The 139,294-nt window shown below is 37.2% G+C and overlaps 1 protein-coding gene and 3 long non-coding RNA genes across 4 annotated transcripts; 1 reads left to right on the top strand and 3 right to left on the bottom strand.

Annotated features, from left to right (window-relative positions):
- Positions 1 to 17,634: 17,634 nt before the first annotated feature.
- On the top strand, positions 17,635 to 106,725 carry SLC15A5 (solute carrier family 15 member 5). Its single transcript, XM_032253753.1, has 9 exons — positions 17,635 to 17,995; positions 23,059 to 23,281; positions 36,217 to 36,386; positions 43,575 to 43,795; positions 47,834 to 48,020; positions 71,026 to 71,214; positions 78,857 to 78,988; positions 100,730 to 100,838; positions 105,411 to 106,725. Exons 1-9 carry the CDS (start codon positions 17,635 to 17,637, stop codon positions 105,556 to 105,558), a joined length of 1,740 nt encoding a protein of 579 aa, XP_032109644.1. The 3' UTR covers positions 105,559 to 106,725.
- LOC116533862 lies at positions 54,564 to 65,867 on the bottom strand. The gene is made up of 3 exons (XR_004261477.1): positions 63,218 to 65,867; positions 61,776 to 61,780; positions 54,564 to 54,594 (listed from the first exon to the last, which is right to left on the bottom strand). It is a non-coding gene; the product is annotated as an uncharacterized LOC116533862 (long non-coding RNA).
- Positions 70,496 to 76,781, bottom strand: LOC116533863. Its single transcript, XR_004261478.1, has 2 exons — positions 76,128 to 76,781; positions 70,496 to 76,073 (listed from the first exon to the last, which is right to left on the bottom strand). It is a non-coding gene; the product is annotated as an uncharacterized LOC116533863 (long non-coding RNA).
- Positions 93,013 to 107,414, bottom strand: LOC116533861. The gene is made up of 3 exons (XR_004261476.1): positions 107,403 to 107,414; positions 97,756 to 97,759; positions 93,013 to 93,988 (listed from the first exon to the last, which is right to left on the bottom strand). It is a non-coding gene; the product is annotated as an uncharacterized LOC116533861 (long non-coding RNA).
- Between the last annotated feature and the right edge of the window lie 31,880 nt (positions 107,415 to 139,294).

Genomic DNA, 139,294 nt, shown 5'->3' with positions numbered 1-139,294 from the left:
TGTGTGTGTGTGTGTGTGTGTGTGTGTGTGTGTGTGTGTGTGTGTGTAGAAAGATACGTAGATTTGATAGATAGGTTAAAACTTGGGCAGAGTAAAGGATATTGGACTGAAGGGTTTCCTGGATGTGGAACTTTCAGTGTTAAAACCATGAAAGTCTCAGGCAAACTAGGACAAGTTGGCTGCCCTGCAGTGTGGAGTAGGGAAGCAGTAAACAATTTTGAAGAGGAAGCTCAGTGTCAGCTTAATTGAGAATATGTTATCTGAGCAAGTCATGATGGAGGTGAGGAAGCTGGACAGGTGGATATCTGGGAGAAAAGCATTGTAGACAGAAGGAAGAGGTAGAGAAAGCACCTAGGGTGATGGAAAGCTTGGTATGAATATATTAGGTTGGTGCAAAAGTAATTGTGCAAAACCACAATTACTTTTGCACCAATTTAATACATAGAAAGTACATATTAAGATAGATTATGTCTATAAGGCAGTAAAATAAAAGAGTGAGGTGTAAGTCAGAACAGTGTTCAAATCCAGACTCTTCTACTTCCCAAGACTCATATTGGACCTCTCCAAACTCCTTAGGGGCACAATTATGCATTGTGAGAAATAAAAAAATATAACAAGCTTGGATATTCAGTGAATGGAAAGGGATTTAATAAAATTACATTTGTACCAAATCAACAAACCAGAAGAACTTTGGAACCAAAATTCATCATACTTTTTCTTCAGTATCCTTTGAATTATTTAGACTTTGTCAATATAAATAAACCCAACATGAAACCAACCAATATAATTTTTTCATACGTATTTCTGGCACTTAGTTTCTGCCTTGTCTTAATGATAAAATATGGGCATGAAGAATCCTGAAACACTCAATAAGTATTTGGTATGACCTTAACAATCCCAGTCTTAATCTGTACCAAGACTAAGTCAGCATTTCACAAGAAAAATAGAATCTTGCATTTTCTCAGTATTTTAATTCTTATTGACAGCTTCTCTGGATAATTCACACCAAAGAAAATCCTTAGCTGAGAAGGACTTTATTTGAATTAGTTAGAGCTATTTCAGTAAAGCATGCAATTGTATTAAATTTTAGATTGATTTTGCACGTTGCGGACAGAGGATACCTGTTCAACTAGATTGAATACTTCAAATAAAACCAGATTTACAAAGCCCAAATCTTTCCTCTTTGGTTATTTTTTACTCAAGGATACATTTTGGTCTAACATGTACCAATTCACAGCAGAAGTCCCTTTCTTTTTACTTTTTACCACATCCTAAGCAATTCCTCCAAGGACTTCCTCAGCGTTATCTGCAGATGGGAAAAGCAATTCACAATGCAATAAAATTTATAGCTCATAAAATTATGAATAAGCCAAACGTTAAGAAAGAAAAGTTAAACTAGGTTTAAAATGATTTTTATAATATCAACCACATGAATTGACACAGAAAATGAATTGCAAATGTAAGGGAATGCAACAACTAAATGCTCTGTGCTCTCTGGGTGTTAAATGGAGACTGTCAGGACAGCACAGAGATTCAGGAAACAGTCAATGATTTCTCTCAGTAGAGGTGGCCAAAGTAAGGTCCAAAGTATATTTTTTAAAGTGGATTAACTGGGCATGACTGTATGTACACAAGCCCCCAAAAAGGAGGTATCTGGAAATGAGCTGATGAAATGATGTGTCAACTCAAATCATCACTGTGATTTTGTATAAGAAAAATTAAAATACGGCCGGGCGCGGTGGCTCAAGCCTGTAATCCCAGCACTTTGGGAGGCCGAGGCGGGTGGATCATGAGGTCAAGAGATCGAGACCATCCTGGTCAGCACGGTGAAACCCCGTCTCTACTAAAAATACAAAAAATTAGCTGGGCGTGGTGGCGCGTGCCTGTAATCCCAGCTACTCAGGAGGCTGAAGCAGGAGAATTGCCTGAACCCAGGAGGCGGAGGTTGCGGTGAGCCGAGATCGCACCATTGCACTCCAGCCTGGGTAACAAGAGCGAAACTCCGTCCCCAAAATACCAAAATACATAAAAAAAAAAAAATTAAAATACAGCAAATGAAGAATTGAACAATCAAAACTTTTTTTCTCTCAGTAGTAGAAGATCATTTTTAAAAGAAATATTAGAATACATAGCAATGTTAGAACAGACCCAATTTTCCATTTCCCTTAGCTGCTTATGAATACCTTTGGCCACAGTGACATCAAAATCTAGAAAGGTGAGTAATGAAAACATAAATATTTAACCCAGAATGTGTGGGTCTGTCACAAGGTTCATCAGTGGTGGCATTTTGTTTCTTACTATACACATTTTTCCTGGATGACCTTACCTATTCAATTGGCTGTAATGATTATCTATACATTAATGATTCCCAAATGAACATCATTATCACTCATATGGTTGTGCCCCAGGCTGTATTTTTAACATTATCTGAATCTTTTTCAGTCACTTTAACCAGTATGCCTAAATTCAATCTAAATATCCAATCCCAATCTGTCTTTTCCTCTGTATTCTCCATCCCAGTTAAACATCATTCAACCCAATGAGTGTGGGATGGCAGAGGAGGCAGAGATGGGGGAACATGGCGTCACTCTTTATATATCCCTCCAGACCCAATATTCCTAGCCCAGTCCACATAGTCAGCATATTTAGACACTGATACTCATGACATGTTTGTTGAGTTTCCTTTTTCTCTCTATCCCCAGTATTACTTTCTCTCAGGTCTATTCCCAGCCTGTCCTCTACTTTGCTGTCTATAACTGGGAGGCTTACCTCTGCAAACTCTGTTTATGAAACTCCCTTACCACTTACTTCTACTTTACTTTGATCAGTGGGGTACACACGGAAAATTGGAGGCTTGGAGAAAGGGGTAAGTCAGGTTATTTCAAGCCAAACTTTGAGCCAAATACACCATGTTTATCAGGCTCATGTTGTTTTTCTGGAATTCACTTTTTACCTTTTCCACGTAACAAATTCCCACATTCTTCATGCCCAGCTCAAAAACCACCTGATTGTCTCCTCATCTCAGGGGAATTAATCAATTTCTACCTCTTCCTGAGCACTTTAAAAATACCTTGAGTGTAGTATTGAATGTACCAATCAAATTTATCCCTCACCAAAGACACCAATATGTTGGTTATTTAAATCAAATAAGTACATTTTAATTTTTATCAACTTGACATTTGACTGTTCAGTTCTTCCTAAATCTACCTGGCAATTCCAATCCTGCCATGCTCATTTTCTTCCTACACTCCCACATAAGCAATGCTTTTTCTCTCTTACATATTGAAATCCTCCAAGAAGCCTTGCTTTCCCCTCTTCTTACTCTTACTCACTCCTTGAGTGACCTCAACCACTCTTACGGCTCCCTGTACCATCAGTAAACAAATGACTATTATTTAATCTGTATCTCTGGCCCAGATTGGTCTCCCCAACTTCTGATATGAACAGTCTGGGCATCTCTTTCTCTGTGTCCCATAGGCTTCTCAAAGCAATATATCAACACTTGGTTTATTCTCTCCCTCACTGCCACCCAGTCTCCTACCACTCACCCTCTTCACGCAACTGCATCTCAGGGAATAAATAGCACCATAAAATTTCTCCAGCCAGAAATCTGGGAATCAAGATTGATTTCCCCTCCCCTAGCACAGATACTAAATCAGTCAGAAATTTTTGTAAATTTTTCCTCTTTAATGACTTGCTAATCTGTACAATTTCCTATTCCTCTCATTAGAATGCTCATTAAGAGGCTCCTATCACTTATCACTGAGATTAGTTCCATACTACCCGGTTACTATGACCTCCTGTCCATTCTTCCCACTGCTGCTAGAAAAATGCTCCCTTTGCTCTCTACAATGTAGTTCTGACCCCATTAATCCTCAGTTGGAAACTTTTAATGGCTTCCCACTGAGCTGAGAATAAAATCTAAACTCTTCATCATGACTGGCAAGGCTCTCCACAATTTTGCCACATCTAAATCATTTCTCACCACTCCTTCCCTTCACATTATGCTCTAGAACTAGCAAAAAGTACCTACAGTTCTCAAATTCTATTTGCTTTCCTATTTCATTTCCTGGCTCTTTCTCCCCTCTTCCCAAAATGCAGTTTACCTTCTTGTCCTAGACAACCCTGCATTCTTCACTGAGATTTCATGCAGATATCACTTCCTTCAGAAAGTTTTTATTGTACAATCTCATTAAGGTGCACCTCACCCCGTATCCCACAGTGCCCTGTGCATACCTCTCTGAGAACAATCTTCAATGTTTTCGAATTGTATTTATATGCATTTATTTCTATCTCAACCCTGAGACTATGAATTCCTTGAAGGCCAAATCTGTGTCTTTTTCTTTCAGTCCTCCTTACTTAGTACATTTTTTTAGCACACAGCAGCTTTTAAATAAATATTTCTTGAACGAATAAAGAAATCTCATCATACGTATCTGTATACATATGGCATGTCTAAAATATGTAACATACATCCTTAAATAAGTTGAAAGTTAATGATCAGGCCTTATTCACTTTAGAAACCACATCATCAAGCAGAATGCCTGACATGTAGCAGGTGCTCAATAAATGTAGAGTTTTGTTGGCTACAGATGGTTTAGATCAAGATAATTTGGTGCCTGAGTTTATTGGATAATCATGCTAGCCCTCTGCTCTCTTGTCCTATGCCAAACTGTTAAGACAGTCTGTGCCTTCTGAGGACCTATATGGGGCTGAGCACGATGAAAAGCTTACGAGTGGTACAAAGCTTGGTCTTCATTCTCTTAGAATTTTACAATCTAAATACATGCATTCATGAATATGTAAATTTTCTATCAGAGTCCATCATATGGATGGAACAAACAGGACCTTACTAGACCTATAAAATGGTTCACCACTCTTCCTGCCCCCCATGGATCCAAAGCCAACGTTGTTCCCATTCGTATATGCTGTTCCACAATACAAAAACTTTTCTAAAATCCATGTCAAGAGCTGGGAAATGAGTCAGAAAAAGACATCTCACTCAATGAGATAACGTACTCTAATTTCCTCATTAGTGAAAACGACATCATCATAAAGAATATCTGCCAACAATCTGATATAAAAATGTACATGCATCATGAAAAATAATTGCTGTTCAATTACTACTGAATTATAAAGCCGTCGTTGTACAGGTGCAATAATGCAAGAGCCTTGAAAAGCATGAAAAATTGCTTAACTCAGGTAATTATATGTGTGTGAATAAAGTCCCCAGAATAAAATGTGCAGAGTTTGAAGAAACAATGAAATCAAAACCAAAGAGCTATTTATAACTATATATTTTTAAAGTTCTGTTTTCTTTTTCTTCTGTATAAATTTTGAAAGGCCAGGGATAATTTTTGAACTATGAGTTGCAGGAAGAGAGAGAGATGAAATAGCTCTTCCTTTGCTTCCCTCTGTCTCCATCTCTCAAATTGGATCCTCAAGGAGGGCACTACAAAGATAGAAATCTAGCCATAACCATGGTAATTCCATCTTTTAAAATGGTTAAATCTTACTTGTGCCCTGTTCATAGTTTACATATATGAAAAGTAAAATTTATAGGAAGATGATTCTATTACTACTCTGAAAAAGATATATTTCTTGTAAATTTCCAAGGTCTTTAGAAATTAGACTCAGAGAACGAGGAAGTGTTTTAAATGTCATCTAATCCAAAGCCCTTAGTCACTGTATAAGAAATTGAGGTTCTAAGAAGTTAACTGTGCAAATTTGTGTAGATAGTGGAAGAACTCAGTCTAAAAGCATTTCTACAGCATATTGATTTGATTGATTTGATTACGTATGTGCTCTATTGGTCCAAGTCAATTTCTAATTTTTTTATTTTTTTGAGACAGAGTCTCGCTCTGTCGCCAGGCGCCAAGCTGGAGTGCAGTGGCACGATCTCGGCTCACTGCAACCTTCACCTCCCAGGTTCAAGCAATTCTCCTGCCTCAGCCTCCCAAGTAGCTGGGACTACAGGCATGCGCCACCACGCCCAGCTAATTTTTGTATTTTTTTGGTAGAGATGGGGTTTCACCATGTTGGCCAGGATGGTCTCGATCTCTTGACCTCGTGAAATTTTTAAGATACTCAAACTTCAAAGCTCTAGGACAGATTTTACCCAAGTACAATGTTGAAAAAAATGGGAGTAGCCCCAAAGGGGCATGAATTTTATTGTAGGACAAGCTATTAATTGGTTAAGTTAGCTTAGACCAGTCAATTCGGGTCTCAGATCTTCAGCTGTAAAACAATGTAACTAACATAAAAGGCTTGGCCAAAATGCCCTCTTTTAAATCTAATGTTGTAAAATTTTGAAATTAGGGGAGAATTGGCCTAAAATGATGAACTTTAAAAATCAGATATCACCATCCTTACTCTTTATCCACCTCACCAATCCTGCCCCCTTCCATGATTTAAATTTAAAATCAAATTTAATTTAGTAGCATCTCAGCCTTTTGGCTAAGAACAAGTATAGAAATTAAAATTAAATTTCGTTTAGTATTTTGCAATTAATTTCAAAACAACTAAAACCTGTCCATTTTCCTATTTTAATAAAAACTTTAACTTTTTCTCAAATTTATTGTTATTCTACAGTTTATGTTTAGCCTTGTATAGCCTTTCCTAGGCACTTTGCAAAGGAATAGCACAGTGTCCCAGTACATTTTCATGAAATCCAAATGTTATTCAGTAGAAGGTGATTAAATAGTAATGTTCTAAGCTGCTTTTGGCTTCGGAATGTTTAACATTGTTACATAAAGTGTCATTGTGTTCTTTCTGCACAATGGGGTATATGCTTCACCTTCACTCAAAGGAAAAAGTGACTTCCTATTAAAAAAGAGAGAGAGAGAGAGAAAAGCAATTTGACTCCCTTCTTTCATCAACTATTGGATATGCCCCAGGTGCCTCAAACTCAAAATGTCAAATGGCAAAGTCATGATCCATTGTCCTGGTCTGTTCCCTCGTGCAGAATAGCTTCACCATCCACCAGGACGCCTATGCTAGAAACCTGCACAGCATTTTTGATGCCTTTGCTTCTGTCATTAATACTCTACCTCTAATTTTCTATCAAATTCTAGTACTTCCGGCAAACCTTGGTACTTCTTTTTCTGCATTTTGCCTAGATTATGACACCAGTAGAATGGTGGTAGTAGTCAAAGAAATAGCTAAGAATGATCAAATTTCACCAGTACTTCTTAATTGACACCCAGACTTCAGACCTTAAACACGCAAAATGGCTTTGCATCAAAGACTTTAGCTCTTTCTACCTTGCTTTATTGTAGAAATTCACTCTATGCAGACAGGTCTGGGAATGACTTCAAGAATGAGTCAAAATTACATCTTATAAAGCTATGTATGATCTGGCTTTTCTTACTCTTCAGTCTCATTTCTCCCCCAACTCCTGCAGCTCCCTGACCCAGGACTTAACAAATCTGCTCCTGCCTTGAATCATAAAAAGGTTTTTTTTAAGGTCCTTAAACAGTAACATGCTCATTATCACAGAGAGCATAGCCTCTGTTAAGAGCAATCCTCACCTTATACATCTTTGTCCAGCTGAATTCTTTTCCTCCTTTAGATCCAAGCACAGATATTATTCCCATGGAAAGGTTTACGTGGACTTGCTTAGGTTGAGATGCAAGTCTTGCTATATGCCTCCATGATATTTCCTTCTTCCTCCATCATAGCATATAGCTCACTGGACTGTTGCTCTTGCTAATTGTTGGTATCCCTCATTAGACTGTAAGATCCATACAGCCAAGATAGGTATTTTGTCGTCATAGCATTTTGGTGCCTGGCTTCTATTAGGTGCCCAGTAAATATTTTTTAGTAGTCAGATGCAGTCTACTTGCTGCATTCTTTTACTTCATTCAAAACATGCTGACAATGTCTAGACCTACATTATTCATTCATTCAGAAAATCAACTAGGCATTCACTCATTCAAAATATTTTAATATATAGGTAGCAAGTGGATTTTACCCAGTTATTAGAATCAAGATCCTGTGAGTCAATTGGGAGGCAAACTTAGTAAGCAGTACTTCTTGCAGAACTCTGTCTGAATGAAAGTAATTTGTATCCGAGTGAAAGTAATTGATGTCTGGTTATTTCAGTACATGCCCAGGAATGTACTGAAATAACTAGAATATTCCAGGCACTGTGCTAGGCTTATAAAGATAAATATGAAACTGCCTCCTGTTATCGAAAAAAACTCATGGTAAGCAAGAGGCATTCAAACTAATTAATATAATATAGTATGTATGAGAAGAGAGAAATACAAACAGTGTTTTAAGAGCCCAGAGAGACTATCTTTGAGAACCAGAGAAACATTTACTGAAGACGTAACATTTATGCTGAAGTTTAAAGACTGAAGAGAAGTTCCCAAAGTGAATGGAAAATAAAAGTGTGCCCAAAACAAGAAATAGCATGTGAAAAAGCATGAAGAAGTAAAAGAACATGGCATAGTCCTGGCACCGTGAGCATGTTATCCAGCTCCATAGCAAAACAGTAATAGAAGACTCTTATCACAAGGCAGGAGCTTGATCATAAAGGGCCTTTTGTGCCCCAAAGAATTTCTAACTTGATCTCATAGTTTAAAGAGACTGCTTACAGATTTTAAGCAGGGGGGTATATTGAACAAGTTTAGATTAAATAACAACAACAAAAAAATCTCTGGAGGTTTACGGAGGATTAAATAGAAAATTGTTTCCCAACATATTGGAAATTGGAATGATTTTAAGTGATATGTGTTTTGGGCATTAGATAATGTAGAATCCTGCAGTAAAAAATGGTTGCTTATGTACTAGCTTTCAATCTTTTTGTTATGCAAAGGAAAAAGCACAGGTTGAGTGGAGGTGGTGGCATCAGGCCACTTAAATTTTCTGCTCTACTATTTGTAATTGATCTTGAATAAGTTATTCCCATTGTGCCTCAGTTTCCATAATGGTAAGATGGGCCTCATAAAAATGGTATCTTCCTCATAAGATAGTTTCAAAGAGTAAATGAATTCATACTTAGAACAGTCTGGCCAAACAAAAGCAGTTAGTAAATATTAATAATTATTTTAAGTAGTAGTATTATCTTTATCGTTACCTTCCATTTATGGCAAGCAATTTCATTTATGGTAGTTACTTAAAGTTTCCTTGTTAAGTAGGTAAAAGGTCTCTACAAGTAGAACTATAAAACGCTGATAAAAGTTATCACAGATAACACAAACAAATGAAAATCCATTCTATGCTCATGATTTGAAAGAATCAATATTGTTAAAATAGCCATACTGCCCAAAGCAACCTACAGATTCAATGCTATTCCTACCAAACTATCAGCATAATTTTTCACATAACTAAAAAACAAACAACAAGAACAACAAAACAAAAACCACTGTTCTAAAATTCACAGGGAACCAAAAAAGAGAATGAATATCCAAAGCAAACCTAAGCAAAAAGAACAAAGCTGGAGGCACCACATTACCTGACTTCAAACTATACTATAAGCCTGCAGTAACAAAAACAGCATGGCATTGGTTTTTATATCACAGTATTGGTATAAAAACAGATACATAGACCAATGGAACAGAATAGAGACCCCAGAAATGAAGCTGCACCCCTAAATCACCTTTGCTGATGGTCAATGAAGTCAATAAAAATAAGCAATGGGAAAACAACACCCTAGTCAACAAATGATGCTGGGATAACTGGCTGCTCATATAAAGAAGAATGAAACTAGACCCCTACCGTGCACTAGGTTTAAAAATTAACTCAAGATGGATTAAAGATTTACATTTAAGACCTCAAACTATAAGAAACTTGAAGAAAACCTAGGAAACACTATTCTAGGCATCAGCCTTGGGAAAGAACTTATGACTAAGTCCTCAAAAGCAACTGCAACTACAACAAAAATTGACAATTGGGACCAAATTAAACTAAAGAGCTTCTGCACAGCAAAATAAACTGTCAACACAGTAAACAGACAACCTACAGAATAGGAGGAAATATTATCAAACTACACATTGGAAAGAAGTCTAATATCTAGAATCTATAAGGAACTTAAGCAACTGAACGAGCAGAAAACAAAAAATCCCATTAAAGAAAAGGCAAAAAGACATGAACAAATACTTCTCAAAAGAAGACACACCTTCGGGAGGCTGAGGTAGGAGAATTGCTTGAACCCAGGAGGTAGAGGTTGCGGTGAGCCAAGATGGCGCCATTGCACTCCAGTCTGGGTACCAAGAGCAAAACTCTGTCTCAAAAAAAAAAGAAGAAGAAGAAGAAGAAGAAGAAGAAGAAGAAGACACACAAGTGGCTTCCCCCAAAAAACCATAAAAAATGCTCATTATCACTAATCATCAGATAAATGCAAATCAACCACAATGAGATATCTCACATGAGTCAAAATGGTGGCTATTATTAAAAGTCCATAAAACAACAGATTCTGGTGAGGTTGTGGAGAAAAGGGAATACTTATACACTGCTGGGGAAATGTAAATTTGTTCAGCCATTGTGGAAAGCAGTTTGTAGATTCTTCAAAGAACTTAGAACTACTTTCAATCCAGCAATCCCATTACTGAGTATATATCCAAAAGAAACCAAATCTTTCTACCAAAAAGACACATGCCCTCACGTGTTCATCACAACACTATCCACAGCAGCAAAGGAATAAACCTAGGTGCCTATCAACAGTAGAGTGAATAAAGAAAATGTGGTACATATCTACCTTGGAATACTATAAAGCCATAATAAAGAATACTATAAAGCTTGGGAGGCCAAGGCAGATGGATCACTTGAGGTCAGGAGTTCAAGACCAGCCTGGTCAACATGTTGAAACCCCATCTCTACTAAAAATACAAAAATTAGCCAGGCATGGTGGTGCATGCCTAGCATCCCAGCTACTAGGGAGGCTAAGGCAAGAGAACTGCTTGAGCCCAGGACGCAGAGGTTTCAGTGAGCCAAGGTCACACCAATGCACTCCAGCCTGGGTAACAGAATGAGACTCTGTCTCAAAAAAAAAAATAATAATAATAAAAAAAAATAAAAATGAGAGTATGTCCTTTGCAATAACATGGATGCAGCTAGAGGCCATTATCCCAAGCAAATTAACACAGAAATAGAAAACCAAATACTGTATGTTCTTGTTTATAGGTGAGAGTTAAACATTGGGTACTCATGGATATAAAGATGGCAATGATAGAAACTGGGTGCTACTGGGGGGTGGGAGGGAGAAAGTAAGGATTGAAAAATTATCTGGTACTATGCTCACCACCAGGGTGATGGGCTAATTTGTACCCCAAACTTCAGCATCATGCAATATGGCCAGGTAGCAAACCTGCACATGTACCCACTACATCTAAAATAAAAGTTGAAAAAGAAGTTTTCGTGTTCAATAAACTTAGTTGATTTTCAAAAATAAGATATGTTATATAAGACTGTTACGAAAATAATAGGAAATAAGGCAAAAAAAAAACCCCCAAAAAACAACAATATAACAAATGGCAAAAATCAGGACAGTCAGAGGCACAAGAAGTAGGCAGATAGGGCAAACTGATGAACATGATGTACAAGTGACTAAGGTCCATAAGAGACGGAAGCAATGCGTGAGGCAGCAGTGCAAGGGAGACATACCAAAGGACTCAAACTACAGCAGAGTAGAGAAGGCGGAGAGAAAGAATGGCTTTGTAAGATATTAAGAATGTTGAATTGGCAGCACTGCCCCTCCCAATCACCACAAAGTGTAAAATAGCCTAGCACATGTTAGGGACTCAATAAAAATTTTCCTGAAAATGGTAAATACAATAGGCAAAGAAGAAGTGAAGAAAGAGGCGAGGACATCTCAGTCTTTTACCTTGAATATGTTGGTAAGTGGTGATGCCATGAACCATTAAGAAAGGGAGAAAGAGGGGTAGGATACGGCAAGAAGATGGTGAGTTAATCTTGGAACATGGGGAGTTTGAATTTTCAGTGAGAAAGCTAGATGGAAGTGTATACGCATCTACCAAAAACTCAAGAAGCGGTCTCGTTTCAACACATCAATGTGGAAGCTACCCGTGTTGTATTTAAATCCTTCTTTCCTTTATGATTAAATAAGGGGAAAAAAATGAACAATATGGATAATATGGACAGTGTCTGTATTCGTGTTCTTCAGAGAAACAACCAATAGAATATGCTTGTGTGTATATTTCAATGGGTTTTAGGGAATTGGCTCATGCGATTATGGAGGCTTGGCAAGTCCAAAATCTGACGGGAGTTTGACAGCATGGAGATTCGGGAAAGAGTGGCAGTTGAGTCCAAAGGCAGTCTGCTAGGAAACCAGGTAAAGCTGATGTTGCAAAGGAAGTTCGCAGTCTGCTGGAGAATTCCCTCTTTCTGAAGGCGGGGGTGTGGTCTGCTTCAGGCTTTTGTTCTATTCAGGCCTTCAGTCAATTAGGTGAGGCAATCTACTTTACTAAGTCCACTCAAAAACACACACACACAGAAATATCCAGAATAATATTTGACCAAATATCTGGGGCCTATTGCCCAGCCAAGTTGATACATAAAATTGACCATTATGGTGTCCATGTGGTAACTCATTCCCCCACTTTACTTACTTTATACTGATTTACCTGGCATGTAGAATTCAACGAAATAGCAAGGTTTGTAATGGTCATTACATAGTGTGGAGGTAAAAATAGGAGAAAAACACCCTCCATTCTTAGTTATTCCCAGAAAAGGGAAAAAACACACTATGTTGGAGAAGAATTGAGTATCTTACATGTTCTTGGGACTATATGAGTTATTTTCTGCTAGGGGCTTGCATTAGTCCATTTTCACACCACTGTAAAAAACTACCTGAAACTGGGTAATTTATGAAGAAAAGAGGTTTAATTGACCAACACAGTTCTGCAGGCTTAACAGGAAGCATGACTGGGAGGCCTCAGGAAACTTGCAATCATGGCAGAAGATGAAGGGGAAGCAAGCACTTCTTCCCATCACAAACCAGGGGGGGGAAGAGAGAGAGAGAGAGAGAGGTAAAATCCCACACACTTTTAATCCATCAGATCTCATGAGAACTCACTATCATAAGAAAGGCAAGGGGAAATGACCCCCGTGATCCTATCACCTCCCACCAGGTCCCTCCCCCAACACTGGGGATTACAATTCAACATGAGATTTGGATGGGAACAAAGAGACAGACCACATCAGGGCTGAAGTAATTCTCTTTCACACCGGACAGAAGGATCAAGGTAGAGATATACAATTCCCAGAGCCTCTTTATAACGGAAGAGTACAGGTTTACACAGAGAGTACCTTTTTCACAAAGCAAAAAGTAAACCCCAATATGTTATCTTTTCATTTCTGCTTCACATCTCGAACAATGAAGCAAAAATTTCACTCCAAGTCTTTGATGTGCCATTTTTAACAATTAAATTATAGTAAGGCCAATCTTCATGTTCTTCACAATGCTTTCAAACCAGCTACCACACCTCAGAGTCAATGGAATTAAATGGAATCAATAGGCCTAAAAGAATAAATATCTTGAAATGACCTTTGTGTATACCATTTACAGAGAATTATTCCGACAGAAAAGCTCTTCCCTTAAAAATACTTACTGTTTAGAGGAGCTATGAAAAGTTATTCTGAAAATAAGTACACAAATGGAAAAGCATTGCAGCAGCCCACTCTACAAACATTTTGAAAGGCACTACCATTTTCTCAAAATCTGTAATCATCTTGGAGGTAGCTTATAGAGATCCTTTGTAATCCTGAATATTTAAAAATAGCCTCCTTAGAAGCAGGGCTTGCATTCCTAGTGTGTTCCCTAAACAATCCTTATAAGATCTTATGTATAAAGGTTCTGGGTACTCAGAAAAAAACAGGGATGTCATCAGTTCATCAAGTGAGCATCTGACTAATTTTCTCTATTAAATAAGATGCATTTGCCAACACGTACAAGTATGGTCAACATTATTACTCTCTATGTTTCCTCTGTGACTTTGTCTTTCCAATGAAGAATTCCAGTGATAAATATAGTCTTTGCCTTCCAAAAGCAATATAGGCTTTTCAATTTTAAAAAATTTCTGAAGTTTATATTGTAATTTTGCCTTACATATTAAGAAACAAACACTTTCTCACACTTTTAGCCAGTGATATTGCTTCTGAAAAACCTGCCTAAGAATATAATCTGGGAATGGGGAAAGCTTTATGCACAAATATTCATTTCAGCATTATTTATAAAGGTGTTTTTTCTTTCAACTGTGGGCTCATGGTCAAATGTTTGAGAAAGGCTGGCTTATGACAGATCTGAAACAAATATGACTAACCAGCGATGGAAGAATAGTTAGATAATCTATGTATCAATTAATGCAACCATAAAAAACTATGTTTACAATGAGTTTATAATGGCATGTTAAAATGCTTTATGTACCTAACAATGGGGGAGAAAATGGGGTAGAAATGTATTGTGCAATAATTGTATACAATTATACAATTTAAATATTTTAAGTCTACTAATAAAAAAAAAGAACCATGGGGAGAAAACATCTAATGAAATTCTCCAAAAACTTTCATGCTTTTTCTTCTATTTTTAGATATTTTCCAAATTGTATCCAATTTACATATATTGCATACATTGCCTTAATAAAGGAAAATATACCACTTCATTGCAGAGAGCAGAGGCAGGGATAGAGAACAAGCCTGGGTTGGAATAGGGGAGGGGTGGCATAAAACTAAAGTATGTGTAAGTCCCCACTCAAGGGCCTAAGTTTGTTGATAAAGATGAGGACATTCAGTATTCCCTGCCAAGTATTCTTCTCAAGTGGAATTACTACTTGTCCTTTGCGCTCACTATGAATTTTGCGCTGGGAACTAGTAGGGATGTGACAAATAAAAAGGGGGTGGTTTCCCATTGCTTCAACTCTGTTCCGCATAATCCAGCCCTCCTAACGTCTGCCTCTTGTGCAAACTGGAATTTGGAAGTGGTTCCATGACATTTCTTTATGGCTCATTGCTTAGAGGAGCTAGAAAATGCAGGAATATTGAAGCAAGTAATAACAAAGGCATTTCCATGTACAATTCTTGACATTTCATAAGCCCTTTTTTATGCCAAGCCTCAGAAATGATCTTCTGAGACAGGCTTTACTGTTTGTATTTTGCAGTTAATGTAATAGGCTCATAGACAGAAAGAAATTTGCCTTAAGTGATAAAGCGGCAGACATATAACTTAGTTCTCCTAACTCCCACTTAATATGAATCCTATTTGCTAACTATTATGTCCCTATTAAAGTCAGATTTCTTCCCCCTTACAGATAACTAAAATAAACTTCATTTCTGACTAGGTGGCTCTCTTGGAGGGTTACCAAATATCCTCTCCAAAGAAGGCAAATGCTGTTGCTCTTGCTGACTCAACTATCCCCAAACCACAGGTTACCACAACCTGGAGCCTGATCTTGAGCAAGTATGCAGAGAGGAGGCAAACAATTCAAATGGGATTATCATCAGGCCTGCGTGGGCAGGAAAGCTTTGCCAGGGGCTAAAGAAATCAGCCGGTGGCTACAGAACAGCTTGCCCTTGCATCTAGGGCAAACAAAAAAGGAAAGTATCATTGAGGTTCTTTGTAAGCCACAGAAGCCAAATGGGGCTAAGTAAATCAAACAAAAATCAATGGGCATGCTTTGAGCCTTCTACAGAAGGGAAAAGCAATCGTGCCTCCAGAGAGAAAAGAGCCAGGGAAGCGCTGAGTTCTCCATCAGGGCCTCATGAGTGGTTCCTTTTGGGTACTGCTGATATGATTTGGCTGTGTCCCCACCCAAGTCTCATCTTGAATTCTAGTGCCCATAATTCCCAAGTACCATGGGGGAGCCTGGTGGGAGGTAATTTAATCACAGGGGCAGTTTCCCCCATACTGTTCTCATGGTAGTGAATAAGTCTCATAAGATCTGATGGTTTCATAAGGGATTTCCCTTTTCACTTGGCTGTCATTTTCTCTCTTTGCCTGCTGCCGTGTAAGACATTCCTCTCACTTTCCATCATGACTGTGAGGCCACCCTAGCCATATGGAACTGTGAGTCCATTAAACATCTTTACTATATAATTATCCAGTCTTGGGTATGTCTTCATTAGCAGAGTGAGAACAGACTAACACACTGCCATCTGAATAACTCAGCCGCCACCATGCCCATTCTTGAGTCATTCCACTCAAGATTAAAATTCTGGAGGAGAAAAGTAAAAGCACTGTCTTAGACCATGTGTTGACCCTGGTTGCCAGACGAAAAGGGATACCCTGATCAATAGCACCACCATGATCTGAGCTGATAGGAGTCATTCTCCAAAGGTAGGGTGAACACGTCTTAGAGTGTTGCCCTGGACAGTCCTGGTTTATATCTGTTTTTTTTAGGAGTAACTATAAATAGCATCACTTTTCACCCACAGAACTGTCCAAGTTTGGATAGTAAATTGCATGATCAATTTACACAAAGGAAAGATGGGGCACTGTTACCAAGGTAGCAATGCTGAGCAGATACAAATAGCTATCATTGCAATGAGGCTATTAGAAGGAGTCAACAAAGAGTGTTTTGCTCCCAGTCTCTCAAGACCAAAAGATGAGAATCAGAGTCAAAAGCCCCTATCAGTCTCTAGGTTTTGAGTCCAGTGTGAAAATAACATTCCTATATTCAAGCGTTGAATTATTATGACTTTGACCCAATAGTTCCAGTCCCTTGTCTTTCTATGTCCTTGCAGCTAAACCACTAAATGTTAAGGTGTTCTCTTTCACTGCTGTTTTTTCAGCTTAATTGGCCCTCCTGCTTTCCAAAATAGAATGCTAACATCCTTTCACCCAGCTGGAGGGTCAGGGTGATACCAGATCCAATATTCCCCAGAGCCTGTGTAGGCTAGTTGCTGTATGCCTGACTACTGATTAATAATAAAGGAGTCGAATAGCACCTTTGGATTCTGATTTCCTCTGAGAGGCTGTTCTACAAGCATGGGGTCAACTTAAAGGAAGCAGGGTTTTGTTTAATATTTTCTCCTTTCATTAGTGCACTTAAATTACTTTCTTGTAAACTCTGCTTGTTACCTAAATGTACTAGCACTTTTGTTACCTAATTAACTTTCTTATCAGAATTCCGACCAAAAATAACAAGAAATGTAATAATGATAAGGTATCGTCCCCCTTCAAAACAGATTTCCTTTTGCACTTTATCTCTTGGTACTGTTCTGGCTTGTTTAATTAAAGTATCAGAAAGTATTAGACTCAAATTATTTCTTGATCTAGTGCTCAAATTCTCCTGAAAAACTGCTTCCTCTGCCTCAGTATTTAAACCTTTATCAGTCTGAGGCAGATGAGTTTCCACCTGTTTGCAACTGGATTCATGTAATTCAATAAAATTTTGGAAGAAGATCCTAATTTTGCCACTAAGTAATTAAGCAAACAAATCAGATTTGGCTACACTGAGCTATCGTGAACGTTTAAATACTTGTCTCCTCTCCTGTGCTCTTGGATCATCAAAATGAACAACATTAATGTGCAAACACACAAACCTTATGAAATCTTAGCATGGGGATGTGAAATTCAAAGCAACGTTCTTACTTATTTTTTTCAGTAGAGGGATGGGGCTCAAAATATCACCAAGTTCAAACCACTAACCTAAGTCGTGTTCAAGAAGGGTAGTCATGTCTGTTACAGACTTTACCATAACGGATGAGAAAGTACGCTTACATCACAGCACTGAGGAGGAGAAAACCGTAAGACATATTGGTGATTTCTGTTCTTCACACTCTGTGAAAAAAATTCAGGTTGGAATCTGCTTGCTTCTGGTGGAGCTGTGTGAGAGGTTCACATTCTTCGAAGTGGTCTGCAACATGATCCCCTTTTGCACCGTCAAGCTTGGCTATCACAACTGCCAGGCAGCCGTCTTAAACTTGTGTTTTATTGGAACGTCAATGCTTACCCCTGTGTTTGCCGGATGGCTCACTGATGTCTATTTAGGAAGACACAAACTGGTGTATATTTGCTTGTTTCTACATTTTCTAGGTGAGTGTCCTCTGTGGACTGGATTGCTTGGTGACTTAATTGAGTAGATTTTTGTTAGAATTTTTAGTTTATGTTACTTCCACTCCGCTCTTAGCATAAAATGTGATAAACAAGTAAAAATGTGGTTTCAATGTATTTCATTCTCTGTACTATTTGAAGAATGCTCGTGTGCGTGCGTGCGTGTGTGTGTGTGTGTGTTAGAGGATACTTTGATGCCTATATCATTGCACTTGTATTTTGCAATAATTACTACTTTACCTATCTTACTCCTTAGAATACCCTCCTTTCCCCCTTTTTTACCTCAAGCCCAAATTCATGACGAATTCCCTCAGAAACGTGAAATTCATTTGCTTCACAACTAAGGTGAGATGTGTTTAAAAAAAAAAAAAGGTTTTTGAAGTTCATGTAAAATAATAGAGAAATGTTTTTATCCAAAACTGGTGTTTTAACTAGTCATATAGTAATTAAGATTGCATATGATGGCATGACTTCTATATTATTAACTATGATTATATGCTTTAAAAATGAGTAATCCCAGCACTTTGGGAGGCTGAGGTGGGCAGATCACAAGGTCAAGAGATCGAGACCATCCTGGCCAACATGGTGAAACCCTGTCTCTACTAAAAATACAAAAATTAGCTGGGTGTGGTGGCATGAGCCTGTAGTCCCAGCTACTCGGGAGGCTGAGGCAGGAGAATTGCTTGAACTGGGAGGCAGAGGTTGCAGTGAGCCGAGATTGTGCCACTGCACTCCAGCTTGGCGCCTGGCAACAGAGTGAGACTCTGTCTCAAAAAGAGTAAATTAGACGCTACAGTGTGCTTTTTTACATATATATTAATGTATATATGCAAAGGTTTGGGACCAATTGCGAGAAATGCTGGGACAAGATCAACATAGTTTAATAAGGAAGAGAGAGCAAGTTGAAGAACAGACTAGAATTGTAGGATGAAAAGTTCAATTATTCTTCTTAAAAAACAAGAAGTCTCTAAAGATACCATGAAAACAACATTTGAGAAGTGCTATTCTGCAATACAGGATGGACAACCGCAGTGAGGGATTAAACTGACAGAGAGATCAGAAAATCCCAGGGTGATGGTTTAAGCAATAAAGTGCCGATTCAGGAAAGAACAAGTGAAAAGCTATAAAAACTTGGCAACTAAATAAAGGTACAATTGTGATGGGGGACAAAAATTAGCCCCTAGTTTCTGATCTGGGCAACTTGGGAATATAGCATGCTTTTCACCAATGATGAGAGGTACGGCTGAAATGAGCGTTGGTAGGGGAATGGATGAGAATGAGATGGATAGATATCAGCTACTCGACATATCACACAATCTCAGCAGGTGGTAAATTACCATTCAGAGAATCCATTGGAGTGTAAGTCTAACCTGTAAACTTCACAGATGAAGTTCCGTGAAATAAAAACTAAGTCACTGTTTGGCAAATAATCAGTCAACATTCCACAAACACTTCTTACCGACTACTCTGTACAAGGCATTACTCCAGGTCTGGAAATGCAGTAGAGAAGAAAGTGGACTATTTTTGCTGAAGCTGACTTTCTGGTGCAGGGAGAGAGAAAATAAACAAGGAAGTAGATATAAGGTGATGTGGCAATGAGTTAGGATGAAAAATAAAGCTGGGTAGGGACAGGATGGAATGGACAATGACGGGGCTGCTACTTGGTGCTGAGAAAAAGCTTTCTGATAAGAAGACATTTAAGCAAACCCCAGATTCACCTACTCTGCTTACTTTGGTAACAGCACACACCAGTAACATTTGGTGACTTCTTGTTTAACATGGTAGTTTCTGTCAATCTAAATTCTAAGGTCAGTCATCAGACAGGACTGAAATCCCAACTTTAGAATGCGGCAAACAAAAGACTTAGGTCAACTCTACATCCATTCATTTTTTTCACTAAAAGTTATTTCCTTGTTGCCCTCCACTTACAGCTGCCATCAAATTCCAGCCAGTCACTAAATATCAGAGGTTATATTTTTTAAAAAGTCTCTTCTGTCTGAACAGCTACAACCCTAGCTCAAAAAATGCAGCTTTCCCATTTTTGACCATGCCAGCGGCCTACTTACTCGGCTGCCAGTAGTCAGTCTCCAGTTCATACTCCCTTCTACCAACAACACCGACTTCCTGAACAAATAAATCTTTATATTGGCTCTAATATCTAAAAAATAAAATCCAGATTTATTAATTTAGCATGCAAGAACCTCACCAACCTATTCCAAGTTCACCTCTCTAGACTTCTTACTCAACATGCAACCCCAACCTTACTGAATTTCTCCTGGCCTCCTTCCCTAGGTTTCTAATCTTACACATGCTTTTCTCTCTCCCTGAAATTGTCACCTTCCCTTAACTTTCCATCCCTTATCCATGACTGGAAAACTCCTGCTGTTCTTTCAAGAACCAAATAGTGTTTATTGCTAGCTTCTCTGTGTTCAACCACAACCATATAAAACCTATATGATTGCATCCATCACTTTATAATATAATTGTCCACCTGCATGGCTGACTTCTCTAATGGACTCATTAGTTCCTGAAGAGAAGAGCCTGTGGACCTCCACCACTTAGCAGTGGGTATGACACATCACGGTGCTTCTATAGCACCACTAAATGCACACGTACTGATGATGCAATACACAATTGCGCACATCACAGAGGAGACTTTTCATCATGTATGTCACAGATTTGTCTTTTTATTGCATCATTTTACAACAGATAGGAATAAAGTTTTGATTTAACACAATCAATCAGCCTATGATGACATTTTCTTAAAAGATGGAATAAAGTGCTTTTCTAAGTTACACAAATATACCATTCAAACTAAAAGTGCCTTGTCCCCAAGTAAATGGTTGCTGAATGAAATAGTTTCCCTGCCCATCCTCTTTGGACATCACTTTAACTAGCCAGCCCTCATGTTACACCTACAGAAAAGAAGACGGAGTAGTAGAAAGAGAGCAGTTAGTTCCACATCTGGCTAACCTCGAAAGGAAACTTTTCAAACTCAATTTTAAAGGGCCCACCTCATGGTAAATGAATCTGCTGCCAAATAGCAATTAAGTGCACATATTCTTTACATTGTGAAAGCCTCTGTAGGTGAGATGAAAGCATTAGACCAAATTTTTATCTAAAGGAATTAATAATCTAATTGAGAAAATAAACCACACGAAATAAAGGTACAAAAATTCATACCAAATAATCTTAATGCCAAATTAATAAAATGAAGAGCAAAATGAACATGGAGGAGCCATTTTTCACTAATCAGATCATCAAAACAAAACAAAAAAATGAATGATGGTAACTAGTATGAATGAAGGTCTTCTCATATAGTGATGGTAGGAGATTAACTTGTTGCTTTTTTTTTTTGAGACGGAGACTCACTCTGTTGCCCAGGCTGCAGTGCAGTGGTGTGATTTTGGCTCACTCTAACTCACTCTAACCTCCGCCTCCCGGGTTCAAGTGATTCTCCTGCCTCAGCCTCCCAAGTAGCTGGGATTACAGGCGCCTGCCACCATGCCCAGCTAATTTTTGTTGTATTTTTAGTGGAGACATGGTTTCACCATGTTGACTAGGATGGTCTCGATCTCTTGACCTCATGATCCACCCACCTCAGCCTCCCAAAGTGCTGGGATTACAGGCGTGAGCCACCACACCCGGCCATTTGTTGCATTGTTAAAGGACATTTGCCAGTGGTATTAAGAAGCCATAAAAATAGGAATGCCTTTGACTGACAACTTAGGCTAATAAAGAGGAGCACAAAAATTATGTGTCAGGATATTTTATGGTATTCATTTAAAATAACTGGAAAGGTCTTTTAAAACACATTATGATTAGAATATCACAACATCACTAGAAATCATGTTGGAAAAGTATAAAGGTACTTTAAAAATTGTTTATATTCTTTGGTTATATTAAAAAATTAACAGTGTAACCTCAATTTAAGTAAAATATATTTATAAAAGTATATCTCTGAGTCATGACAATATGGGCCTTTTGTATTATTCTGAGTACTCTCCTCTATTTTTCAAATTTTCTGAAGTAAGAACATATTACTTTTGTAATCTGATGGGGGGAAATGCAATTTCAAGAAAAAAAAAATATTTGACTGCTTAATGGTAGGAGGCCCAAGAATAGGGATAATTACAGCTGGGTTACTTTGAAACATTGGGCAAATCACTTAACCTCACTGATCCTGTTTCTTAAAAGAAAAAAAAAAAGAAAGAATAAGAAAATCTATCCAAAATTTGTCCACTCACATCACAAAGTTTGTCCAAGATGAAACAATGTAGTACTTGAACATGCTTTACAAAATACAATGAGCTTAGCAAAAGCATGAAATTATATGGTAAATTTTATTCAACAAGGAGAGTCATCAAATGCCACCCTGCAAAGTGGAAGAGAGAGGATACTCAACCTTCTTTTCTTACTTTATGTCCTTTGTCCTTCCAGCTCATACTCCTCTGTCCCCAGCCTTCTCACCTCTGTGTGTGGCAAAGAAGGCTTCATCCGGTTTTGTGAGAAATAAGAGAAATAAGAAAGGCATTACAGGGAGAAAGAGAAGTAGAAAAGAAAAGAAAAAAAAGACTGTGTTCTCTTCTAACTATAATAATGTTCTTCTTAAAAGTTTTTATGTAACAGGCTTCTGAGATTTCTGAGATCATGGTGTTTTCTGTCACTAAATTGATTAAGAACAAATAACCTTTGTTAACAGTGGTTTTCTCTGGGGGTGGGAATACTAACAGCTTCATTTTTTATACAATGCATTTCTAATTTTGGCAAAATAAACATGATTTGCTTATGCACTCTAAGAGAAAACACAGTTCAAGCTTGAGGAGAAAAAGCCCTAAAACTCTGGATTAGTTGAGACACATACTGAAGGAAATGTTTACAATTAGAAAACATCAGGCTATCCCCACAACTGAAATGATAACCATAAATGTTTGGATAAGACAATCACCACATGATGCTACTGTCAGAGGAAAAGCCCTGTTTATAATGCGATTTGGTGATCCAATTGTTCTATGCTACATTTATTCTTTTTTCTCTACCTACAGGCACTGCTTTATTATCTGTGGTGGCTTTTCCCTTGGAAGATTTCTATCTGGGCACTTACCACGTGGTTAATAACATCCCCAAAACGCAGCAGCACAGGCTGTTTTATGTAGCACTGCTGACCATCTGCCTTGGCATGGGAGGCATAAGAGCCATTGTCTGTCCACTGGGTGCTTTTGGCCTTCAGGAGTATGGATCACAAAAAAGAATGTCTTTTTTTAATTGGTAAGTAGCACTGATTAGGAGAGAAAAGAGGTTTATGGCCATTCTCACTGTTACTTTCCGATTACATTTGGGTAGTAGTTGCTCAGTCTTTGTGATGAATTGCGCTAAGTGACGGTGTGATGAATCTGTAATGATGATTCAGTCAGTAATTGCAGGAGATTCTAAGTCTCATGGAGACCAGTACAGCTTACCAGCACCTTCCCAACACATGCTGATACATTTATCCTCCAAGTAAAAAGATTTGAAGTGCTTTGTCCTGCGGAATAGAACATAGCTTTGGAGCCAAACATACCTGGGTGAAAGTCTGGACTCTGCATAACACAAGCTGGTTGATCTTGACCTAGTCATTTATTCTCTACTACAGTTTATTCATTTCTAAAGGGCGATAATACCTTTTCTCCAGTTTTATTAGAGGTAACACCATGTGTATTGCTGGCAAATAACTTAGTGCATAGTAAGTGATCAAAACACAGTAGCTGTTAGTATGTCTATATTGTAATAGACGAATTTGGCAGAGATTATAAATTTCTAGGCCAATGAAGAGAGAAGATGCAGAGATGAAACACGGATTTTACAATTTGTTAAAACATCACCCAGCGTCTCTGTTTCTCACCCAGTTCACTCCCAATACCTAAAAGAATGTATATTCCATGAAATCAAACAGCCTTCCTGTGACTCTTTGTCTGTCCCAATGAGTTCTTATGGAGCTCATCTGTTTTTGTGTTTTTTAAGGAAGCAATTTATATTACTAAATACAAATTCAAGAAAAAAATTAATATTTGGATTTTAAGGGAGGGCAGTTGAGCATTTACTATAAAACTTCTTTGTTGTTGTTATCTGTCAGTGGATGTCAAACAGATGTGAGCTACACTGTCTATTTTTAGAGTAAATAGTGTCTACATGTATAGGTATAGGTATATGCAAGCAGTTCCCCTTTTCTCTCTCTTTCTTTCTTTTTCTTGCTCCCCTTTTTTCTTTCTCTGATTATATTAATATTACAAAGCACTCAGCCCTATTTTGGATTAAGTCCTAATGTCAGAGAACAATGCAGTTTTACTAAAGGTAGAAGGAACTCTTTACTTCCTTGCAGCAAATTCCGCCTCCTTGACCTGCCCAAAGGAGAAAGAAAAATCCTTCTTTTTTATTCTATTCGGAGGTTTTAATCCTTAATTAGCAACATCATTTTGATTAAATAAGACTCTGGAGGATTAAGACTGGAGAGCAATCAGTTGTTCTGAAAGATAGCTCTGGAGAATTTATTGTACTGTGGTCTTAGTCATTCAGAGTTGTGTTTAATCAAAGTGACATTTCTCAGTGTTGATTACAAAGGAGACATTATATGAATGAAATATTTCCTTTGGGGAACAGAGGGGACTCCCACTGGGTTTGTGCTTTAGAGCTTCAGGAAGGGGGATGGGGAACAGGGTGAAAATGAATTTCTGCAGCTGTAAGGAACTGGGCCAAATTTAGGGTGAACATATTTGGATTTTTAAAAATTATTTTCTGATTTCACTATGTATCTCAGTGTTTTAAAATTTAAAGTTAAAGCATCTAGAAATGTGTATAAAGAATCAGGCTGTTATTCTTTAATGTGATAAAAGAACTGGATGGTAAGCTCCTTGAAGGCTGAATCTGGTTGTTTTACAATTTTTTATTTTTACAGTTTAAATATGAAAATACAGGCCAACTTTTAATAACATTTACTTACCTTATGGCAGTTTATAGAAATGACTGCTGATTCCATTCCTGTACATAGTACAGGGGTCGGTGGCAAGACGGACAGAGACCTTACTGGTCAACCAGACAGCTGGCAGAATCCTGACTCTGTCACTTAGGAGTTTTGTGGTCTTTGGCAAGTTCCTTAATTTCTTCATCCACAAAGTGGAAATATCTTGGAGAGCTATTGTATCACTTATACATAAAGTATCCTAGCATATTATAGGTATTGAAATTATGATAGTTATTGTTATTATTATTGCTAAATCATGTATAAGCCATCAGCTGAAACCATTGTCTAAATGCTGGGAAAGAGGGAACCCATTTAAGAGGAGGTCATCTTTAAAAGGAGCAGTTAATTAATTTGTAATCTGTGTCTTCCAGTCAAAAATGCCTCTAGAAATTACAAGCCTGGTACATATAATGAATTTCAGTTGTGCCGTTAAAAAACAACATACGACTTGAATCTGTGACCACTTGCAGGCTGCATTCAGTCCTGTTTGCAGCACAGATGCCAGATGTTCATAGTTATGGGACCTTTAATGAGACATGTCATTAAAGCTTCTATACCACCTAAAGCTTCCCAATGATCATGTTAAGTAGCATTGACTGGAAGTCTCAGGCACCGAAAGCACCACTTCCGAGTAAGGCTGCCAAACGTAGGTGAGAAAACCACTCCCAGCCAACATTACCATCTGGTACTGGATCTTCCTCAACTAACGCACCTCACTAAAAAAATAAAGCTAAACTCCCTGAAATCAAGAGACATCATAATCTGCCAACATCCTTGTGTCATTATCCAGATCAGAACCTGGCTCATTCCACATATTCCGAAAGCTAAGATGGACAATTAAGAAGCGCCATACTGGAGATCACCTAGGTAAATACACCTGTGCAGATTCTTTTCTGGAAGCAAAAAGGAGGAAAATGAAGTCTGTTCCTGGCCACGATTTTAAGTTCTACCACAATTAACCTCAAATCTCGTTTCTGCATTTCTCTACTTACTTCACCTGATAATTTGCATCCTATCTGCATATCACAGTCTGTTGCTAAGGGGTTACTAGGGTGCATTATACATGATTAAAAGCCCAAACAGAATATTGGTAAAGTTCTTGAAAAAGTCTAGAGATTGACTTATTTCACCCCAGAAATGTTGAATATCTGGTACTCAAATTGACTCTACATGATATGTCTCAAACTGAAACATTCTGATTTTAATGCTCAAATTAAATATCTTTTATCTTAGGGAAGCACTAGAGGTAAAAATGTATTATCCCACAGCACTTTTCCAGAATCTATTTTAATATTCACAAGAACACTGAGAAAAATGATTGTCAATCCTAGGTGCACATTAAAGCCACCTGAAGATTCTTTTTTAAAAAGTGTAAATGCCTGGGTCCTGCCGCCAAAGATTATCATTACATTGGTTAGAGGTAGGATCCACGGACCAGGATTTTTTTTTTAAGCTGTACAAGTAGTTAGGGTTGAGAGCCAGTGTTCTAATGCAGTGTTGCTGATTTTAATTATCACTTGAGAGCCTTGTTGAAAATGTTTCCCAGGTCCCATCTCGAACCTCCTGGATCACAGTTTCCTGGCAGGACAGGTGGGAAATGTGTATTTCAAACAAGTACTGTCTTAGTCTATTCAGGCTGCAATAACAAATCAGCAGAAATTGGCTGGCTTATAAACAATAGAAATTTATTTTTCACAGCTCTAGAGGCCAAAATTCTGAGATCAGGGTTCTGGTGAGGGTTCTCTTTCTGGATATAAGACTGCTGGCTTCTCACTATGTCTTTATATAGTGGAAGCGGCAAAGGAGCTCTTAGAGGTCTCCTTTATAAGGGAACTAATCCCATTCAGAAGGACTCCAACCTTATGATCAAAAGCCCCACCTCTCAAATACACTATTTCCTAATACCTTTGTTACAGGATGTGTAACGCCTAATACTAAGATTTCAACATATGAAATTTGAGGGGACACAAATATTCCCTACTATATCAAGTACTTCAGGTGATTCAGAAGATCAAAGTTGGAAACAATTTCAGAGCCACAAGGAAAGTCTAGTGCTGCCTTTGAAAAGAAATGAAACTAACCATTGATTGAACCCACTGCTGTGTTTCAGACTGCTTTGGAACTTTTTGACAATTTTATAGCAATTATAATCACATTTAGAAATCTACCTGATTGAGAAATTCAACATAATTCTGAAAAGAGAGAGAAAATATATAATTCTACATATATTCTTCAATCGTAAAATCAGTTTATAAGGTACATTTCAGCCAACAAAACCAAAGCAGTTCATGAAATAATCTTACTAATACTCAAATGTCCTGAGTTGCATGCTGAGGAGGAGTAGCTTGTAAATGGCTTTGAAAAAAATCACCAGACCTTCCCAAATTCTATTTGCACTGGCCAATTTAACAAATGCTACCCTCTCACCCTAATAACAAAAGCACCTCCTTCTTTACCTTTGCCAAAAGTGTAACCTTCAGGAAGTACACTCAGAACTTCTTTCCAAACATATATAACTGTGGAAACCAAAGATCATTGAAGGAAAAAAAAAAGAGAGAGTCCTTACATTTCTTATTTTTTGTGTTGCCTCCTGCATTTTCTTAAACCCTGCACATTCTCTTTTAAGCTTGAAAGGTACACGAGTCAGGACAACTGTTAAAATTAGGGTGTTTGCCAGGCATGGTAGCTCACACCTGAATCCCTAGGCTCTGGGAGGCCTAGGCAGGAAGATCACTAAAGTCCAGGGGCTCAAGACAAGCCTGGGTAACCCCATCTCTAAAAAAAAAAAATTCTTTTAATTAGCCAGGTGTGGTGGGGTGAGCCTGTAGTCCCATGTACTTGAGAGGCTGAGACGTAAGAATTGCTTGAGCTCAGGAGGCCAAGATTGCAGTGAGCTATGAACACCCTGCACCAGTCCAGCCTGGGTGACAGGGTGAGATCCTATCTAAAAAAAAAAAAGGATGTTAGGGGTGGTTGTTGGCAAAAGAATGAGGGACTGGGAAAGGGAATGAAACAGGTCAAAGAGTAAGAGACATAGGGAAAGCTTGGAAAGAGCGTAAAGCAGTTCCCAAATTTTTAAAATTAAAAACTTCTTCAATTCTAATGTCTATTTACCAAAATCAGTATTGTATTAAATTGTCTTTTCTTTAACAGCTGTGTTGGAAAAAAAAATTACAGATAAAAAGGAACCTTAAAGTTTCTATTTGCCCCTTCTTTCTCCAAATACTTGGCTGCCAGAATATTCTTTGAAGTACTTCAGCAGCCAATGGTTATGCTAAAAGAAGCAATGATTGACAACAGCTATCCACCATGAAATCAGTGCCTGAGTATTTTATTTCACTGACTCCTCTAAACAGTTCAATATTATCCCATTGAAGAGTCACAGATCCCCTGGAAAATTATCTCAATATCGATCGAAGTAGAATAAAATACTTTCTCTGGAATATTTAAATGGTCCACTAATGCTGTGAAGACCTGAAACTTGCAGGAAATTTGACTCCCTTCTTTGATAATGTCTCAGGTTAGGAAAGACCATTTTAAATAGTTTCTCTTCAAATCACTAAAAATAAACATGAAACACGTCAAAAGTGGCCAGTCTAAGAAATGATAAAATATTTGAGTAATTTAAATTTATTACTAAATTAATTAAGTGAATATTTAAAATAATCTCAGAAGGATTGCTGAGTTTTGCAGCAACAATTTTTTTCTCATTCATATTCAATATCATACAATCATGAAGACAAAAAAATTACCACTTATATATACTCCCAATTATTTGCAGTTCCCAGTCTGTATTTAAAAGTAGACTAAAGAAACATATTTTTACTGCTGCTTTCAATTTTTCTTAATAACTGGTATTTGTTTTGCTTTAATGCTTTGCTCTCTGACTTTTTGTGTGAGAGGTGCTTTATAAATTCAATTTGCTAGTGAGCAATGAGATGAAAGAAAGCAGTCTTAATGGTAAGTTTGAAGACTGTGGGTTTTATTTCTTCTATGTTTTTAGAGATGATACATATACAATTTCACCCTTAATTATTGTGGCTTGTCCTGTCCATGGATCAACAAAGACATATATAAAACATGCCTATAATAGGTAATTCTTTCAGAAAATTACACAATCGAATAGGTTGGGGGGCATTTGTTAAAATACATTAAGTACTTCATGTAAAATCTCTTCCTAGACATTCAGCATTATAATTTTTTGGTTTCTAACTACTTTTCACAAGATTTAAGCCTTGAATAATCATAATTTTCCTTGACCCTCTTTAGAGCAATGCCATTTACATCACTATGTGGTAGACTGAAGAGTCACACAGTGTTCTCTTGGAGTTTCTCAACAATGCTTGACATTTTACAAAGGGTTTCCTAAAGATTGAAGGAAGTGTAACAGTGGTTTTGGCTCCAGATTCTCCGTGTGGCTGCAGCCACAGTCAAGTGTATGGCTTGCAGCAGCATGAAAGGATAACCTGCGGCTGAGCCTAGAAACACTCCATCCAGTTGTCCTAGAAAATTATTACTTTTTGTACCTCACCTACATTGTGATAAATAAATTTCTGTTAGTGGATTACAGTAAATCAGTTTGCTCAATGTGATCATGTTTGATGATCTATTACTCTTCTAGGTCAATTACTGACAGGTTTTCGTTTTTTTTTTCATTGTGTTTGATTAATTGATTTTTATGAGATGCCATATTATTAGTCTATTTCTTATTTAATCTCCATGTATTTTGAATCTAGTACTCTGCTAGGTCTCACGGAGATAAGGAAATAAAGAATAAAATGTTACCATCAGGGAGCTTCACAGTTTATAAACGAAAAGCAAAGCTGACAAAAATGAAACAATTAAAGAATGAGCATTTGCTTTAGAAGTTCAGAGAAGAGGCTGGGTGTGGTGGCTCTTGTTTCCAGTCCCAGCCACAACGGGAGGCCAAGGCAGGAGGATTACTTGAGCTCAGGAGTTCAAGACCAGTCCGAGCAAAATGGCAAAACACTGTCTCTACAAAAAATACATACACACACACAAAAAAAAATTGGCCAGGCATGGTGGTGCACACCTGTGGTCCCAACTACTTGAGAAGCTGAGACAAGAGGATCACTTGAGTCCAAGAGGTCAAGGCTGCAGTGAGTTGCGATCATGCCACTGCACTTCAGCCTGGGCAACAGAGTGAAATCATATCTCAAAAAAAAAAAAAAAAAAAGTTTACAGAAGAAAACAAGTAGAATATTCAAGAAAGTATTTAATGAAGGAAAAGAGACTGAATATGGGACTTTGAAAGTGAGACAGAGCAAACAAGAAATAGGACAAGTGAAGGAGACAAACATGATAGCTGTGTTTCAGGGAGACCGAGGAGGCTAGCTGGATTTGACACATCTTTCCAAACACATTATCACATATCTATCCACTTCTCCCTCTTTCCTTTGCTACCACTGTGGCCCAGTTTGCTCTTAGCTCTCATCCAGACTGTTAAAATAGCTGTGATTTTCTCCATACCTTGCCCCATGTGCAATTCATGGAGCTGACACAATAATCTTTCCACTGAAAACAAGATCATATGAGCCCTCTGCTCAGTTCCCTTCAGATGAGTTCCCAGTGCACTGAAAATAAAATCCAAACTTCTTGCCATGAACGGCAAGGCCCTAAATGACCTGGACCATGCTTCCTGCTTCATCTTTCCTTTGACTATTCTATCCCTTGCTCACCGTATTAGTCTGATTTCATGTTGCTGATAAAGACATACCCAAGACTGGGAAATTTACAAAAGAAAGAAGTTTAATTGGACTTACAGTTCCACGTGGCTGGAGAAGTCTCACCATCATGGTGGAAGGCAAGGAGGAGCAAGTCACGGCTTATATAGATGGAAGCAGGCAAAGAGAGAGCTGTGCAGAGAAACTCACATTTTTTAAACCATCAGCTCTTGTTAGACTCATTTGCTAGCATGAGAAGAGAACAGGAAGGACCCACCCCTGTGATTAAATTGTCTCCGATTAGATCCCTTTCACAACATGTGGGAATTTTGGGAGCTACAAGTTGAGATTTGGATGGGGACACAGAGCCAAACCATATCACTCACTGTGCTCCAATTTCACGGCTCTTTTTGTTCCTGAAATTAGGATTGGGGAAAAATGAACATTTGATGATGATGACATTTGCTTAGCACCATGTAGTTATGGTCCATGTTCTTCCTTCAGTGTTCTTCATTAAAATTTTTACCAAAAAGCCTTGTTTAGAATATGTGATTTCCATTTTAAAAATTACCCTGAATTCTAGAGAGTAGAAGATCACAGATCATGTGATTTTCAGATTTTGTGACTCTAACTCAGGTCATCAGACTACCAGTCTGAAGAGGTAGAACAACAATTACAGTTAATGATTGATACATAAAATGTGACGAGAGGAATGAAAGGTAATTTCAAATGTTAAAGGCTGGATTAACAGAAAATGATAGTGTCATGAAATTGATAACTGCAAATACCCAAAAAGTGGTACTAACAGAAGATTTAGCCTAATTAGCCCTGTACCAGGATGATGGCTGCTGCTCATGGCTCTATGAGCAATACAGCTGTGTGAGTTTAGATGAGTAATTTCAGTTCTCCAAGTTCATATTTCTTCTCTGAAGGAGAGAGTGAAAAGTTTTGTGACCTCAGTTTAGGCAATGATTTCTGATAAACCATCCTAAAAGAATGATCCATGAAAATAAAATTGTAATAGGACTTCATCACAATTAATCTTCTTTTCAAAAGACACTTTTAATAGAATGAAAAGACAAGCCACAGACTGGGAGAAAATACTCACAAATCACATAATTGAGAAAAGACTTATAGCCAGAATATATAAGGACAGAAACTTCACTAAAGAAGATGTGCCAGTGGTCAATAAGCACGTGAAAAGATGCCCAACATCATTAGTCATCAGGAAAATGCAAAATAAAACCACAATGAGACATTGATACACATGTACTATACCATTATTTAGCAAGGATATGAAGAGACTAGAACTCTCATACACATGTGGTAATAATATTAAATGTTACGACTACTTAAAAACTCTTTGAAATTTTTTAAAAATGTTAAATATACATCTACCATATCACCAAGTCATTCCACTCCTAGGTTTTACCCAAGAGAAATGAATGTGTATGTCTGTTCAAAGGCTTGTACATGAATGCTCTTAATAGCATTATTTGTAATAGCTATAAGCTGAAAAATGTCTATTAACAGATAAATGCATAAACAGTGGTACATTTACATAATGGAATAGTACTTGGCAATAAAGAGGAATGTGTACAGTTAAATACATTAACAAGGATGAATCTCAGAATAATTATGCTAAGTGAAAGAAGTCAGAAGCCAGATTAAAAGATACAGATAATTTAATTTTTAAAAAATATATATGAATTGCAAGCTAATTAATAGTGACAGAGAAAAGATCAGTGGTTGCCTAAAGATGAGGAAGGGCAAATGAGAAGGGGCAGGGGGAAGGATGACAAAGGGACGTGACAGAACTTGAGAAGCAATGGATATGTTCATTATCTCAAATGTGGTAATGATTTCATGTGTGCATATATATTCAAAACTTATCAAATTGCACACTTCAAATACATGCAGCCTATTGCATCTCAATTATATCTCAATAAAGCTCTTTAAAAAAACAATAGAAAAGAAAGTAACAGTAACCAAGACAGTATGGTATTGGCATAAGAATAGATGAGTGGAACAAAACAGCATCAGAAAATAAGACCTACATTTGTATGGTCAATTGATTTTCAACAAAGTTGTCGAAAAAATTATTGAGGAAGAGATCATCTTCTCGATAAATTGTACTGTAATAACTGAATATCCATATAGGAAATAATTACCTCAAGGCACCCTACTGAAAATTGATTCAAATTGAATTATTGACTTTATATAAGATCAAAACCCATAAAAGTGATTTTTTTTTTTCAAAAATCACAGGGAAAAATACTTGTGATTTAGGCTTGGAAAGTATTCTTTACATGGGACACAAAAAGCACAAACCAATAGAGATAAAAATTGATAGACTGAAATTTAATAAAATTTTAAACTTCTGCTTCATTGAAAAAATGAAAAGGAAAGCCCCATATTATAAGAAAATATTTGTAGAACATGTATCTGACAGATGACATGCATCCAGAATATATGAAGAGCTTTGACAAATCAATAAAAGGAAAAGAAACTATCCAATTAAATATATATATAGATAGAGGATTTCCAGTATTAGCCAATATGAGAAGAGATCTATTTCTCCCAGGTTTCCCCTCTTACATCAAAAAAACCCAAGCCTAATACAACAAACAAACATAGGGAGATTCCAAAAGGTAGAAAGAAGACAGTCTCTTCCTAGGGTCCTTGGAACTTGAGGAAGGACAATAATGAGTGTCCTGTTGTTGTTATCAGTGGGGCTATGGAGAAGCCTAGAACTTGGAACCAGGCACAGATGGGTGAGATCCGAGGTGTGGCAAGGAATGGGTAGCTCCAAAAAAGTCCCTCTCCCCTTACCCAAGTACTAGGAAAAAGGTAGCCGAATATAGGAGAAGATATTTTTTACACTATCTGTCCTCCAGCCAAATGCTATTAAAATCACTGCCTCACCTGCATATTGCTGGCCCCATAGTTTCAGCAAGCATGAGTAACAGTCTAATATTTTACATAAACACTCGGAGAATCAGACAGGAATACTCTGATTCCCAAGTGGATTGGTGTTGCTGAGGCCAAGGGAGGAGCTTGTCTTTCATCTCCTGCCCAGCAGAAACTGGCAGTGCTCCAATTCACCCTCCTGGGTGGTGTCAGCTGGGTACAGCAGGGAGCTGAACCTCTACTCCCAACTAGCAAGTATGCAGCAGGGCTAGTCTCCAATTAATTAACAATAATATTCCATGTCCTCAATTACTCTTTCTCCCCTGCTTACTTTCTTGTACTCTCCTGTGTTATGGAGGAAATGATCTTAGCTAAAATTCAACTCTCCACATATTCCATTATTGTGCTCACACAGCAACAAATCTGGAGAAAAATGCAAAATTATATTATGTTCACATTAAGTTCATGACCACCAAATTGGTTCCTTATCATTGCCTAGCAAGTATATGATGTCCAGTCAATTTCTCTCCTTCTTGAGATTACTATTTCAAAATATTTTCTTTCTTCTCAAATGCTCAATATTCCCTCTCCATAGCCAGTTTTGCCTGTCGGTTCTACTTCTCCTTTTACTTAGAAGAAACAGAGGGAAATAAGGGAAGGAATGAGGGAGGAAAGGAGGGAGGGGGGGAGGCAAAGAAGGAAGGAGGGAAGGATGGAAGGAGGGAAGGAAAGAAGGAAGGAGGGAAGGAAGGAAAGAAGGAAGAAAGGAGGGAGGGAGGGAGGGAGGAAAGAAAGCAGAAAGGAAGGAAGGGAGAGAGAAGAATGAATGAACTAATGAAAAAGGAAGGAAGGAAGGAAAGAAGGAGGAAGGGAGGGAAGAGAGGGAGGGAGGGAGGGAGGAAGGAAGGAAGGAAGGAAGGAAGGAAGGAAGGAAGGGAGGGAGGGAGGGAGGGAGGGAAAGAGGGAAGGAGAAAAGAAGGGAAGGGAAGGGCAATTAGAAGATGTGCTGCCTGGACAACACAGTGAGACTTCATCTCTACTAAACATAAAAAATAGAAACAAGCCGGGCGCGGTGGCTCACGCCTGTAATCCCAGCACTTTGGGAGGCCGAGGCGGGTGGATCATGAGGTCAAGAGATCGAGACCATCCTGGTCAACACGGTGAAACCCCGTCTCTACTAAAACTACAAAAAATTAGCTGGGCATGGTGGCGCGTGCCTGTAATCCCAGCTACTCAGGAGGCTGAGGCAGGAGAATTGCCTGAACCCAGGAGGCGGAGGTTGCGGTGAGCCGAGATCGCGCCATTGCACTCCAGCCTGGGTAACAAGAGCGAAACTCCATCTCAAAAAAAAAAAAAATAGAAATAAAAATTACCAGGTATGGTAGTACATGCTTGTGGTCCCAGCTATTTGAGAGAAGCTAAGGAAGTAGGATTGCTTAGCCTGGGAGGTCAAAGCTGCACTGAGCCTTGACTGTACCACTGCATTCCAGCCAGGGTGACAGAGAAAGACTTTGTCACATACACACACAAAAAAAAAAAAAAAAGAAAAGAAAAAAGAAAAAGGTGTGGACATGCCCCAGGATGACCCCTAGTGGATCACATTCTTGCTTAGACCATATGGGAAAGATGATGTGATATCACTCACCTAATTATGTTATATGGCAAAAGTGAAAGGATTTTGCAGAGATAACTGAGGTTTCTCATTCGTTCATGTGAGTTGATCAGAGCCCAGATTATGCAGGGTGAGTCTCATTTAATCACATAAACCCTTTACATTTTAGTGATAGTGTAAGTGTACTAAAACTTATCTGTTGATGTTTGCACAACTGAAACACATAAAAAACTAATATGTATACAAGTTATACACTTAAATGAGTAAATTTTATTGTATTTAATTTTACCTCAATTTTCTAAGTAAAAGTTAAACTCTTTTCTTTATAATGGGATTCTAATGGCAAGATTTAGACCCAGTGAAAGGTTGAAAGGTAGAGATGGTTTTCTCAGAACTTTCCAACCAGACTACTGGAGTAGGTACCTCTCTGTGATACTAATAATTAGAAGAAAAATGGAAAGTTTTATTCAAATGTCACTCACTTCTTCAGTTACATGTCTATTCTAGGTATAACCCAGATATTCCTGAGTATTTGGTGTTTTCCTATATTTTGAAAACTGGAATCTACAGGAAGGATTATGTTTTTAACCTTTCCAGTTTCATTAGGGGTATTTGAATGATTAAGTGTTGTCTATAGCTTCTTTAGCACCACAATGCTGCAGAGACTGTATGGCCTTCAAAGCCTTAAATATTTACTGTCTATCCTAAAATATTTACTGTCTATCCAGCCCTTTACAGAAAAACTTTGTCAATCTTGATTTAGATGGAAGAGATTCTTTCTAAATCTATTCTAAAAAAGGATAAAACAAAGATAATGAAACTGGTAAATCAGGACTGATGTGTATACACTTGCTAAAAAATCTGATAATATTTGCAAAACTGGGTTCATTTAACATGCCATCATTTCATAGTTTATATTTGAATAGAAGCATTAAAATTAGCAATTTTTATCTAAGGCAACTCAATGGTATTTTTATTTTTGTCTGTCTGTATACCCCAGGTTTTATTGGCTCATGAACCTAAATGCAACTGTTGTGTTTCTGGGAATATCTTACATCCAGCAATCACTGGCCTGGGCCCTTGTTTTACTTATTCCTTTTATGTCTACACTTATGGCTCTGATAATTCTTCATATGATGTACTATAACCTGATTTATCAGTCAGAAAAACGTAAGTAAATTATACTTTACATTCATTCCTGGATTTATATTGTTTTCTTGACAGATCTCCTTTCTCTTTGATTCTTTGTAACTTCTCTTTCAACTCAGAATTTGAAGATTGACTCAGTTATTACCCTTGATAGGAATGATTTGCAAGAATATTTTTAAGTAAAAGTTAAGATTATTTCTTTGCAATGGGATTCTAATGATAGGGAGACACTGCTGTAAAATAATAGTAATAGTAATAATAATAATACTAAATCACTTCACAGCCGTCACTCAAGATGGACAATATTAAAAGATCAGAAAACTACTGCATTGATGAGAATGTGGAGAAATTGTGGGTAACCCTTGTGCACGGTTGGTGGAAATGTAAAATGGTAGAGCCATCATGGGAAGCAATAAAAAGAGTTCTCAAAAAATTTAAAGTATTTTGAATCATGTAGATACTTTGATAAGGTAGGTAAGGATTTGTTAATTTTGTCAGTCTTTCCAAAAGCCAACATGCTTAATTGAGTTTTTTTTTCTATTGTTTTTGATTCTCTATTTTATCTCTGCTCTAATCTTCATTATTTCCTTCCTTCTCCTGACTTTGTGTTGTTTGTTCTTCTTTCTCTAGTTTCTTGAGGTACAAGGTTAAGTTATTGATTTGAGATCATTCTTTTTTTTTAAATGTAAACATTTGCCATTATAAACTTTTCAAGGGAAATTAAAACAAATAAAAACAAAACACACTATGCCAAAACTTACGAGCATCTCAAATTCTGATTTGTATGATTTTTAGTTCTTTGAGCATCTCTTACGTTTTGATATAGTGTGTTTTTGTTTTAATGTGTCCAGATATTTTCTAAATTCCCTTGCGATTGTTTCTTTGTCCCACTTGTTAAGGGTAGATTGTTTCATTGTTCCTTTTTTGTCAATTTTCAGAGCATTTTTATATTTTGGGAGTATTAACACTTTGTCTATGATAAAAGTTGCAAATGTTATTCCCTATTTATCATATATCTTTTTAACTTCTTTCTTGTGTTATTTTCCATTCACAAGTTTTTCCATGTGTTTGTTTTGTCTTTCATTGGGGTTTATGTTTGTAATAAAATTCATTAATATTCTCCCTATTGCTTCTAAATTTTGAGTCATGGTAAAAAATTTTACTGATTTTCAGGTTATAAAAGAATGAATTCATCCACATTTTCTTTTGGTATTCACTTTATTGCCTCTTTACTTCTCTGACCCCTTTCTAAATTATATTAGAACAGCTTTTAAGAATAAGCCCAATTGTATCTTTTTTCCATATTATTATCAACTTATCCTAACCTTACTTATTAAAAAGTCCATGTTTTTCACACTTTTTTTAGATGCCAGCTTTATTCCATACTTTCGCTTGTACTTCTGGAGTTACTATTCTGTTCCATTTTTAAGTCTGTCTGTTCATCTTGTTTAACTCAGGCCTTAATTTGTAACATATTTTTCTTTTCTTGCTATTTCTCTATACAACTACTACCAATAGCAATACAGTGAGTTACATTTTAAAAAATTAAGCACATTCACCAATGTTACTTTATTTTTTATCACATACCTAGAAGATAGGTGGGAAGGGCACCTTTTGCAGACTAGACTCTGCAGGCTTTGCCTCTGCTCCTGTAGCACTTTAAACACATCTTTACCATTTTATTTACTGCATATGTTGAAATTATCTATTTATAAACACAATTAGAAATTCCTGTGTCTTATAAATACTTGATTATGTTAAGTGTTCAATCAGTGTTTGTTATTGTTAAACTGAGCGCAGAAGCTGAGACATAATATAATTAAATGACTTGCTCAAGATGTCACAGAAAAGAGCTGAAGTGGAACCAGAACCCAGGCCTTATTTTTCTTAGGCTGGAGCTCATTCTATTATGCCACATACAGAGGCAATGAAGCACTGAAAACATTGTACACATAAGCCTCTGCTTTGTTTCTGAGAGCTCTGTGGCCTGTGGACCTCACTTAGCAGTCCATGTCCTCCTAACAGTCTATAGAATGGAGTCAATATCCAAAAAGTCCCAAATAGCAAAACAAGAAGAAAATGTAAAGTATAGGATTTTTCTTGAAAACTACTTTGGCACTTTCTCAAGTGTCTAATATCAAATAATTTTGGATTTTGTGAATATACATACACAAATGCACACATATGTATACATACATTCATATATGCTATTTTTGGATTCAAATTTTCTAAATAGTTGTTCAGCATCCATTCATTTGCTTCTTAATCTACTGTTTGAATATATATTCATCTGAATAGACACATACCATTCTCTGTCCTTCAACTAATACAGATCTATGTAATCTGTTTACTGCCAGCATATTGTAGTCCAAATGTTACATATTTTAACACGTGATAAGGTAACCCGTTTTTGGATGTTAACCAGATAAAACTTTATTAGCTACAAGAACAATTAGCATAGAAAATGTTCTCCAGTGGTGGACTTTACACAAGGCTCTATAAAATGAATGTTTGAGGGTTGTGCATTGTTTTGCCTGTATTGTTTACTATTTCTAAATTATAAGATCACCCAACTATGATGAAGTAAAACTCTGTCTTTCTTCTAGTGAAGTATATAATCCCTATTTTTGCTTCTTTCTATCTGATGACTAAATTGGAAATTCTTCAAAGCTGTAATTCAAAGCCATAGGTGACCTTAAAGAAATGATTTTTTATATGCTACCTTTTATTTTAAGGTAACTTTTCAAATGTGGACCATGCATTCCATTATGTTTAGCTGTCAAGCACGGCTTTCATTTGCATTTCTTCCCACTGCTATAATTTTGAGAACTGGCAGGTGACCAAAGAAGAAAAAATGTGCATCTACCATCTAGAGTGCAATGTAGGCTTTTTTTATTATAATTAAGTAGCATAGATATTCATGATTAGATCAAGGTCGGAAGAGTAGAACATTAGAGCCAAGGACTTAAAGGTACAAAGAATAGGAAAATTGCTATCTAAAAGTTTTTTAAAATAGTAATAACTACAATCGTTAAGTTTTGCAATAAAACACTTAAAATAGCTCATCTGTTTTATTTTAAAATCTGCACGCCTGGTGTGTTTGCCGTGCACATTTAAACCAGAGCCTGAAGTCTCAGTTTGAATTTTTCATTTCAGTATTTTCTTCAATTTCTCATTTCTGCTCCTGGTACAGAAAATCAATTTGAAAACTATAATGATAGTGGACTTTTTTAAAGACTGAGCCTACATGACATCCAAAATCATTTGCATAGAAGTCATGAGTTTTCTATTAAGGCTAATGGATTTATCCAAGGAGGTAGTATGTTTAGATGTAAATATTTTCAACAGGGTATCCCTCCTAATATTCAGTGGTAACTACAGTTTCATGGGACAACTGCCACTCCCTTTGGGTAGGTAGATTATTGTATACTTCCTTTTCTTGGACTCTCTTGCTGACTTACTGGCTCTCGCTCAGCCCAGTTGATCAGCTTAGGTTTATCACTTCACCACTTTCCTTCCCTCTTACAACTCATCTACACATCACCTACCTTTTCCCAGTCTCCTTAATCAACTTTTCTCCTGTGATCATTTCCTAACTGATGCGCAGCCCTAGGATTCATTCCAGTGACCCTGAATCTTCTCTTCCTGCCCTCTTTTCTTAACTAATCTCTAGACCCATGGCTTTCAATGCCATCTAATACACCAAATACTCAATATCATATTGACCCCTCTCCTTACCTTGGAAAGCATATATTCTGCTTCCTCTCTGACATGTTGACTTGGTTATCTAATAATTCCTTAAACTTAATTTGACTAAAACTCAACTCCTGATTCAGTCAACCACAAACTGGCTTCCTTTTATCTCTCCCTCAATAAAGTCACCAACACCCAGTTGTGTAAGGGGGAAGAACGTAGACATCTTCAAATCTTCGCACTTTTTCACCCCTTTCCCACATCAGAAAATTTTACTGATTGTTCAAAAACCATCCCATTCTCTTCATTTCTCTTCATGGCTACTACTCTACTAGTCCAGGTCACCACAATCTCTTGTCTGTTCCCCATGTCCCTAAAATTCATTATCTGCTCAGCTACCAGGGTTCCAGAGTAACTTTTTAAAAATATACATCATGAGATCTCTCTAGTCTACTTAAAACTTCTTAATGGTTTTCTAGAATATTGTAGATGAACTTCAAGTTCCTTACTTTGACCTACATGATCTGACCCCTGACAACCTTGTAGACCTCATCTCCTCCCAACCTTCCCTCTAACTGAGTTACTGCCTTGTTGGCCTTTATGATTCCTGAACCTTTCCTGGTTAATTTCTACTTCATGATAAGCCTGGCATATGTTTCCTAGGTCTCTTTGCCTATTTCTTGTCATTTAATCCTCAATTCAAATGTCAACTGTCTAGGAGGTCTTCTCCATACCCTACCCTACATTGAGTCTCTATCATATCAGCCCACTGCGTTTTCATCATAGACCTTGTCTAATATTTTCCTGCTTTTAGTGTCCCCCCCAACCACAAATAAGAATCAGGGGTTTGTAGGTACTGTTCACTGCTATATTTCTAGGGCCCAAAACAGTTTCCTGGCTCCCAGTAGATTCTCAGTAAATACATTGAATGAATCAACGATTGTAATGACATTTCTTTGGCATCAATTATATGTGCTTGCTGTGTTAGCTAGAGTTTTAGACCTCATTCATATGTTATCATTTCTTGTTTCTTGATCGTTTTGCTTTTGCTGCTTCATATCATTGTATCTGATACAATTTTATTTGTTTAAACAAGTTCATCTTTCAAATTACATATTCAGCTGAAGCCAGTGCTACACAAAGCCTGGTTCATGGAGCAGTGCTGGTCTCTGAACTGTCTATTGCCAGTACACAACAAAATAAAGGCAGACACTAAGAAAAAACATATAGAAACATTATAGACACTATAGAAAACATATAGAAAGTTACATCTTATGTCTGTTGAATCTAATAATAAAAATATCAGGGTTTATATTTTGTATGTCTTTATGTTTAGATATTTCATTTTTATTGGATTTCACACATGAATTGACCATGATAGTAGAGAAATTTTTTTAAAAAACTGATTTTTAACACAGTTTGAGAAGCACTAATCTGAACTACCTCTCTTTAGAAATAAAATAATGGCAATATTTAATTGTTTAATAAGAGTGCATGTATCAATTTGTCATGTATTAGAAGCAGATTCAAATTTATCTTGCCACAAATAGTGATTGTTTATACAAAAAAGGGATAGTGAGTTTAAAATACATTGTATTTCATACAAACTCCTGAATTTTAAAAGTTGGGGGGAAACTGGGGAAAACATCTTTGGAAATAATCTTTCATCCTGCAAGTACTTATAATTTAATAATAAAACTTATCTGAAAGCATAAAGTAATTTGGGTCAGTGTTCAAATAACCCTACTATCTACACACCAAGGCTCTGCAAGACTTTAGTAGAGAACACGTTGATGAGTAACAGAGACAAGATTGTAAGGAAATGTCAGGAAGTTAAAGTTAAGTCACCCAGCCCAGGCCTGTTCAAATTCAGTTCATCAGCACATTCTCAGTTCTCATCTTATTTAAACCTTAAGTCAACTAATTGAAATAGCTAGGAAAGTCTCATAATAGAGCAGTTCCTTCTCTAATAATAAAGAGCAGTCCCTATTACTTATTTCCTAAAAGAAACAAATCTTGGCCTCTCACAGGTGCTTCTGTCTTCTTGGCCTTACCAGTCCCTGGGATTTCATCTACTTCAGGCAATAGTGACTAAGAAGAGGCAAAAGTGCCCATAGCTATAAGTCTGTCTCCTGTCAGCAAGTATCCCGACATACTCCCAGATGACCTAAACACACTTCACAAAGGCCACCAAAGAGCCACAGCTGTAATCATTCTTGGTCACTACCAATTTGGGCTGGATTTGATTCAGTGACTTAGAGGTGAAAGGCTCCATATTCAATTACCAGGCCCCCAGCTTCCTCAATTAATCAAAGGCTGACATAATGGGTCTATTACAACTCTTGAAGAGAAGACCAGACCAAATCAATATAACCACTTTATAGCCATAAAAATATATTCATACATATTCTCTATTTAAATATAAAAACCAAGACTCCATGGCACATAAATGAATTTCATTAGAATGCATTTTATCTGGAATTTTATTACAGGAAACTTGAACACAATCAAAATAACTTTCAAACTATACTTTGAGTGTCTATAGCAGCTTTCTTTGGAGAAACTCAAACATTTTCACATTTATTATGCCATTTATCTGGCAACAGTAGTTTGGTGTCTACATAATTTTTGAGGGGAATTTGTCTGGTCAAAGGGAGTGCTATGAAAAATTGTAACCCATCAAGATAGGACAGCTGAACTGCTATCTAAATGGGGGTCTCTTATCTGTCATTTTATCAGGAAATCCTAACGGAGTCAAAGAAAAGGTAGAAACTGAAAGATCATAAAAGAGGCAACAATGAGGTTGCAAATCACTAGCAGTAAGTGACTGCTGCCATCTGAAGCAATGAAGTGCTTCTCATGGTACAGCAACAGCCATCTAAACTTACCAGAAACTACTGGAAAAGTCAAAAACCAACTAATCTAATCTGAACTCTTAATGACACTACCAGCATGTATAAAGTCATTTAGAGAGTTCAAAGTTTAACCTTATTTCTGCAATCCAAGGATAAAGTCAAAGCAGAGATAACATTTCCTTTCATCTCCATGTCAAAATAAGAAACCACCCTCTACCTGCCAAGTAAAATGGGGATTATTTATATAATAATTTATATGAAAAAATAGTACTAGTTCTTTGTGTTAAGGATGTTAAAGAAAGTTCAGTTTATTATAGTCATTAATGCATTAAAGTTAGAGACTTTTGAGACATTCTGAAGTCCTTCACTTTGGTGTATTATTTTGTCACCTTTCTTACCCTTTTAATATGTTTCACTGATCTTACCTTTTTCACTTTTTACATCAACTGCTAGGTGCTGCTAGGTGCCACCCTGAGCTGGTCATCAGGGTGCCAGAATCCCTGTCAGAAGTGTGGGATTTGAATCCAACCCCTTGTGTGCTAAAACTTTCTCACTTCACTTCCCTGCCCTGCATCCTTGAATTGTTGTCTTTCTGATTATCACCTTGAAAAACTGGAGAACAATTCCTATACTAATACATAATATCTCCAATTACTTGCAGGTGGTTCTCTCCTGACAAGCTCTGGGGTGTGGGCTAGTGCACTGAAAACATGCCATCTGCAATACTGCCATCTTGATAGAGATGTGACAAGCCGGTTAGACCACGCCAAAGAAAACAATGGTGGCTGCTACAGTAAACTCCATGTAGAAGACACAAAATTTTTCCTCACCCTTCTCCCTCTCTTCATTTTTCAGCTCCTATACAGAATGTGCATTATGCAGGTAAGGACCCACAATGAGTACCACCCCAACAACAGGAAAGTGATTGCATGTCAACTGTACAAGTCAAAGTCAATTTTCTCCCCAACAAGCACTTTCCATGTACATCGGCAGGGAGTTATCCCACGGAAGCTTCTCATCATTACAGGCTCTGATATCCAGAGCTAAGAGGGGTCAGGCTGAGGCACACCTGAGGAGACCCTGGGATGTGTTTCTTTTGTGGAGCTATAAATGTCTGTCAGTAGGTGCAGTCAGTGCTTCAGAGTGCATAGTAAGGCATAAGAGCAGTGCAGGAACATATCAGATCTGCAGGCAATTACCAAACTTCCCTTTAGCCAAAGGTTTTGCCTTCCTCTCTCATTGAATCTTTAGAAAGTGGTACTAACAAGTAGCTAAATTGACTGATTTGAGTACCGCCTCCACTGTACTCTTAAATGTAAGTACTAATGAACAAGTGATTCTCTCCCCACCTACTCTATTAGTTCCTTGGGGAATTAGTTCCTGTGCTGTGAGGAAATCAAGGGAAAACACTGAATCTAAAGTATCTTTTTTAGATGTATGTGATTTTAAAATTTAAATTTTTTTAAATGTGGTTAAAGGCTAACTTATTTATAGAGAAAAATAAATGATTACAAAAGTCTTTGAACAAATCTGGGACTTTGTTCATTGCTAACCCCCAACTTGGAATTTAGAAGGCTAAGTAAGGAGTTACATTTAGAAATCACAGAATAATAGAGCTGCAACAAAAGTTAGAGATTAACTTCATCAACTACTTTATTTGTTAAAGAGGAAACTTAGGCTCAGAAAAATTAAGTGAGTTTCTTTTGGTAGAGGTGAAATGCCATAGGTCACAGTTAATAGTAGTGCAAGGTAAAGCAGAATCTAACCTCTGTCTCTCAGTACAGTGCCTGCCCCTCTAAATCAGGGGTTAGCAATCCACCATCTGCAGGCCAAATTCAGTCCACTACTCATTTTTGTACATCCTGTTTTTACATGTTTATGTGTTTGAAAAAAAAATCAAAAAAGAATAGTATTTCCTGGCACATGAAAATTACATAAAATTTAAATTGTAGTGTTCATAAATAAAGTTTTATCAGAACATAGCCATGCTTTTTGGTTTGTCATATCTATGTCTGCTTATGCACAAAAATAGCAGAGTTGAGTAATTGCCACAGAACTCATATGTGGACATATTTACTATCCAGCCCTTTACAGAAAAGTTTGTTGACCTCTAGACTAAATAATGCATGACAGCTAGTCTGATTTAGGAGATTCAAACTCCCTTTTGACTCTACATTAGCAGTAGGCACAAGAACAGAATACAACAGAAATATTGCCCATATATGTAAGCATGATGTAATGAAACATCTTAGAATGGAGAAACTGCTAAAGAGTACAAAATTACTACATGGTCCATATCTAACCTCAAAACCTTATGTGTAGCACAGATTACCAGCTCCTTACCTTCATAATGCAATGAATCCTGATATTTCTTTCCATTAAGCTTGAGCCTCTTTGCACATGGTCATTTTTTTTTAATTTAATATAAATTACAATACATTTTGATAAACTAATTTTTAAGCATCTCACCAGGTCTAGATGCCCAATTTATTGCAAAGCACAGAAACTAATACTTACTAATCACCTGTTATATGTCATAACTTCTAAAAGAAAGCTTCACAGTATGTAATTTAATCTCCTGTTACATACTTTGCTACTTTGCTATTATTCTCCTAAATCTGAGGCTCAGAAACTAACTTGCAACTTATTCCCAGTCACCTTGCTAGTGCGTGGCAGAGCAATATCCCAACTCAGGATTGTTTTCAAGGGCCATGCTTTATTACTCTCGATACCACTCTTGCACTGGTTTAAAAAACCCAGATACAAACTACACAGATTCCAAAATTATATACAGCGATGCTATGTTAGAAACTTCAAAGAAAATGCTCAGATCATACTTCGCCAGGGAGGCAGAGGAATTTCCAATAGTATAGGCTGGGGTTAGGTTTTTGCTCCCAGATGAAATAGTCACCAGTACAAAGGCAATCAAAGTACCAAGAATAAAACATCATAGAATTTCATACATATTTTAAATTTAGTAGCCATTATTGACCTTCAGTTGCAAGACATACCTCTAAAATATGTTGATATTATGGCTGATGAGGTTGCCATTTGACATTACTGGCCACTGAAAGGTGAAAATGAATCTCTATTGACAGCAATTATTTCTGAATACTCATAGGCTTGGATGAAATAAAAGTATTTAAAATTTTACAGGGGGATGATTTCAGAACTTGAGGCAGAGGCAGAATGATTTCAAGCTTTCAAGACACTGGAGCCTTTTCTAAGATTAGGCAATATATTAATATTGCTACACTAAAGATTAATAGTACATTTGCCACATTATTAAGTTAACAGATTTCTGTGTCTGTGATTCATGCCGATAATAACTTTATTCCTATTAACAATAATTCTCATTTGAAATCAGTAACAGAAACTTCCAAGTTGTGCTGGGAGCCTTTCAGTCTTAGAGTTGTTCCGCTGCCAGCACTTTTTGTTAAAACACATCATTCATTTTCCTCTGATGGGGGATCCATACTTAATAATTTTATTGAAGTACAGCAGAACTAACTAATGTTCATTTAACTCTTGCCATCTGTACCCAGCCAAAACAATCCTTGTTTACTATGCTAAGGGTCAAATTAAAGCTGGAAGATAATTGATCACAAGAACAGGTTTTCTATAGAAAGAATTTCAGTGAAAACATGGTCTTGTCCTGTGTGTTTGGGCAGTTAACATGGCAATAGGCTCATTTTGTAACTGGTGGACTTGGTAACAGCTGTACTGACACCATAACATTGATTCTCCATATACCCTCTTGAATTGCACAATTGAGTAAAGAGAAGGAGTTAGCAAAGGTTTCAAATGAGAAGTTATCATCAGGATATCTGAATGAGGCTGCTCTCCCAGGATGGTGGTAAAGCAGGGTTCCTAATGCAGTTTTTGTACTAGAAGAGTTTGGAGGACTCATCCTTCAAGGAGACTTGGTTGACTTTCTCTCCATGCCACTCAATAGCTTTGTGTACCACTGGGAATTAAAGAAACACTCTGAGCTACTGATGATCATAATGAAGCTGTAACAAATCTCATGAACTAGATAAGTAAAGGTACACTCCTTTCGTGTGACATCATCCCTTGGTTCTAATATCACACCAGGTTGCCAAGAGGCTTGGTATACACTAAGAAGCTCTAAATTAGTGTTAGAGTTTTAGTTAGCCTTGGGGTTATTTTTTTAAATGAATAAATTCTAGCAATACATTGAGGGTTTGGGGTGGAGCACAGGTTTGCTTTTTTTTATTATTTTGTATCTTTATTATGCAAATCTTTTTCATGTCATTTCCTTTATGGAATTCTAATATCACGTAATTAGTTTGAAGGGAGGGCAAAGACACAGGAAGGTTTTTTTTTCTCTCCCCATGTTACTTAGTTCGAATTAGAAACAAACCCTCTTAGAAAGCCCCCACAAAGAGCCTACAGCAATTAACATGTGTCCATTGGGCCCCTCTTCTTAGGAAAAGTCATTTCTATATTGCCACCAAACTAGGTGCTTTTTAAAGAATCTATTTTAGCCCTAGTTTTTTTCCATCAGGGTAAAAACAGACATCCTTAATATTTTCTACTGGTTTTGTATTAATGTTCATGAAGAAAAGTTATTTTGCTTATTGGCAGAATTTAAGTTATTTGGTTTTTTATGTGTCATCTTAAGCAGAAAATTGGGGCCATGATTACTTTTCATAGAAAAATTAAGAGAGACTAACTAACGATAGAGTCTTCCGTGAAGAATCAGCACTATTGTCAATAGACTAGATAGAGCTCCTACCACCAAAGATGAAGACCCTTTATCAGCTCATAACTGGAACCTTGAAAAACTAGGGAACATCCAGTTCATCTATCATAGGGTACATGCAAGCATCTGGTGGCTGATGCTTTCTTCAAAGTTAAAACACTGTCTTAATACATGGCTGTTTCTCTCTCGAATAGATTCCTTCAGGATATTATCTGCAAACCATGAATTCCAACCTGAATTTGGATGGATTTCTTCTGCCAATTGCAGTAATGAATGCCATCAGCATCCTACCATTACTAATTTTAGCTCCTTTTCTGGAGTATTTCAGCACCTGCCTATTTCCCTGTAAGAGAGATGGACCATTTCTGTCGGCAAGCATCAGTAAGTACAACTTAACCATTTCTTGTGAATCATTTGAAACTTTTTAAAACAACACTCTGCTAAGATCTGAACTAGCTATATGCTCCTGAGTAGTGTCAGATTTTGACAAATTGGAAAGAAGGTGAATTTGTGACTTATAACATCCATCTTCCCAAATCTCTAGCCAGACATGTGTCCCATCTTCTTCCCATCCTTTTATATTTATGTCTCCTCAGAAGACACACCAGATATAAAGAGATGGTGAAATTTCCAGTGCTATCAAATGACCTGTCCTTAAAGTCAGGCAGTCCTTATCCCTTATGTCAATGTCAAATATGTTCTTAAAAATAAACATATTTTTAAGTTAGTTAAATGAATCTTAGTTAATGAATTCCAAAAGATCACTTTAATTTCTGAATCAGTAAAAAAATTGATTAAGGGTTAGTTTTATAAATTACAACTTCAATGCAATACTTTATTAAATAGTAAGTGGTATAACAATAATGCTTTTAATCATATTTTAAAGTGAAACAATTTAGGACATTATTCTCAGAACATAATCAATAGGCCATAATATAAAATGTGTCAGATTGAAATGGGAGAGAAGGATGAAAATCCATTCTGATCATACTCTCCTCTGCCTGTCTTCCCTCAACACCTTCAGGGAACAAGACAAAAGTGCAGGTGCGGTAAAACGTTTCAATCTAAGAATCAGAGAACTCTGCCACTGAACTGCTCCTGATGACTTTGAAAAAGCCACCGAAGCTTTCCTGTTTTAGTTTGCTTATTTTTTTTTTTCACTGAAGGACATACCTTAGATAAATTTTGGATCCTTTTGTTCTGTAAAACTTTTGAAATCACTCAGGATGACTCAGTGCCCAGAACGTAGTCCAAACACATAGCAAAAGCTCTATAAATATTAGCTATTTTTATGAGTCATCATGTGCAAGGGGCATATTTAATTGTTTGGTGAGCATAAACAGAAAGCAAAGGGAGTTTGAAGTTCTTAAGTAATATGCAATGGTAACCTAACATCTTATCCTCTACTTGAGAAACAACTCTATTGAAATAGTCAAGGTCAGGCATATAGAAGATTCTCTTCTCTCACTTAACCTGCTCTTATTCTTAAGCTCTTCCTTTGAAATAATCTGTGGAGACTACACAGTCTTCTAGTCACAGATACTTTTTGCTGCTTCTCTGTTTACAGAAGTTACATTTCATCGTCTGTGTTTCCTGTTCTTTATCTCCCAGATCACTCAAGATCACTTCATGGGGGTGGGTTTGTTTGGTTAGAACTAAAAGTGACTAAACTCACCTTAGTTTATTTTATCATCTTCAATTATAGAGGACTGCAGTACATAACCTTTTGTGATGTGTTTCTTAAGCCAGTAACCCCATTTTTATTTATTGTAATAGGCTTTAGCAAACTATAAGTCTTAATAGGTCTTGACAATCCATTCTCAAGTCTTAAAAAGTATTTTCTGTCTGCCAATATAGAAATCCAAAAGCCAGCACATATTTGGTGAATGTCCAGGATTAGCATGGGTACTTTGAAGATAAAAAAGAAAAGACATGGTTTGTATATACCCCTAGCAAGTCCATGATTGAAACAAAATGCGTGCAGGACAAAATGGAGGAGAATCATACTGTGAAACAAAAATCTTGGCAGTTTTGTAGAGTATCAAGAAATATCCCAATCTGAGCTTCCACATCATCCTCATTACTACAAATTTTAAAATTTTGGATACCTTAGGAAAATGTCCTATACAACGTGGATAAAATAAATTCTTCCTGAGAATAAGAAGTCTTAAATTCACTTTAAAGTTCAGCGACTTTCTTTTGGACAATTCTGTACTCCCACATATTTGAAATCATACCTATTCCTAAAGAAGGTATTTTTTTTCTGGATTAAGAAAAGTTAGAGTTATTTAGTATATTGTTTGATGTTGTTAATGAATTAAACATTTCCCTTCAAAATTGGTAACAAGACCTATTGCACAGGAAAAAGGAAAAACTAGACTCACTTCAAAAGATACTAAGCTATGTTCCACTGGGTACAGAATACTGACTTCAGTTGTTTCTGAACCACACTCCATTCATTCATTCATTTGTATATGTTTTGCTATGGGACTATAAAAGCGTGATGATATGCATCTTTTAAACTAGTCATTTCCTTAAGTTTTCCATATTCTGATTATGATTATGAAAGACTAACAAGTTTTATCAAGACATAAAAGTACCAATCTGGGGTACTTTTTGATACTGATTTACATAATTGAATTAGTCTCATAGTAAAGTTACCTTTCACTTTGAACTCAAGTGCCTGAAAATATGGGTGAAGTAGATGAATATATGAATTATGAATGAACTTATGAGTTCCTAATTTGAACTTAGGTACCTTTATACACAAATCACATTTAATTTCATGATAAGCTATCATTTAATAGATCAGCGATCACAAAGATAGTGTCATTTGAACAGGTTTTCTAATTTTAAGGGTATAACTTATTATTATTACTGTTACTATTCTGCTTACCAGCTAAATGTAGCTGTTAGATTATAGAAGTTAATGTATTGATGCCAGCTTGGCATCCTTAATCATGTTTCCAATTAGCACTACGAAGTAACTGAAAAACTCCCTTTGTCATCACAATGGGCAGTTACTCCTTAGGCTCTCATACTCTCTTCCACATTCAGGAATTCCCCTTCCAGGCACTGTCATGTTTAAGGAGGCAGATGGTAAAGTCAATGGCAATGCCTAATGTTTGACATACAAAGTCACAGCCCAGACCAAGAGTGAGAGATGGGGAAATCTTACCCAGTTGGTCAAACTAGAAATTTACAAAGGAAAAATAAACTTATTTTTTTTGTCTAGCTCATAAACAATGCAATGACAAAGGTGTTTCTGATTCAAGATACAACATTCCTGAGTTCATCACCTATGGAGGTCAAAAAGTATATCAGGGTACCAACTATTAAAAAAAAATTGCTAAGTCTTCCAAGACTGTGAAAAGCAAAGACTACATAGGCTCAGAGTGCTTTACCAAGGACTGCATTTTCCTGATATTACACTTGTGTGGATTTATCTATTTAAGTCAATCTTAATTCACTAAATATCCAGAACTAATGATATTATTGTAATTTATCCTCTGTCATAATTGGGTTTACTTCATTTTATCTTTTTTTTTAGTTCAAAATGTTTACACTATGAGCATTTCCTTTCCTTAGCATTAATTAAAATCCTGCAGTATGTGGTATTCAGTAGTTAGTGCTGACACACACAAGTATTAATGTGACTAAAATTGGCCTAATTAAGATTGCTATTAAGGCTTACACAAAGCAGAAGTGTACAACACAGTAGGTAGCAATTATCTTGGTTTTTAAATAACATTTAAATTGAAATGTAGATAAAATAGATTCACATAACTACAAGACCTTTCTCTTTAAAATAAAAACATAAAAATTCAAGTTCCAGCTAAAAGCCTTTATGACATAGACACAGCCAGTGTAGGTCCCTTTATACATAACCAGTAACTTCAACTGGTTCTAATAATTGGCTGTCATATAAAGTTCTTTTTTTGGTTGAAACCAAAGTGGTTGCTAAACTTAAAACCAAGTCAGGGATCCCTTTACTTTCATTGCAAGTACAATTATCTCAGGAAAAATTATTTTTAAATAGAGCTCTCAAACTGATACATTTTCCCAAGAAACATCACAGTATGTACCCATCGTAGAATACTTGATAGGAGGAACTGTGTAAACACCAAAAGAAATAAACCATGAATTGTAAACATCTAGCCTGAATAACTCATTCATTCAGTTGCACATTTGTTTGATAAAAGCACATTAGTATTCTCAATTCTGAAATGTAACATCAAGTTGGAATTAAATCTGAGGTGAGGTAGATCATCTAATATGTAATCTGAAGCATATAACATGCCTTGTAGAGATATATTTGTGTTTTTGATCTCTATGTAAATGATTACCTGTTCTACATTCAGAAATTAAACACAAACTGAAGCTGGGTCTTCTGAATGAATTCCAATGGTCTGTAGAAAAACAAAAGATAGGTCATATATATATAATATATATATAATATATTATGTGTGTGTGTGTGAGAGAGTACATGTGATATGTTATGTATATATTATATACAGGAACATGCCATAAATAGGAAGAAACAATAAAAATAAAAAAACATATGCCACACTAAAAGTGAGTGACAAATATCTTCCCCAAAGGCAGCAGATACATATGACAATAAAATTATACCTGCCTTTATAAGAGTGGTTCATGAACACTGATATATTAACACTGAGCAAATTCCCCATTCTGGGAATTTGCCAGAATTATGGATCCAAGGGGAATTTCTCAAGGACTCAATAGAATTTCATACTTATGGTTGTGAGCTTACATATCAGAAACTCAAACATCAGCCTACCCATAGAAATCCATAGTTTTCTCAGCAAATAGATTTATATCTAAAGAATCTTTTACCAATACCTAAAGAATCTTAACATGCCCACTTTTTTAGTATTAAGTTCAGCTTCATTATGAAATCATAAGTGCAACCCTAATGTTCAAATAAATTCTGAATTTCTTTTATTTCACTGTAGACTAATTTGGAAAATTATTAGATGGTTTAATAATAGCATAAATTATAAGAGCTTCAAGACTCTTGTGGACTTGTCTGCAGCCACACAGCCAATATTAAAACACACATTATTTATCTGAATATAATATCTCCTATGCAATCATTGTGCTTCATCTTGTAAATACAGATAGGCTAGAGGTTTAAAATGTGTGCATTCTGATAAACCCCACTCTGCTTTGGGTGCGTTATTACCTCATACAAGTTAAGAATTAAAAATGGAGTGGATTAAATTTAGGCTGGAATCAAACTTTGCTTTAAATTTTAAGAAAGTCATTTTTCATTGGCACCAGAGTGCAGTCGCAAATAAAAAGCAAACATAGATCCTTTAGATAAAATATGCTTTGCCCTAAAATACCTAGGCATATGAGTGCTATGGTTTGACTGTTTCTGTTCCCTCCCTCCAAAATTCATGTTGAAATTTAATCCCCAATACAACAGTATTGGGAGGTATTGTTTTTGGGAGGTGAGTGGGTCATCAGTGCTCCATGGTCACAAATGGGATTAGGGGCTCTTATAAAAGGGCTTGATGAGTTCAGCCCATTTTCTCTTCTACCTTCTGCCAAGTGGAAGGTGCCATTTTGGAAGCAGAGAGCAGCCTTCCCCAGAGAACCAAGCCTACCGGCACCTTGTCCTTGAATTTTCCAGCTTTTAGAACTATGAGAAAAAATAATTTCTGTTCTTCACAAATTACTCAGTCTCAGACATTTTTTTTAAATAACAGCATTAGCAAACTAAGACAATAAACTAAATATGTGTACTTTGCTTGAAATTTTCTGGAGAACTGTCTTTCATTGGATTTTGCTAGATCAGGCCTGATAGTGCCATATGCTTGAGCCCTGCTTCTTGTAGTTTAATTTGTGTAAGAATCATCTAGAGACTTGGTTTAAATGCAGATTCTGAGTCAATGGTTCTGGAGCAGAGCCTGAGATTCTGCACTTCTAACAAGCTCCCAGGTGATACCTACACTACTGTTCAGGGAGGACAATTTCAGTATCAGTGACAAAGAAAGTGGCCAAAAGACTGCTCTCTCAGGTTTCATGCACGTGTATAGGCAGCAGTGGCCCAGAGAAAATGTCACAATTTCTCAGTAGACCAGAACAAAAGTTCAGTAACAGGCAATAAAAGCTGATGACTAAACAGGGATTATCCAATCACTACAGCTCATGGGCCAAATCTGGCCCACCATCTGTTTTGTATGACCTGCACGGTAAGAATGGTTTTCACAGATGAACAATTTGCAACTGATTTGATAATAGAAAACACCAACTTTGAACCCCAATTAGGTGAAATTGCATCACTCTCCCAAAAGAAATTATTTTAAATTTTATCAATTTAAAATATTGTAGAAATTTATTTTCTCTCTTATTACATAGGTACCTACTTATCCTCAATTTTGTTTTTCTCACAAAGTCTGAAATATCCCTGGCCTTTTACAGAGAAAAAAATAGTGACACTTGTATAAATTTTTGCTGAAAATGCCATAAATTTTCCTTGATAAAATATGAGCATTTTTACATAGCACAAGTAACATTCAAAAAAATAAAAGTGCATGGTATTTTTAAAATCTAGATTACCTCAAATTAGTTAGGATTAGGAGTGACTTAGAAGATACTCACAAAATTCAAATTCTGAAAGAAAACCAAAGAAAGCAACTTGAATTACTGTTGAAAAGTCCAGTGCTTTTCTTTTTCCTTCCTTCCTTCCTTCTCTCCCTCCCCCCCCCCTTTCTTTCTTTCTTCCTTGGGACAGAGTCTAGCTCTGTTGCCCAGGCTAAAGTACAGTGACATGATCTTGGCTAACTCCAACCACCACCTCCATGGTTTATGCAATTCTTGTGCCTCAGCCTCCTGAGTAGCTGGGATTACAGTAGTGCACCACCATACCCAGTGAATTTTGGTATTTTTGGTAGACATGGGGTTTTGCCATGTTGCCCAGGCTGGTCTTGAACTCCTGGCCTCAAGTGATCCTCCCACCTCAGCCTCCCAAAGTGCTAGTATTACATGTACAAGCTGCTGCACCTGGCCAAAAGTCCAGTGCTTTCCTGATGCTCATTCTGTGTAACAATATCTTTTACTAAATGAAAAGCTCTTCTCTTTTTCCATGATGCTCTAAAATTTCATGTTATTGTACCTTGGTAAAGGTCTTTTTCAATCGCTGTACTTTTAACCCAGGTGGGCTCTTTCAATTAGAAAAATTTTATTTTTAAAAAAAGTTTTCTTTCTTCCATTTTCTTTGTATTTCCTTTTGCAACACAAAAGGAAATATTGATTAGATGTTGGACCTTCCTAAAATAAATCAATAAGTTTATTGATTAGATGTTCCCATTAATCCTATTGATCAGATGTTGGACCTTCTTTAACTCAATAAGTCTCAATATTTTCTCTTCAAATGTCTATAAATGTGTTTATTTGTTTGATTTTTATTGTTATTGCCTTTTTTCTTTGTTGTTTCTCTATTTTTTGGAAATTTCTTTGACTTCATTCTCCAAATTTTCTGCTGACTTTGTATTTTAGTAGTCATATTTTGTTTCTAAGATTTCTTACTATTCTTTTTTCATAGCTATTTATTATTTGAGGATATTAGCTACAGATTACCTCCACTTCCTGTTTACTTGTCTACTTGTTTCTCATATTGGAAGCTTTTCTCAAACGTCTGGTATCTTTGGATATCTATTCTTACAGACTGTAAAATAATAGTGTTACTGAGGATGATATGACTTTGTACATAAGTGAGACTTGCTTATGGGGATTCTCTGTAGAATCATTTGGCAAGGAAACAGTCATATTATTATGAGGATCTCCCCCATGCTATTATATACAGCAATCTTTTAATGGAGTTATTCAGCTTATTGAGAGAAGATTTTTTCAACCTCCTGCTTTGAGGCACATTTCTTAGTGCTAAGAGTGAGGTGTGTCTGTATGTAAGTAGGAATGGGGATGTCTCGTCATTCAAAATCTAATTTTTATCCATTTTCCATTTTCAGCCTCAACCTTTTCTGAATCCAAAGTCACACCTATTTAAATTGTGCAAAGTAATCTCCAGTCTGTAATAGGAGGAGGAGATGGAAAATGTACTCACATTGTTTTATGGGGATAGAATTGGAGACTGGACAATCTCACCATTCAGTGCTTTCAGACTTTCAACCAGTCCTTGCAGTTTTCCTTCTGAGTCTTATCCCCACCTTCTAAAATACCTAGTGCCTTCAAGTCATGAGCTTCTAAATGATTCCACAGGGGATTAGGGTCATGCTTCATCAATCTCTCACTCAGCAGTCAGTTTAGATTGCAGCTCCCTCATTGTTTTTTCTAAATCATTTATCACTTCTCTTTCCAATTTCTAAATTTATTTTTATTTTTGTCCACCAATGTTTTCTCTTTATCTGACTTTTACCTTTTCCAAATTTCTTTGTCAACATTTAACTAGAATCATGGGAAAGAAAAATAAAATTGTGTGGTCAATCAGCCATCTTAACTGGAAGTTCCTAAACTGCTCTAAATATTGGAATGCAAATGAGAGTCTTCTTTTTGTAAAGTAATATCTTAAAAGTATTCTAAATCTGCATATTTCTTTCCAACTTGCAAAGAATTTTCCCCATTATTCATTATCTAATACCAAATTTTGTACAAAAGATAATTGAGAATGTTTAAGGTAAAGTGACTAGCCCAGAGTTACATAACTAACAAGAATCATACTAATCACACTGGTGGAGACTATTTAATTAGAAAAATACTTGGCCAGAGGGATCCAAGATGGCCAAATAGGAACTGCTCTAGAGTGCAGTCCCCTGCGACAACAATGCAGAGGGTGAGTGATCACTGCATTTCCAAACGAATTGTTACTGCTCACAGATCAGGAGATTCCTGGGCTGAAAAGTGCCATGAGTTTCCAGTACAGCTGGTTCAGCCAGCGCAGCAGGACTCTGCACAAAAACTCACACAAATCTGGGTGGCCATTTCAACTGGTGCCTGGAACGCCTGAGAGACAGAGCCGCCCATTCAACTGAAGAAAAAGGGGCTGAAACAGGGAGCCAAGTGATCTGGCTTGGTGGGTGCCACACCCACAAAGACCAGCAATCTGAAACCCTCTGGATTGAGAGTTTCACAGCAGGCACAACTGGACCTGGGACGTTCCAGCTCTGTTGGGGGAAGGGCATCCGCCATTACCAAGGCAGTCCACCATTACTGAGGCAGTCTGCCATTACCAAGGCAGCCCACCATTACTGAGGCAATCCACCATTACTGAGGCAGTCCACCATTACTGAAGCAGACCATCATTAATGAGGCAGTTCTAACTATACCTCTATAAACAAAACTGCAATGAAGTTCACACAGAAGCGGGACAGAGCCCATGGCAGCTCAGCAATGCCTCTGCTGGCAGACTGCCACTAGGCTACCTCCTTGCTGGGCAGGGCATCTCTGAAAAAAGGCAGCAGCACATCAGGAACTTATACATAAAGGTGCACCTTCACAGGAGAGAACACCTGGGAAAAAAGGTGGTTATGAGTTCCCCTGCAGCAGACTTAAATGTACTTGCCTAGCAGCTCTGAACAGAACAATGGAGCTCACAGCTCAGCACTTGAGCTCCTATAAGGTATAGACTGTCTCCTCAAGCAGCTCCCTGACCTCTGTATATCTAAAAAGATACGTCATAAAGGAGAGCTCAGGCTGACATCTGGCAGGTATCCTTCTGGGATGAAGAAAACAGAAGAAGAAACTAGCAGAAACCCTTACTGTTCTGCAGCCACCACAGGTGATCCCCAGGCATGGTCTGGAGTAGACCTCCAGCAGTCCTACAGCAGAGGAAGGAAAACTAAAAAACAGAAAGAAATAACTTCATCATCAAAAAAAGGACGTCAACTCAAGGATCCCATCTGAAAGTCACCAACTACAAACACCACAGGTGGATAAATCCACAAAGACGGGAAATCAGTGCAAAAAGGATGAAAACACCAAAAAAAAAAAAAAAAAAAAAAAAGAATGCTTTTCCTCTTCCAAGGGATCACAACTCCTCACCAGCAAGGGAACAAAGCTGGATGGAGAATGCGTCTGATGAACTGACAGAATCAGGCTTCAGAAGGTGGGTAATAGCAAACTTCTTCTCTGAGCTAAAAGAACATATTTTAACCCAATGCAAAGAAACTAAGAACCTTGAAAAAAGGTTTGATGAAATGCTAATGAGAGTAAACAGGTTAGAGAAGAATATAAATGACTTGATGGAGCTGAAAAACAAAACACAAGAACTTCACAAAGCATATAAAAGTTTCAATAGCCGAATTGACCAAGTAGAAGAAAGGATATCAGAGATTGAAGATCAACTCAATAAAATAAAATGAGAAGGCAAGATTAGAGGAAAACATAGTGAAAATAAATGAACAAAGCCTCCAAGAAATATGAAATTATGTGAAAAGACCTAATCTACATTTGATAGGTGTACCTGAATGTGATGGAGAGAATGAATCCAAGCTGGAAAACACTCTTCAGGATATTATCCAGGATAATTTCCCCAACCTAACAAGGCAGGTGAATATTCAAGTCCAGGAAATACAGAGAACACCACAAAGATATTCCTCAAGACGAGCAACCCCATGGCACACAATTGTCAGATTCACCAGGGTTGAAATGAAGGAAAAAATGCTAAGCACAGCCAGAGAGAAAGGTCAGTTTATCCACAAAGGGAAGCCCATCAGACTCACAGTGATCTCTCAGCAGAAACACTACAAGCCAGAAGAGAGTGGGGGCCAATATTCGACATCCTTAAAGAAAAGAACTTTCAACCTAGAATTTCATATCCAGCCAAACCAAGCTTCATAAGCAAAGAAGAAATAAAATCCCTTATGAACAAGCAATTGCTGAGAGATTTCATCACCACCAGGCCTGCCTTACAAGAGCTCCTGAAAGAAGCACTAAACATAGAAAGGAAAAACCAGTACCAGCCACTGCAAAAATATACCAAATGGTAAAGAGCATTGACACAATGAAGAAACTGCATCAACTAATAGGCAAAACAACCAGCCAGCATCAAAATGGCAGGATCAAATTCACACATAACAATATTAATCTTAAATGTAAATGGGCTAAATGTCCCAAACAAAAGACACAGACTGGCAAACTGGATAAAAAGTCAAAACCCAACTGTGCTATATCCAGGAAACCCAACTCACATGCAAAGATACATGTAGGCTCAAAATAAAGGGATGGAGGAAGATTTACTAAGCAATAAAGAGTAAAAAAAAGCAGGAGTTGCAATCTTAGTCTCTGATAAAATAGACTTTAAACCAAAAGGATCAATGCAACAAGAAGAGCTAACAGTCTGAAATATACACGCACCCAATACAGGAGCACCCAGATACATAAAGCAAGAATCAAAGACAAAAACCACGAGAATATTGCAATAGATGTGGAGAAGGCCCTTGACAAAATTCAACAGCACTTTATGCTAAAAACTCTCAATAAACTAGGTATCGACGGAATGTATCTCAAAATAATAAAAGTTATCTATGACAAACCCACAGCCAATATCATACTGAACAGGCAAAAACTGGAAGCATTCTCTCTGAAACCTGGGACTAGACAAGGATGCCCTCTCTCACCACTCCTATTCAAAATGGTATTGGAAGTTCTAGCCAGAGCAATCAGGAAAGAAAAAGAAATAAAGGGTATTCAATTAGGAAAGGAGGAAGTCAAATTGTATCTATTTGCAGATGACATGATTGTATATTTAGAAGACCTCATCATCTTAACCCCAAAATCTCCTGAAACTGATAAGCAACTTCAGCAAAGTCTCAGGATACAAAATCAATGTGCAAAAATCACAAGCATTCCTAAACACCAATAACATTCACAACTGCTACAAAGAGAATAAAATACCTAGGAATACAACCAACAAAGGATGTAAAGGACCTCTTCGAGGAGAACTACAAACCTACAAACCACTGCTCAAGGAAATAAGGTAGGACACAAACAGATGGAAAAACATTCCATGCTCACGATTAGGAAGAATCAGTATTGTGAAATGGCCCTTTTTCACAATAGTAATTTATAGATTCAATGCTATCCCCATCTACCCATGACCCTCTTCACAGAACTGGAAAAACCACCTTAAACTTCATATGAAACCAAAAGAGAGCTCGCATAGCCAACACAATCCTAAGCAAAAAGAACAAAGCTGGAGGTATCATGCTACCTGACTTCAAACTATACTACAAGGCTACAGTAATCAAAACAGCTTGGTATTGGTACCAAAATAGAGATATAGACCAATGGAACAGAACAGAGGCCTTGAAGGCAATGTCACACATCTACAACCATCTGATCTTTGACAAACCTGACAAAACAAGCAATAGGGAAAGGATTCCCTGTTTAATAAATGGTGTTGGGAAAACTGGCTAGCCATATGCAGAAAGCAGAGGCTGGACCCCTTCCTGACACCTTACATTAAAATTAACTCCAGATGGATTAAAGACTTAATCATAAGACCTAACAACATAAAAATACTGGAAGAAAACCTAGGCAAAACCATTCAGGACAGACACACAGGCAAGGACTTCATGACTAAAATACCAAAAGCATTGGCAACAAAAGCCAAAATAGACAAATATGATCTAATTAAATCCAGAGTTTCTGTACAGCAAAACAAACAATCATTAGAGTGAACTAGCAATCAACAGAATGGGAAAAAATTTTTGTACTCTACCCATCTGACAAAGGGCTAATACCCAGAATCTACAAAGAACTAAAACAGATTTACAAGAAAAAAACCAACAAACCCATTCAAAAATGGGTGATGGATATGAACAGACGCTTTTCAAAAGAAGACATATATGAGGCCAAGAAACATATAAAAAAATGCTCATCATCACTGGTCATTAGAGAAATGCAAATCAAAACCACATTGAGACACCATCTCACACCAGTTAGAATGGCGATCATTAAAAAATCTGTTGTGGAGAAATAGGAACACTTTTACACTGTTGGTGGGAGTGTAAATTAGTTCAAACATTGTGGAAGACAGTGTGGTAATTCCTCAAGGAACTAGAAATAGAAATTCCATTTGACCCAGGAACCCCTTACTGGGTATATACCCAAAGGATTATAAATCATTCTATTATAAAGACACATGAACACATATGTTCATGGCGGCATTGTTTACAATAGCAAAACCTGGAACTAACCCAAATGCCCGTCGATGATAGATTGGACAAGGAAAATGTGGCACATATACACCATGGAATACTATGCAGCAATAAAAATGATGAGTTCGTGTCCTTTGTAGAGACATGGATGAATGTGGAAACCATCATTCTCAGCAAACTGACACATGAACAGAAAATCAAACACCACCCGTTCTCACTCATAGGCGGGTGTTGAACAATGAGAACACATGGACACAGGGAGGGGAGCATCACACACTGGGGTCTGTTGTGGGGGACTACGGTAGGGTCAGCAGGAGGTAGGGAGGTTGCAGAGGGATAACATGGGGAGAAATGCCAGATATAGGTAACAGAGGAGGGGTGGAGGCAGCAAACCACTTTGCCATGTATGTACCTATACAACAATCCTGCATGTTCTGCACATGTACTCCAGAACCTAAAGTGTAATTATATATATATATATATATATATATATATATATATAATAAAACAGAAAAATACTTGGCCATTATCTAAGTCTTAAACCATGATTAATCATGAATTGAAGAACATAATTATTTCAAGAATTTGTTGTCTTTTTTAAGAATTAAATAAAAATTCTCAAGTGCCTTATTCTCTTGATGAAAATATTTAAAAATTCAACTAAAATTTGTAAACTGAATAATTTAACATCATTCTAATTGTTTACTGTAATGTCAAAAGCAAAGCATATGGGACAAGTACTAAATTGTGTCTCTATTGTCTGGAATAGTTCTGCTTTTGCACTATTAGAATAAAAAAAAGAGCTCAGTAAAATAAGCCGCACATCACAGCAACCAGCTCTAATTTTACCATAGGCTCTATCTTTGGCTTAAACTCATCAACAGTGGTTGTTGAAACTTACCGCTATATCCTCTCAATTTCTTTCCCATCTATTCACTCTCAGCAAGTGACTAGCCTCTCTAAGTGGCAAGAATAAGATTATATGGTAAACATGTCCTTAAATTCACTTTTCTATTTCTCAATATTCTCCATATTCTAAATATTCTATACATTTATTTTTCTTTAGAGAATGACTTTTTTTCTTTCCTTTCTGGACATGTATGGTAAATATGTCCTCAGATTCACTTTTCTATTTCTCAATATTCTCCATATGCTAAGCATTCTATACATTTCTCTTCCTTTAGAGGATGACTTTTTTCTTTCCTTGCTAGGATTAAACTTGGGCCCTTAAACCTTTTCTCTCTCACACCTACTTCATGATGTTTCTGTATTATGTATTTTATTGTTCATATATCTTCAATTTTTCTCATCTCCATTGAGTCCTCTTTCATCTATACAAACATAACTAAGCCTTTCACATCTTATAAAAGAGCTTCCTGTGATCCTGCTAACTTCTTAAGCAATTTGTGCAGCTTTTTCCTTTTCTGCACACCAAACATCTTAGATTAGATAACACTACTTACACATACTCACTGCCCACTCATTGTTCAACCCCTTCCTTTCTGATTTCATCATGGGAATACTGTTGAGTATAAAAGGTAACTGGTAATCCATTCTTCAATACAGTTCACTTGTCAAATGTTTCATTATCCTCTATCTCTTAAAATATTTAAATGTGGTCATGTATTTATTTACTTTTGTGTGTGTGTGTGTGTGTGTGTGTGTGTGTGTGTGTGTGTGCGCGCGCATTACTTATTGTGAACCTGGGCATTTTTCTTGGTAGTAAAGAATAATAAACAAAACAAACTTAGATCCAATTCTTATGAGGCTTCCAATTAAGTAATTGGAACACATGGTACAAATGAACACACTAAAAATATCTTATTTCAAATTGTAGTCAGTATAGTGAAAAATGGCTGTTATGGGATCTAATTTAGATTATGAAGTGCATATCTAAAAGACAAAGAGGCATTAGACAAGTAAAAAGCAGGGGACAGTTTCAGACAGAGTGAAGAGCAAATCAAAGTCCCTAAGGTGGAAAAGAAAGAATTTAAAATATTCAAGAAAGATGAAGATTATTGTGGCTGAACCAGTCAGGCAGTAGAAGGTAGCAGGCAATTAGACTGGAGTAACAGGCACCGATCACACAGGCCGTGTGAAAAATTATGGATTTCTTCATAACTGTGTGGACCCCCATAGAAGGAATCAAGCTGAAGACTAATATTCAATTTACATTTACATAAGATCAATCTGGCTGCTGGGTGCTTCTACGCTAGAGGTGGACAAGAGCGGAAACAGGAAGACCAGTCAATATGCTACTGCACATCGTCTGGGTTAAAAATGAGAATGGCTTGTCTTGGAACGATGGCAGTGGCTATGGATAGAAGCAAACTGATTTATAATATATAGTTGACCCTTGAACAATGCAGGAGTCAGGAGCATCAAGCCTCACACAGTCAAAAATTTATGTGTAACTTTTGACTCCCCCCAAACTTAACTAGTAATAGCCTACTATTGATGGAAAGCCTCATTAAATAACATAAACAAGCAATATACATTTTATGTTTATGTATTACAAAGTTTATTCTTACAATAAAGTCAGCTTCAGAGAAGAAAATGTTATTAAGAAAATCATAAAGGAGAAAATATATTTACTCTGTATTAAATGGAAGTGGATGATCATAGAGACCTTAAACCTCAGTGTCATCACACAGTGAGTAGGCTGAGGAGGAGCAGGAGGAGAGGTTGGTCTTGCTGTCTCGGAGGTGGCAGCAGTAGAAGAAAACCCGCATATAAATGTACCTGAGCAGTTCCAACTCATGTTGTTCAAGGGTCAACTGTATTTTGGAAACAAAATCTACGGAACTTAATGATATATTTGGAGGTAGGGGGAAGTGAGGGGACCACAGATGTAGAAGAGATCAGATGAGTGAAGGAGAAGAATTCGAAAAATCAAAAGTTCTATTCTGTGTATCCTCCTCTTTGAAGCCTTTTCTTACACATGACCTATTTTTCTGGCCTTGTTTTTAGCCATTTTATTTCATTTTCTTGTCCCAAATGCAAACATGCTTGAAGGCACTCTGCCTCCGCAATCCTCTTTCAGTTTCACCTGGCCCTAAATGCTAAGCAGATGACTCATTATTTTTTCTCTCTTGATTCATCCAATTTCCTGAGCTATGACACATTTTTAATTGTTTTTTGAACATTTCTCTTTAGATGACCCCTTTGTATCTCCAACTCAACTCAAAATTAAATTCGTTTTTTCCGCATATCTACGATGGTTCTTATTTATATCACCACTACCATCTTTCCAGTCACCCAGACACATATTCATCACTAACTTCTGCTTCCTCCTTGCTCTTTGCTTCAGTTGCTATGGTTTTATCAGTGCACTCTGTCGCATTTTATGTTCCTACCTTCCTTATATTTTCCTGAAGTGGAAGCCCTGATTGTAACTTAAGCCCCCATTATACTTTACCAGATTATTTTTATCACTTCTATCTTCCTACCTTCAATATCTTTGCTATTCTACCAACCAGCACATGACCTTTAGAGTAATCATCCTAAATGACAATTGTAATCACTTCATTTGTGTCTAAAATCTTCAATGATTCTATTATCGTCATTCTATTATCTTCAGAGTAATTTTCAAATATCTCAAAAGTGTATTAAATGCTTCTATGATTTGACCCCAATCTATCGTCTACTTTGAGTCTGAAATAACTTGAGTGTCTCATTCTCCTGAAAATCTGTCTGATGCTTTCACAACGTTGTCCCTTTGCTCATGCCACGTTGCTGCCTTCACCTTTTCATACTGAAAACCTTCTTTCTTAAAAGCATAAAATGATGTCTCTCTCACCTCTTCAACTAGCAGTAAGTTCTTCTTCTGATACTCCCCAATAGAATATGAGTCTGCAATAGAACAGACTTTTTTCATCTTTTATCCCCCACAGTGCTGAGCATAGTATCTAGCATACAGCAGGAACAGAGCAAATATTAAATTGAATTGACATATTAGCACTCTTTCTGATGAGTTTGTAATGTACCCAATAATCTTGATAAATGTGATTATATAATGAATTTGGCCTTAAAGTCAGATGATATGTGAAATGTATATTTTTTATGTGAGCCGTTTGCAGAACACAAATCTCTACTTTACTATGAGTAAGCCTTTATAGACCTTAATTTAAAATAGTAATAAATTAAGAATTCCTCAAATTTTTGAACTGAGGTTTAATTGAGATTTCCTCCTTTTTTACACCTTTGATTTCTTGGGGACCCTGGAAAGAGCAGTCTTTATGAATATATTTAAATTCTGAGACATAATCAAAAATTTACCTACCAGTTTCTCTATCAACCAAAATAAACACTAACCTATTTAAACATTAGATTGATTTTTCTGAACTGAAAGCTTTGCCTTATCTAAAATTTTATGCAAGTTAGCAAAATGTGACTATCTGTAAATTTCAAGTAAATTCCATCAAGCTAAAGTTTGCCTCTGCTCTAACAATAGGATTAAGTCCAATAATATGAATGCTAAATGGAGAAATGGAACGGTTAGAGTAGATATGGACTCTGTAACAAAATCCGTACTCATTTTCAAGAAAAAACTTCTAGATAATTCCTTAAAAGTAAAAGGAAGAGTTTGACCACTATCTGAATAATTGTTTGCATTTGTACTCTTCATTTAGCTAATTTATCTCTTTAAGAAATTTTTTTCTAAACCTGTTTCTAGTCTTTAATTCTTTAATAGCTACTTTGCCTTCTCTGTAAAAATTAGAGAAATGGTAGACAACCGAGGACCAATAATACCTTATTTCAAAAATATGTTTATAATATAATTAAAATTATATTTAAAAAGTTTTATATTTGAACTTCCTCCAAATCATTTTTGACTCATATATCTTTTTTATAAAAGTTATCTAGGATGATATCTTATTTGGTAATAGAAGTTTTAAATCGTTTTATCTGCAATAATAATTGCTACTAATTCAAGGGATCTGCATCTGCAGATTTAACCAATCTTGAATAAAAAATACATGGTTGCTAGTTGTATAACTAGGTATTTTATTATCTTTGCAGCAGTTGTGAATGGGAGTTCCCTCATGATTTGGCTCACTGTCTGTTATTGGTGTATAGGAATGCCTGTGATTTTTGCACAGTGATTTTGTATCCTGAGACTTTGCTGAAGTTGCTTATCAGTTTCAGGAGATTTTGGGCTGAGACCATGGGGTCTCCTAAATATACAATCATGTTGTCTGCAAATAGAGACAATTCCTAATTGAATACTCTATTTCTTTTTCTTGCCTGATTGCTCTGTCTAAGAACTTCCAATACTATGTTAAATAGGAATGGTGAGAGAGGGCACCCTTGTCTAGTGCTAGTTTTCAAAGGGGAATTCTTCCAGTTTTTACCCATTCAGTATGATATTGGCTGTAGGTTTGTTGTAGATAGCTTTTATTATTTTGAGATATGTTCCATCAATACCTAGTTTATTGAGAGTTTTTAGCATAAACAGCTGTTCAATTTTGTTGAAGGCCTTTTCCACATCTATTGAGATAATCATGTGGTTTTTGTCTTTGGTTCTGTTTATGTGATTGATTACATTTATAGATTTTTGTAGGTTGAACCAGTCTTGCATCCCCAGGATGAAGGCTACTTGATCATGATGGATAAGCTTTTTGATGTGCTGTTGCATTGTTTGCCAGATTTTATTGAAGATTTTTGCATCTATGTTCATCATGGATATTGGCCTGAAATTTTCTTTTTTACTTGTGTTTCTGCCTGGTTTTGGTATTAGGATGATGTTGGTCTCATAAAATGAGTTAGGGAGTATTCCCAATTTTTGTATTGTTTGGAATAGTTTCAGAATGAAGGGTACCAGCTCCTCTTTGAACATCTGGTAGAATTTGGCTGTGAACCCATCTGGACCTGGACTTTTTTTGGTTGGTAGGCTATTAATTGCTGCCTCAACTTCAGACCTTGTTATTATTCTATTCATGGTTTCGATTTCTTCCTGTTTAGTTTTGGGAGGGTGTAAGTGTCCAGAAATTTATCCATTTCTTCTAGATTTACTGGTTTATGTGCATAGTGTTGTTTGTAGTAGTCTCTGATGGTAGTTTGTATTTCTGTGGAATTGGTGGTGATAATCCCTTTATCATTTTTTATTGCATCTATTTGATTCTTCTCTCTTTTCTTTTTTATTAGCCTGGCTAGCAATCTATCTATTTTGTTGATCTTTAAAAAAAAAACCAGCTCCTTGATTTTTTTAAGGGTTTTTTGTGTCTCTACCTCCTTCAGTTCTGCTCTGATCTTAATTATGTCTTGTCTTCTGCTAGCTTTTGAATTTGTTTGATCTTGCTTCTCTAGTTCTTTTAATTTTGACAATAGGGTGTCGATTTTAGAACTTTCCTCACTTTTCATGTGGGCATTTAGTGCTATAAATTTCCCTCTAAATACTGCTTTAAATATGTCCCAGAGATTCTGGTATGTTGTGTCTTCATTCTTATTGGTTTCGAAGAACATCTTTATTTCTGCCTTCATTTCATTATTTATCTAGTAGTCATTCAGGAGCAGGTTGTTTAGTTTCCATGTAGTTGTTCGGTTTTATGTGATTTTCTTAGTCCTGAGTTCTTTTTTGATTGCGCTGTGGTCTGAGATACTGGTTGTTATTATTTCCATTCTTTTGCATTTGCTGAGGAGTGATTTACTTCCAACTATGCAGTTAATTTTAGAGTAAGTGCATTTTGGTGCTGAGAAGAATGTATATTCTGTGGATTTGGGGTGGAAAGTTCTATAGTTGTCTATTACATCCAGTTGGTCCAGATCTGAGTTCAAGTCCTAGATATCCTTGTTAATTTTCTGTCTCGTTGATCTGTCTAATATTGACAGTGCAGTGTTAAAGTCTCCCACTATTATTGTGTGGGAGTCTAAGTCTCTTTGTAGGTGGTTAAGAACTTGCTTTATGTAGCTGGGTACTCCTGTATTGGGCGCATATATATTTAGGATCATTAGCTCTACTTGTTGCATTGATCCTTTTACCATTATGTAATGCCCTTCTTTGCCTCTTTTGCTCTTTGTTGGTTTAAAGTCTCTTTTATCAGAGACTAGGATTGCAACCCCTGCTTTTTTTTTTTTTTTTTTTTTTTTTTTTTTTTTTTTTTTTGCTCTCCATTTGCTTGGTAAATCTTCCTCCATCCCTTTATTTTGAGGCTATGTGTGTCCTTGCATGGGAGATGGGTTTTCTGAATACAGCACACCGATGTTTCTTGACTTTTTATCTGGTTTACCAGTCTGTGTCTTTTGATTTAGTCTGTTTACATTTCAGGTTAATATTGTTATGTGTGAATTTGATCCTGCCATTTTGATACTAGCCGGTCGTTTTGCTCATTAGTTGACACAGTTTCTTCATTGTTTCGATGGTCTTTACCATTTGGTACGTTTTTGCAGTGGCTGGTACTGGTTGTTCCTTTCCATGTTTAGTGTTTCCTTCAGGAGCTCTTGTAAGGCAGGCCTAGTGGTGATGAAATCTCTCAGCAATTCCTTGTCCGTAAAGGGTTTTATTTCTCCCTCACTTATAAAGCTGAATTTGGCTGGATATGAAATTCAAGGTTGAAAGTTCTTTTCTTTAAGGATGTTAAATATTGGCCTCCACTCTCTTCTGGCTTGTAGGATTTCTGCCGAGAGATCCACTGTGAGTCTGATGGGCTTCCCTTTGTGGGTAACCTGACCTTTCTCTCTGGCTGCTCTTAGCATTTTTTCCTTCATTTCAACCCTGCTGAATCTGATGATTATGAGCCTTGGGGTTGCTTTTCTTAAGGAATATATTTGTGGTGTTCTCTGTATTTCCTGGATTTTACTGTTAGTCTGCCTTGCTTGGTTGGGGAAAATCTCCTGAATAATATCCTGAAGAATGTTTTCCAGCTTAGAATCATTCTCCCCGTCACATTCAGGTACACCAATAAAACAGATGTGAAGGACCTCTTCAAGGAGAACTACAAACCACTGCTCAAGGAAATAAGAGAGGACATAAACAGATGTAAAAACATTCCATGCTCATGGTTAGGAAGAATCAATATCATGAAAATGGCCATACTGCCCAAAGTAATTTATATAGATTCAATGCTATCCCCATCAGGCTACCATTGAACTTCTTCACAGAACTGGGAAAAAAAACACCTTAAACTTAAACATTATATGGAACCAAAAAAGAGCCCACATAGCCAAGACAACCCTAAGAAAAAAGGGCAAAGCTGGAGGCATCACACTACCTGACTTCAAACTATACTATAAGGCTACAGTAATCAAAACAGCATGGTACTGGTACCAAAATATAGATATAGACCAAGGGAACAGAACAGAGGCCTCAGAAATAATGCCACACACCTACAACCATCTGATCTTTGACAAACCTGACAAAAAACAAGCAATGGGGAAAGGATTCCCTGTTTAATAAATGGTGTTGGGAAAACTGGCTAACCATGTGCAGAAAGCTGAAACTGTACCCATTCCTTACACCTTAGACAAAAATTAACTCCAGACGGATTAAAGATTTAAACATAAGACTTAACACCATAAAACCCAAGAAGAAAACCTAAGCAATACCATTCAAGGTATAGGCAAGGACTTCATGACTAAAATACCAAAAGCAATGGCAACAAAAGCCAAAATAGATAAATGGGATTGAATTAAACTTAAGAGCTTCTGTACGGCAAAAGAAACAATCATTAGAGTGAACTGGCAACCAACAGAATGGGAAAAAAATTTTGCAAGCTACCCATCTGACAATGGGCTAATATTCAGGATCTACAAAGAACTAAAACAAACTTACAAGAAAACAACAAACAACCCCATCAAAAAGTGGGCAAAGGATATGAACAGGCACTTTTTAAAAGAAGATGTTTATGCAGCCAACAAACATATGAAAAAAGCTCACCCCACCATTAGAGAAATGCAAATCAAAACCACATTGAGATACCATCTCACTTCAGTTAGAATGGCAATCATTAAAAAATCTGGAGCCAACAGATGCTGGAGAAGATGTGCAGAAATAGGAACACTTTTACACTGTTGGTGGGAGTGTAAATTAGTGCAACCATGGTGGAAGACAGTGTGGTGATTCCTCAAGGAGCTAGAAATAGAAATTCCATTTGACCCAGCAATCCCATTACTGGATATATACCTAAAGAACTATAAATCATTCTATTATAAAGACCATGCATATGTATGTTCACTGCAGCACTGTTTACAATAGCAAAGACTTGGAAGTAACCCAAATGCCCATCAGGGATAGACTGGATCAAGAAAATGTGGCACATATACACCATGCAACACTATGCAGCCATAAAAAAAGAATGAGTTCATGTCCTTTGCAGGGACATGGGTGAATCAGGAAACCATCATTCTCAGCAAACTGACACAAGAACAGAAAACCAAACACCATATGTTCTCACTCATAAGTGGGTGTTGAACAATTAGAACACACGGGGACACATGAAGGAGAACATCACACAGTGGGGTCTGTTGAGGAGTAGGGAGCTAGGGGAGCCATAGCAGGGGGTGGGGAGGTTGGGAAGAGATAACATTAGGAGAAATACCTAATGTAGGTGAAGGGGGGATGGAGGTAGCAAACCACCAAGGCATGTGTGTACCTATGTAACAAACCTGCAAGATCTGCACATGTACCCCAGAACTTAAAGTAAAATAATAAAAAAAGGTTGCAAAAAAAAAAAGATGGTCATGTATAGACTTTTTTTCTTGTCATTATTCCCTAAACAATATGGTATAACAACTATTTACATACCATTTGCATTGTATTAGGGATTATAAGTAACCTAGATATGATTTAAAGAATAGAGGAGGAGGAGCGTAGGTTATGTGCAAATAAATACTAAGCCTTTTCATTTAAGGGACTTGAGCAGCAAGAATTTTGGTTTCTTTGGGATCTTGGAATCAATCCCCAGCAGATATCAATTGTCTTATTTAAATGATCACAAGCACCTTACAAAGTAAACATCATTAACCCCACCTTAGAGCTGGGGAAAGTGATAATGATTTTACATTACAGGCCTGGGGTCATACATACAGGAAGTCAGGGAGTAGGAAGTCAACTCAGCCCTTTCTGAGACCAGAGCCTAAGCACTGTATGGTCAGACAGGAGAGTTAACTGGCGTCTAGATATTCTGAGGGAAAACAAATGATGAGGAAACATCGAATGTCAATGCATAAGAAATGTTAGGACCTGTTACATAAATCTCTAGCTCTTCCTTTAATTTTTTTTTCTTCTGCATTATTTCCTTTAGTTGCTGGAAATCTTTTTGCTGCATTGTCTGTGATGATAGCTGGCTTCTTTGAAATACACAGAAAACACTTCCCTCCAGTGGAGCAGCCCCTTTCAGGAAAAGTTCTCACTGTTTCCTCCATGCCCTGTTTCTACCTGATTCTTCAGTATGTTTTACTTGGAGTGGCAGAAACATTGGTAAACCCAGCCTGTAAGTAAACACTTTTTCAACTAATGTTACAACATACTGAACCTTTACACAGAACACATCACCTCAACCAGAACAATTAAAATGGCAGGTGATCTATTCACACCCTAGAGAGTTCCCACAATACTTCAAACAAATTTATTTCTTTCATTTTTACAAAACATTTCATTTCTCCTCAGTCCTCTACCACATACAGAACAATTATCAATTCCGCCTGGATGTAGATGGAGCAAAATATTTTTAACCTGGTTAAAGGCAATAACCATTCTGTCAGACATACCAAAGGAGGAAAACCTCTGTTAAAATCCAGGAGACAACTCCAGAACATTAAGATGAAAACTCTTCTCTCTTTCCTCCTCTCACCTCCCTCCACTCTCACTCATAAACTCACACACATACCCCTCCAAAAATGACATTTAATGTTCTTTGAGAGTATATAAACATGCAAATGAAATGAAAATTTAAGCCAATTTTCCAGATAACTCAATGTCTTTAAATTAAATTACAGTAGATTAAATGTGATCACTAATGTTTCATAAGACAAGTTCAAAATAAGTTTATTAAATGTCAAGGGTTTCTGAATTATCTAGATTGCTTATATTAATTAAACTAGCCATTTTATAATTTATCACAATATTTCAGTGACTTCTTGCAATACAGTAATGTGTGTGTACATATACTTATCAGTGTAATTGATTACATCTTATGTTTCTAACTTCCTTAAATTTTCCGGTAGTAAGAGTCGTGATTGTAACTCAACCCCCCATTATACTTTACAGATAATATAATTATAACTTCTAACTATCTTCCTGTCTCCAGTCTCTCTCCCATTCTATCAACTGGCACATGGATTTTAGAGTAGTCATCCTAAATAACAATTCTAACCATTCCATTTGTGTCTAAAATCTTCAATGAACCTATTATCTCCAAAGTTGTTTCCAAACTTTTTAAAGATAAATAGTTAATAAATATGTATTTAAACACATACATACTTATGATACCAAAGCAATTCACTAAAAAGTGAAAATAAAATTAAGTTTGAGTATAGTTATATATATATGTGTGTGTGTCTCAGACTTCTTTTTTTATAATTTTAAATCATTTCTTTTCATATATTTTACATACATAAATTACTTTATGAGACTTTCTACTGGGGACCTCACTGTTTAACATTGCAAGGAAGACAAAAGAAGTGTAAAGCAATGCTACTACACAAATATTTGTGATTTCCTCTGATGCTATTCCCAAAAATGTGTTGGAAGTAGTCAGCCAAAATTTTCTGGGCTGGTACAGAGTAAATAATGAGGAAAGGTAATGAGTGAATATGGGGAGGAAATTCCTAGCCAGCTTAGCAATAATGATTCGACATACAAAAGCCAGAGAGGTACATGAAACCAACAACTGTTAAAAAGGCAGATCATGTACTATACTTCACTTAAACCACCCCTCCTTGATATACTCATCAGGAGATCAGGTCTAACTGAAGTCCTAGCTAAGTCAACTGACTCATCTGCCATCAGGGTCATGGGCCAGGGACTGAAAGAATTTGGTTTGATTTCTAGCCTTTCCATTACTACCTACCTAAACTTGGGAACTCATATAACCTCCAAGCCTCACTTTTCTGGTATTCAAAATAGAAATAATTTTATTCTTCCTTATATCAGAGCACTGATAGGGTAAGAATCAACAGGAATGAGAGACGACTCCTTCAAAATCAAATGACATAAAATATTAAAGGGTATTTTGAACTATAAAATCAAGTATTACCCTTCTGGGAGCCAGTACAGCATAGAGGTTAGGCTTTATGGTCTTAAAGTCAGACAGACTTGAATTCAAACCCAGTTCTGCCACTGACTAACTCTGTGACCTTGGGAAAAGTATTCCTCATTTCTGGGCTTTTCTCATCATCTATAAAACAGGGAGTTGTTCAAATGACTAACTGGAAGATTTTATGTAAAGCAAAAACCGCAGTGCCTAGAATATAGACAGCATTCAATAATTAGCAGTTATAATGTTTTGCTGTTATCATTACTAAAAGTAACCGCAAAAACCGCAATTACTTTTGTACCAACCTAATAATATCATCTTTCACATGAATTGATAGTGCCAGACGCAGAACAGAAGCACAGGTGTCCTGCTCCCAGCTCTTTTTGCCATAAGAAACCTGAACAGCCAGGAGACCTGGCAGTGTAAGCAGAGCTGTCTCCCACCAGAGTCATCCTACATCCGTCTCTTTCCTCTTACCTCTCCCCTCTAATCCAACAGCAAGTCCTAGCTTTTACTCTGAAATAGAACTTAAATCTGGCCACAGCTCACTATCCCCTTTGTTCTCCTTCTGGCCTACAACACCATCATCTCTAGCTCTGATTCCACCAGAGCCTCTGAACCTTTCTCCCTGCTTCCTCCCTGCCCTATGAGTCCATTCTCTGTTCTTCTCAAAATATAAGTCCTTTCGTTCCCCGGCTTGAAATTCCACAGTAGGATTTTAGAGAGAAATTCCTCACCGTGGTGAATAAGGCTCCACATGATTTGGTCTCTGGGTGTTGTTCCACCTACATTTGGTTACATTCTGCCCCTTGACCACATCTCCAGAAGTGTGTGTGTTTCTAAGATGCTAGACTTCTTTCTACTGCAAGGCCTTTGCACTTGCTTTTCTCTTTATTAAGAATTCCCTTTCCTCTGTTTTCAAATGAGTGACTTCTTCTCATTTTTGTGCCTTCTCAAAGGTCATCTCTTTGGAGGGGTTTCCTTGAGCATTCCATCACTTTCTATTTCATTACTCTGAATTTTTTTTTAATGGTACTTGTCAGAATCTGAAATTACTTTATTTATATTTGTATTGCCTGACTCACACTGTGAGAATATACACTCCTGACGTCAGTGTATGTTTTTCCTTCCTGCAAAGTACATGTGCAAAATAGGTGATCAATCAACATATTTTGATTGAAGAAACAAACAAATGAAATCTATGGCTATTTTTATATAGTACGATAAAAATATATTGTTCAAACACTTGACAATGTCCTACATTGATGGCATTAAGCAAGGAAACACAAAGAATCACTCAATCACTCCACAAATGATAGTGGACATAGTCTATCCTATTCAGACATGTTATACTTTGGAGATAAGCTAGAGAAAAAAGAGCAGTAGAAAACTTTTCAAATTATGTTTTCATTGTAGCAGTGTACACCTCAGTTGTCTCATACTCTATGTTTGCTTACTCAAAAAAATACTGTGTGGGTATCTACAATGTGACTACTACTGCTCTCGAGGCTTTGGACGCATCAGTTAATAAAAATAAGACAAAAATGTCTGCCATGTAGAGCTTATAGCATTTCTTATAGCCTTCTGAGACAGAAGGCTCTAGTCTGAGAAGGGTGCACAAAATTGTGATTATGGAGTGGGTGCAGTTATTGTCCCAGGGCATGGCTTTGCAGGCCAGTCTCTGTTACAATTACTCAACTATGTCATTGTGGTATGAAAGCAGCCGTAGACAACATATAATTAATGAGTGTGACTGTGTTCCAATAAAACTTTATTAAAATAGGTGGCAAGCTGATCATTGCCTGGTCACATAGTATTGACCAACTGCTTGTCTGAGGTACAAGGCATAGGCCATGACCTTGTGTGTGAGTGGAGTGGAAGCTAAGGTAGATTGGAGATCAAGGACATTGGAGGTCAAGAACTGGACAACCAAGATTGAAAGGATGGATGGTTGGAAGGATGATCTATATGTATAGCAAAATTGCCAAGCATTAAGGCAGGAATAGTACCAGAGAGTGTGACAATGAGAGAGGAACTGATAACTTTGAGAAAGAGGAAAACGTCCTATAGATTGGCAGATGACAGCACAAAAGAGAAATAGTAGATGATATAATCTGATAACATGAAGTTCAAAGCTGAAGCTTTTTTAGGGTGAAGGGGGAAATAATGGTCGAAAAATGGCAACAGGATAAGGTTCCACTTACTGGGACTATGATAATTCACACGTTCAAAATAACTTCACCAAACACAATAAACACATTTTAACTGTTTAAGAACAACTAGAGTAAAAAAAATTTCCAGCAATAAGTCCCCAGTACCAGGTGCCTTAGGAAGGTGGTTATGGCCCTGTATTTTGTAGATTCTGCATATGCTGTGATGCGGCATCTTTGCAAGCACTTACCAGCTACTATCTGGAGGCACATTTTTAGCACTCATTTGCAAGAAGACCAGCTTTCACATACACATCGAATATGTTTTCTATTGTATCTTCCTAGTAAAATGGGAATTTTAGAATCTTGACAGACTTGTTGATATTATGTACATTGTAATGGGCTAAAAGAAATATCTTGGAACCTAAAAAACCAAATTGATGATCACAAAAGTTTCGAAAGATAAGAACATGCAAGTAGATGCCTAAAAATGTAGATTTGAGAACTTGAAAAGCTAAGTCCTATGAAAGGGAACTGGAGGTTTTCAAACACGACTAAAATGACACCAAAGAGAGATTAACCAGCAGGCTGAGAGCTGGCAAAGTGTGTTCATGAATTATATACCATACCAGAAGTTCTAGCAAGAGAAAAGCATAGGATTAATAATTAACCAGCAGAGTAATAATGGGATTGTATGTTCTGCTTTTTCTCAGTGAAAGAAATCGGCCTACTTACTCTTTCTGCCCATTGCTAATTTCCTTGTATTTATGGAGAGGAAAGTTTATAAGCCAAATCCTTTTTATAACTGTGAATCATTTCTTCCCAAAGCCTATCCAGGCTTCCTCTCACACTCCCATTTGGACCTTTCTGAAAATACTCCAAGCTCCTGCTGGTGATCGGTACTACACAAAAGAGCTGTGTTACCTTGCCACCAATATTTGAAGCCTATTTTATCTATCACCATTTTTATCTATCACCATTATTATCTGCATCTATCACCATTATTATCTGTATTTTATCTATCACCATTATTATCTGCATCTCCAATCAGCATTTGTGGGAAAAGTGCGCATTTAGCACTGCTCTTTATATTAAATAATGTACTGTTTCTGCTCCGGAGTTAAAATCCAGGAAAGATAAACTGATGCCTTTTCCCATCTCTCAGTTCCAGCACTTGGCACTTTCCTGAAGCACAAAGAGGGACTCCTTTAAATGTTTATGCGATAAATAAATCAAAACATGTGGAGGACACACCAAAAGTAAAACAGAAATGTTACATTAATGAAGGAAAGAGCGTTAATGCATTTACGTCATGTGTTAGTAAGTTCACGGAAAAGTTCTGGTAAATGCAGAGTTTTGCTGCAGCAAGGTATTAAAAAAGAAAAAAAAAATGGGGTAAATATTCCTGAGAGGAGCGGGAGGAGATAATAAGGTCTCTTACTTCTCACAGTAAAGGACACTAAAGCTTTAGGGTTTACAGTACAGTCATGTACCGCATAACAACATTTGGTCCATGATGGATCACATGGTGGTTTCATAAGATTATAATATTATATTTTCATAAGAATATACAGGTATTGATCAACTTATGACCTATGCAACTTACGGCCATTCGACTTTACGACCACAATCGCTAGCCATGACTGCTCCGCGTCTGGCAGCGCAAACGTTGCCCATCCAATAAAATGTTTTGTACATGTTTATGTATTTTGATATGTCTTGCAATTGGGAAAATGTTTCCTATGGTATTTTTTACACCTGTATTTTGTATTTTTGTATGCACCTGTATTTTGTAATTTTGTATGTTTTGCAAATATTAAACCAGTTGTACTGGTAATGCAGTGTTTTACTTAAACCTGACAAATGTAAAAATAAGAAACAAAATGGTGTAGAGATGATACAAATGGCATAAAATGAACAAAGAAAATTATGATATATAACAATAATGAAAGAAAATTACGATAAAATATGACTTAAAGATTTTGATAACATCATTTTACAGTACTGTACATATAGCCTACTCAACTTACCACCAACTCGTGTTACGACCGGTCTGTCGGAACCAATTGTGGTCGTAAGTCGAGCACTAGCTATATCTTTAACTGTATTATTTTTGTGTTTAGATATGTTCAGAATCACAAATACTGACCACTGTGCTCCAATTGCCAGCAGTATTCCGTACAGTCACACGCTGTACAGATTTGCTGCCTAGGAGAGTGAGAGGCTACCCATATAGCCTAGGTGTGTAGCAGGCTAGACCATCTAGGTTTGTGTAAGTACACTCTATGATGTTTGCACTATGACAAAATCGCCTAATGACACATTTCTCAGGACAGATCTCTATCACTAAGCCACGCATGACTGTACATCTGTTTTCTATCATCACTTTCCTTTTTAAAATGAGCTTTAATATTTGTTTATGATTTCATTGTACAAAACATTTGCAAAGCACAAAAGAGTAAGAGGAATATTAGAAATCCAGTAATTCACCCACTCAAAGCTAAGATTGTTAACAGTATTTAGCGTATTTCCTTACAACTTTTTGGCACACATATATAAAAGAGATTAGTATAATAAACTCCCCTGTATCCATCTTCTGGCATCAATAATTTTCAACTCATAGCCAAAACTTGTTTCATCTCTACCCTCATTCACATATATTCTCCCTCCTTGCTTTATAATTTTGAAGCAATCCTAAGTATCATATTAAAATAAACATAAAATATTTTAACACATAGCCCTAAGATCATAGTGCATTTTAATATATTATGTTTATAAAGCAAGTACAAAATCTCATATACTTATTTTCATCTATTTCTGATTTCAAAAGAAAGTTGTTTTTAATAGAAAATTTTTAAAAAATTATCTTTGTGATTTTTTTTAACCTCTTGGCGCAATCATTACTTTGCAAAAATGACATGGAAAGCAATGATAACCATTTTGGAGACTCAATGCTTAAGCTATTGTCTCTGTCTGAGTACCTCTCCTGAAATGAGATAATACATATTAAGGGCTTTGTACAGTGCCTGCACAAGTAGGAGCTACTCAGTTTGATAAGATTAATATTGTTAAAAAAAATCCTTATTCAGGACCTACAAGTCAGCATTATACTAAGCACTTTACATGTAGTATTGCAGGTAAGTGTCCCAACACCTCCGTGAGTGAAGAATGATATTATTCCCATTTCACAGAGTAGGGTATTGAGGCTTGAAAAGTTTAAGTCACTTACCTAAAATCACAGAGATAGTAGGTAACTGACATGGTATTTTGACACTATCTTATCTAACTCCAGAGCCCATGCCCTTAATTTTGATACAAATTTTATGTAATATAAGTTTTCTATAAGGAACCTAATGAATTACACAGAATCGCAGAATTAATAGATTGTCATGATGTTATCTAATACAGGCCATCCCTCAATCCAAAATTTATCAGAAATATTCAATTTGGAGTAAAATTAGGTTGAATATATTAGGGGACTCAACTACTAAGTAATCAAATTCTCCTTGTAGCTGGGTCAAGGTATATTTTGTCGTATTTTATTCCTTGAAGACATCTGTAAATTGTATCACAGTATAGCTTACTATAGTAACCTTAACGAAGTCCAACCCAAATTTTGACTGTGTCAGTAAATTTTCTTTGATATACAATCAACATCAATTTCAACAGTATCTATGGAAGTGTTTTCGGGAGAATGTTCTAAATTCTGACCTCTCTTTTTCTCTCAGTCTCTGTAATATCATACAGATTTGTTCCAAGCACCGTCAGAGGAACCTCCATGAATTTTCTGACACTGTTCAATGGATTTGGCTGTTTCACAGGGGCACTGCTGGTGGAGTTGGTATATCTCATCTCAGAAGGTAAAAACAGGTTCATGGCATGCTTATATACATTGATTTGATGACCAGGGAACTGGGAGACCAACCCTTAAGAGAGGGGCTTTGCCAGTGCAGTCTTCTTTTTTTAATTGATCCACTTTTGCAATTAAGATAGAATTAAGATAGGGAATACACTCTTGCTGTATTCATTAATTTTTGGGAATTGTTTTTCTTTTGATAGGAGGAGGTAATTACAGAATGTCACTTCTCATGAGACACTGTCTGCTGTCCTTAGTGTATTTTAAAACAAACTGGTCATTATATCCTTATTAGATCTTTCACTGAGGCCATATTCATTAATGCCTCACAGCTGTCATAGACAGGTCTCAGAAAAAGCAAGACCTGTGTAAACACAGGGCATAGGGTACCTAAATGATCTTTTTTTTTCTCATAATTTGCCATAGTTTTTATCTATGCAAACAAAGAGAAAGTGTGAGTTGAATAATGAATGATATTTGAAAATTTTCCCAATAGAGATTTTGGTCAGAAAAAACAACTAATCTGAAAAATTCAAATATTATTTGAAATACCGAAGTACCTACTAAAGCAAGTATTAGACTAAAGCAAATATTAACGAACTACTGTTTGGTTGCATGTCTCGATAAAAACAACAACCAGACAGGATGACAATAATGATTAGCCATCACAGTGAAATGACTTTGTCTGTATTTTAAATCTGGACTTTGGAAATTTTGTTCTAAATGCCAATATAGCTTTAATTTAATTTTAATTTACTTTTGCTTATTTAATGGAAATAATCACAAGTGTATTCTCTACTTTCAAAAACACTTATAGTTGTGCACTTAAAATGATGTAAGGAAAGTGTTAGTTTATGTTATCTTGTAACAAACAAATTTAATTTACGTGCTTTCAAACTATGGAAAAAATCAACTTCTATGAAGGAGACACTCTTTTTAACACTAAATCTCCACTCAAAAAATATTTATCAAGGACCCAATTTGTTCCAAGCACCACACTGGGCACTGGTGATACCATGGCAAGCAAAATAAACACTTGCAAGCCCTCAGGAAATTTCCAGGGGTACAAGGAAGCAATGAAATTTAAAGTGAAAAAGCCAATGGTATATATAGTAGCAAAGTTCTTGGGAAGAAACCTATTAATCCTTGATTGATGACTGACAAGATCAAACTCTACCCTTTTCTTAGTTATCTGTGAAAAATAAGGTAAAGCGTGTGTTGAATATGTACTAGGCCGTGTACTACATGGAATTGTGTGAGATATGGTCCAGTTCTCAAAGAAATCAAATTGAAACTGCCATACTAACTGTGTGAACTGTGGCAAGTTGCTGACTTCTCTAGTACTCAGATTCTTTGTACATAAACTAGAAACAAAGCACTGACATTAAGATTTTGTAAGATAACCTTGAAAAGTCTTACCTATATTCACACCTGAAACATTTTCAGTGTTGAACATGTTTCCTTTCTTTACATTGCTCAGCAAAGATATGTCCAAAAATTTGCTAAAACAGAATTTCTAGAATCAAATCACATTTGACATATACATGAAGACCTGCAAAGTCAAATATTACTACCAGTTTATCTTTTATACAAATGTAAATTTTTCATAGGCATGCTTAAGCAACTTACCCAGAGTTAGACCAAACAGCCTAGGTTAATTTTTCCCCAAGACTACCCTCACTTTAGATACTAGCCACAAGTTTGGAAGTTCCTAGAGCTGTCATCACCTCTGACGAGCTGCCTATAAATGTGGGGGCCCCACAGACTCTCTCAGTTATGATAATTTGCTAGAATAATTCACAGAACGTAGAAAAGTATAATACTTATGATTACAGTTTATTATAGCAAAACAATACAAATCAGAATGAGCTAAAGGGAGAGGCACATGGAGCAAAGTCTCGGAGGTTTCCGAAAGTGGAGCTTCTTTCATCCTCAGGGATGCACTACCCATTGGACACATCAATGTGTGATGATATAAGAATAATGCCAACCAGGAGAGCTCACCTGAGCTTCATGCCCAACGTTTCTATTGAGACTTGATCACATAGGCACTATTGATTGAATCATTGTGAGCTCAATCTCCATCCTCCTTCTGCTCCACAGAAGTTGGGCTGGTATACGTGGCTCAAAGCTCAAAGTCTGATCATGTGGTTGGTCTTCCTGGCTGGCCACTCTCCATTCTGAGTCATCTCATTACCATAAATTACCTGTGGGCCCTCTCCATTCTGAGTTGCCTCATTAGCATAAACTATCAGATGGGAACTGAGGGTCCCACCATAAATAACAGACATTCTATAGACTGCCTCCACATATTAGTCCAGGCAAAATTTTTAATCATATAACTATTCTTACAAAAGCATTTCACTGAAAATCTACATTTTTATTGAAAATCTGTTTAGTATGGTAGGAGCTTTTATGAATTATTGTTAATTATTACAGCAACTTTATATTGTTATTCTTATTTTTTAAATGTAACAATTAAGGCAGAAAAAATACAGTCAAGTTCTCTAGTCATCACAGCTGGTAGCTGACAGAAATTTAATCCTCTTAGCATTCTGAAACCAATTCCAACATTGATTTCAATACACCAAGCAACTTGTAGGAATCCCCAGATGTAAGGGTTTTTAAGGACATTTGTTACTTTTGCAATATAAACTCCTTTGATGGAGGTCTGTATAATATCAATAATATTCTAGACATAGAACAAAGATGGAGAAACAAAAGTTTATGTAATTTTGGCACAATTTGGTGCCCATGAAAGGAAATTTATCAAGGACATATGGTGAGGGCATCCTAGCAAGATGGGTTCTGGGGTGGGGCACTTTCTCAACTGTGCTCAAGAGAACACCATTTAAATTACCGCTAATCAATTTAAGCTACTTCTTCTTTTAAGTGTATTCTTTCCAGTTTATAATAATAGTGTGCTATATCAAATTATATCCCAATAAATTAGAATCATATAGTTGAATATTACATTAGATCTCAACTAGTCTAACACTGTACCAAAAATAGAAGACGTAGTAACATAATCTAGTGGCCAGAAAGATTCTCTACTTTGAGAAAAAACCCGGGTGTACCCATCTATTGATTACCATGTTCTACAGAGTAAGTCTGATTTTCCATTCACATAGCAGGTCTTCAAACATTTGATACATACTTGGAGAAATAATATGGCATAGTGGTTAAGAGAATAGATTCTGGAGTCAGACTACCTGAATCTGAATCCAGGTACTCTAGCTATGTGTTCTCAGTTTCTATTTCAGTAATGATAATAAATAATTTGTTATGTTGTTCTGAAGATTAAGTAATTAATATGCACAGTAAATGTTCAATAAAGATTGCAATCATGATCCCTTCTATTTTACACACAAACCACCCCAGTCTTTTCATATTGCAAGATTCCTTGATTTTTCACTATCAAGGCCCCTCCATCTATTAAACATACAACAACTTGTCAGATCTTTCTTAAAATATGGCTTCAAAAATTGAACATAATATGGGTACAATCAGGGTACAAGATGGGTACAACCAGGATAAGTATGTTACTTTTATCAACCTGGACTCTCTCTCTCTCTGAATGCCAACAGAGATTTTGTTGACCTTTTCATAATTCCGTCCTGCTTATGGTCAATTAAAACTTGAAATCTTTTTTTAATTTTCAGGAGTTGCTTTCAGTTCAGTTCTATTCATCACAGTTCTTTTTTTCTAATTAAATGCAGCACTTTATTTTTATCTTTAATAAATGTCAACCCATCATACTAAGTAATAGACATTTATGAAAATTGATTCTGTGCCATCTAGGGAATTACTAATCGTTACTTCTTTACTTGCTTTGTGTCATCTGCAAATTTGGTAAGCAAGTTCCTAGACTTCTTCCAGGTAATTGATAAAGTTTTTGAATTGGACAGGACAGAAAAAAAAGTCTTACAGAAAATTCCTAGACCTCATTGCAAGTTAATGACAATCCATTAATCCTCTCCTTTTCGACATAATCAGTTCCCAATTCACCTAATTACTATCATTCAGCCCACATACTTCTCCATCATTCACTAAATGACATCACAGGAGACTTTTCATACATTTTTCTGGAAAGAGGATAAGTATCTCTTTGTGGCAGTCCCTTTAGCCGTCAGAATAGTATTCCTCAATGAAAGAAATGAGGTTCATTTAGATGATCTGGCTATAATAATCCTATACTGGTGTAATAAATAAAGGCCCTAAAAGAGAGTGATGATAGCATGGTTTTGGGTAGGTCAGTATCTCTCTAAAACTGTTTTTTCTTAATTAAAAAAAGGAAATTGTACTTCACTTTTCTCAGAGAAGATGAAAGAATAAAATTAAATATTTGAAAATTTCGATGCCAGAGATTATTTTTAAATATAAAATTGTCATATATTATAATTGTCCACTTGGCTAAAAACAAGATCAGTCCACTCAAACAATCAGACCAATTTTTTTGGCAGAAGTGACTGTAATGAAACAAACACTCTAATTATATATTTAGGCACCCTACATCCTTCAGCATTTCATTTAGTATATAGGATATTTTCAACCTTTAAGGATTCATGTCAGCTGAGCATGTGTGCGTGTGAGTGTGTGAGAGTGTTAGTATACGACTGGAAAAGAAGATCAGCTATCACAGTCTTCCAGTCTCCAAGCTGCATTAGTCATTTTTAGCACCATGATGGAGAATGGTGTGAATGCGGTAAATTCAAAAGATTTCTCAAAACTTGACTGTGCAGACAGATAACTGCTAGAGTGACATTTTCAGTACAAGTGAGAAAACTGATCCTTCTGGGATCTCTAACTCTGAGTGCTTTAAAGGAGAAGATACAAGACTAAACCCATCCTCCTACACTAATCATTTCAGGAATAGTTTATCTAAAAGTAGCAATGCTAATATAAGGGAATGAAGAAGTCAGTCAAGCTGCTTATTTCGACTCTATCCCATTAGCAACAAGATCAATTTCCTCGCACTCATAAATTGGAACTTACCTTTTCACAAAAATAACAACACAGGATTCAGTAAAAAATGACATCTTAATTATGGACATGCAGGTGACTGAAAGATCTAAAGCAAAAGATTTAAGAGAAAAAAAGGATAATTGGGCAGAATCAAGAGGTCAATTGGTAAATCTCTTTGTCCCTACAAGTTCTTTCTCCTCAAACTTCAGGAAAGGGGCAAAGAATGTATCTGTTTAATTTCCATCAGGATTATTTTAATTAAAAATGAGATCTCCTAAAAGACTCATTTAAATATCTATGATTATTGAGGCCACTGACAGTTATGTCAGCATGAATCACTGAGTTGCTTTTGAAACAGGAATTTGCAGTTGCAGTAAATTTGAAAGAAAATATTTATGCATCTGGAAAAGTATTCCAACTGCATTTCATGGGCTCATGCCTACTATCTAAGAGATATGCTCCTTCAAAATCAGATCTATGCCTCAGGTCCAACTTCATATGAGATTACAGATTTTTAGATCCAGAGGAAAAAATAAGTGACCTACTGCTATAATTCACCCTTAGCCAGGCCCATATTCTACTAGTCAAAAGGTTTAGTGCCAGTGTTCCTGCAGCTAAGTCAGCAGGGCCCCAGCAACTTTCACAGGCAAACCCTGTTCATGGTCCTCAGTCAGAATTAGGTGCAAAGCCCCTCTCATACAATGGTTTTATGCATTTCAGATACAATTTATTCTATATCCTTAACCTTTTACTCCACAGAAACCCCCGATGCTGCACAGAGGACTTTGAGTTTATAAAAGCATCAGGAAAGAGCCAGCTTTAGACTGTGGAAAGCAACTGTCCATTGCTATTGGCTCATGAGAGGTAGAAAAGGCAGACATTTGAGTCAGATGAACCTGAATTCAAACTCAGGTCAGCTCTTAATGAGCTCCTAGATCTGAGCTCATTAGCTAACCATACTAAGTCCTGGTTTCTCCTTCTCTAAAATGGAGTCTGTTTCTCTTTCTAGTCTTCACTAGTAACTTATCTTTCAAGCTTTTCACAAGGACCAGAAGAAATAGATAAAAACCACCAGCTAAATGTAGGTGGACAAAAATATGATTTTTTATAAAAAATAATGATATCTTAATTTAAGTGGGACCTCAACATCTTCCAAGTGGACTAAATGTATTGTAGAATGATGATTTTGTATGTCACTTAATTCTCCAGCAAAGAATAGATTCCATATTTGCACAGTTCAGTTGTCCCGTTCAACTCCAATTCCAGGTGGAGATTGGGAGGAGATGAAATTACAAAGTGCTCTGAGGTTTTTCTTGGCCTCATGGACCCATGTAATTAATGGAGCCTCCTATGCATGACAAACTTATAAGTCTAGGTAGAATTAGAGACACATGCACATGCACACTAGGAGTACCTGGAAATGGTCTTGAAGCTGAAACTAGACAGATGGTACAATTTAGCTTAATAAGCATAGGAATGAAGTATTTCTGATAGAGACCACATGTATCAAGGCCCATAAATAGAGAATTGATAGGTGCATAAGAGGAACCCAGAGAAAGCCATTAAGCTGCAAATATTCAAAATAAATGAAGAAATGGCATGAAGTAATGTTGGAGAGTTAGATAGGGGCACAAAATCACGTGGGACCTTTGGCTACAGGGATTTTATTTTTACTTGAACGTTAAAAGAATGATAACATCCCAAACACCAATGATCTATTGGTGTCTTAGGAAGATCATTATGGATGCAGTATGATTTTGAGGGAAGAAAGAATAATTTGGGAGAAACAAGAAGGTATAATTGAAGTAATCCAGGTAAGTCTGGAATAGTAATGAACTAGAGAGGAAGTAGGCAGATGGAGCTAAGTGAATGGATATAAGCTATATTTTAGGTGTAGAATCAGTGTCTTAGTGATGGTTTTGAGAAAGGAGATATTATGGTGCAAGAGAGAGGAGGTACTATCAGGAAAGCATCCCAGGTTCTGCCAGGAGCTACTGAGTGGGCAAAAAAATCCATTTACTAAATTGAAAAGACTGGAAAAAGAATAGACTTGAAAATTTGGCATCCATTTGCTTTTCAACACATTGTTTGACATACCTTGAGACATCCAAATAGAAATATCTGGAGGCCAGGAAAAAAAAAAGTATTTGTTAAATATATAACTATGAAACTCTGTGGCACAAAAATAACATTTGAAACCATGGAAGTAAATGAAATTACCTAGTGTGAGTATTAAGAATGAAGAGAAAAAGGAGCCTCAACATTAGAGGTTGGATGGAAAAGAAGTAGTTTGCCACAGAAAATACATAGCAGCCAGAGAGCTAGGAGGAGGGAATTATGTATGTACATATACACACGTATTTCTGAGACACATTTGAGTGTATTTTTCTGATAAGAATGCCTGGGGTAAATGGAGAAGTTAAAAATGGAAGAGAAAGAAGAGAGAATTGATGGAGCTAATGCCTTGAGGAAAGGAATGGCGGACTTGGTCAGGGACAACACAGAGAACTCGGCTTCTTTTCGGAAGGTGGATACTTCTTTCCTGCACTGAAAAAGAAGAGAGACGATAGGCACAGGTGCACACAGTTGTATAGTTCTGATACTGGAACTATCCTGGAGCCTTCCTTTGGCACCCCCCATTTTTTTAATGAGGTATGCAGCAAGCCATGTGTGAGAGCAAAGAGAATAGTATGAGAATGGGGAGTAGGAGGAGCAAGGATTATGAAATTATTACGAAGATAAATATTGATTTAGAAGACAAGTGTTAAGATTGCTGGTGGTGGCCAGGCATGGTGGTTCACACCTGTAATCCCAGCACTTTGAGAGGCCGAGGTGGGCAGATCACCTGAGGTCAGGAGTTCGACACCAGCCTGGCCAACATGGTAGAATCCCTCTCTACTGAAAATACAAAAATTAGCCAGGTGTGGTGGTGTGCACCTGTAATACCTGCTACTCGAGAAGATGAGACTGGAGAATTGCTTGAACCCAGGAAGCGGAGATTGCAGTGAGCCAAGATCATGCCACTGCACTCCAGCCAGGGCAACAAGAGTGAGACTGTCTTAAAAAAAAAAAAAAGAAAAAAAAAAGATTGCTGGTTGTTGAAGGCCCAATTGATGCTGGTGATCATGAAGAGGGATCCCAAACTACCTAAAGCTTGAATTTGCCCAGTGATATTCAGAAGCTCAATGCACGTGTAAGTATGTCTGATAGATTTTTAAATAGTCTAAAGAGCACAAGACACAGGATGAAAGGCACAAAGTCTACTATTAAAGTAATTTGGGGTAAAAGTCTAGTTTCCTCCAAATATGCAAATTATAAGAAAGGCTTTCTTCTAAAATTAAGAAATTAGTATATCTACACTATTAGGTTAGTAGAGTTGCAAATGAAGAAAAGACTGTCCAAATAAGCAGATAATGGGCAAAAATCGGTGTTGTTATATCCATGAAATTATTTAAATTCAATATTTCACTATTTTAAATAACCCCACTTACAAATTGATTTATTAGTTCAGTCACAAATACATATTGGGTTCCTACTATGTGCAAGCACTGGCTAGATACTGAATTAATAATACCAAGTCTGATGTTTAATTAACAAGAAGAACTTATAGAAATATTTGACACTCAAATTAATATCAGATATATTCATTTGATTAATGCTATTACAATTACAGTTCATAGCTAATGGCATTATCGCGCTATTATCACAAAGCATTACCTCTCTTCTAAAACTCATTTCCATGATAATTCATTGAAATCATCATGAGAACACACTATCTTGATGAGTTTTTACCTCCCAATGCTCTTCAAGAGGATGAACTCATCCTTCTAAGAAAGCTGGTAATGCCAAATATCACCCATGCCGGTTCTTTCTGCAGTTCAGGTGAACAATGCCTAGCAATTTCTCTACAATTTTGAAAGACACAGTTTTCCTTCCTGGAAACAGCAACCTGACTTCATTTTTATCCACAATTCCCAAGATCTAGAAATGCAAATTAAAGTCGTCATGCAGGCATTATTATCTAAAGCAAAGTATTGCGCATGTGCAGATCTGAGGCCCAATCTCAGTTCATCAATTCATTCAACAAATATGTATTCTGTCCCTTTTCCATGACTTTAGGCAAACAGTTCAGCTGCTCTGTGCCTTTGTTTCCTTGTTTGTAAATTGAGGGCAATAATAATTTGAGTCATTATTAGATAAATATGAAAAATTGGTAGAAAAGTCAAAGTTAGAATACAGTTGGTACGTATTATTTCCTTCAGGTATCATGAAAATTAATGTGTTTTAAAAATTAACTCAGGTAGGAGAGCTATGAATCTCAAATGAAGCATTTAAATCAGGTTACTGAAAGGAGGAAGGGAAGAAATTAACATTTATTAAGTGTCAGTTATATGCAGACCTTGCTATATGCATTTCACAAAGATATTATTTCATTAAATCTTCACAACAATTCTTTGGAGGTAGGTATTTGTAGCCCCATCATATATAAGAGGAAAATGAGCTCAGAAAGTTGCATAAATTGTCCAAATCACATAGCAATGGTGGATTCCGGATTCCAAAGCTCTTGTTACATCCACCCTGGAGACAGACTGTTACATCTTTTTAATTGCACCCTTTTTCGCTCCCAAGCAAAAAGCACATAGTGAAGTAGAAGGCTGCCTCAAATAAAGCAGAGTACAAAATCCACTTCAGTTTTGTCTCAACAATTTTGGACTTTTGCTAAAACACCAGCACTGCAAAATAACAAAAAAATCTAATGAAGTCTGAGGGAAATAATTGCTCACTGACTCCAACTATCTTTTGAAGAGATTCCAAAAGGCACATTTTAAGATTTTCATAGTTCCATTACATTCAAAATGAAACAGTAGTTCGTAAAAAGGGAAAATATTGCATCTTTCTCCAAAGAGAAATAACAGAAATCTGCCTTGAATCAAAAGCATTGTGCTATAGCACTTAATACCACGTATACTTGAAGTATCTGGTAAAGCTGTGATTTCAGTAGGATATGGAGTGACATATCGCTGAAGTGAGTGAATCTTAGGGTGCAGAACTGATTCATTTCTGTCATTTGGGGTACTGTAATTTCTAGAATAATAGCTTAGGACAGTTTTATAAATAGCAAATACCTTCCAAGCTACACTATCAAGGCTGCTAATAACAAGCCTGCTCTTCAGAACTTCAACTGCTGAAGAGTTCGTGGTGATAGAAAGCCACCCCTTTCTGTTTTTTTATAATTAACCAGAAATGATTTTTGGAAGTCAAATTTTTCCAGTATGTTTGAGAAATTGGTGTTAAAACACTTTTTTTTTCTTTTTTGCTGTAAAGGTAATATATAATCAAATAAATCCAAACAATAAAGGAGAAAAAAAAAAGACTTTGAGACTACGATGGCCATACTGCTATTTGAGTAAATTTTCTTCCAAATTTTCCTATTTGTGCATATGTGTAGGTATTAAATTTATATGTGCATACATAGATTTTAAATAAAATTAGAGTTTGAACAGAACTTGCTGAATGCTCAACCAATACCTTTGTATAAAGTCTCTGCTTTCTTCCTTCAAATAATATTGTGAGCATATGTCTATGTCATTTGGAGTTTTTTAAAAACCTCACTTGTGGTATTATATATTTCATTGCATACACACATACACACATATATGTGTATTATATATGTATATCGTGTGTGTGTGTGTGTGTGTGTGTGTGTGTGTGTGTGTATACCTTTCCCTCCTTAAGAAATATTTAGGTTGTTTCTAATTTTTCTTGCTATAAATATTACTAAGGTAAGCGTTCTTTTCTATAATCATTAAGTACATGACTTATTTCCTCCTTAGAGTAGAATCCTGGAAATGGGATTATTCCTTCAATGAGGATAAATATTTTAAAGACCATTGAGAATTAAAGCAAAACTGATTTCTAAAAGACTGCATCAATTATATGGCCATTGTGACATGACAATACTTGTCTCAAGATATTAATCTCAGCCCTAAGCATAATATTTGATCTTTGTCTCTCTGATGGGAAAATGCCATTGCTACTTTAATTTGTATTTTTTAGAGTGTAAAATTGAAATGTTTATAGGACATTTTTCTCTTTTCTCTTTTGTGATGTGCTTAGTCATATTCTTGGCCTATTTTTCTTTTGGTCTTTTTTTGTCAGTTTATATATGCTCATTATACTTTAAGAATATTATGATTTGTGTCATAGTTATCGCTAGTATTTTCCCGGTTTTAACTCAACATTTTATTTTATAGATAAATTTATTTTATACAAGTTTTGCTGCTATGTGTAATCAAATCTGATGATTAATTTCATTGCATTTATCTCAGGTGATAGAATTTTAATGGTTTCACATTTTGGACTAATTTTATTATTCATGTGGATTTCATTTTGGTTCTACTAAAGGAAATATTTACTTGCTTCAAATAAGCAACATTCACAAGAGAATTTAATATCCATTGTGAAAAGTTGGTTAAACCTTAAATATTTCACAATCATATGGTAAGTGAAATGAAACTAATCAGTTTTACATATTTTAACATATTCTTAGGTGGTCTTGGGACTGTTTCAGGGCTTTCAATCTTGTTTCTTTCAGTTGCCTCTTTATTTTAGCTTATTATCACACTCCTTTTAATTATTATAATAACTTTAGGATATATAGTTTATATCACCTATTACTAATCATACTTTTCTTTTTGGTTATTCTTTATTTATGAAAACCATATTCTCCATGGCTTATACTTCTAGACGAATTTCACATTTTTATTATTTTTTTGCCTTTTATTTTTTGAGACAGTGTCTCACTCTATTGCCTAGGTTGGAGTGCTGAAACTTCTGCCTTCCCAGTTAAAGGAATTCTTGTGCCTTGGCCTCCAACTAGCTGGGATTACAGGCATCTGCCACCACGCCAGGCTAACATTTGTATTTTTAGTAGAGATGGGGTTTCACCACGCCAGCCAGGCTGGTCTCAAACTCCTGACCTCAAGTGATGAGCCCGCCTCGGCCTCCCAAAGTGCTGAAATTACAGGCATGAGCCACTGCAACCCGTCCCCCAATCCTATTTTTATTTTAAAAATGAGTAAAACTTGTATGTTAATTTTCGAAAAATTGAAGTTTTTACAATAGATAGTGGTCCATGCAAGTATATAACATACTTTTTAAATTTAGTATTTCAAAGTTGAGTTCAGTAAGTTTATTTCTTCATATTTATCCTGAACATTTCTTGTTGAAATTATCATAAACATTTTACACATTTTTCCTCTTTGTGATTTGAACTGAATCATTTTCCCTCATTTACAACTCACTGAGGTGATCACTGTTTCACAGGGAGATTATTACTGTTTATTAATGTGTATATCTTCATCTGCATCCAATTTCATAAACTTTCTTAGTAAATTTATGAGTATTTCAGTTGATCCTTTTAAATTTTCTGGAAAATGTATCCTATAATTTATCCTAAATTTAATATGATATCCTAAAATTATCCTATATAATTTTCCTTATTTCCAATATTTACTCCTATGCTTTGCATCTTTCTCAGGACCCAGAACTTAGAGGGTAATGGTAACACCAGAAGACAGTCACATTTTATCTTGCTCATGATCTTAAAGAGGATATCTTATATTTTTTATTAAGTATATTTGTAGGATTATAAACATGATCTTAAAGAATATTCCTTATCATATGAAAACTTTATTCTTGTTTTCTAAGAGGTAAACAAATCAGGTTAAATTTTATTGGATGTTTCTTAAGTAGCTCTTAAGATCACCTTATGATATTTCTTAATCATAAGAAACTGGACCTATCATCAGGGTGCATTTAATTAATGATTTTTTTAATATTAAATCATCTTTACATATGTGTGATAAACAATACTTAGCAATTATTCTTTTGCTATGTTCTGGAAAGATCCAGAGAAAAGATTTATTTTTTTCTGTGAAAATTAAAAAATGCCTAATCTCTCTCTTTTTTAAAAAAACTGCATTTTATCTTTAATTGACAAATAATAATTGTATATATCTATGGGGTACAATGTAATGTTTCAATATATACATACATTGTGGAATGACCAAATCAGTCTAATTAGCATGTCCATCACCTCACATAATTATCATTTCTCAGTGGTGAGAAAATTTAAAATCCACTCTTTTAGCAATTTTGAAACATACAATACATTATTATTGACTACCATCACCATGCTGTGTAATAGATCACCACAACTAATTCCTTGTGTCTAACTCAAACTTTGTACCAGTTGGCCAACATTTCCTCTTTCTCCATCCACTCCCCTGCCCCACCTCAGCCTTTGGTAACCACCATTCTATTCTCTTCTGTGAGTTTGACTTTCTTACATTCCACATGTAAGTGAGATGATATGGAATTTGTCTTTCTGTGTTGTGCTTATGTCACTTAGCATAGGATACTCTAGATTCATCCATGTTGTCAAAAATGACAGAATTTTCTTCTTTTTTAAGCCTGACTATTCCATTGGGTATATATACCACTTGTTAAAATGCACTAATCCATTGATGGGCACTTCAGTTGTGTTCATATCTTAGCCATCGTGAACAATACTGCAACAAACTGAGAGTCCAAACTGATTTCAACTTCTTTGGATATATATCCAATAGTAGCATTGCTGGATCATGTGGTAATACTATGGTAATGCTATTTTTCATTTATCGAGGTACCACCATACTGCTTTCCATAATAGCTGTATTAGTTGGCATTCTCATCAATAGTGTACTAAGGTTTCCTTTTCTTCGTATCCTCATCAACACTTATCTTTCATTTTTTTATAACATTCTAACTGGTGTGAGGTGATACCTCATTGTGGTTTTAATTTGCATTTCCCTGAGGATCAGTGATATTGAACAGTTTTTTATATACCTGTTGGCCATTTGTATGTCTTCTTCTAAAAAATGTCTATTCAGGTCGTTTGCCCATTTTTAATTAGCTAATTCAGGTTTTTTTTCTTACTGAGTAGTTGGAATTCTTTATATGTTTTGGATATTAGCCCCTTACCCGATACATAATTTGCAAATATTTTTCCCAATCTGTGAGATACATTTTCACTCTGTTATTTCCTTTGCTGTGCAGAAATATTTTAGTCTGACACATTCTCATTTTTCTATTTTTCCTTTTATTGTCGATGCTTCTGTTGTCATAGTGCATAAATCATTATCTAGTCCAATATCATGAAGTTTTTCCCCTGCTCTGTTAGTTTTACAGTTTCATGCCTTACATTGAGGCCTTTAATCTATTTTGAGTTGATTGCTTTTTGTATCTGGTATGAGATAAGTGTCCAATTTCGTTCTTCTGCATTTAGATACACAGTTTTCCCAGCACAATTTATTGAAGAGACTGTACTTTCCCCTTTGTTTGTGTATTAGTCCGTTTTAATACTGCTATAAAGAACTGCCCAGTACTGGGTAATTTATAAAGGAAAGAAGTTTAATTGACTCACAGTTCAGTATGGCTGGGGAGGCCCCAGGAAACTTATAATTATGGTGGAAGGCAAAGGGGAAGCAAGGCACCTTCTTCAAAGGCGGCAGGAAGAAGAATACTGAGTGAAGGAGGAAGAGTCCCTTATAAAACCATCAGATCTCCCGAGAACTCACTCACTATAATGAGAACAGTATGGGGGAAACTACCCACATGATTCAATTACCTCCACCTGCTCTCTCCCTTGACACACGGGGATTAGGGGAATTACAATTCAAGTTGAGATTTGGGTGGGGACACAAAGCCTAACCATATCAGTTTGTTCTTGGCACCTTTGTCAAAAATCAATTATCTGTAAATGTACAGATTTATTTCAGGACTCTATTATGGTCCATTGATCTATGTGTCTGTTTTTATGCCATGTTGTTTTGATACTAAAGCTTTGTAGTATCTTTTGAAGTCAGGTAGTGTGATGCCTCCATCTTTGTTTTTTGCTCAAGATTACTTGCTATTTGGGGTGTTTAGTGGTTCCATATAAATTTTAGGATTGTTTTTCTATTTCTGTGAAAAGTGTCATTGGAATTTTGGTGGGGATCTTAATGTCTCTTTTTAAAAAACCATTTTTTGTAACTTTTTCCTACTGTTATTGGTCATTAAGTATTTCCATTTCTTCTTGGTTCAACTTTGGCAATTAATGTTTACCTAAATACTCATTCCATTTCCTTAAGAGTTTTGACTCTAAAATTGCATACTCATAATTAAACATTGCTATCTCTTCTGCACCTGTTGTTACATATTCTAATTGGATTTGCCAGTTTATTTTGTTATATTTTCTCCAATGAATCATCTCAGAACTATTACGTCTACAAAAATTTAATATATTGATTTCCTGTCCTCAACTTTATTTCCTTACTTCTACTTTCCTTAGATTTGTCTTATGTATTTTCTAATTTTTTTGTCTTGAATGTTTGTTTTATTTAATTCTTACTTTAAAAATGAAAACCTATGTGTCTCTAAATGTGCCTCTGGTTAGAGTTTATATCTATATCTTTAAATGCGTAAATGCAATTTCCTCATTTTCTTCATTTTTCTAAATAGTTTGAGATTGGGGGTTTCTTTTTGGACCAGTTAGTTATTTAAGAGGCATATCGGGCCGGGCGTGGTGGCTCAAGCCTGTAATCCCAGCACTTTGGGAGGCTGAGGCGGGTGGATCATGAGATCAAGAGATCGAGACCATCCTGGTCAACATGGTGAAACCCCATCTCTACTGAAAATACAAAAATTAGCTGGGCATGGTGGTGCACGCCTGTAGACCCAGTTACTTGGAGACTGAGGCAGGAGAATTGCTTGAACCCAGGAGATGGAGGTTGCGGTGAGCTGAAATCGCTCCATTGCACTCCAGCCTGGGTAACGAGTGAAACTTTGTCTCAAAAATAAAAAATAAAAATTAAAAAAAGAGGCATATCTTCAATTTCTTGAAGGTTTGGTTTCTTATTAATGTTACTGAAACTTCTGTAAGAGAGTGAAGTATTATTTGTTTATGCTAAACAATGTTGTAATCTTTATTAAACACTTGTGAATCACATTAATTTAATTCTCTACATCCCTTCTTTGCCAATTTGATTTTTTTAAAAAACTCACCAGAATGTATTATAGTCATTGATACTAATTACTTATACACTGTTACTTCCAAAAGACAACCGATTTTGTCATGATTTCATTACTTACAGGAAATTCACTGGCATATCTTTAGTTTGAATTGTGTATTTTAGTAATATAAAAAAACTCAGTGTCCCTTTAAAATGCTTTTTTTTAATTCAACTTTTCCTGAGATTAGTATTTTCCATTATTTTCTGTCTTTATCTTATGAGTTTCTCATTTATTATATTATTGTTATTATTATTTTAAGCTTTGTGATTCTGCATTCAGGGTGTTTCCTGTAAGCAACAGTTATAATATGCATTGTAGTCAGTTTTCCTTACCCATATTGGCCCTTTCTCTGTTTACTCATCCTCAAAAGAAGAGATTTGCTGAGAGGCAGTGTTTACTAACGGGATATTTTTGCTAAGGTCTAAGAAGTATTGGATGCTGTGCAACCTGAATATGTCTTGTTCCTATTACTTCTTTCATTTGTTTATCATTTTTTGAAAATTTTTATTGATACATATTAGATGTTTTCAGGACATGTGATCATTTGATAAATTGATATAATCAAATCAAGATAATTTGGATAATCTATTACCTTAAATATCTGTTTCCATTACTTCTTGTCCTGTGATTCTATGGGAGTTGCACTCCCTGATGTACTTTAGAAGCAGAGGTACTTGGTTCTGAGTAGTGGTACGGAGGGATGTATGGAAGCGTTCCTTTCTCTTTTCTCCTCCCTCCAAAAGAAAAATAAACAGTAATTATGCATTAAAGCAAAAGCTGTTAATATTTTGTCTAGAACTGACCTTGATTTCTGTGGTAAGGGCATGTTTTGATCATCTCCTATTCACCACATTGGTGACCGGGGGTTACCTCTTACTCTAAATAGTATGAGATTATGGAAAACAGGCATCTAACACCAGACAGATGAGACTGACAGCAGTTTATTAGTCACACACACTCACAGCCTGGGAAAGGAAAATACCCTGATATGTGCAGGGTCACATGGGGTTGTGCTCAGGCATGCAGTGAACAGGCAGGGTCTGTGGGGGGCAGGCTTTGTAGTAACAAAGTGTGATGGCAGCCTGGTTCCTGTAGACTGGATGTGATTGGTTGGTTTGAATAATGTTGAGAGCTAGCAGGGGAAGTGATACCTGTTAGGTTGGGACTTATGTAGAGTGCAGATAGTCTGGCTAATAAGGGAACTAGTCAGGTGGGGAGGTCTTCCCTCTGGGTGAGGAGCATACCTAATGAAAGCAGGAAAACATGTGGTTAGACCTTTGGGGTCTGTGAGGTTCAAAGGCATCAAGGCAGCAAATGAAATTTTGAGTCTTATAATGTAGGGCACTAGATAGAGGAAAAATAAACTATATTTCTCTTTTGTATTAGCAAATTTGTGTAGTTGATAGTGTTATAGTATGTGTCACCATAGATGTTCCTCAATCCAGTTTCAAAAGCCTTAAATTCAGTGTAAATTGCTCAAAGAATCTCACAGTAGGTTGAATGTCAGTCTCAGGACCGGAGTAGAAATGTTGTCCTTAGGTATTTTAGAAAGAATTTGGGGTAAGTGGTTTCAAAGACTGACATCCAGACATTTTGAAACTTTTGAGAAGATTTTAAAGAAAGCAGTAAAAGTGGTAGTTGCATTAAGCACCAAGAAGCGGACTACAGTAGTGCATTTGATATAACAGCAAGAAGATGAGGGTTCTGCTGAGTGATGCTTCGCTTGACCTCTCTGTTCCTTCTTTCTTTAATATATAAAATAAAGAATGAGTCTAGATGATTTTACAATCCTTTGTCTCTAAACTGATGGTGATAATTTCAGATAAATAGAAACATTTTATTTAGTGTCTACAAGGCCTAATTCTCCAGAATAATTACCCTTTGCCTGTCCCCTACTAATTTATGATTTCCTTTTCTTAAGCGCTTAACATGGAATGCACATTTCCTGGTACACAAAAAAATTTCTAAAACATGATTTTCAAATGAACAAATACATGTAGCTAAACAAGAGATACTTGTGGGAATTCTAAACAATGTTAAATATTTTGAGTCCTCTATTACTTCAACAGTAGAACACTATTACTAACTAGCTGGTTATATTATGAAAGTAATAACTAGGATTCACTGTGGGCATTACAAATGGCACTGAATGAATGGCCCATCAGACCCTATATGGCACATTGTTTCTCATGCGCCTGTTCAGCTAACCTGTGATCTAGAGAAGTTTAGTTAGTCTCATTCTAGACCTCAAGTCTTCACTTTGTCTCCTTTACAAGGATGCTCCTGATTTCAATCAGCTACTGGAAATGTCAGATGAAAAATGGCACAAACGTGAATTATGACAATAAAAGTTCATAAGCTACTAAAATAAAGTTATAGTACCTAAGAGCTGAGTCAACTGACAATGTTAAATGGAACATTTTACAACCAGTCCTGGGATAATGATTTAAAAAAAAGGCACACAGAGCATGAAGAAATATTTGATAGGAAACAGGCCCAAGATCCAGCTCAGGCTACATGATGGTGTGTGAGCTTACCTGGAAAGCAGGCAGGAGGAGGCGACAATCTAAGGTTTGTGGACTGCCTCCTCTGTGTCCGGCCCTTGACAGCCATTATTTCTTTGACTCCTCATGACAACTCAGTGAGGGAGAGTCTGTTGACATCATCTCATAAGAACTGAGGCTTAAGTGGTCCAATGATCTGCCCAACAACTACACTGTTAAGGCAAGACTTAACTTTAAAAGTCTGCCTGACTCCAAAGCCCATGCTCTTTCTATATCTTTTTATACCCAATTCTGTCTCTTCACATAGATAGATAATCTCCATATAAATAAAATAGATTTTAAGTATCCTGAGGAACCTTTATGTCTGACTTGATACAAGCATTTGTCCCATGCTATCAATTCAGGCGACGCTTCTCTTTACCATGTAAATTAGCTGTACCGAGAATGCTAAATGATACTTAAATATGGCAAAAATATGGGACTAGAATGAAGATGAACATTAGAAAGAAAGCCACATGCTAAAAATGATGTTTCAGGATGACTAAAGGAGCATTGTAGAAAGTCTGAATAAGTAATATAGTAGTCTTGTTTTTGGTTAGATAATCCCACTCACAAAATGTTTTGTCCATATCCAAAGATTTATATTACCTTTCTCTAACTTTTCTAGTACAAACGTCCTTCTCACCTGTCACACGAAACCTCCAAATACCAAGTCAGAGTACTTCTCATTTCTGTTTCCACAGCATCCCCGTGACGACAGTGCTCTGGCATGCCCAGGGAGATCTAGTGGTATCTCCTAAAAGGCTGGTATTTGCCGTGATGACACAATTTCTTAAAAATATTATGTTTTACCTTTAAGGGTCTCAGAAAATTTGTATTCTTCTTCTTCATCTGACTCTGTTATAGTATAGTCTTTTCAATTACTTCTTACGGACCAGAATTCATGCTCCAGGAAGAATTAATGTCATGTTAATTCTGAGGCTTCACATACTCTATGCAAACTCCTCTTACTCTAGCCAGAGAAACACGGTGATAAAAAGGTATAATCACATGACATGCAAAGTGCTGATGTGAAATGAGAAGGACAGAAATACGACTGGGATATTAATGCAAGAGGGGAAAAATGGCACTGTTTGAATAGGCTTAGAAAGATGGTTTAGTTCTTTCTGAAAATAAGTAGAATGTTATCTCACCATATCTTGACCTCCAACTCAACTCTCTCCATTCAAGTACAGTCAGATGTTTAGTTCCTGTGTGCACACACACACACATGCACACACACACATGCATACACACAAAAGCACACATATACACATCAAAAAGGCTACACAATATCCAATAGACAGACTTATAGAAAAACAGTCAGTGAACTTCATTTACCCATCTAAACATCAGATAAATTCACCATGTCACTATAGCAATAAAACAATATATTTTCATTATAATAGGACTCAAATCAAATTGTAAAGTGGAACTTACAAAATAGGTATGGTAATATTTATTTTGATAAGTATTATGATACCTATCATAATTGGCATTATTTTGCCAAATAACCCCTATTTGTCAGGCATTGTTCTAAATACTAAAAATAAAAGGATAAACAAGATGCACACAGCTTCTGCAAATTAACAGCATAATCTAGATTACCTTTACAACACAGTTCTGGTGACAAAATAATACCTGTTTTGTAAGTTCCACTTTACCATTGTATTTATCTGTGCTATAATTTATTTAGGCTAGCTTTCACATATAGGTCCAAGAATATAATAGACACAGCTAATTTGCACTGTTGATCCATAGTAACAGTCATTGAGAAGGTAAAAAACAAAAGACAAACAGCTTTAAATGGGAAATGGCACAATTAATCACAATTGCCATACTTATGCACTTGCTGACTGTGATCAGAACAGTTAAGTTAAATCCCATTTAAGAGTGTGCGTTGTTGAGGGAGACGCCAAAAACCACTTTCTACTGCAGGAAACAACCCTACAATCCATGTGTCAAAGGTGGTACTGAAGCCCAGTCCTATTGGTTCATAGACTGATTGCTCTGGTCCCACACCCTCTTTACCTCCCCTGTAGGAGTTGTTCCTATAAAAAGGCAAAGAAATGGTGAATCCTTGGCATTTGCATGTTCAAAGATGATCATTTCCTGTTCTCATAATGCATAACATTTAAAAAATTCAACTCATTCAGAGTTACAGTTAAATTCTCTCTGTTAAGTTAGATATTTCTCTTTTAATCATTCTGTAGTGCTATGTATCTGTAATACATTTGGTAATATTAGATCTCCTTGCTGTTTTTAAAGTATTGCCTATGAATAAGTACGGCATATATAAGATGTATAATATAATGCATTATATTTTATGTATTAAACGTTACCCCAAAATTCACTGAAGAAATAAAAAGTATGTGTGTCGACAGAGAAAAAGAGATACAGAGATAGAGTTATAGCACAGATCCAAAGCAAAAGTCAAAACTTAGAAGCAAATTAAAGCAATTACCTTGAATCCTGAATAGTTTCATATATACCCAGTATGACATCATAATGAAGTACAGGTACTTTATTTGGTAGTATCAAATTGAAGAATTTACTTATTAGGTCAAAAGAAAATTTCCATGTTAACCAGAGATTGCAAGTAATTTGACCAACAGGGTTATGTGATATTACCATAAGGTAGCCCTGGATTTATCTAAGTTGTGAAAATAATTTAACATCTATCACCTACATATATTATCTTACTATCCTTACAATTAGCATATGAAACAGACTATTTGGTCGCAGAAAATATTTTTCATTCATTCACTATATATTTGCCAAATAATCCCTACACGCCAGACACTGTTCTAAATACTAGAAATATAAGGATAAATAAGACGCACCCATGGCTCCTGTAAATTAATAAAATAGTCAGGATTACCTTTACAACCCAGTTCTTTTGACACCTATATTGCATGATGCAAATTAAGGGTGTTTTGTGACCTTCAAAGTATTTGGGGTGCTTTGCTTATCATTTTACTGTTAATTACAGAATTAAATAAATTTTGGCAAGTTTCAAATGAGCTTTTTTGCTTTGTGGATATTACTGAAGCGAATAAAGCTCTATGAATTGTGGAATGATAAAATATTCACAGAAACTTACAACTCTGCAGCTGAATAACAATTACATTTGTTCCAAACAGGCAATTGGTTTCCAAACACATTAAACAAAGGCAATTTAGAAAGCTTCTTCTTCTTCCTGGCATCATTAACATTGTTGAACGTCCTGGGATTCTGGAGTGTTTCACAAAGGTAAGTAAGTGTGTGGTAAGATGAAAAATTTCTGAGTCCATGAAATATTGGTCTGGGAACTATCACTGAGCCAGCGGGAATTCTGTATGCCATGACTGGACAAATTAGCATATTAGAGAAATTCAACAGATTATTCAGAGCAAGAAATTTCAATTTAGACTTCACTTTTTCCATTGATCCTCATAATAAAAGAGTGCTTTACAAATTCTAAAACATGTTCTAACACAAGATTTTTCTCTCCACTATGTAGCATCACTTTAGAATTAGAAATAGCCATATTGATAATAAGAATGAGTGAATCATTATCATTAAAAGCAAATATCATTAAACAAATAGCTAGAAATCTAATGATGCTTGAGATTTGGATCCTATTCAGGCCTTTAAATCAGCAGTGAGCATTTCAAGGTCAATTAAAAAAAAAACTGTAAAAAATCCCCTAGCTTGTAACCTGAGACCACCTGAGAGTGGCTTAATATGTACCATCTACCATCCATCAATCCATTGCCAGACCATCTCTCTCTCTTTCTCTCTCTCTCTCTCTCTTACCCCTTGACATATTCTTGTACAGCTGTGTACTTTTGAGAAAATTCTCTAACATCTCTGGGCCTCTGTTTTTACACCTGTAAAATAAAAAAAACCTCTTGTGGGTTTTAGGGGGACGAATATTGATAAAGGGCTAAGCACAATGTCTGTCACAAAGCAGGAACTAAACAGATTTTCATTTTCCTCATTTCCTTCCATCCATTTATCTCTTTAGTCATGTAGTCATATATTATCTCATCCATTGTCACTTCACCCTTGCCTAGATCATTATTTTATTAACCTAACAAATCTCTTTTTGAACATCAGCTATGTGATAGGTAGTGTCATAAACTAGAAAGATGCAAAGTCAGTAAGTCGATAAAGGTTTAATTCCATCAATGTTCTGCTCTGATTGGCTTATAGTCCAGTATAAGAGAGGATCAAACCTCATGCAAGGCAGAATTGATGACAAAATTAAAAACCTTAATGGCTTCCTGAATTTTTATATTTCTTACACTCTAAAGTATATAAATTATCAAACTGATCCTTTCACAGTGCATACTTTTCCTAAATGCTGATCTCATTCTTAGATGGACAATCATATTAGAGAATCAGAAAGTTTTACAGAAAGATCCAACAGGAATGTTCTTAGCATTGTAGCAAAATAGATTTCACAGTGAAAATGGAAGCTGGAGGCACGGCCTCCTTTCCCTTCATCCACTGCCTTTAGACCCATAACTGTTGCTCATCCAGTAATTCTCAAACACCTGCACTCTCAATTTTTACTGTGTATCCTATGGTAAGGTTTGATCCTTGAAGTAATTTAGTTAAATTACTTGTCCAGTTCCACAATTTATCTACTATACAACTTCAGCAAGCTGTTTAACCTTGCTAAACCTCGGTTACTTCATTTTAAAAACAGAAATGATAAGAATGGTAACTGTGTCATAAGGTTTTTGTGAGGATGAGTAAATGATCCAAAGTGTTAGCAATTATAATTATTATGGTCTCATACCTAGCTGTATGATCTCTTCTTCCTCCTTTTTATTCTTCTCCTGGACTTATGCAGAGGTGTGGCCAAGATGACCACGGTCATGGACAGAGTTCAGGTAGAACTAGCACTGGACCCAGAATCCATTAGCTCAGGGTGACTCATTAACATACCCACTCAACCAACAGGCTAAGCATTGTTTCAGGCACTAGAGTTGAACGGCAAATTCCTAGTCCACATGGAACCAACATCTAGGGCCCAAAGGAAAATATTCACATGTGATTCTCTCTCTGTGATTGTGGAACAAGTCAGTTTCAGTAAAGAAGTGAATAATAGTGGTGTGGGGGGCAGAGGACGAGGTAAGAATAAAAACATACAACACACCAGAGATTGGAAGAACCAAAGATGAGAACAACGAAGTAAAAGGTAAAGTTCATTCAGAAATAAATCTGATTCTTACCAAATCTCCATCTCCTATCTACTTTCCCTTCTTCTGCATACTTTTTTAGGGAGAAAATAGAGAGAGAGAGGAAGAAACAAAGCAGGAAGAAAAGAAATTAATTTTCCATGTGTTGAGCAGCCTGTGTGTCTTGGATGGCATGCTATACACACACAAACAACTGCGCATCACTCCCTACCACCTTCTTGACGTATAGATCTTATAATTCTACTTTATAAATCAGAAAACAAAACTGCAAAGCCAGTTAATTAAATTCACAAAGTTCACATAACTAGGATTCAACCCCAAATTTGTCTCTGAAGCCCACACTTCTATACTCCTGTTCTGTGCTGCCTCCAAGTGCCATAGAAGAGTCCTCTTCTTGCTCTCTGACAATTCCTAACTTGGTTTGGGAGAAAACGATTGCCTTCAGTTAAAGTAACTCTACCCGCTACCACCTGTTGACCAGCACCCCACAAGAAAAAAAATGGATGTCACACAGAAGAAAGGAGAGCCTGGAAAATTTGCCTCCAGAGATTAAGCAGCTAGAACCAATGACATCAATGCCAAGGCACATGTTGCTTTGGGGACCTATTGGCCATTGGGATTGGACAGGCCAAGTCAGAAGAGTTAAGCAAGACACAGTATGAAATCTGAGAAAGAAAGACCATTGTCTACAGTGAGGAGCACATGATTGCAATTTTTTTCTATACTGATGGTTTTTGTCAAAAACATAAGCATGCTCATTATTCACATAAGCAAGAACAATGGCATGCAAAGAAACAGGCAAAAGTACCAACGTCCCAGGGACAGCATTATTGAAACATATTACTTATAAGTCAAATTTTATCTAATCTCAGCACATATGCAATCATAATCCCATTTTTATCAAACCCAAAGGTGTATTGGTTCAAAGCCAGGTGACAGTGGTAAATCTTTCAAAAACAAGGCAGTCCCAACTTATTCCTGTCCTCAAGATCTTGAAGACAGTGGATTAATTAGGAAACAACATCCTCACCAAAATACAGGTAGGATGAGGTCTGTTTTAGCACCCTAGACACCTCCACATCCAAGTTCATATTTGTCTGGCATAATATTAGGGTAAGTCCTAGAATCAAACCAATCTTGTGAGGGCCCCGGGACATTCTCTCTCAAATCCCCAACTGCATAAAACTAGGAATTATACTTACATATAAAGCCAGACTTACCTGTCACATGTACCAAAAAAAAAAAAAAAAAAAAAAAAAAAAAAAAAAAAAAAAAAAAAAACAATCCCTCCACAATCAAATCTGAAGTACTGCATTGGTGACATTTCATACTCGAGGCTTTCCAGTTTAGGGATGAAGAAAGTAGGTAGATGAAATGTATTTTCCTTGCTGAAAAGTATTAGGTAAATATGTCTATAGTGCTTCATATAAATATGTATCCTATCCCACATTGGGTGCTAAAATAAAAAGAAATTTCAGGTGTTTTGATGGGGAGGGGCAGAGAGTGTTTGTTTTTTATAACTAACACCACCATCCTTCCAGTGTTGTAAAACACATCTTATAAAGCTGATAGTGCACTTGTTTTGTCAACTATTTCAGTCATCTTTTGTGCCTATGCTGTAAGAATTATTGAAAGTGACATAAATCAGAGACAAATGACCAAAATTGTTCAGGCAGTATTCATTCCCTTACAGTTAAAGTTATTTTTAGTAATGTATTGAGAAGGAAAAGAAGGTAAAATTAACTTTTGAAACCTTCACAAATCAAAAATAGATGACTGACCTCATCTATTTGTGAGACTCGTGTGTATGTGATAAAATTAAACTTACAGCCGATATTCATTTGTTCATTTGCCAAATATTTATTGGACATCTACTATGTATCAATCACTGGGAATAAAGCAGTGAATAAAGCAATTTGAAGTTTCTATTTTCTTGGAACTTACCCAAAAGTGTTTAAGAAAGTAATTTGTCTTTAGAGGCAGTATGCCATACAGGAAAAAGGCCAGGATTCAGAATAATCAAGTTCTGGTTCCAAATCCGAACTCTGCCAACTACTATTTCTATGAATGTTAAGCAAGTTATTTAACCTCTTGGAAGTTTCAGTTTCTCAGTCTGTGAAATGGGATGATTCTAAGTACTAGCCCCTTACACGGGGCTAGTACTTAGAAGACACTGGAAAGGCAGGCTTTACTGGAGGTTGGGGATGGAGAATGCACAGTCTAGAAATATATTCATGGAATCCTTCTTTGACAATGGCAGCTTCCACATAGTCTCAGCACTGAATTTACAAATCCCCACTAAACCTCTTACGAGTCCTGACCGCCATGAAATCTGTCAAGTCAACAGGCTTTCAGATTTAGCACCTTCTCTCCATCAGCACTGAAGACAGCACAGCAGGCTGTAAAAAAGCGCCACCTAAAGGTCCTTCTGAGACACTTTACTAAGTCACGAAAACTCCTTTGTCCTTTTAAAAAGACTGTTTTGGTGAGCAGCGCTCTTAAATAATCAACAGTGTTGTGCCAGTATCTATGAGCCCATCATAAAAGGTAGACAAGCACAGGACGGAAGCAAATGATTTATCAGTTCATCTACATCTGGTCCTAAGAAAAGCTTTCTTTCTTTCTTTTTTAGGTATTGTAATCTAAATCATTTTAATGCCCAGAACATCCGTGGAAGTAATCTTGAAGAAACACTTCTCCTCCACGAAAAGTCTCTGAAATTTTATGGCAGTGTACAGAAATTTTCTTCAAGTATTGATCTTTGGGAGACAGCCCTGTGAAACTGTATTTGGGTCTACCTGTCTTATGAGAACAGTATTCATTGTTTTCTTCTTCAGTTGAGCATTTTATATGTTTCAGTGTAAGAGCCAATAGATATGAAGGTGATTTTATAAATATCATCTGTATACTTTACTTACAAAGACTAATTATGAACTTCCTGGTAAACCGTGATGCTTTTGCATTAACATTATGCATTAGAATTAATAAAATAATTTCAAAGTCTAGGTGATTACTCTATGACAAAAAAAAAATGAGTTTTCTATACACTAGTAATACCTTACAACTTTCTACAATGGTTCAGTCATTGAAAGCATATGACTTTTTTTGGAGTTTTAGTGATTCATTAGAAGCAAAATGACAGTATTTTAATACACTCTCTTTCAATACACTTATTGAGAACTTATTACATGCCAAGCATTGTGACCTTATACTGTATATAGCTGAGTAAATAATAGACATATACATGATTTTGCTATATTTGCTCTTAATATTACACTATCAAGATATGACTTCATTAAAGAAATTTTCTCTGAATTTAAAAGCAGTATTACTAAGATAGATGTCCTTAACAAAGAGAACGTCCACACACTAAGAAAGTTGAAAAATAAATGTAAGATACGGAATTGTTGGAATTAAAGGAAAGAGGAAATGAAGGAAGATAAAATGAGGAGTGAGAGGAGGGTAAGTGACCAAACCAAATAGAGCTGCTTAAAGGAATTATACGAATAACATCTTTTGGTCTCCACTGCCAATTCAGAAGCATTCAGAAAATCATCTTCTAAGAGTTTGTTCTCTTATAAGCAAATATATGTATAAACTCATTTGAAAAAATCAAATAAAATTAATGTCTGTTTCTTGTAGCAGTATTTGTCAAAATTTGGTTGAGGACAACTTGCTACAGGTGAATTTTTCTGGCCCCTACACAGACTGCCTTAACCCAAACCTTTTAGCAGATTGGGGTCCAGGAATTGGTGGTTTTAATAAGCACATCTAAATCATTCTCATGTTCCCTAAAGTTTAAAAGCCATTGCTTTTCCAGGACAATTCATGCTGGATAGGACAGGTGAGTTTATCGGCTGACTGCAAATTATTCTACAATTATGCACCTCCCTTGTGTCTACATAAAATATTTTAGGTCTGTAGAATAAAAGATTTATTCAACTTGATTAGGTAGGCTATGCATTTTTAATTGCAAAAGAGGAGCTGTAAAGCACCAGGTGTTTTTCTTACTCAAACTATTTTTTGTTTGAGGACAAATGAAAAGACTTGCTGGTAGAGGCATAAATTCTTTACCTGCAACTTTTTCAAATCCTTTCTGTTTAGCAATCGTTTCCTAGCAAAACAGTGAGGCAGACCCTTGATATTCCTTAGAAGCTTTCCTTGCTGCAAAAGGTTAAATGCCAAGTTTGCAATTTGGGTTTAATGAACACCCAAAAGAGCAAGAAATCTTTAAACACTTCACCTCAGTACAAGTGGGAAGCTCTAGTCTCTGCTACTGTTAGAAAAGGGGTCTGCTTCATTTCGTTCTCCCCACTCCCCACAAATTTGCCTTCATCTCCTTAATTCCTGCATCATAATAGAAAAAGGTGCTCATTATGCTTTCACTTGTACTTAGAGATGAAAGATCTATAGAATTATAAAGTTGACCCAAAGCAAACACCAAAAGAGCTTAGAATTCTCACGTTGGCGTTGACACTCGTGATTAGCTAAATTGCAGTAACTACACAGGCTTCCATTCAGAACAGGATGCATTCACACAGCAGTTTCTTCTCTACTGCCTAGCAACATTATCACTGAGCACCTGGAATAGTTTAGGCATTAAGTGTAATTGGTTTTGCTTTACATAAATCTGTAGCTTTGTAAATAAGCGGAGCATTTCAGCTTCTATATAACACCAATTAACTTAAAGGGATGCGTTGTTTGCAGAAGCCTGCTGGGTTTCGTACTGTATTTCTTCAGTAATATGCTCAGTGGCGGGTGAAGTTCTGTGTCCCTGCAGTGTTCCATTTACTCCAACCACTTGGTGCCAAGGGTCTGTACCCAGCCACTCATTTGCTCCATTTTTCACTGGTGGCAAAAGGTTGGAAAAGTGAAGACTTCCCTAAGAAGCACCTTCTGTGCTCTATTTCTGTCCATGATCAAGGCCTGAAAGGCGAGGTATCTGAAAATGTTTTCTGTGACCTGCAAAGCACAGGTCTGACCCCACCTGATTCTGTTCACAACTGACAGTAACATCTCTTTTCCTTTTTTTCTTGTAACACTTCAATCCACTGTAGCCAAAAGTCACTACATTGACCCTCTATACAAAATTAAGAAAACCATACTCTTATTACATAAATTTACAAGTGAAAATGATTTTCAACAGAGTGACTTCTTCAACAGCACAAAATAACCTTCAGAGGTCTGCTCCTGAAAGTGGGTAAATGTTCCCAAGCTGCATGGATATTTCTCCTTATTTCTTCTTTATTCCATTTAATCCCTTATCTCTCATATCCCCTTCAGGTAATCTTGATTTATAGCATTCTTCCACCCTGGCAAACCTTTAATTATCTTGGTTTCTGAAAGTGTTTTATCAACTATCAGAGTAACAGTATCACCAAATAACAGCCCATAATTCCAAAAAGTTTCCTATTATAATATTGCACGATTTATAAATTGAAGGAGAGAAAATAATCTCTTCTGAAAACTGTCAGGACCCCTTGTTCTATGAAAACCAGGGCTTCCACACTGGTACTCTGAGCCAGTTGGGCAAGAGGCATCTACCATCTACCCATTCTCTCATGACAAGAGAAGCCAGTGTACAATTATTGGTCCCAGACTTATGAGTAAAGCCCTTAAAATCAGCAGCCAAGTGATGACAGCACACAGGTGCTGCTAGAATTCAGGTCTGCTTGTAGAGAGCAGGGAAATTAAAGAAACCACTAATAGTAACAACTCACATCTGTGTCACTTCTTACAGTTTACAAGTTGCTGTCACACATATTATCACATTTGATTAGCACCACCACTCCAGGAGGCAGGCACATTTTAGCATGTCCATTTTGTAAATGAGAAACTGTAACTCTTGAGACCTTAAGTGATTTATCAAGAGTCACAGAGATAGTAGGTGGCACAGACAGGACTTGAACCATGGTCTGTCTGTCGCTAGAGTGCTAGCTCCTTCTGCAATACTCATAATGTCACCAACATTGGATCATTTCCCAGCCACTTAGGTGAAACACTCTCTACATCATCCAAAAGGGAACAAGAATGGGAGAGAAGATTATGTGAAGGTTACAGACTCTGACAAAAGTTTTTTAAGCATCTCTTCTCCCTCACTCAGCTCTCCCTATGGAGCCATACCGTGTCCGACATGGACCTCAGGATGTCAGAAACAGTCCCTGAAAAGACCCACCCAGATTGAACACCATGGCAGGGGAGGAGTTCTCAATGTCAAAACCATCCTTTCCTTCTCCTTTCATCAAACGGACTTGGCTGTGCTACAGTCAATTGCAAACTGCCTTAGAAAAGCAATTTGAGAAAAACAAAGGTACCCTGAAAAGTGTTACTAATAATTATGGTGACTTCCGTAGTACTTGTTCAGTTCAAGACATTGTTCTAAGTGTTTTCAATGCATTTGCTCATTTAATCATCACAGTAACCCCATAAGTTAAATACAATGGTTAATTGTATTTTATAGATAAGAAATATGAAAGATACAGGAGCTAATAACTTTCCAAGGGTTATGCAGACAGTATGGGTAGAGTCAAGGTTTGGACCCAGGACATTTGTCTACAAAATCTGGGGGCCATTCCTTTCTACATAACTGTCTCTCAGTATAGCTGTTATCTACAGGAGGTTTTTCTATATTCCGAGGGGAGCTGAATTCCAGGGAAGACAGTGCCTAAGCTTAATGGATTTTGTTTTTTTTCTGTCCCAACACATAAGAATATGACTTCTTCCATCGGTAATTACCAGGTTGAAACAACATTGATACTCAACATCCCTACACTGTCCCCCTTTCTCTCCTTTCAAGAATAATTACTTTCTCCTGCTTACATGTGAAAGTAAACAGATATTCTAGGAAGAATAAATATTTTATCAGCAACATTCAGTAAGATGAGAGAAGACATGTGGTTGGGTGATCTGAGGTGGAAATAGTTATTGTAAGGCAAGGAAAAGAGTTTGTTAACACCAGGCACAATGGCTCATGCCTGTAATCCCAGCACTTTGGGAGTCCAAGGCCAGTGGGTCACCTGAGGTCAGGAGTTCAAGACCAGCTCGGCTAACCTGGTGAAACCCCATCTCTATTGAAAAGACAAAAATTAGCTAGGCATAGTGGCAGGTGCCTGTAATCCCAGCTACTCAGGAGGCTGAGGCAGGAGAATCATTTGAACCTGGGAGGTGGAGGTTGCAGTGAGCCAAGATCGCACTGTTGCACTCCATCCTGGGTGACAGAGCGAGACTCCATCTCAAAAAAAAAAAAAAAATTTGTTAAATGCTATATACAGTGAGGAAGTTAAAGAAGGAACCCAAAGGCACAGTTCTTGGGGCAAAATGTCAGGTTCTGCGGCAGTGAGTGGGCACATCTATTTAAGAATTGTTGTAGGCATACTCTTCTGGTGTTCCCCAAATGGCAATGTATGCCCTCTGTTTCTCATCTGAAACAGTCACAGTTAGACCAAGATAGGAAATGGAGGTCAACTAGGCTCTCTGCTTCCTTAACTTCTATGCAGACATTCCTGACATTTCCTGGATTCTTCCAGCCCTGTCCTCCTGCCCTTCTTCTCCAGGAATACTCAAAGATAGTGATGATAATTCTTTCTCTCTCTCTCTCTGCCTGTGTGTTCCATGAAGGCTGCTAGAGTACAAAAGATGCTATGTGAAAATAATAATAAATAAATAAAAGATGCTATGTGACAGCCAGGACCATTTCCCCAGGTGATGCACTGCCCCTAGTCCACTCAGAGGCTTTATTAATTATTAAATAATAATAGCACCCAAACTCTAATCTATCATTCATCACACAGGTTCGAATCCATTTCCTGGCTGAGAGTCAGTTTGTTTCTTAAGCTTGCTAAACCACAAGTGATCAAATCTCATATACATACAGTAATGAGTCAATAGCCTATGACAAGTGCCTATTACCATGGTAGCAGCAAATCAGGAGCACCTTTAGTGACATTTATGCAAAGAAAAAGGCAATGGTTCTACCAGGGACATAAAATGGAGAAGAATGAGATCAATGGGAGGCAGAGATTTGGTAAAAATCAGGGGAAAGACACCAGAATGTTAAAGATATCACCAAGAAAACCTACATCTCATCATCGTGGTCAGTTTTTATTTTCCCAAAGCAATCAATAGTAGCAAAATGAGGAGAGTGGGGAAGACATGCCAAATTTTAAAATAAGTGAAAGAGCTCTCTGTCAGAAATGCCAGAGGGGAAGTGAGAACCTCAAAAGTGAGAGCAGTAAGTGGCCATCTGGAAATTTCGATTTCCCATTTTGGCACACGGCATAGCACATAGTAGGCATCTTGCTTCGTCTGAGTTGACTATGACTCCTCTTTGAGCCTGCCATACTGCTTTTTTACCATTTTCCCAAGCATCTCTTACACGACCTAAACCTGCCCGATCAATTTCCGCTGTGTCTCCAGAAATAGACTTTTGTTTCTAGTGCAGCTTGTGCAGTTCTGCCTTATTTCATTGCAGCCAACCATGCCTGAAAGACAGGAACAAACAAGATGGACAAGCGTGGCAGTGAATAAACCATTTTACTGCAATTAGAAGTTCACGGAGAATAAATTATCCTCTAGTTCAAGCTGTCCAGCAGTAATTCTCATTAATAATAACACTTCAACAACAGTCTGCTTCCCACATCGACAGTGAGTGCTAGAAACTTTTTCATTGCTCTTGAAGCAGGAGTCACATCCCAGACGCTAGCCCAGATTGCCATATGCAACACACAAGAGAAAGTTTAAATTACAAAGAAGCTTGAATGTAGAACTGGCCGTGAAGTTCACTGGCTAGATAAGCAGGTGGAACAATTCAAAGTGACCCTCTCGTTCAAGCTTTCTCTTCTAATTCATGCTAAATAGTAAATGGATTTTCACATTAGTGAGTAAGTCTACCTAACAGTACAGTTTCCTGAGGTCTGTCCTCTTGCCTCATCAGAGATGTCTCTTTCACTACCTTTCCAATACATGGCCACAAGGCTACAGAGAATATGGGGTCCATGAAGGCAGGGATTATTGCAAAGAAACACACATACACGTATATACATATATTCATATATATACAGAAATGCAGATATATACACATATATACATATGAAGTCCCAGCTAGCAGTTGATGCTGGATGTCATCTAGAAGACCCTCCACATGGGAGTTGCATCCCGGATGGTATCTTCATGTTGTCTTCCTAGATGAGCTACTTTGACTTTCTTCAAAGCTTGGTGGTTGGTATGGAAAGGGAAGCATCTCAGTAAAGAAAGCAAGCCAGGCTGAAATCCCATTGCCTCTTATGTTATAGCCTTGGGGGCTAAACGGTATCACTACCACTGCATTCTATTTGCTGAGGCAATCTGAAAGCTCTACAGCTAGTGCTCGACTTACGACCACAGTCGGGCCTGCAGACCGGTCGTAACACGATTTGGTCATAAGTTGAGTAGGCTATATGTACAGTTGAAATGGTGCACGCAGAGATGGTAGTGCTGCCGGAAGCTGGTCCACAGTGTCGTATGCCCAGCTGGGCAACGTTTGCACTGCCAGACGCGGAGCAGTCGTGGCTAGTGATTGTGGTCATAAAGTCGAATGGTCGTAAGTTGCATACGTGGTAAGTCGATCAATACCTGTATTTAGATTTAAAGGGAAGGAAAATAGATTCCATTTCTTCAGAGAAGTAGCAAGATTCTAGAAATTCATCTGGGACCAGAAACATTATTTAAGTTGAAAGCTAAATAGACATCTGCTAGCCAAACAAAGGGCAGTGGCAGAAGCACTCCACGTCACCTTAGGATGTAACATAAGCAAAATACCAAAGCGTGAAATCGCACAACTTCTGGGAAGTTCAAGTCATTTGCTGTGACTGGACCACATGACTCAAGGGCAGAGTAATGTGACAGAATCTGTTTCAAAAAGATCACTCAGTCAAAAATGCAAAGGATAAGTGGGAGGGACTAGACAAGAGTTAGAGAGCCCAGTCAGGTGACTATTGCAATATCAGTAAGAGATAATGAGGTCCAGGTTAAGATGGGATTACTCTGGATGGAGAAGAAGGGAAGAGCATGAGAGATTCAAAGATAGAATAACAGGAAGCAACCATTTATTGAATTTCCATTCTGCATGTAATTATCACTCTTGTGTAATTTTCACAATAAATTTATATCTTGGAATTATTATACGCATTTTATATATAAAGAAACTGAGACACAGAGAAGTCAAGCTGCTTTCTAATTTTCCCACAAGTAGAGCCAGGATTTGTAGACTCCAGTAATGAAGCCCACACATGTAATTACTAAGCTATACTGATTGTATGTGCTGGTAACAAAGGAAAAAGGAGTCCATGATCACTACTAAGTTTCTGTATTAAATAACTTATATGGGCCGGGAGTGGTAGCTCGCGCCTGTAATCCCAGCACTTTGGGAGGCCGAGGTGGGAGGATCACGAGGTCAAAAATCGAGACCATCCTGGCCAACATGGTGAAACCCCATCTCTACTAAAAATACAAAAACTGGCTGGGCGTGGTGGCGCATGCCTGTAGTCCCAGCTACTTGGGAGGCTGAGGCAGGATAATTGCTTGAACCCAGGAGGTGGAGGTTGCAATGAGCTGAGATCACGCCACTGCACTCCAGCCTGGCGCCTGGTGACAGAACGAGACTCTGTCTCAAAAAAGAAACAACTTATGTGTCTGGTAATGTGACAGAGATAAAGAAATGCAGGAGGATGAGAAAGTGGAATGGATAAAAACATGTTTGTACACAATGAATTTGTGACATCTGTAGGAAATTGAGTGGAGATGTCAGGTATCTTATTGTTGATCTAAACAAGGCATAATAGGTTTTGTTCATATGGAAATGGGTTGGAGTCATCAAGCATTTATACTCAAGAAGGACCTTAGAAAATATTTAGCCATATTTTTAGTTTATAAATGTCAAATTCTAGGCCCAGAGAGGTGATGTGACTTAGTCACAGGTAAATAGACTCTTGTCTAACTTAGCTGGTAAAGCTTCCAGAGCCGCTGACTCAGTCCAGCTCAGTAAAGTATGAATTTACCAAAGAATTATAAGGAAAAAAGAAAAACTTTCAGAATCCAATGCTGGATTTAACAAACTTAATTTAGTTTAATTTCTATAGGACTTTTCAGAAACTTTATTATATGCATTGGGAATTTGCTAAGAAAGGGGTTTGCTATTCAGAGTCTTCTAAATACATAGGGCAACATAATCCTTTACTCAGCACCGACCTTCTCTAACACTTTGGAAAAGCTGGTAGGGTGGAAAGTGCACAGGCTTGGGATTCAGACAGCTTCGGATTTGAACTAAGTCTCTACCAGGTAGTATCTGGGAAGCCTTTGACATACTATTTAATCTCTGGACTTCAGTTTCCATATCTACAAAATACAAGTAAGAATCTAGCCGTCACAGCGCTTTGTACATCAACATACATAACACATGTGGCAAAGACCCTCAGACATGGAGACTATCAATACAAATTAGTCACTTACTATTTTTTCCTTATAAATCAGCAAATATTTATTTGATATCTCCTATGCTTCCAAACCATTTATGGACATATATTAATTATTAATATATTTCTTACTACTATTTCAGAAAAACTAAAAGCATCTGTCTTTTCTATTTATTTTATCCAAACAAAATTTTTATACATTAATGCCAATGACTTTGATACCAGACTCTAAATGTATCCAACTGTGGGGATAAAAGAGATGAAGCTCCAGAAATTGTATTTATCAGAACAAAAAGTTCTTGTCAATTCATCACGAGTCTTCGGTCCCTGGAATTTGGAATTTCTCCAAATACAGAAATTACAGGTCTCTTCTTCATTGGTACTGATAATGAAATTTAAAATGGAGTTAGAGCATGATACAGATAATCACCACATATAGATGCAAAGAAACAAATAAAGTCTGGATTGCACATTGAATGTTTGCAGAAGAGATGTTCTTTAAAAGAATGCAAGTTTTGGTAGCATTTACTGTGTTCCTCTTTAATGAACAGCAGTTGTTGAATTCATCTGTCTTCCTGCCTAAACCTCTTAATAATGAGTGAAATTAGGTCTACTTATCTGCCATGTTTGCCAATGGTTATGCCCCCCTTCTTGTTTGGAAGGCAGGCAGCAAGTCAATAAACAGAATTTAGCCCAGGTGCTGTGAGTCTAGCCTTAGGAAAGCACTACGCAGGATATCAAAGAAACCAATCTCACCCTAAAGGCACTTAAAATCTCCTTCCAAGATGGCAGATTAGGAGCAGCTCAAGATTGCAGCTCCAGCGAAAGTGCAGAGGGTGAGTGGACACCACATTTCCAGGTGGATTTTTATTGCCCACAGACCAGGAGATTCCCAGGCAGAGTTGCCCCATGGGTCGCCAGTGCGGCTGTTTTGGCTGGCACGGCTGTTTCGGCCGGCGCAGCTGTTTTTGCTGGCACCCCTGCACCACGATTCTCCATACAAAATACATGGGTCTGGGCACCATTTTAGCTGGCGATTGGAGCTACTGGAAGACAGAGTCACCCACCCAACTGATAGAAAAGGGGATTGAAACAGGGAGCCAGGCCAGGAGATTCCTGGGCAAAAAAGCGCCACAAATCTCAGTGCGGCTGTTTCAGCCAGCACAGTGGGTCGCCACACAGGAAATCACACAGATCCCAGCGCCTTTTCAACAGGCAACTGGAACACCTGGGAGGCAGTCGACCAATCAACTGAAAAAAAAAAAAAAGACTCTGAGGCAAGGAGCCAGGTGATCAGGCTCGGCTGGTCTCACCCCACAAAAAGACAGCAATTTGAAACGCTCTGGATTGAGAGTTTCACAGCAAGCACAGCTGAACCCAGGACGGTCCAGCTCTGTGGGGGAGGGGCGTCTGCCATTACTGAGGCACTCCACCACTATGGAGGTAGTCTGCCATTGCTGAGGCAGTTCTAACTATACCTGTATAAACAGGACAGCAGCTGGGCGGAGCCTACGGCAGCTCAGCAAAGCCTCTGCAGGCAGACAGTGACTAGGCTGCCTCCTCACTGGGCAGGGCAGCCCTGAAAAAATGCAGTAGTACAACAGAAACTCATAAATAAAGCCATAACTCCTGAGGACAGAGCACCTGGGGAAAAAAAAAGGGGGGGTTATGAGTTCTGCTGCAGCAGACATAAACATACCTGCCCAGCAGCTCTGAATGAACAACGGAGCTCACAGCTCAGCACATGAGCTCCTATAAAGGACAGACTGTCTCCTCAAGTGGCTCCCTGACCCCCGTATATCCAGAGTCACCTCATAAAGGATTGCTCAGACTGACATCAGGTGGGTATCCTTCAGGGACAAAGATAGCAGAAGAAGAAACTGGCAGCAACACTTACTGTTCTGCAGCTGCTGCAGGTGATCCCCAGGTAAGCAGGGCCTGGAGTGGACCTCAGCAGTCCTATAGCAGAGGGGCCTGACTGGTAGAAGGAAAACTAAGAAACAGAAAGAAATAACTTCATCATCAACAAACTGGACGTCCGTCAGAGACCCAATCTGAAAGTCAACAACTACAAAGACGACAGGTGGATAAATACACAAAGATGGGAAGAAACCAGTGCAAAAAGGATGAAAACACCTGAAACCAGAACATGTCTCCTCCTACAAGGGATCACAACTCCTCATCAGCAAGGGAACAAGGCTGGATGGAGAATGAGTGTGATGAATTGGCAGAATCAGGCTTCAGAAGGTGGGTAATAAGAAACTTCTGTGAGCTAAAAGAACATGTTCTAACCCAATGCAAAGAAACTAAGAACCTTAAAAAAAGATTTGACGAAATGCTAACAAGAATAAACAACTTAGAGAGGAATATAAGTGAATTGATGGAGCAGAAAAACACAACACAAGAACTTTGCGAAGCATACAAAAGTTTCAACAGCCAAATTGACCAAGCAGAAGAAAGGATATCAGAAGTCGAAGATCAACTCCATGAAATAAAACGAGAAGGCAAGATTAGAGTAAAAAGGGTAAAAACGAATGAACGAAGTCTCCAAGAAATATGGGACTATGTGAAAAGACCTAATCTACGTTTGATAGATGTACCTGAATGTGATGGAGAGAATGAATCCAAGCTGGAAAATACTCTTCAGGATATTATCCAGGAAAACTTCCCCAACCTAGCAAGGCAGGCCAATATTCAAATCCAGGAAATACAGAGAACACCACAAAGATATTCCTCAAGAAGAGCAACCCCAAGGCACATAATTGTCAGATTCACCAGGGTTGAAATGAAGGAGAAAATGCTAAGGGCAGCCAGAGAGAAAGGTCAAGTTACCCACAAAGGGAAGCCCAACAGGCTCACAGCAGATCTCTCAGCAGAAACCCTACAAGCCAGAAGAGAGTGGGGGCCAATATTCAACATCCTTAAAGAAAAGAACCTTTCAACCCAGAATTTCATATCCAGCCAAAGTAAGTTTGATAAGTGAAGGAAAAATAAAATCCTTTACAAACAAGCAAGTACTCCGAGATTTCATCACCACCAGGCCTGCTTTACAAGAGCTCCTGAAAGAGGCACTAAACATAGAAAGGAACAACCAGTACCAGCCACTCCAAAAACATACGAAATGGTAAAGAGCATCAACACAATGATGAAACTGCATCAACTAATGGGCAAAACAGCCAGCTAGCATCAAAATGGTAGGATCGAATTCACACATAACAATATTACCCCTAAATGTAAATGGACTAAATGCCCCAATCAAAAGACACAGACTGGCAAATTGGATAAAAAGCCAAAAACCATCAATGTGCTGTATCCAGGAAACCCGTCTCACATGCAAGGATACACAAAGGCTCAAAATAAAGGGATGGAGGAAGATTTACCAAGCAAATGGAGAGTAAAAAAAAGCAGGAGTTGCAATTCTCATCTCAGATAAAACAGACTTTAAAACAACAAAGATCAAAAGACACAAAGAAGGACATTACATAATGGTAAAAGGATCAACGCAACAAGAAGAGCTAACGATCCTAACTATATATGCACCCAATACAGGAGGATCAGATACATAAAACAAGTTCTTAATGACTTACGAAGAGACTTAGACTCCCACACAATAATAATGGGAGGCTTTAACACCCCATTGTCAATATTAGACAAATCAATGAGACAGAAAATTAACAAGGATATCCAGGACTTGAACTCATACCTGGACCAAGCAAACCTAATAGACATTTACAGAACTCTCCACCCTAAATCCACAGAATATATATTCTTCTCAGCACCACATCACGCCTATTCTAAAATTGACCACATAATTGGAAGTAAATCACTCCTCAGCAAATGCAAAAGAACAGAAATCATAACAAACAGTCTCTCAGACCACAGTGCAATCAAGTTAGAACTCAGAATTGAGAAACTAACTAAGAACCACACAGCTTCATGGAAACTGAACAACTGGCTCTCGACTGTTGACTGGATAAACAATGAAATGAAGGCAGAAATAAAGATGTTGCTCAAAACCAATGAGAACGAAGACACAACATACCAGAATCTCTGGGACACATTTAAAGCAATGTCTAGAGGAAAATATATAGCAATAAATGCCCACATGAGAAGCAAGGAAAGATCTAAAATTGAAACCCTATCATCAAAATTGAAAGAGCTAGAGGAGCAAGACCAAAAAAACTCAAAACCTAGCAGAAGAAAAGAAATAACTAAGATCAGAGCTGAACTGAAGGAGATAGAGACACAAAAAACCTCTTCAAAAAATCAATAAATTCAGGAGCCGGTTTTTCAAAAAGATCAACAAAATAGACAGACCACTAGCCAGATTAACAAAAAAGAAAAGAGAATAATCAAATAGATGCAATAAAAAACGATCAAGGGGATATCACCACAGATTCCACAGAAATACAAACCATCGTCAGAGATTATTACAAACATCTATATGCACATAAACTAGTAAACCTGGAAGAAATGGATAAATTCCTGGAGACTTGCATCCTCCCAAGCCTAAACCAGGAAGAAGCCAAAACCCTGAATAGACCAATAATAAGGTCTGAAGCTGAGGCAGCAATTAAGAGCCTATCACCCACAAAAAGTCCAGGTCCAGATGGATTCACAGCCAAATTCTACCAGACATACAAAGAGGAGCTGGTACCATTGCTTCTGAAACTATTCCAAACAACTCAAAAAGAGGGAACCCTTCCCAAATCATTTTATGAGACCAACATCATCCTGATACCAAAACCTGGCAGAGACTCAGCAAGAAAAGAAAACTTCAGGCCAATATCCATGATGAACATAGATGCAAAAATCTTCAATCAAGTACTGGCAAACTGATTGCAACAGCACATCAAAAAGCTTATCCATCACGATCAAGTAGACTTCAACCTGGGGATGCAAGGCTGGTTCAACATACGCAAGTCTATAAATGTAATTCACCACATAAACAGAACCAAAGACAAAAACCATATGATTATGCAAATTGATGCAGAGAAGGCCTTTGACAAAATTCAATAGCCCTTCATGCTAAAAACCCTCAATAAGCTAGGTATTGACAGAACACATCTCAAAATAATAAAAGCTATTTACGACAAACCAACAGCCAATATCATACTGAATGGGCAAAAACTGGAAGCATTCCCTTTGAAATCTGGCACTAGACAAGGATGCCCTCTCTCACCACTCCTATTCAATATAGTATTGGAAGTTACTAGCCAGAGCAATCAGGCAAGAAAAAGAAATAAAGGGTATTCAAATAGCAAAGGAGGAAGTCAAATTGTCTCTATTTGCAGACAACAAGATAGTATATCTAGAAGACCCCATCGTCTAAGCCCAAAATCTTCTGCAACTGATAAGCAACTTCAGCAAAGTCTCAGGATATAAAATCAATGTGCAAAAATCACAAGCATTCCTATACACCAATAACAGACTTAAAGAGAGCCAAATCAAGAATGAACTGCCATTCACAATTGCTACAAAGAGAATAAAATACCTGGGAATACAACTAACAAAGGATGTAAAGGACCTCTTCAAGGAGAACTACAAACCGCTGCTCAATGAAATAAGAGAGGACACAAACGGATGGAGGAATATTCCATGTTCATGGTTAGGAAGAATCAATATCGTCAAAATGGCCATACTACCCAAAGTAATTTACAGATTCAATGCTATCCCCATCAAGGTACCAATGACCTTCTTCACAGAACTGGAAAAAAAACACCTTAAACTTCATATGGAACCAAAAGAGAGCCTGCAAAGCCAAGTCAATTCTAAGTTAGAAAAACAAAACAGGAGGCATCACACTACTGGACTTCAAACTATACTAAAAGGCTACAGTAATCAAAGCAGCATGGTACTGGTACCAAAACAGAGATATAAACCAATGGAACAGAACAGAGGCCTTGGAGGCAACACCACACATCTACAACCGTCTGATCTTTGACAAACCTGACAAAAACAAGCAATGGGGAAAGGATTCCCTGTTTAATAAATGGTGTTGGGAAAACTGGCTAGCCATGTGCAGAAAGCAGAAACTGGACCCCTTCCTGACACCTTACACTCAAATGAACTCCAGATGGATTAAAGACTTAAACATAAGACCTAACACCATAAAAACCCTAGAAGAAAAGCTAGGCAAAACCATTCAGGACATAGGCGTAGGCAAGGACGTCATGACCAAAACACTAAAAGCATTGGCTATAAAAGCCAAAATAGACAAACGGGACCTAATCAAACTCCACAGCTTCTGCACAGCAAAAGAAACAGTCATTAGAATGAATCGGCAACCAACAGAATGGGAAAAAATTTTTGCAATCTACCCATCTGAAAAGGTCTGATATCCAGAATCTACAAAGAACTAAAACAGATTTACAAGAAAGGACATGAACAGACACTTTGCAAAAGAAGACATATATGAGGCCAAGAAACATATGAAAAAATGCTCATCATCACTGATCTTTAGAGAAATGCAAATCAAAATCACATTGAGATAATACCTCACACCAGTTAGAATGACGACCATTAAAAAATCTGGAGACAACAGATGCTGGAGAGGATGGGGAGAAAAAGGAACACTTTTACACCGTTGGTGGGAGTGTAAATTAGTTCAGCCATTGTGGAAGACAGTGTGGCAATTCCTGAAGGACCTAGAAATAGAAATTCCATTGACCCAGTAATCCCATTACTGGGTATATATCCAAAGGATTATAAATCGTTCTACTATAAGGACACATGCAGATGAATGTTCACTGCAGTACTGTTTACAATAACAAAGACCTGGAACCAACCCAAATGCCCATTGATGATAGACTGGACAGGGAAAATGTGGCACATATACACCATAGAATACTATGCAGCCATCAAAAATGATGAGTTCATGTCCTTTGTAGGGACATAGATGAACCTGGAAACCATCATTCTCAGCAAACTGACACAAGAACAGAAAATCAAACACCGCATGTTCTCACTCATAGGTGAGTGTTGAACAATGAAAACACATGGACACAGGGAGTGGAGCATCACACACTGGGGTCTGTTGGGAGGAAACAGGGGAGGGACAGCAGGGGTTGGGGAATTGGGGAGAGAGAGCACAGGGAGAAATTCCAGATATAGGTGATGGGGAGGAAGGCAGCACATCACACTGCCATGTGTGTACCTATGCAACAATCTTGCATGTTCTTCACATGTATCCCAAAACCTAAAATGCAATTTAAAAAAAATCTCCGTTGCCAGATTGAATATTCATTAGTGAAATAAATGAAAAATAAGTTGGATGATCAAGTGTTAAAATGCATACTATAACAAAAGAAAGAAAACTATAGACATTAGGTGTCACCTGATAGAAACACACGCCAACTAAGAAGTAGATTAAGCCTCTTCCAGACCTAACTATCAATGTACAGGGAAGACAGGGGAGGTAGGAACATGTTAAATGACACTGCAGGGATGCAATAAGCAAAATCAAGGCTAAGGGAGACTCACAAGATGAAAAGCTCAATTTCTGTCACAAATACATTTTTAAAAAAAGAGAGAAGAGAGCCATCTTTAGATTAAAAGAAAGTTAAAATTATATTGATCAACCCCAATATTTGGATTTATATAGATCGTGATTTAATAAATATTAAATAAAATGTTTTTAAATATGGATAAATTGGAAAAGACTATATTTGATAATATTAAGGAATTATTGATAATTTTAGGTGTGATGATGCAGTGGTTATGGCTTTTTTAAAAGAACCTTATCTTTTGGATATCCACACAGAAATACTGATGAAAGAAATAGCACAATGTCTAGGATTTGCTTAGAAATAATTGAACCTAAGGGGAAGTGGGTGAGAGTTTAGATAAATTAAAATTGGCTGTGAATTGATAAACAAAATTAGGATTTGGGTGCATCAAGTTCACTGTGAAATCTTCAGTCCTTTTTGTATATTTTAGATATTTTGTAATAGAAACTTTTAAAATGTGCTATAAATGCAGTCTGTATGTCAATGACAGAGGCTATTAGTTGCTTAATAGACTGTTTTTGATAATCCAATTTTCTCATCTAATGTTTGGAGGATCCACTGTCAGAACTAAGGGAAAAGGAGAAAGAAAGAAATAAAAGCACATTGAATATATGCTTGCCCCAGATTTCAAAACTGTAGTTAAATAATCTTCCCCAAATCTAAGATAAAGGAATAACATGTAACTCTCACCCTTCCTATTGACTATGCTGCCTTGAAGTGATGAATCCAAGTTAATAAAGATCAAAAATTTCATACACTAGATGAATTTTGGTTTTTACCCTGAGGACATATAATAACTCTTTAGTGTCTGATGAAAGGAAGGCATGTATCCAGAGGAACTCCCAGATTATTAAGTATTTTCTTAGATTTTATTATTTATCCTGAAAAGAATTTCACTCCTATGTATAGCTGAAGTGGATATGGATGAGGTTTAAACAACCAGAAATAAGCATTCTTCTCACCCCACATGTGCCAATCATAAAAACAATTACTTTTGTGCAAATCTAGTTGAAGGTTAAAGACATGGTAGCTTAGAAATATTACAGATAATGGGCCAGGGGCAGTGGCTCACAACTGTTCCTGGTGGCCAAGGTGGGAGGATCACTTGAGGTCAGGAGTTCAAGACCAGCCTGGCCAAAATGGCGAAACCCCATCTCTGTTAAAAATACAAAAATCAGCTGATGTGGTGGCACATGCCTGTAATTCCAGCTACTGGGGAGGTTGAGGCATGAGACTCACTTGAACTTGGGAGGCCGAAGTTGCAATGACCTGAAATAGCACCACTCAGCTGCTTCCTGGGCGACAGAGCAAGACTCTGTCTTGAAAAAAAAAAAAGGAAAGGGAAGGAAGGACAAAAGAAGGGAGAGGAAAGGAAAGAAAAGCTGACCCTTCTCTGCAGAATACAGAACATTTCAATTCAGTAAGTTTGGTGCAGCTGTTCTCATAAACCCATGAAGAATAAAGCCAATTGTCCATTAAAGATTTACCAGCCATTTCTAATCTTCACTGTGCAAAGTGTCCATTGGAGATTTCCCTGTACTAGTTGGTGATGAGCACTCTTCCTTTCAAAGTCATTTATGGCCACTGAGGAATCTGAATTGTAAGAAATGGATTGTTGGTTATACAACCAAAAATTTACATATGATTACTGACTTTGCTAGATCTCAACTTGTTCCACAGGACATTTAATAAGTGAAAAAAAGTGTTTAAGAAACTAACTGAAAAGTTAGATAAATGGCATCTTAAAACCAGATTACCTTTTGTTTTTGATAGCATAAAGGATGTTTACTTGGGAACTACAACTTTCCCCTCTTAACCCACTATCCCCAGATTGCAAAATTACAGGGAGTAAAAAAAAAACAATATTTCCAGTCTTCTGAGATAACTAAACTAGCAAAATCTAAAGAACTCCAGTAACACTCAGAAATACCAAGCCTAGCTCAAATAGTTCAATTATTCATACTCACATTAATTATTTCAAAGATAAGTACTGATTAAGCGTGGTGACTCATGTCTGTAATCTCAGCACTACGGGAGGCTAAAGCAGGAGGATTGCTTAAGACCAGGAGTTTGAGAGCAGCCTGGACAACACATTAAGATCCTATCTCTACAAAAACAAAAATAAAAAGTTAGCCAAGCATAGTAGTGTGCCTATATTGCTAGCTACTCAGGAGGCTGAAGCAGGAGGGTTGCCTGAGCCCAGGAGTTTAAGGCTGCAATGAGCTATGATCACACCACTGCATTTCAGCCTGGGCAACAGGTGAGATCATCTCAAAAAACAAAAAAGATCAATATTGACAACCTGATATGCCAAGTGCAATACCTAGTAGTAAAAAGATGATGAGGACAGAACAGAAAAGACTCCTCATGGATTACACAGTCTAAAGAGGAGTCAAGGTTGTCTCATCTGACACCTAAAAGATGAGGATAATTTAACCAAATGAGGTGGGACATTTGGCAGCCTCCTTACATGAGTATAGAAAGTCCTCAGAGACCTAGAATTATTCTTGCAGGGTCCAGGTGAAGGGGCTTTATCCTATTCTCTGCACCCCATCTGGGATGAGTTTCAATGAGAGTAGAGAAGAAAATAGAATCATTATATAATTTGGAGAATGTAAACGAAGAGAAAACATATGCCCTACTTCCAATCTGGAACTCTGGGAAATAGCATTTGCATTCATTCAGTCAGCCAGCCAATCAATAAATATTCAAAGAGATCCTGGCGTGTGCCAGGCATACCTTTATAGGGCTGTTGCTGTTTTTTTCTACACCACTAAAGCAAGGCAGAAATAGAGCCAAATGGCTTCAAGGGATGTCTGGGGCAGAGGATCCAAGGGTTCCCCAAGTCTCCGGCACCTTTAAAAGCTGTGGAAGACACGCTGATCCTTCCCTTTTTCTCACAATTTTGTGAAACAGAAGTTAGCTCTAAAAGAGAGAGGAGAGTGGGAGTGAGAGAAAGAGTGAGAGAGAGAGCAAGAGAGAGAGAGAGAGGGAGAGAGAGAGAATAAGTGACCGCAAATGGGCTTGTAGTCACGATGCAGGGGCAAGGCAGCAGGAAGCAGCATGAAGGGACCAAATGGGAGAACTGTGTATCTCAGGAGAGACCACTGCAGGACAGGTATGACCAGGAACTACATACTAACTCTCCTCTTCACCTGCTTGAGACTGAAGACCTCACAGCTTAGATCAGCCCTAGGAAAAAGGAGAAAGTAACGACTTGATGGACCTTAGATCAGAAACTGAGCAAACTCAGAATTCACATGGCTGGTATTATTTATAACCGTGGAATAATAGTATCTCCGAATGTGTATTTAGTAGAGCTACATAAAATGAAGCTATGCAAATACCTTTTTAAACAACAAAGACACTTGAAAACACTGCAATTATTGCAATCTGTACACAAGATGGTGTGTGTGTGTGTGTGTGTGTGTGTGTGTGTGTGTGTGTGTATTTTACAAGCATAACCGAATGTTCCTGAATATTGGAACCTTCAGAATAGTTACCTTGGGAGCCTCTATTTATGATGTTGTCATTTTTCACTCTTTCTTAAGCCTTCCACATCATTTTATAAACCGTACAAAAAAGTCAATCCTAATAGTTTACATTGAGTATCCATGTTTGATAACCAATTGTGGAAGGAAGGAAGGAAGGGAGGGAGGGAGGGAGGAAGGGAAGGGAGGCACTCAAATCATGCCTTTATTCACCAAACTTGGCACTTACAGGCTTTTGGCAGCTCCCAAAACTCAACTGACAAATGTTTATTAGCTCTGAATATATTAAAAGAATAAAAGCAATCCCAGAGATATTTAAGCAATGGCCACTGTGTTGAATACATGTATTGTTAAGATGACTACTCTGAATGAAAACATTCATTTGGATTTGTTAATACATTTGTGGGAAAATAAGAAACAACTCAAAAACAGCCACATTACAGTCCTGTGTATTTAGGCCAGCCGCAAATATCTCATCTCTGACTGAACGGTTATTCCCTTTGAAGTCTCCTGCTCTCTGTCACTGTCTCTATCTCCACTTTGCCTTGTATTCTCCATCCTTTGAAAGGAGCCTTTTCCATGGGCCTGAAGCATTGGGACTGCCATGGAAGAAAAGCCAGCTTGACAGGGCCTGGGTCACACAGCCCCCGCTGTCTCTCAAGCAGGTATCTCTGCATTTTTACAAGCATTACTCTTAATCTCATTTTTCATTCCTATCTTGCAACTTTATGCCTTCCTATTGATCTTAGTTCTGCTGCTTAGAGACACCAATGAGAAATGCTGAGAACATTCAATAAATAAAAAATATCCATCCCCCTGTACGTGATTCCTCTTTAAAAATTTGTGCAAGTAAAATAGTGTTATTTCTGCTCCCTGTTAGTTCTTCAGACTAAAAGTTTATGCCCTGAATGTGGAATTAATGTCAGGGGATGGGTAAAAGGTGTTCTAAATTTCAAACCCCAATCCTAGTTCTGAGGTCCGTTATTGCCTTTGAGAAGTTGCCGTCTATAATTATTGATTACCTCATACATACTATAATTGAAGTCACATCTACAAAGATCTCAGTTTAGATTGTAGCATGTGTGATTTTTCCAGAATGAGACATGCATTTATTTGCATCACTTCTATTTTTTAAAAGTTGTTTAAATGAAAAAACACTCTTCTACACCACTTATTTTGCTAGTTTGGACTCAACAGGGGATCTTAGTAGATCGGTGCATATTTTATTTAAATAGTCTTTTGTTTATAAAATACACAAAAACAACTTGAAAGGAGTTTTTATCAAACAGGTGAACCAACTCAGAGATTAAAATTATACCCCTGATCTCGGTACTATGAAAAATTCAGGTAAGTACCATGAAGTAGGATGAGAAGAATCCTGACAGAGCCATCAGCGCTGTGGGTTCTGATATTTGTTTCCCGAGCTATGCAGATTCCATTTCACTCCTCCACACCCTGATTCTATAACCTGTGAAAATGAAAGGGCTGATCTCCACTGGCACCAAGATTTTCTAGGTTTCATGAATAAAGGGTGAATATATACTTTCACAAGCATCTTGTTCCATTTCATGACAACTTTGGCTCTCTCTTTTCCTCATTTCTAAGTTGCTTAAGAGTGTTAAAAATATCCCATCCATGGGTAGCAGAATAGAGAGAAGTAGATGCTGACGGGTTACAGGATGAAGCTGTGGCAACTGGGTTCTTTTAAGTTCTAAGGGATTAAAAAAAATCTAACCTGGTGTAAAGAAAAATGGAATTTATTGGTTCATACTATTGAAAAGCACCATAGGGGCTGAACTGTGCCCCAATCTCAAATTTATAGGTTGAGGCCATATTCCTCCCTCATTCACAAATATGTGATTATATTTGGAGATCGGGTCTTTAAGGAGATAATTAAAGTTAAATGAGGCTATATGGAGGGGCCCGAATGTCATCTGACTGGGGTGCTTAAAGAAGAGGAAACTTGGAGACATCAGAGGCACACACGACCATGTTAAAAGCCACAAAGAAGGTAACCACCTGCAAACCAACGACAGAGGCCTCAGAGGAAACCAGCCCTGCCAGAACCTTCACCTTGGACGTCCAAGCCTCCAGCAGTGTGAAAAAGTAAACTTCTGTTGTTTAAGTCACCGATGCTGTGGTATTTTTTTATGGCAGCCCTAGAAAACCAGTACAAGTCCCTTGTAGGTCTGGCTATAAAATATGCAGAATCCAGTAAAAAATAAAAATATGGTTCTCCTACTTTAAAAAGTAGGAGAAAAGTGTGACTCATGATGCTAAAATATAAGGCTTTTTCCCTTCTGTGGTCTCATTCTCACTTGTAATGGTGGTTTTGTTGTGCAGGTTTTCTGGAATTTGGGGATGATTTTGGTTTGCTAGTTAAGTGTTTCTAAGCAAAGAAAAACTAACATTTTTCATTATCAGCATGAATGTTACCACTTATCTGTGTATTGTGTAAAACCAGTTTTATATGGAAATACAAAAGCTCTTAAGTCATGTGTAGAACATCAAATTGCACAATTTATATTTCATAGCTCATACATGCATATGTACATATATATATCATTTTTGCCAGAATAGTGGAAAAGCTTCAAAAACTCAACTGTGATGTTATTTCACTTCTTGATATGCATTCTACCAACACCCTCTATTCTACATTCATCAATGAGTGAAGGAAGACTTAAAAGGATTTTTCCATCTATGTCATTATTATTTCCAGTGTAAATTATTAATACATAGAAGTAATATAAAAGAACTCAGATCACCTGAGGCTGGGAGTTCGAGAACAGCCTGACCAACATGGAGAAACCCTGTCTCTACTAATAAAGTACAAAATTAGCTGGGTGTGGTGACACATCCCTGTAATCCCAGCTACTCAGGAGGCTGAAGTAGGAGAATCACTTGAATCCGAGAGGCGGAGGTTACAGTGAACAGAGATCATGCCATTGCACTCCAGCCTGGGCAACAAGAGTGAAAATCTGTCGTTAAGAAAAAAAGGAAAGGAAGGGAAGGAAGGGAAGGAAGGGAAGAAGAGAGGGAGGAAGGGAGGAAGGGAGGAAGGAAGGAAGGAAGGAGGGAAGGAAGGAAGGAAGGAAGGAAGGAAGGAAGGAAGGAAGGTAGGTTGGTTCTAACAGGGATCCTTGGCTATTTGTGTTTCTTAAAATCCCAGAGCCTTCTTCCTGCATTTGAACCAAGTTCTGATTCCAAGGAAAAACATGAGTTTTCAGCTTGTCAACACACCACTTACTCAGCCATAGACATACCTTGTACTCACTTTGAGTCACTGAACCTCTGCACACTGGGGGGTTTAGGGGCTAGCAGGAATTCTGTAATCGTGGGTCACTCACACAAATGGCATGGCAAGGAATGGCAGGCGTGCTGATTACATGTGCTCCTCTGTTCACACATCATCTCACTGGGCTTTATTTACACAATACAAGTTCAAAGATAAAATGTATTAAGATTTTAAACATTCCAACAGGACAGCATTAAACAAAGCACAAGGTCCTTGTGATCATGGAGTCCTGTGCAACTGCACGGGATGTATGACCATGAAGCCAGTCCCAGTCCCTTGATATGGGGTTGTGGAAAACTCATGATAACGTCAGGACCTAATGCCTCTTTTTCCATTATCTGCCTCTACTCTTCTCCATGTTAGCTTCATGCTCAGCCAGGCTCTTATTTCATGGTCAGAAATGCAGATGGCTGCAGAAAACAAGCTAAAGAGAGCTTCTTTCTCCCAAGTTCCAGCAGCTGTCTCAGTATATCTCATTGATTCCAGTGGGTCATGGGAATATTTCTGAGCCAATCATTGTGACCAGAGCAGTATAATTCTCTAAATACCCAGGGTTCTATCCTGCTGCCTGTCTCCAAAGCTGGAGATGGAGACTACACATGGGAATATAAACTGAATAGAAAGTTGAATAGAGTAGTCTACCAGAGGAAAATTGGAGTACAGTTGCCAAAAATACGGTAAATGGATGCCGGGAAGCAAAATAAAATAAATGTTGTAGACCATTACAGAGGTCCAGATCTGGGATGTCAGGGTAGAAAGCTTAGTGCAATTAAGCAACTGTACTTGATTCTGGAACTGGAAAAGTCATAGAACTTATGTTGATTATTTGTCCATTCCAAGCTAGGACCACCAGGTAAGGTTGATAGCACAACATATGCTGTGGCTCTTTTTGAAGGAATTGTGGTATGTGTACAAATTCTGCTCCAAGATATTCCATTTGGGTGCTCCTTTGAGCATTTTCCCTGTATTCTAGACGTTATCGTTTCAAATTTGCCATCAGATTATCCTGAAACCCCTCAAAATCATTTCTATTTCCAACTTTTATACAAGAATTGCTTTCAAACACTGCAGTAACCAGCACAGCAATGATTTTAGCTCCGTTCTATTCAGACTTTCCATGAGACGTGACCTCTGATGGAATGGTTTTTAGGACACCAAGCTGGGGATGGAGGTGGTTAGCAGAAAGAGGTTGAGGGTAGAATTAGAATAGAGGAGCAAGAGTGAAAACAGGAGGCCACATTTACAGTTATGCACTGTGTTTGTTAGAATCTCTCCTGGACCTACTGTAATGGGAGCTTCGGTCCCACTTGACATCCCGCCTAACGGTGCTTTACAAGTTCTCAAGGCAGAGCTTTCTCCACTCCATGTGGAGTATGCCATTGTTGTGTCACATCTCTTCACCAACACACACACTCCCTAAAAAGCCACTCAAGGGAGTCCTGTTAGCACGGCAGCAGCATGCCCCACAGTGAGACCACAGCCACAAAGGTCCTGCTTCCCAGTGCTCCAAAGACCACCCCAGATACTACCATTGCCGGAGACACTTGCCAGAGCCCCTAGATATCTTGACTGCAAACAATGTTGTTCTGCTGGAGTCTTTTTGATGCTGTATTCTGAAGCCCTCAATTTGCCAAAGCCATACTTTTGCTACCTGCTGCTGAAGGGTTTCCCATTTTGTGCTCCACTCTGTCACACAAGTAACAAAGCAGAGCAGCCAGGCACTCTCAGGTCTTCTGGAGATATCAGTGGAAACAGGAAAATAGAAATAGTGGACACTGCTATGTATACTAAAAGCTCTTTCAACTATCAAAGATAGTAGCTGGAGCAAGCTTGAGTGCCTAGCACTCTCTTCTCCAAGAATTTCTTCCCTGGACAGAGAATGCACAGAGTTCATAGGTCTCTTGCACAAACAGGTTCCTGGTGAGTAACCTCACTGGCTTGGCTTTGCCAACAGGAGCAGATGTGACCAACGGCCTGAGGTGACAGCAGTGTAGGCTCAAGCTTGTACCACGAGCAGTAAATTAATTCTGATGATATATTTGGCCAGGATAAGATCTGAGTTTGAAATCTTGTTCAGGATTGAGGAGTTTCAGGATTATAGATCACAGAAATATTATTCCGTTTCTCATAAAAACTTCTATCACAGATTAGATGTGGTGGCTTACGTCTGTAATCCCAACACATTGGGAGGCCAAGGCAGGTGGACCACTTGAGTCCAGGTGTTTGAGACCAGCCTCCAGCCTGGCCAACATGGTGAAACCCCAGCTCTCCAAAAAATGCAAAAATTAGCCTGGCATGGTAGCATGGATCTGTAGTCCCAGCTACTCAGGAGGCTGAGGTGGGAGGATCACTTGAGCCAAGGAGGGAGAGGTTGTAGTAAGTCAAGATCATATCACTGCATTATTAAAAAAAAATACTTCTATTATAGAAATTTGCTTGGGACTGAATTTAGTGTTCTTGAAAGATCATGGATGTAATCCCAGCACTTTGGGAGGCCGAGGTGGGCGGATCATGAGGTCAAGAGATCGAGACCATTCTGGCCAACATGGTAACACCCCATCTCTACTAAAAAAACACAAAAAAATTAGCTGGGTGTGGTGGCGCATGCCTGTAGCCCCAGCTACTCGGGAGGCTGAGGCAGGAGAATTGCTTGAACCCAGGAGGCGGAGATTGCAGTGAGCCAAGATTGCGTCACTGCACTCCAGCCTGGCGCCTGGCAACAGAAGGATACTGTCTCAAAAAAAATAAAATAAAGAAAGAAAGAAACAAAGAAAGGAAGAAAGATCATGGAACTGAGTTTATATAAATGTAATTCTGAACAGGAAGTTAAACGTCATCTGGTTCAATTCCCTCTTCTTGGCCGATGAAGGAATCTTTTTTTTAGGTAGTGGCATGGCTGGAACCAGAGTCCAGATAATTCTTTCTTTTCTCCTCATGGAAAAATCCCAAGAACAACAAGGTGAAGATTACTAACACCCTTATAAATTTGGCATCTGCCACATTTAGTCCTGGATTATGGAAAATTTGCCCCTGTACATCTAGATCACTCCTTATTCTGTACTCTCAGCAGAAAGATTAGAGAGAAACTGTCGAAATCCTGCAAACTTCGATTGGCTTCTCTTCTCTAGACCTGTACAACAAAGCTAAGGTCTAAACAGTGTACATCTTATTTTCCAAAGCAGGCATCTTCCAGTTTTTTCTATTGAATTTTTAAAAATCTGTGATCCATCTAAAAGGATTTTTTTAATGATTTTCTTTCTCACACCCACTCTATTTTCCCCACAAACTAGGATATAACTTTAGAAAGTTAATGAACTCGTGGCTCTTTAAATCGCACAGCCCTCTGTGATGTTAGCCTCGCTTTCAAATGTAGTTCTCCAGAGATAAGGAAGGGCTTTCACAGAACAGAAAATAATAAAGGTTTAGGCCGTTTTAATGATGAAGAGACTGAAGAAAAGTTAAGTGAGAGTCACACGAAGACACTCTAGGGACACAACTGGGACCCATGTGATCCTGTCCCCAGGCTACTAGATAGAACCTGTATATTATTCAAAGAATACTCCTGCTGGCTTTATGATCTCTCTATATAATGAGACAAAGATCAGCCTCTTCTTGAGATAAGTGCGTATAGGTGTGTGTATGTGTATGTGTGTGTTTCGTTCACAGCATTTAGCTCAAATAAATATTTTGCTAATTGTTTATAACAAATGTAATGCTTCCTAAAAACTTACTAATGCCATTCAGTTCTGCCTCCCTCTTTCTGACTAAATGAGGGCCTGTGAGACTAGTCCCCTAGGTTACCACCCTGAGTGAGTTTGCTGTCAGCCTTTCTACTTAAGCTGCCTACCTGGATCTCAATTAGTGCTAATTATTATAGGGACTTCATTACCCAAGTGAGGAAATGTCTCCCCTGATAAAGTCTATGTTACAGAGAAAGAATTTAAGTGTGTCTGTTTCTGAATCAAACATCCAAATTTTCAGTGAGCCTGACGTCTCATCTGTGAGTAGAGTAAGTGGTGAGATTCAACATGGTAGGAGTGTGTCCCTGTAGTGCCAAGTCATGAAGACCCAAAGAGGGTCCTGGTAGGAGTATCTTCTACAGTTCCAAAGATAAGTTGCCATTGGCATCTGGCATAACACTGACAGGAAGCTGATGCCATTGCTCATGGAATGATAATCTCTGTTGACCCCAGCTCTGCGACCCCTCCCCACTGAGTTCTCAGCTTCACCAGACTTGCCCCTAGTCACCAGCTGGGCTTCTGCTGATATTACCTCTAAGGCAGGGCTTCTCAACCTCAGCACTACTGACATTTCGGACTGGATAATTCATTGTTGTGGGTGGCTGCCCTGTGCATTGTGAGATTTTTTGCAGCATCTCTGACCTCTACTCACTGGATGCCACTAGCACTACCTAGTTGTGATAACAAATATATCTCAAGGCATAGCCAAATGATTCCAGAGGAGAGAGGGTCAAAACTACCCTTGGTTGAGTACCAACTCATCTGGAATCATAGAAAGTGGAGTCAGAAAGAAGCCACAAAGAAGCTGGTTCCTACAGGATGATTTTTAACCTTTTGGTGTCCCAGTGCTCTTACAGAATTTGGTGGGGAAAACATTTTTACCTAAGATCCATAAATGCATTTAAATACGTGGTGTAAGCAAATTTTATTTCACAGACCCTCTGAAGCCCAAGAATTAATGGCTCTGGGGCATTACTTTTTTTATATCAATGCTGATATTTTTCATACAGGCTTTCCCAAGAAGCAAAGCAAAACCAAAATCCAAAACAAAGTCTGAAAACGCAGAATTTCAAATACAGAGAAGTTTATAAGATAGAGATATTTTTAAATAACTGAAGTCTAGTCACAAAATGGCTTGGAAAAATTTAAGGGCTTACAAGCTCTACATTTTTCCTTATTTTCTGAGTGACCCCATCCCTTTGCCTCATTTTCCAGCTTTACCTGCATCCTCATTCTTCCCAGACAAGCATTGATTAGAACAGCAGTAATGGCTCACCTTTATTTGGCACTTTCTAAGCAGACACTATTCTCAGCACTTTTATTTATATTCATTCATTTCATTTTCACAACAACTCTACGAGACAAATACTATTATCATTTCCATTTTACAGATGAGGGGAACAAAACACTTGGTGATTAAATCACTTTGCCAGAGTCACACAGCTAATAAATGACTGAGCCAAAAGTCACTTAGGCTGGTCCTAGAGTCCGTGCTCTTGGCCCCTCTAGCCTCCAAACTATGTGTGGTCCACAGTCCTAAACACGCACTGGGTAGTAGTTTTCTGATGGTGAAAGGAAATTTTCATGTATTTCCCAGGATGTGCGAATACAGCAATCAATACTACAGACACTTAGCCAACTTTGTTTCCTTACTGCCTCTCTCTACCCCCAATCTCCAGTCTCTTATCACCTCTCTTCCCTTAGGAGGAACACAAAGTTTTGTTTCATCACAGCATCCTGACTAATCTCTTCTGGTAAATTCAAATGACTCAAGCATCATTCACCGATGTTTCTCAAAGTTTGGTCAAGAACCATCTGAGAATGAGCCATGAGTAGTGCTTAATAAAGTATAGATTCTTGCATCTTACACTAGATCCACCGAATTAAAATCTCTAGAAATGAGGCCCCCCAACACTTTGTACTATAAACAAGCTCTGTGAACGAATTTGCAGCATGAAAAAATGAGCTCAATGGAGACTTTTGTGGTGGGTAATTCAACTAATTAGGGCTAATTAGGTTGAAGTTCAAATTCTCAGACAGAAGAGCCAAGTTTGCTTGGCAGTTTTACTACGGCCATTTCCTTATTTATTTATTTATTTAGCCATCTTCCAAACAATAAGCAGCTAGAACACATGAGGACATGGAGAGGCAGTTTGGATAGATAAAGTGAAGCTAGTACCGGAACTGAAAAACTAATTTCAACTGCATCACTTTTATTGCAATGGGAAATATTCTTTACCTGTTGGCAGTTATTGAATGAATAAAAGATCTTAACTATAATCAAGACATAGGATAAGTTTCCAAAAAAGGAAACCATCAAGGAGACTTTACCCCAGTTCTTAGTAAACTCAAGTCTGTGTTTTAGGTAGAAGGATCTTAAAGGAGAGCCTGCACTTTCCTGTGTGCAGAATCTTGTGTGGTTGCATTGTGAGTAGATTCGTTTCACAAAATATGGTCAATGAAAGCTCTCGATAGGCTAGCCAACACCAATTTACAAGAGTTATGCCTTGGCCATGCACCTCAATTAGATGATTTTTTTATCCACCCAACTGCTGATTTACCAAATCTCTCAGCAGTTTAGACTCAACTGAGCCAAAGCTAATCAAAGATTAAGAATCTTACTCTCAGTCATTCAAATCAGACTGTATCTCTAAGTTAGCTTTTATTTAAGTTGCCAATGCCAGAAGTACTATCTGGTGTGTGTGTTGTTTTTTTTTTTTTTTGGCGGGGAGGGGTGATGTTGTTGCTGTTTAATTGCTAATCTACATAGAGATATTGGTGCTATTGTAGAGAATACATAGCCAAAAAACAAAGTTAGCTTTCTCCTTTGGGAGCTATTAATCAGGAGCCTGGTAGTCAGTCCTTAGAAGGGACATGAGTCCCTTCCCAGTAGATGAGGGCCAGTGCTGTTTTCCCAGCAGGAACTGAGTGCTGGGACTGCTTCTTAGTTACAAGCAAGTTTTATTGTTTTCCCCAAAGAAAAATAAAATAGTCTAGTGGCAGAAGGAATTAGAGAAACAGAACTTCATTTGGGAGCCTGATAAAATCTTTCAGGAAAAGGAAATCCTCAGTTTTCCATATTCTCTGAATGTCTCAGACCCTAGGTGAATAAGACATGACATAAATTCTATTGCACTTTGTCTTCTCATTTCGACTTCTACGCTGCCAAGAGATTGATGGTGCAAAGTCACCACGAAAGCTGGACAACTTTGTCTCAACTTTGCACAGAGTTCTGTATTTTAGCTACTCACCAGTAAAGAAATTCATTTCACTGGCACTCTCCTTTTCCTATAAATCCTAAGAATTAGCTAAGTAACCATTGTGCTTTTCTTTTAAGAAGGTTCCACTTTCCAAGGCTTTGGGAATTTTTCCTTTTAGGTGAGGCATTCCCTAACTATGTATAATTCTCCCTTTGGGACAATTGCAAAGGGGGAGCTGATGTAGTTAAATAATTTTTATTAACTCTAAATGGATAATAAAATATATTGTAAGTAACACTAAATCCTTCTATTTCTATTTTAACTAGACCAAAAATCTTTTGAAGATATAAAGTCCTTAATTTTTAATTGCCTCCCAAATTCTTAAGAAATTTGACAGTTATTCTGTAACCACTGTGTCCCAGGCTCCTTCATATAGAACATATAATTTAAGCTTCTCAAGAAATCTGAGGAAAGCACTATATCACCCCATTTCACAGACAAGGGCCCAAGGTTCAGAGACACAAAGCATACATGTCACATGTCATGAAACAAGTAATAGAAATGAGATTCAAATCCTGGTCTTCTAAGTCTTAAGTTCAATGTTCAGTCAATTGCCACACTGCTATTACTGACTAGGTACAACTGCTGAGAATAAACGAGTGATCAAAATTCAGACCTTCGCCATGCTCAAGAATGCCATATACGTTTTATCCTTCATTCCCATGAAGTAATTTTTCATGTATGTTGCAAAGTTGTCATGCTCATTCTTTCATGTTCTCGTCTTTTCCAACTCATACTTGTTTCACCTCTGATGATTACGGTAAAAGTTTCCTCAGAGCTACTCCCCTTTTAGAGCTTTTTAAGGGGAAAGAAGCAATTGGAGAGGATTGCGGAAGTAAATATGCAATGATACAGAATGACATGAGCCAAATAATTCCTCTCACTGGCCTCAGTCTCTTCAGTCACCCATTTCTAATCAGTCCTGCTATTGCCAGGGAAAAGCAATCCTGCCAAGCACACCCAGAACTCTTGCAGGATCTTTCTGAGGGTTCCCTGGAAAAGGCATTGTTTTTATAACTGCCAGTTAAGTGATACCTTAGCTGCATTTGAGGAAGAGTGGGGACATCCAGTGGCCATAGGGGTTGATAACAACTAAATTATAAGTACAAAGATATGTTGTGATTTTGATAGAGGCTCTTACATTGCAAAAGGTCTTAAAAGATGTCTGATTTTAATAATTTTTAAATTATTGTACATGGGACTCTTTGGTAGCCAGTGTACCTGCATCTAGAGTTCAATTGCCAGGTATAGCTCCCCAAATAATCTAATTTGTGGACACCTGGGTCACAATCTACTGCTCAAAATTATCTACCACATCAAACTAAGTACATGATGATGTTAATTTCTTCCACCTCCCTCCCCCAACCAAAACAAAATCTGATCATAATGGGCTGTTTACATGGTCCATTTACATAGATGACCTCTGGCCTTGGGTGCCCAGAATACACCAGTATTAAAAAGAGTCTTATTTTTGTCAATATAAAGAAAAGTGAAAAAGTTCGAGGGGGTCAAGAGGTTACATATTTTGGCTAGCACAATTTGGGAACTGAAATCTTTCAGGGATGAAAGAATACCGTGTCTTTTAGCCTCCCTAGAACAATGTTAGTGAAAGGTATTTGGTGGTGGTCTAATATGAGGTAAATATTTAGACAATATAAAACGCAATATAAATGCTATTACCTTGAAATGCAATTTAATTGCTATGCTTATAATTTTTTTCCCATCACATGGGGAATTTTAAAACCATTCTAAACTCAACATTCAGATTCTTTTGTGAATAGGCCAGGTAAAGCACAAGTGGAACAGGTTAAGAACAAAGGAATATACATTGATCTAACTGCTCTCCAAGTGGCTTAACTCAGGGGCAGCCTCCTCAAACAAGTTGTGAGTAAAGGCATCTAGGTTTGAGGCTTTCTCAGTTTTGGTCCTTCCTCTTCCTGTCTACAACACCTCACTGCAGAACGTAATAGGCTTGCCCTGGACACTATTCGCTAACCTTCCTTATCCTTCCCATCAACTAGCAAAATTTAGCAATATATACAATCACAGTATTATAGCAGCACCTTGTTTGCAGTGAAGTGTTCCCTAATCAAAAAGAAAATTAGTGAATCTTTTGAAATTAAAAGGTAAAGAACAGATGGTGGTTCCACAGGGTTATTGCTCCAGAGGAACTTTCCCCTAGTAGAAGACAATGCCTCATCACCTGAAAATAACTTGCAATGTTGGAATTTCAGGTATAATGACAGGTATTCAAGCAGCCTGTCTCAGAGTTTTGCAAATCCCACTGTGTAGACTCTCAGCTGTAAATAAAACCAATCCCAGTTCTTATCCCGTTAAAAGTAATCAGCAGAAATATGCATTCTGGCATTCCGTAATTTTTGGAATTACAGATGCATTTCTGGCATCCCTAGATTTTTGCTTGAAAATGGTATTTTGAGATTCAGACACAATACCTAACCCTATTATCACACTCACCTTGAATACGAAGTCTATGCAGACAGCTTACTACTTAATAATTCTTCTAGAATATATTTAAGTTTTTTCATCTCTGTTGCAATGCATCTCTGTGGTAACACAATGCTATATTTTAGTATTGCTTTGGAAAGACTAAGGATCCAGAAACCAGTGTTCCAGCTCTGACTTTCCCACTCATTGACCATCTGACCCTATGTTAGTCGATGCACATTTTGTGCTTAGCTTTCTCATCTGGAAAATGAGTAAATTAGAAGATCTATAAGAGCATATCCTTATAAAACATCTTCTCATCACATTCCCTTGCTTGCAACTGATCTATTTTTGAACAACATTAAGATTGTATAAAAAGTTATCTGACACCTGGGGGTCTTTGTAAGAGTCTCTTTCTAAAAGAAAAAATTGCAGAAGTTTCACTATCCAAAAGAGCTTCTTTATCAGGAAACCATATGTCAACATTTAGGCTAAATATATGTAGCACAGAAATGCCTCAAGGTACATCCTCCTCTAAACTTCCAAAGTACTATATTATGCCTTCTAATTTTTGTGAGATGTGGAAAAAAGGTCAAAATGAGAACCCAGGAATCTTGCATCCTGATTTTCTACTGTAAACACTATGGAACCAAAAAAAAGGAACAAAGAAAGAAAAAAGAGCAGTGATACTGCTCATGCCATGGTTCTCAACAGTTTGCCATAGCATGCATTTGAAGATTGTTCCTATTTCTCTCCTGCCAATATGGGAACAGGAGGCAAATCAGCAATAAGGGATATCACAAGAATTTGCTTTCTCTGTCTTAACAAGAGCCATTCCATTTCTTGCCTGAAGTTTAACTTGATTATGCATTCATTAAAGACGAGTGATGGCGATGATTAAACAAAAACATCTTTAAAATGCAGAGTTCATTTCAGCCCATTTGGTTTTGTTACACACAAATTGGATTTGCGTTGCATCCTGCACAGCAGGTACTCCACTTGAAATCAAAGACAGATGCTTTTATGGGATTAAAAGGAAAACCTAGAGGAGGGGGAGTGTATTAGAGATTGAGATATTTTGCATTTGGTAATAATGGCTCCAAAATGAAATAGTGATCATATTGCTGCATTATCCATATAAGTGTTTGGACTATGATTAAAAGGAAACAAGAATCCCCATCATAACTTGAATCATTGTCAAAGAAGAACATTTAATTTGCAGGGGGAAAAATGATTTTTCCCATAAATATCTAATAATACCTTAGCATATTTGAAATTTAATCATAAGTGGCTTAGAATTAAACCATTTGAATTATTACTGAAACATTTC

Source organism: Sapajus apella, unplaced genomic scaffold, assembly GCF_009761245.1.
Source record: "Sapajus apella isolate SASKATOON/1434 unplaced genomic scaffold, GSC_monkey_1.0 scaffold84, whole genome shotgun sequence".
Lineage (NCBI taxonomy): Eukaryota > Metazoa > Chordata > Mammalia > Primates > Cebidae > Sapajus > Sapajus apella.
This window is presented reverse-complemented; position numbering and strand designations above follow the sequence as displayed.

Coding starts and splice junctions, on each gene's coding strand:
- SLC15A5 (XM_032253753.1), top strand. CDS start 17,635: ATGTCTGTTACAGACTTTACCATAACGGATGAGAAAGTACGCTTACAT. Junction 43,796..47,833: donor ACAGAATGTGCATTATGCAG/GTAAGGACCCAC, acceptor TCTCTCGAATAG/ATTCCTTCAGGATATTATCT. Junction 78,989..100,729: donor GGTATATCTCATCTCAGAAG/GTAAAAACAGGT, acceptor TGTTCCAAACAG/GCAATTGGTTTCCAAACACA.